At 41.9% G+C, this 144,179-nt stretch overlaps 1 protein-coding gene and 1 long non-coding RNA gene across 2 annotated transcripts; both read left to right on the top strand.

Annotated features, from left to right (window-relative positions):
* The first annotated feature begins 15,552 nt into the window (after window positions 1-15,552).
* On the top strand, window positions 15,553-33,509 carry LOC124596609. The gene is made up of 3 exons (XR_006978328.1): window positions 15,553-15,723; window positions 29,285-29,429; window positions 33,270-33,509. It is a non-coding gene; the product is annotated as an uncharacterized LOC124596609 (long non-coding RNA).
* Window positions 33,510-62,619: 29,110 nt separating this feature from the next.
* LOC124594931 (fibronectin type 3 and ankyrin repeat domains protein 1-like) lies at window positions 62,620-112,503 on the top strand. The gene is made up of 4 exons (XM_047133431.1): window positions 62,620-62,806; window positions 63,491-63,540; window positions 94,962-95,441; window positions 110,068-112,503. The coding sequence occupies exons 1-4, from the start codon at window positions 62,780-62,782 to the stop codon at window positions 110,129-110,131; spliced, it is 621 nt and encodes a 206-aa protein (XP_046989387.1). The 5' UTR covers window positions 62,620-62,779; the 3' UTR covers window positions 110,132-112,503.
* Window positions 112,504-144,179: the final 31,676 nt, after the last annotated feature.

Here is a 144,179-nt window from a genome sequence, read left to right as displayed (position 1 = left end):
TGTATGGAGTGTAGCCATATATGGAAGTGAAATATGGACGACAAAAAGTTTAGACAAGAAGAGAAGCTTTTTAAAAGTGGTGCTACAGAAATATGCTGAAGATTAGCTGGGTAGATCACTTAACTGATGAGGAGGTACTGAACATAATTGGGGAGAACCTGACTAGAAGAAGGGATCGGTTGGGAGGACAATCAAGGGATCACCAATCTAGTATCGGAGGGAAGGGTGGAGGGTAAAAATCGTAGACGAAGACCAAGAGATTGTAACCTCCCCACAGATTAAAATATTTATAATTATACGTATAACATTCACATTTAGTGTAAGCTCCCAACAGTTTATTATTTCATAATCTCGCAATAATAACGTGACTAACCTCCTAATAAAAATGTGATTCATATATATTCTTTTAATAATTAACTGACTGTGACTCTAAACTGGTAAATTTGGGCTTCAGCAGTGCTGCGTCATGGCTCTGAAAGATCATTCTGAATAAATTGAAAATTCTTACCTCAATGTAGTCGCCGGATAATGCGTATACATCTGCTCCTATAACATTCGAATCGTGCATTACTCCACAGATTACATAATATACGAGTCCAAAATGTAGCTATAGTAGTATAAATAAAACGACTACACTGACTTGATTGAAAGTTCTAGTGTATCCGTTTTTATTTCCAAACTCATGAAGAAAACTTTTACCTCTATTTTCAGGATAAAGATTAGGAAAATAACACGTGAATCGTTAAATACTGATACCCTTCACAGTCGTAATAATCTGTTTAGCAACAAGATTCAATCCAGAGACATGGAACTATGAGCTCATTCGCTCGACTGCGGACTACTTCAACATTAACGGCCCTACAAACTACATAAGCACCCCTACAATTTTCAAATTCTATTTTTTCAAAAGCGCTTGACATTTTCGTCTTGTTAACATGTGTTCAAGTCCTAATTGAGTCGCACACACGCTGTCAATGTGAACCAAATCGGCGAGGGAAGGTTTCAGGCCAGCCGTTCCCTACTGATGCCCAGGCGACGACCTTCGGATGCAGTCGCTCAGATCTGCCCTGAGGCCTAGAGCCTTGATGTCTGGCGTAAAAAGGCGTCTTTTCCTGATTTAGCCGCTGACACACGGCTGTGGTGCATGCTCCACACACCAGAGTCCACGGGCCGTGGGTTTCAGGAATTACGACTCTGTCTCACTGACCGCATCTTGTACGGAACGGCGGTTTTTAAGGCACTGTTTGATTGCAGTACATTTTCGGATTTTGAAATTCGTTTGTGTTATAGAGAGTAAGATATTACAGGTGACAGTAGGAAGAAAACTGGGACAGTCGCCAACACTTTGTACGACATGTCACGATATATTTATCGACAGAACAAAAATCACTCAAAATGGGTAAAAAATGTATTCCAGAAGACAATATTTCAGAATATAGTCTCAGTCAAAATCATGGGCATTCCTCTGAGAATCGTGATGGTCCAGTATGATAGGAAGAGGGCAGGCATTCTTGATCCTCTACAAACCACAGTTATTTTGTAATACCTTTAAAATAATGGACACAACGCAGTTATGAGTTGTAAGGACATTACAGTTCCAGTAATCCAAAACGCCGCTATATTCAGAAACCTTTATTTACGATATTATGTTTCTGTCCTATAAGTTCATTTCGGTTCGGTGTCCATTCTCAAGCTACAAGGAATGGGATTTTTAGTGTATGTATTTACAGCCGATAACAATTTTATATATAAGTCGTGGCACTTATCAAAACTCCACAAATCCCAATATGCCCACTGGTTAGCTTTATAGATAGCCCAATCTGCATTACTAGTAGAAAGCTGAACGTCCTACTGACAAAATACTGTACATATCGAAGACGATTCCCAATCAAAATCTCAGGAACATTAGGAGACAATATAAAAGATATAATAATTCCAAAGATTGGAAAATTCGTGTCTTTTGACATCACCAATGTCTACACCAAAATTCCTGTATAAGAAGCAATTAATACCATAGAAAACATCTTACAACACTGTAGAAAATTACCCGTTTCAGGAACGCACGAGTTCACTGAAGTGATAAAACTACTACTAAACTAGAATTACTTTGAATTCAGTTATGCATTCTACAGACAAAAGCATGGTGTAGCCATCGGATGTAGTATATCATACCTGATATATTTTTAAACGTATTAGTACAAAAAAATTTTAGCCCCACACACACACTTGCACAGAAAACGGAATATTACTACTGTTATGTAGATGACATCTTGCTACTAATAGGTAGATCGGACACAGACATCCAGCACATGCACAGGACATTAAATGAACTTCATGACAACAGGAAATTCACAATGGAACGCGAAAATAATAAAATGATCAACCCCCTGGGCCTAAAAATAAAAACCATTCACAGCACATCTCACTTCGAAACCTACAGAAAAGACATATCAGATAACATCGTTAACGCAAATTCCTATCATCCTAAAACTCACTAACATTCATACTTTTATACTATGATAAACAGACTGATGAATCTACCATTACAACAATCCATAGTGCAGAAGCAAATGGTGATCCTCAGGTACACAGCACAATAAACCAACCTCAATCCCAACATAATCAACAAAATCTGTGATTAATACAGCAAATCAAAATATCTTACAGCGACCTAAAATTAACAAGAGAGATACCAACAAAACAGAAAATAACATGCTAAGTACCACAAACATATATATGAAATATATCAAATAAACTTAACACGTTACTAAAGAAAACCACAGCAAGATTTGCTTACCGCATTCCATACACCCTAAGAACTAAAATCCGGAAAAATGAAACTACCAGCGCACACATACCCAGGCGCATATAAAATTAATTGTAATAATTGCTAATAATTTTATATAGGCTAAACAGGCAGACATTTAAAAATTAGATACCAAGAACATAGCAGAGACAGTAACACGAACACACCCAATGTCTTCACCAAGAGCAAAAAGAAAGCCGCCGTGTAAACCAGATCAAAAATGCGATGCAAGTTCTGCACTAACACCAAAGGGTCTAATAATGAACTTCTTAGAAGACATAGACATCTACATACACACTCGCATATATACAACGAACAAAGCGACTTAAAACATAAACTTATATTCACAAGAGTATTAAAATCGTAGAACACGAGACCGAATAATACTATGTGAAAGGCAAAGACAACACTATCGAACATCTGCAAAGTATTGACTACTTCCACACACAACCCCAGAGACGAATAAGCCGATTTTGCAACCAAATAACATCGTTGACTTAGCTGTCAATTGAAGCTGTCAAATGTACGAAAAATATGAAGTATATCTTATAGAATAATATTGCTAAGCAATAAATTCCACTACTTAGACATAACATACAATTTCACCTGCGCTACACCTACGAAACGCAACAGTAAGAGGAGTTAGACAGTGACAGCGTTAACAACGTGTTATGGAAGTGAGCACCATTACAGATATATACAAATATTTTTAAATACAAATACAGACAGACATAGGCACTAACAACTTCGTATGTTTGCAGATAGCTTGATAATGACCATGCAGCCGAAATAAGCTTGTAGCACCAAAACATAATATCATAATAAAAAAACTTGGAATATAGCTGCGTGTTGGCTTACTAGACGTAAAATGTCCATACGAGACATATGTAACGCTGCAGGGCCGGGCCGGCTGATGTGGCCGAGCGGTTCTAGGCGCTTCAGGCTTCAGTCCGGAACCGCGCGACCGCTATGGTCGCAGGGTCGAATCCTGCCTTTGGCATGGATGTGTGTGATGTCCTTAGGTTAGTTAGGTTTAAGTAGTTCTATGTTCTAGGGGACTGATGACCTCAGATGTTAAGTCCCACAGTGCTCAGAGCCATTTCAACCACTTTTTTTTTTTTTTTTTTTTTTTTTTTTGCACGGCCGGAAGAACTCAAAAAAGTTATGAATCATACAATAATGATTATAGCACAAGCAATTTTTATTGGCGCTCGCCATAAGTATTGGTTTATGTAGTTCATTTCCTCTTTTTCCGTTCTTTCAAGAGGCTTACATATTTCTGGCCTCTTTCCTGAAATTATTATCCGTCTTCGCAGCGACAAGAAAAAGCGTATATCTGTCACAAAAAGCATTTTGTTTTAAAGAAACAAAACATAATCAGTGGTCTGTAATGAAACATGTCTACAATTTGCTTTGCTTTCTAGACCTAAAAACAGTTCATTACAGAAGATGTTTACTTTTTTTAGATATTCCCCCTCTGACCCTGTTGTTTCTTGTACCGTAGTTTCAAAGACTAATTTAAAATAATCTCAATAATTACTAAGCAATTACGGACTATGAAGCCACACAAATGATGAATTTCATTTCTGAAACTGTATTTAAAATTTTGTATCTAATATTTCATAGCATTTTGGACCACAGCTGGAATTACCTTTAAAAATGTTTCAGCCATCTCTCTATACGCCCTATTTTTTACATTCTTGTTCGTCTATTGTTCATGTGTCAACTACGAAGAACAAGATATTCCATAGCACAAATGTATAAGTTTATCGATGTGGTCATTGGTCCACCCCTTCATTATACTGCCATCTAAAAAGAGAGAGGACTTATAGAGTTCCTGAAAAAGGGCCGTCGCAGAAATCCTCACCTGTTTTCGCAGCTAATGAGGCTGGATCGCCGCTTCCGACAACTGCGATCAACAGTCTGAAGGTACAGCCTCAGCTAACGCACAGGCGGTGACTGCACCTGCTCCAGAAGCTGTCGGAAATATCCGTGGGCCACCACTGGAATCCGCTAGCGTGTGGCCGAGTGTGCAGGGTGTCCGGCGGCGATCCACAGCAGAGTCCACTCGTTAGTCACGTAGTTTTTCCGTCAGTGAAGTGTTGTGTTCGCCCACGGCTGACTTCTTTCAAGATTTCTTCTTGCTGTGCCTGAGGTTTGAGGATAAAATTTTAGCACTCTTTACTATAAAGACTTCACAGGGCTCTTGGGCTCACTACTCGGTCCTTGGAGCCTATATCAGGTGAAACATTTCCATCCAGTTTTTTTACTGACTTCCCGTGTTCTGCCTTTCTCGTGGTGTTACTTTCAGGGTAGAGCGTCCATTTAAATTTGGTTTGTCATTCCAAATGTTGTGGTCACTCTCGATCAATTCTTGATATGTTTCTCGTAGTAAATGCAGCACACCAGTAAGAATTCCGAGGTGTCTCAACGCTGGGCGTAGCGATTCTGATCTTCACCGCAGAGGATTCAATAGAGGGGGTGAAACATGGGTAAGATGTGTTGTGACAACGTTTTCATAGTGTTGTCCTTAGGTTAGTTAGGTTTAAGTAGTTCTACGTTCTAGGGTACTGATGACCTGAGAAGTTAAGTCCCATAGTGCTCAGAGCCATTTGAACCATTTTTGAACTTCTGAGCTCTGGCCTTTTTTTTCGCATGTTTGAAGTGTCTCCGGGCCAGATCTTGACGTTGCAGTGCCTCACGCTTTCGCACCGTTACAGAGGAAAGTTGTAGGCAACTTTAAGCCATATTTTAAACTTGTGTGTCGCAATGAGAGACAAATACGGGATTTCGAAAACGGAACTACTTAACTGCGCTGTGCAGTTTAAATGGTTCAAATGGCTCTAAGCACTATGGTAATTAACGACTGAGGCCATCAATCCCCTAGACTTAGAACTACTTAAACCTAACTAACCTAAGACATCACACACATCCATGCCCGAGGCAGGATTCGAACCTGCGACCGTAGCAGCAGCGCGGTTCCGGACTGAAGCGCCTAGAACCGCTCGGCCACAGCGGCCGGCTGTGCAGTTTATTTACCAATTTTTAAATGAAATGGTCGATACGCGACGTTATTGTAAATCTCTTTATATGCATTAGACTTGATTACTTCACAGAGTCACACTTTCTCGACATGTTGAGACTCCAGGTGTAACACACGAGGATTTTCGGAAGTATAACGTCGATTGTTCTGCGATTCCTCGTCCATTGATAAATTCAACGACGCCTCAGCAGATATTAAGAACGTTTCATTGTACAAAACCAGCAATAACTGCTTGTACTAGCTGAAATGTGGTTTCGCACGACAGAGCGGATCAGGTTGTGGAAAGGGGCCCAGGTCAATTAGTGTTAGTTACACAAGAACACAGACAACGTTATTCCTTAAACCAATGCACAGTTTTCTCTTTAAAATAACAAAGATCAGTTCACGGCTGAGGGCCCAAGTAACTTCTCCAGAATAAGTTTAAATGATTTGCTTTTAAAACATCAGGATTTAGAGTAACGGCTGAAGGCCTTACTTAAGTAAAATTACAATATCATCTCGGCTAAAGGCCAAAATAATATTTCAGATCAGCTAAGGAAATTCTTTAAAAGACAAGCGTTTACAAATTCCGGCTAAAGGTCATATTAAGGGAAATTCAAGTTAATTCTTCGGCTGAAAGTCCAATTAAAAAAAAATTTCTTTGCATAATAAAAGAGAGACCTTAAGGATAAGCCTTTACACAGTACAACAGAAAAACATCTTAAGAAAACTTGAAGTATCTTGTTGGCTGAAGGCCCAAGCAATTACTCAAGAATAATCAAAGACAACCTTAAGATAAACATTTACAGAACACGGCAGAAGGCTGATTCAAGAATTCAGAATAATTAAAGAGAATCCTTTGTAGACAAGGATTTACATATTAAAACCACAGATTCTGAAACAAACGCGGCTGAAGGCCTAAATACAGAGCAACAAGAATTGTAAATGAAACACGGCTGAAGGCCTAATCTTAAAGTTGTTATGAAGTTCGACTGGAAGCCATATACTAAAGATAAAACAGACAATATTAATACACAGCTGAAGGCCTGGCACAGTACCTGCGACCAAATAAAATGACAATCACAAACAAACAAACAGTGGTGCTCAGAAGTGTTCCAAGGGTCAGCCTGGGGAGGAAACTCTAACCACAGTTTAGGTGAGACAGACAGCCAAGCGCAACACTTAACAGTCGGGTTGTAGCGCGACCTACGGATGGCTGCGAAACAACCAACTACCAAATCAATTCCGTTCCACCCGACCAACAGCATGACAACCAAAAGTACCAGTGCAGACGAGGATCGCAGCAGCAGGATTATGTCTTAATAACTGGCATATAAACACAGTCGAGGCACAATAAGCACTCAGAGAGAAAAGGAGAACAACACCAGGCTGTCGAACTACACGCCGTGCCAGACAGCATCAACACGGCGAGGAAAACACACTGCCACAAAACTACGCTTACGACCAGGGCAGCCGGCCGGGGTGACCGAGCGGTTCTAGGCGCTTCGGTGTGGAACCGCGCGACCGCTACGGTCGCAGGTTCGAATCCTGCCTCGGGCATGGATGTGTGTGATGTCCTTAGGTTGGTTAGGTTTAAGTAGTTCTAAGTTCTGGGGGACTGATGACCTCAGAAGTTAAGTCCTATAGTGCTCAGAGCCATTTGAACGACCAGGGCAGGTAACCGGAATGTTAACGGCCACAAGGCAGAATACACCGCTGGTGCACTTCACTAACAAATTATAATCATTTCAAATGTTAAACACCATACAGGGAGACGGCTGCAAAATTTTGCCAATTCAAACACACCATCATGTCTCTGCTTGCAGGGACAACCCAGGATACCCAGGATGCAACAACTAGCAACCAACGAAGAGATATCACAACGGTCGAGCTTTCATGACAGGTTCACTGATTACTCAAACTCCAGTGCAGGTGCGGAGGGCGACGAACTTAGCAGTTCGCGCAGCTAGTGCCACACAACTCCGACCGCGCGTACACGCCGCCAGCGGCCCCCGGCCTGATGACACGCCGCAGAGGCTTCCTCCCTGCTCCGCCGCAACTGACCAACCCCCACACCCGGAAACGGTCAAAAGATCAAATACACGTCGGCCGATGAGACGACCGACCGAACGACCAACCAACGGTCTTTCCCACTCCAGTCTTCTTCCGTCAGACAGTTCATGTGTGTCACCAGCAGTCGGCGAGCACTGGCTGTCCACACGTCAGTGGCGCTCCATCCCGACTCTCCTTCGTCCCCGACCGCTCCTCCGTGCCCGACTGCTGCTCCATGCCTGACTAACTGCCACACACACCACGACACGGAAATATAACTGCCACACCAAAGCAGTTACAGCAGTACCAGTATCGATAAACGGTGCTGCTGCCGCTGACGAAGGCAAGTGAGCAACTCGTTCAGGTAGTAACTGAGGGAGGAATGAGACGCCACTCGATGGTGACAAAGTGCCCAAACGGAAAAACGGCAATAACGCGAGCCGACCACGTCTCACTACCGTCGTCGAGAAATAGCATGTGGACTGTTTCACCCTCTCTGATTTAATTACATTGTGTGAGAAAAAAGTGAAGCACCGAGAAAGGATGCCGGAATCAGAATCAGACTTCACACGATGAGAATGTATGTGATGCTATTTCACTGATTAAAAAATAAAGTCAGATTTAGAAATGAGTCCACTTATTAGTACGACGTTGAACCCCATGTCACTTGAATGTCTGCACTGTTCCGATTGGGAATGATGTCATAGATCAGCCGTATCCTCTCCTGATGCAAATTGGCCGGCGACTATTACAAGCGATTGTTGACATCCTTGATTCCGATCTGCTCCCACACAGATTCTATCGGGAACAGATCTGGGGATCTTCTTGTCCACGATAGTACCTCAGAATCACGCAGAAAGTTAGTAAGGACACGTGCGATGTGTGGACTACCATCGTGCTGTTGGAAAATGGCACCACGGTACTGTCGCATGTAGACGCAGGATGTCCGTGACGTATCTTTGTGCCGTCAGAGTTCCTTCAGTCACCACCAGCCGCGGCCTGAAGTCATACCCGATGGCTCCCTACGCCTTGAGGCCAGGAGAAACAACGCTGGGCCTCCCTAATATGTTGGATGAACGGGACCTCTCCCCAGGTCGCCGCCATACTCGCCGACAATGGTCACCTGGGAAATTGCAAAACTGCAATTCATCGCTGAACACAATCCAGTGCCATTCATCAGCCATCCGTGCATTCCGTGCATGGCACCACTCTAAACACAGCCTTTCGTTTTGTGGTTTTAACAGCATAGGATACTAATCCGCTGGTGTGGTTGCCGTTAGTCTTTGACCTGTGGTTAGGGATGACACAGAATGTTGCATGTTTTCGGCTGACAGGCGCAGATGTCACGGACTTGCGATGTGCTTGGAGCGCAATGCGGCAATCCCTCCTTGAGATGGACACTGGACTCGCATTCGGGAGGACGACGGTTCAATCCCGCGTCCGGCCGTCCTGATTTAGGTTTTCCGTGATTTCCCTAAATCGCTCCAGGCAAATGCCGGGATGGTTCCTTTCAAAGGGCACGGCCGACTTCCTTCCCCGTCCTTCCCTAATCCGATGAGACCAATGACCTCGCTGTCTGGTCTCCTTCCCCGAAACAACCAACCAACCTCCTTGAGATAGTCAGACGACCAGAACCTAGACGACAAGTATGCCTGTCCTCAAGTTGATATGAACTCCAACATCGATCCCCTGCCACATCCAAATGCCTCACAAATTCACATAATGCATGACTCGATCAACCGACCAAATGGAGTCCCCCTACAATGCCCAATCAGGTGCTGATGAAGGAATCTTACACCATTACGAGGTATCTCCATGTCTTGCACAGCAGTCACTCAACATTTGATGCTGTGCATGCGTCTTATATTCCGCTCAAGGTCTGGTGACAACACTAAACGCAAACAACAGTACTGCATATTAAGGTATACTGATAATGTTTACTTATGGACCGTCTGACAGCAACTGAATAAAACGGAATTTTAGTGCCATACGCGTTTCGCCTTTACCTTCTCCAAGGCATCATCAGTGGCCTGGAATATGTACATATGTTAGCTATTTTATTTACATTTTTGTCACTGTGCCTATAGGTTATAAACAGTTCTGGTGGTTGCTATTTCCTATTAAGTAGTAATGTTTTGAACTGTACTTACAGGTTGCGTGGACAATTTCTTACAGTTCAAAACATTACTACTTAATAGGAAATAGCAACCACCAGAACTGTTTATAACCTATAGGCACAGTGACAAAAATGTAAATAAAATAGCTAACATATGTACATATTCCAGGCCACTGATGATGCCTTGCAGAAAATAAAGGCGAAACGCGTATGGCACTAAAACTGTGTTTTATTCAGTTGCTGTCAGACGGTCCATAAGTAAAAATTATCAATGTACCGTAATATTACACGCAACTGAGGAAGACAGGACTACAAAAGTTGAAGATGTTAACAGTACTGCACTTTGCTGCCCATTCTACCCGTCACAGAGAATTTCAACTCTAATCATTTAGACACTCCCCGATGTACGTCTACACTGATATCTGACCATCTCTTCTGGGTTGTAAGTGGGCTGTTTAGTTTTTTTTATGTTGGTAATGCCACGCAGTGCAGTGTATGAAAATCGCTGACTGCGCTGTGTGCAGTCTGTGGTTGATTGGACTCACTGTTGGAATATTCACTAGTGTAGTGTTGGGCAGTTGGATGTGAACACCGCGTAGCGTTGGGCAGTTGGAGGTGAGCCGCCAACAGTGGTGGATGTGGGGGGAGAGATGCCAGAGTTTTGAAAGCGGACGATGTGGATGTGTGTTCGTTAGAAAAAGGAAATTTGTGAAACTGGATGTCATGAACTAAACACTAGTAAGGAAAATACATTGTTTGTTCTCTATCAAAATCTTTCATTTGCTAACTATGCCTATCAGTATTTAGTGCCTTCAAGAGTTAGAATCTTTCATTTAGCTGTCAGTATTGGCGCTCGCTGTATTGCAGTAGTCCGAGTAACGAAGATTTTTGTAAGTGATTCTTAAAAGGTATGGGTTATTGTTAGTCAGGGCCATTCTTTTGTAGCGATTATTGAAAGTCAGATTGCGTTGCGTAAAAAAAATATTGTGTGTCAGTTTAGTGATGATCAGAATGAGTAAAGAGAGAAATGTCTGAGTACGTTCAGTTTTGGTCAGCTGTTTCTGTATAAAACAACGTAAGAGTTTTTCCAGCACTGTCATGCATAATTTTTCAAAGTAGACGTTTCAGGGTGCTTCACTTTCTTTTTCAGTCATTGTACACCGAGGTGACAAAAATGATCGTATACCTCCCAATACCGTGTCGGTCCTCCTTTTGCCCAGTATAGTGCTGCAACCCGACGATGCATGGACTCAACAAGTCGTTGCAGGTCCCCTCCAGAATTACTGAGCCCTGTTGCCTCTGTAGTCATCCGTAACTGCGAAAGTGTCGCCAGTGCAGGATTTTGTACACGAACCGACCTCTCGATTATGTCCCACATATGTCTGATGGCGTTCATAAAGGGTGATCTGTGTCAACAAATCATTCGCTCGAATTGTTCAGAATGTTCTTCAAACCAATCACGAACAGTTGTGCCCTGGTGACATGGCGCATTGTCATCCATAACAGTTCCGACGTCGTTAGGCTACAAATGGTCTCCAAGTTGCTGAACATAGTCATTTCCCGTCAGTGATCGGTTCAGTTGGACAGGAGGACCCATTCAATTCGATGTAAACACAGCCCACACCTTTACACAGCCGCCACCGCTTGCACAGCGTCTTTTTGACAAGTTTGGTCCGTGGCTTTGTGGGACCTGTTGACTCACACTCGAACCATATCAGCAGCTCTTGACAACTAAAATCGGAATTCATCCAACCAAGCCACGTTTTTCCAGTCGCCTAGGATCTCTAACGCTATAGATACAGCAATAAGGAATAACGCAGTAGGCAGTACAGTTGAAGAGGAATGGACATCTCTAAAAAGGGCCATCACAGAAGTTGGGAAGGAAAACATAGGTACAAAGAAGGTAGCTGCGAAGAAACCATGGGTAACAGAAGAAATACTTCAGTTGATTGATGAAAGGAGGAAGTACAAACATGTTCCGAGAAAATCAGGAATACAGAAGTACAAGTCGCTGAGGAATGAAATAAATAGGAAGTGCAGGGAAGCTAAGAAGAAATGGCTGCAGGAAAAATGTGAAGACATCGAAAAAGATATGATTGTCGGAAGGACAGACTCAGCATACAGGAAAGTCAAAACAACCTTTGGTGACATTAAAAGCAACGGTGGTAACATTAAGAGTGCAACGGGAATTCCACTGTTAAATGCAGAGGAGAGAGCAGATAGATGGAAAGAATACATTGAAAGCCTCTATGAGGGTGAAGATTTGTCTGATGTGATAGAAGAAGAAACAGGAGTCGATTTAGAAGAGATAGGGGATCCAGTATTAGAATCGGAATTTAAAAGAGCTTTGGAGGACTTACGGTCAAATAAGGCAGAAGGGATAGATAACATTCCATCAGAATTTCTAAAATCATTGGGGGAAGTGGCAACAAAACGACTATTCACCTTGGTGTGTAGAATATATGAGTCTGGCAACATACCATCTGACTTTCGGAAAAGCATCATCCACACAATTCCGAAGACGGCAAGAGCTGACAAGTGCGAGAATTATCGCACAATCAGCTTAACAGCTCATGCATCGAAGCTGCTTACAAGAATAATATACAGAAGAATGGAAAAGAAAATTGAGAATGCGCTAGGTGACGATCAGTTTGGCTTTAGGAAAAGTAAAGGGACGAGAGAGGCAATTCTGACGTTACGGCTAATAATGGAAGCAAGGCTAAAGAAAAATCAGGACACTTTCATAGGATTTGTCGACCTGGAAAAAGCGTTCGACAATATAAAATGGTGCAAGCTGTTCGAGATTCTGACAAAAGTAGGGGTAAGCTATAGGGAGGGACGGGTCATATACAATATGTACAACAACCAAGAGGGAATAATAAGAGTGGACGATCAAGAACGAAGTGCTCGTATTAAGAAGGGTGTAAGACAAGGCTGTAGCCTTTCGCCCCTACTCTTCAATCTATACATCGAGGAAGCAATGATGGAAATAAAAGAAAGGTTCAGGACTGGAATTAAAATACAAGGTGAAAGGATATCAATGATACGATTCGCTGATGACATTGCTATCCTGAGTGAAAGTGAAGAAGAATTAAATGATCTGCTGAACGGAATGAACAGTCTAATGAGTACACAGTATGGTTTGAGAGTAAATCGGAGAAAGACGAAGGTAATGAGAAGTAGTAGAAACGAGAACAGCGAGAAACTTAACATCAGAATTGATGGTGACGAGGTCATTGAAGTTAAGGAATTCTGCTACCTAGGCAGTAAAATAATCAATGACAGACGGAGCAAGGAGGACATCAAAAGCAGACTCGCTATGGCAAAAAAGGCATTTCTGGCCAAGAGAAGTCTACTGATCTCAAATACCGGCCTTAATTTGAGGAAGAAATTTCTGAGGATGTACGTCTGGAGTACAGCATTGTATGGTAGTGAAACATGGACCGTGGGGAAACCGGAAGAGAATCGAAGTATTTGAGATGTGGTGCTATAGACGAATGTTGAAAATTAGGTGGACTGATAAGGTAAGGAATGATGAGGTTCTACGCAGAATCGGAGAGGAAAGGAATATGTGGAAAACACTGGTAAGGAGAAGGGACAGGATGATAGGACATCTGCTAAGACATGAGGGAATGACTTCCATGGTGCTAGAGGGAGCTGTAGAGGGCAAAAACTGTAGAGGAAGACAGAGATTGGAATACGTCAAGCAAATAATTGAGGACGTAGGTTGCAAGTGCTACTCTGAGATGAAGAGGTTAGCACAGGAAAGGAATTCGTGGCGGGCCGCATCAAACCAGTCAGTAGACTGATGACCGAAAAAAAAAAAAAAGAAAGGATCCAAAGAAGATTGTTATGACCCAGAAGAGGCGCTGCATGCGATCTCGTGCTGTTAGTAAAGGCGCTCGCGTCGTCCGTCTGCTGCCGTAGCCCATTAACGTCAAATTTCGCCGCACTATCCTAACAGATACGTTCGTCCTACGTCCCACATTGATTTGTGGGGTTATTTTGAAGCAGTGTTGCTTGCCTCTTAGCGCTGACAAGTCTATGCAAACGCTGCTGCCCCTGGTCGTTAAAGGAAGGCTGTCGATCACTGCGTTTCCGTGGTGAGAGGCAATGCCTGAAATTTGGTATTCTCTCCACACTCTTCACGCTGTCGATCTCAGAATACTGACTTCCCTAACGATTTCTGTAATAGAATTTACCATGCATCTAGCTCAGACTACTATTCCGCGTTCAAAGTCTGTTAATTCCTGTTGTGCAACCATAATCACATCAGACATGTTTTCGTATGAATCCCGTGAGTACAAACGACAGCTCCACCAATGCTTACGCTATACCACCGTCATCTGTGTATGTACATATCACTGTCCCATGACTTTTGTCACCTCAGTGTATGTGAGCATTACACTGTGGTTAGGTTTTGTTCCTGATGTGAAAGACTCCCTCAGACAATATAAAATGCTGTTACTAACTTTTCGAATTCAAACTCAGGAAGCCAAACTGTTAATACCCGACAACACAACATTTGTGCTGTGACATCATCCGGCCCCTGTCACAGTTCACAGAGGGGCACTGATGCATATTATGAAGCTCATACTGTATAAGACTTGGTCTGTTTGCTTTATTTAACCCGTAATTGTCCGAGATAGTCGTTCCTCTTGTCTGTCGTAGACCTAGAGCTTTGGTGATTCTCTGGTCCCAGTGCATAATTGGCTGCTGCCCAATTATTCGGTTGCCTGGACGCCAACTGCTCTTGAGTTCTTTAAGCCAGGTGTTGACGCTTCATTTAATAGTACCTACATACACTTGACCCCATTAGACACAGATATCTGCATTGGACGACACCGTAATGTCTACACAACAAAAATGACAAGGATAAAAAAAATGCCAGTTGTGACACCTTACTTTGTATGATGTGTACTTGAATCGGTTCTTTTGTATACTGTGTTTTTTTGTAAGGTTTCAGTATACAGTTTTACACACCTCTGTGAGCCTGCCACTCGTCACTCAGAAGTACTAAATGTTGTAACTATTTTCTTGAACTTAAATAAGAGGTCATTCCTAACTCATCTAGCTAATACTCAGGTTAATGCGAATTGCCTCCTGCCAAAGATCCAGAAATGGGCCAGTGCATATATTGCTATCAAAGCCGCCCTCTCCTGTCCACCTCCCACGCCATTATCGGTTCACAAGCAATGTTCGAAAAACTGCTTATGTCGTGATGTGACATCGAAATTTTCGTCGCAGCATCCTAGTGTAAAATCTTCTTGTTGTACAGACTGCATCGAATCTGAGTTAAAACTCGAGCTTTCGAAGATAATCACCATCTTCTTCATCAAGAGATCTCCTGATTAAGAACATCGTGACCGTCTTCGGAAGCTCGAGTTTTAATTCGGATTTGACGTGGTCTGTATGCAGCATTTGCGTCGTATTTGGAAGCCCAGTGTATGATGTCATCGACCGGTGACAGTGTGGGGACTGTGGTGAAGCAGCAGACACATTTGTGTGTGTGTGTGTGTGTGTGTGGCAGGAGGGCAGCTCGGAGGGCTGCCGGCGGGCGGCGCTGGAAGTGCGCGGCGTGCGGCCGCCGGACGCGGGAGAGTACTGGCTGCTGGTGCGTTCGCCGCGCGGCCTCGCCGACGCCACGCTGCGGCTCGCAGTCAGCGCCAGCAGCGCGACGACCGCGGCCGCCACCACGGCGCTGGCGGCGCTGCAGCTCGTACACAGGTATGGTAGATGCCCTCCAAGATGTCACACCCAACGGTCGCTCCCCATGCTCCCTTCTACTCTAGAGCTACTGACACTATATGATCAAACTATCCGGACACCTCCAAAAACATACGTTCCTCATAAAGCGTGCATTGTGCTGCGACTACTGCCAGATACTCCATATCAACGACCTCGGTAGCCATTAGATATCGTGAGAGAGCAGAATGGGGCACTCTGCGGAACTCACGGACTTCGAATGCGGTCAGGTGATTGGGTGTCAGTTGTGTCATACGGCTGTACGCGAGATTTCAACACTCCTAAGCATCCCTAGGATCACTGTTTCCGATGTGACAATGAGGTGGAAACGTGAAGAGACACGTACAGCACAAAAGCGTGCAGGCCGACCTCGTCTGTTGACTGACAGAGGCCGTCGACAGTTGAAGAGAGTCGTAATGTGTAATAGGCAGACATCTATCGAGACCATCACACAGGAATTCCAAACTGCATCTAGATCCACTGAAAGTACTATGATAGTTAGGCGACAGGTGAGAAAACTTGGAGTTCGTGGTCGAGCAGCTGCTCATAAGCCACACATCACGCCAGTAAATGTCAAACGACGCCTTACTTGGTGTAAGGAGTGTAAACGCTGGACGACTGGGCAGTGGAAAAACGTTGTGTGGAGCGACGAATCACGGTACACAACGTGGCGATCCGATGGCAGGGTGTGGGTATGGCGAATGCCCAGTGAACGTCATCTGCCAGCCTGTGTAGTGCCAACAGTACAATTCGGAGGCAGTAATGGTGTGGTCGCTTTTTTCATGCAGGGGGCTTGCACCCTTTGTGACACTATCACAGCACAGACCTACATTTTAAATCCTTCTTGGTTCCCACTGTTGAAAAGCAATTCGGGGATGGTGATCGCATCTTTCAACATGATCGACCTCCTGTTCATAATGCACGTCTTGTGGCGGAGTGGGTACACTACGACAACATCCCTGTAAGGGACTGGCCTGCACATAGTCCTGACCTCAATCCTATAGAACACCTTTGGGATGTTTTGCAACGCCGACTTCGTGCCAGGCCTCACCGACCGACATCGATACCTCTCCTCAGTTCAGCGTTCCGTGAATAATGGGCTGCCATTCCCCAAGAAATCTTCCATCAGGTAATTGAACGTATGTCTGCGAGAGTCGAAGCTGTCATCAAGGCTAAGGGTGGGCCAACACCGTATTGAATTCCAGCATTACCGATGGAGGACGCCACGCACTTGCAAGTCATTTTCAGCCAGGTGTCCGGATACTTTTGACCACATAGTCTAGTTGCCATCCAAAAAGTTTTATTTTACTAATGGGCTTCATTCTCAACTTGATGTGTCGTCTTTCGTTGTTCGCATTCCACCTGTATACACTGTACACACTGAAGAGCTAAAAATATTAGTACACCTGCACAATATCGTGTAGGCCCCCGTCAGCACGCAGAAGTGCCGCAACACGAAGTCAGGAGTAGTGCTAGAGGGAACTGACACCAGAAATCTTGCAGGAGTGTCTATAAATCCGTAAGAGTGCCAGGAGGTGGAGATCTCTCCTGAACAACTCGTTTCAACGCATCCCAGATATGCTCAATGATGTTCGTGTCTGGGGAGCGGAAGTGTTAAACTCAGAACAGTGTTCCTGAAACCACTCTGTAGCAATTCAGGACGTGTGGGGTGTCGCATTGTCCTGCTGGAATTGCCCAAGTCTGTCGAAATGGACAATGGACATGAATGGAGGCAGGTGCTGAACAGGATGCTTACATGCGTGTCACCTGTCAGAGTCGTATCTACATGTGTCAGGGGTCCCATATCACTCCAACTGCACGCTCCCCACACCATTACAGAGCCTCCACCAGCTTGAAGAGTCCCCTACCGACATGCAGCGTCCATGGATTCATGAGGTTGTCTCCATACCCGTACACGTCCAACTGCTTGATACAATTTGAAACGAGACTCGTCCGAGCAAGCAACATGTTTCCAGTCATCAGCAGTCCAATGTCGGTGCTGATGGGCGGCAGCGAGGATTAAAGCTTTGTGTCGTGCAGGCAGTTATCAAGAGTACGCGTGTGGGCCTCTGGCTTCGAAAGCCCATATCGACGATGTTTCGTTGAATGGTTCGCACGCTGACACCTGCTGATGGTTGAACACTGAAATTTTCAGCAATTTGCGGAAGGGTTGCTCTTCTGTCACGTTGAACGTTTCTCTTCAGTCGACGTTGGTACCGTTCTTGCAGAACCTTTTTCCGGCCGCAGCAATTTCGGAGATTTGATATTTTACCGGATACCTGATTTTCACGGTACACTTGTCAATGGTCGTACGGAAAAATCCCCACTTCATCGCTACCTCGGAAATGCTATGTTCGGTCGCACGTGCGCCGACTAGAACACCACGTTCAGACTCACCTTAATTTTGATAACCTGCCATTGTAACAGCAGCAACCGATCTAACAACTGCACCACACACTTTTGTCATATAGGCGTTGCCGACCGCAGCGCCTTATTCTGCCTGTTTACATATCTCTGTATTTGAATACACATGCGTATACCAGTTTCTTTGGCTCTTCAGTGTAAATGGTGGCATCCCGCACAGGAAGCAGCTATTCCACGGGCAAAACCTGGGTGGGGACAGAAACAACTGTGGTCGACAGAACTGGCAAGACAAAGGAAGTATTCACGGGACAAAATAAAGTACTACCAACAAGCAAAGACAGCTCCTGAAAGACAGGTAAGACTTGATCTGTATCGTGACGCTAAACAGAAATACCAAAAACAACTGAAGACAACAAGCCAAGACTACTGGACCAATTTTGTAAAAACCCAGCTACGGAATGACATCTGGGGACAACCATTCAAGATAGAAACAGAACGAATTAAGACACCGACAGTTCTAACAACACTAAAACAAGCTTATGGCACAATGATGAGAGGATGGAGAAGCACAGCAGGATATCTTCTAAACAGGCTCCTCCCAGATGACGACCCCACACAAGACGAGCGACACCACGCTGACCTAAGAGAGAGCATCAGGCAACCATACATCAGTGACAGTGTGACCATGCCATTCGCGCAAGAAGAAGGCGCGACGGCAATCAGCAGGCTTAAAAACCGAGAAGCACCAGGCCCAGACAAATTACTTTCAGAAACATTAAAACAAACACAAATCACACCTTATCTTAGTAACATGTTCAACGAGGCATACTAACAGGTAGAATTCCAAACCTCTGGAAAACTGCTCATGTAGTACTAATCAGGAAATCGCAAGACAAAGAGCCAGTTGACCCCAAAATGTACTGACCGATCTGTCTCTTAAACACACTCGGCAAGGTAGAGGAAATGCTCCTGTGTGTCCCTTTACAATCGCACAACCGTCTCCTCGGCCTAACGCCCCTTCAGAGAAGGTAGATCAATAGAAGACGCCGTCAACCAAGCACTGACAGTTACAAATAGCATCAGCGACAAATACGCGGCCGCCATTCTAATCGACATAAGGAGCTTTTGACAACTTGTCGTGGCCGTCACTCTTCGCCAGGTTAAGCGAAATGAGGCTATCAGATTCTCTCTACAGTACCTTCATCGTCAACTGCAGAGGGAAAGGAATAACAAAGGGATGTCCACAGGGATCGATCTGCGTACCAATATTCTGGGATATCGAAATGGAGCCCTTGCTGAACACGCTGGACAGTGACGACAGGGTAAGAGGTGTGGCGGCTTACGCAGATGACCTGGTCGTAGTGGTGTCATCTGACTCGAGAGCTGCGTTAGAGACAAAAGGCATTCAACTGCTTCTGAAAATTAACAGTTGGTGTAAAGGCTCGATAACGTCACCGAAATTACGGGAACCAACATTATGAATAAAACACAAATGAAACAATGGCGGATTCAAACATGGCAGAGAGAGAGTAGGACGCATCCGACAAGTGTCGCCGAGTACACTCTTCCCTTCCGGACGTACGCGAAAGATTGCAACTGAAACATGTCGACTCAAGCCGGGGGATGGTCCATTTCCTGACAGGCCACGGGCCGTATCCGGTACACTTAAACCGCGTGGGACTAACTAACTGCCTCGGGCATGGGTGTGTGTGATGTCCTTAGGTTAGTTAGGTTTAAGTAGTTCTAAGTTCTAGGGGACTTATGACCTAAGATGTTGAGTCCCATAGTGCTCAGAGCCATTTGACCCATTTTGAACTAACTAACGATGAAGTCTGCGTTTGAGGAGAAACTGACACACCAAAACATGTCACACAGCTATGCAGCACGCTAGCACAAGTGAGACCTATACAGAACGACAGTGACAAGCGCCAACCCATATCGAAGGAGGCGTAGACAAGCACAAACAACACAACAAACCACTTGGGAGGACACAAGCACGACCACAGATTCCGAAACCGAGGAAGGAACACTAAGTGAACATGATTAGGAAGGGATCAAAACGTAAGGGACTTAAAGCAACAACGCGTGACACTGCATGCCACAACACAGTCACAAACAACACAACAGACAGTAGCAATCATAAAACAAAACCGACACCAGATACTAAGACTCTAGTAATAAGGTAACGTCGCTTGGGAGGAGAAGGCTCGAAGAACTTTTATTCCGAGGCTCCTCCTCCCCAACGACATACTGCATACAAGCAGTAATGTTTTATTGTGTGTAGATAGTATATTCTCTTCTCTCTTCAAAGCTACAGTCACTGAATTTTATATATCAAATGTATTTCTGTATAAAGTATGTATATAACTCAAAATGTAATGTATTAAGTTATTTAAGGAATAACGCATTCAGTGTATTCCATATACGAAATGCTCAATCAATATTTAATCTGTATAATACCGGGTGTATGTATCTAAGGTATCACATAGAATATGCCACAACTACCAACAATGGGGCAAACAAACAGGTGCTGAATATCATGTAGTGCCCTTGCTTGCAACACTCCCTGTTATATACCAATACACACAAACACAGTAAACATACATAAGCACAAACCATTTCAGATGGGAATAGCTCGAGCTTCTATCCACACCTTCTCATCTGAATTAGGTAGAAATAGGCCATTAATGCTAATTAGACTATATTACACATTCATATACAGTGTATCACTTCCCTCTACATACTGCAAATTATTTTCACCACACTCATTGTATTACATTTTCTTTTTTTTCTTTTTTTCTTTTTCGTTGACATTTTCATTATATAAATTACATTCTCATCAACTAGGCAGAAACAAATTATATGTAACCATTTAACAATTGTTAAGCATTCATTTCACTGTAACCTTATATATTATGTTATTTATATTATTTTTTTAAAAAAAGCATTAACAAATGTATACCAATAAGATTGTAACAATGAGAAGTATTTATTGTTAGATTTAGATGCGTCCGACCCACCTTACATTTCAAGGTGGTGGGTTGCTCTGTGCTGTTAATGAAATAAAAAAATAAATGTGCTACAGGCTGCACTATGACTGTGCGGGCACTATTATGCTGTGGAAGATATTGATCCCGACCTCCATGGGATGTCTGGTCCTTATCGAGGACGTCATGACAGCTACAGACTATTTGAATATTGCTGGGAGCCACTGCTTTGTTTCATGCTTGATGTGGCCAGGAATACCTATTTCTATGTCCTTCATACGAGAGTCCATGCGTTGTTGCTTTGAGTCCCTTACGTTTTGATCCCTTCCTAATCATGTTCACTTAGTGTTCCTTCCTCGGTTTCGGAATCTGTGGTTGTGCTTGTGTCCTCCCAAGTGGATTGTTGTGTTGTTTGTGCTTGTCTGCGCCTCCTTCGATATGGGTTGGCGCTTGTCGCTGTCGTTCTGTATAGGTCTCACTTGTGCTAGCGTGCTGCATAGCTGTGTGACATGTTCTGGTGTGTCAGTTTCTCCTCAAACGCAGACTTCATCGTTAGTTAGTCCCACGCGGTTTAAGTGTACCGGATACGGCCCGTGGCCTGTCAGGAAATGGACCACCCCCCGGCTTGAGTCGACATGTTTCAGTTGCAATCTTTCGCGTACGTCCGGAAAGGAAGAGTGTACTCGGCGACCCTTGTCGGATGCGTCCCACTCTCTCTGCCATGTTTGAATCCGCCATTGTTTCATTGGAGTTTTAGTCATAATGTTGGTTCCCGTAATTTCGGTGACGTTATCGAGCCTGTCCCTCTTAAGTCAGTAAAGTGCAGCTGTATAACGTATTGTTATGTCTACAGGGCAGGTCCCCATCACAACGCAAAGTGACTCTAGTGACGTGGTGTTGAAGGCTCCGCCCATTCTCAGGAGTACACTACGTTGACCTCGTCTTGCAAATGTCTTATCAGTCTGTATGTTCAGTCTGTGAGCCCAAGATGGGGTGTAGCGCAATCCATGTTTCGAATAACCGTTGGCCTGAGTGACAGTATGGCCACACACGACCGTCGACCTGGAATAACAAAACAGGGTGATTTAGCTGACTCGGCGTGGGTAGGGTCGTGTGCTGTGGAACGCACGTTTAGCAGTGTGCGCTGAATGGTGTGGTCCGAAACACCCGCACTCGCATCAGCACTGTGTATTCGGTAATCGCTGCTCACCCTGCTTTACAGCGCGCGCAAGCCTCCGACCTGAAATAAATGGGCCTAGCTGAGTCGCTAAAGATTATTGCCCAAAGTTTAAACAGATTGTAAATTGCGCTCTAGAGAAGTATATGCCGAGTAAGTGGTTGAAGGGTGGAAAAGACCCAGCACGCTTTAATAATAAAATTCGGAAAATGCTGACGGAACGGATCGTCTCGCGGCGCGTACAGCAACTTTCAGCGACATGCGTTAGGGAAAGATCTTGCCGAGAACCCGAGAAAATCCCAGTCCTGCTTGAGATCACTTGGCGGGTCGAAGACTTCTTCTGTCCAGTCGCTCGTCGAAGAGTCTCGTGTGGCATACAACACAACAAAGCCAAAGATGAAGTCTTAAATGTCGCGTTTCAAACAACAGTCACACCTGATAATCGTACAGACATACCACCGTTTGACTATAGCACGGACTCTCGTATGGAGGACAAAGAAATAGGCATTTATGGCTTTGTGAAACAACTGAAACAGTTGAAAACAAATAAGTGGCCAGGTCCTGATGGACAGCTAATGTTACAGACAGCACTCTCCGGCACTAGCCCCTTCCTTAGCCTCCATTTATCGCGTATCTCTCACCGTGCGCGAAGTCCCAAACGGCTGGAAAAAAAGCGAAGTTCACACCAGCATACATGAAGAGTAAAAGAACGCACTCGTAACATTACAGACGGATATTCTTAAAGTCGGTTTTCTGAGCATATTCTGAGTTTGAATAAAATAAATTTCCTTGAGACAGAAATCTTCTGTCCACAAATCAATATGGACTTAGAAATCATCGCTCGTGCAAAACTCAGCTTGCCTTCTTCCCTTGCCATATTCTGCGATCCATGTAGGAAGGGCAGCACGCAGATTCCATATGCCCAGATTCTTGGAAAACGTTGGCCCCTTTGCAGAAAGTCCGGGCATACGGAACAGATTTTCTGATATGTTAGTGCCTTTCTATGTACTGGAACGCAGTACGTTGTCCGGGACGGTGAGTATTCACCACAGACAAGGCCATTGTCAGGAACGCCCCAGGGAAGCGTGACAGAACCGCTCTGGTTCTCCGTACACACAAACGATCTGTTGGATGAGCAACAACCTGCAGCTGTTTGCTGATGACACTGTAGCACGCGGATAAGTGTCATCGTTGAGTGACGGTACCACTGGGATAGAATTTATATTTCTTTTCATGAATGACGAGTTGCTTTAAGTGTATAAAAATGTAAGGTAACGTGGATGAGAAGGAAAAACAATTTTGTGACGTTCCAATACAATATTAGTGGTGCGCTGCTTGACACAGTCACTACGATTAAGTACATCAAAAAAAATTTTGTTTCACCCCGGCTCCCAGAACTACTGAAGATAGACGTCGACTGTGGATATTGTATCAGAAAGACAGTCTCTTTGACTGTTCAGAGATGTCACTAAACCCACCCAAAGATATAAACAACCGTGCATGAGCAGCGCCTATTAGATGGAGGGGCTCGAGCAGCCGATCAGTTCCAGTCATTCCAGTAGGAAGGAGGTACACGGCTCGTGTTGTGTGTATTTCAACCATGCCTAGAAGCTCAATATCGCCGTTGGATCGCGTAACCATTGTTACTTTGTGCTAGAAAGGGCTCTTAACAAGAGAAGTGTCCACGTGTCTGGGAGTGAACCAAAGCTATGTTGCTCGACATGGAGGAGATACAGAGAGACAGGAACTGACGATGACATGCCTCGCTCAGGCCACCCAAGGGTTACTGTTGCAGTGGATGACCGCTACCTACGGATTACGGCTAGGAGGAACCCTGACAGCAACGCCACCATGTTGAATAATGCTTTTCGTGCAGGCACATGACGTCGTGTTACTAGTCAAACTGTGCGCAATAGGCTGCGTGATGCGCAACTTCACTCCCGACGTCCATGACGAGGTCCATCTTTGCAACCACGACACCATGCAACGCGGTACAGATGGGCCCAACAACATGCCGAATGGACCGCTCAGGATTACCATCACGTTCTCTTCACCAATGGGTGACACATATGCCTTCAACCAGGGAATCGTCGGAGACATATTTGGAGGCAACACGGTCAGGCTGAACGCCTTAGACACACTGTCCAGCGAGTGCAGCAAGGTGGAGGTTCCCTGCTGTTTTAGGTTGGAATTATGTGGGGCCGACGTACGCCGCTGGTGGCCATGGAAGGCGCCGTAACGGCTGTACGATACGCCAATGCCATCCTCCGACCGATAGTGCAACCATATGGGCAGCATATTGGCGAGGCATTCGTATTCATGGACGCAAATTCGTGCCCCCTTCGTGCGCATCTTGTGAATGACTTCTTTCAGGATAGCGACATCGCTCGACTTGTGGGTCCATCATGTTCTCCAGACATGAACCCTATCGAACGCGCCTGGAAAGGGCTGTTTATGGACGATGTAACCCACCAACCACTCTGAGAGATCTACGCTGAATCGCTGTTGAGGAGTGGGACAATCTGGACCAATAGTGCCTTGATAAACTTGTGGGTAGTATGCCACGACGAATACAGTCACGCATCAATGCAAGAGGACGTACTACTGGGTGTTAGAAGTACCGGTGTGTACAGAAATCTGGACCACTACCTCTGAAAGTCTCGTTGTTTGGTGGTACAACATGAAATGTGTGGTTTTCATGGGCAATAAAAAGGGCGAATATGACTTTTATGTTGATCTCTGTTCCAATTTCCTTTACTGGTTCTGGTACACTCGGAACCGAGGTGATGCAAAACGTTTTTGATGTGTGTGTGTAGCCGTAACGTTGCAAAGCGGTAGAGAATGCAACGAGTACATAAGCTCGGTTGTAGGCAAGTCCAGCAGTCTCCTTACGTTTATTAGCAAAGTTCTAAGAAGTTATAGATAATCCATAAACGAGACCGGACACAGACCACGTGGGTGACACATTCTTGAGTATTGTTCGAGTGTTTGGGATCCCCACAAGGTCAGATTGAAGGAAGACTTCGAAGCATTTCACAGGCGAGCTGCTAGATTTGTTACCGGTAGTTTCGATCAACAGGCAAGGGGTACGAAAATGCTCCTTGAACTCAAATGGGAATCCCTGGAGCGGAGACAACATTCTTTTCGTGAAACAGTATTGAGAAAGTTTGATGGGCCGCTATTTGCAGTGCGATTCAACTTCCACCAAAATACATCTCAGATAACCACCGTCAAGACAAGATAATGGAAAATGTGGCTCGTCGAAGGCTTTTAAACAGTAGTTCTTCTCTCACTACATCTGCGAGTGAAACGAGGAAGGGAATGATTAGCAGTAGTCTGTAGTACCATCTGCCATGCACGGTATCGTGGCTTGTGGAGAACGTATGGAGATGTAGATGTAGATCTTCTGGCAGAAGGTGGGACGTCCAACACCTTGTTGCCTGCCCGAGGTATGTCGGCCCTTCAGCCACTTCTTCCCACAGCTCCGACCGGCTCCGTCGTTTCCGAGATGCCCGTTCCCAGGCGCCGAGCCATTGCTGTCTGCCCTTTGTCAAATTCGCCTGTCTCAGTGGATTTCCGCATTTATGGCCAGTATCGTTGCTATAATGTTTTTCCGATTCGTCTCAGTTCCACTAACATACTTTCCTTACCGGGTCACGTGTTCTCAACACCCCCAGGTGGCGTTATAGCCAGCGGAGGGTATATTCATAAAGGTATGGTTAATCACTACATACGTTACTCTCAATGGAACTTTACATTAAATAACGGCCTGCACTAAGAACACACCTACGTACAACCTATACGTAGCAGCAGGCCACTCTACGGAGCGAGGTGGCGCAGTGGTTAGCATACTGGACTCGTAGTCGGGAGGACGACGGTTCAAACCCGCGTCCGGCCATTCAGATTTAGGTTTCCCGTGACTTTCCTATATCACTCCAGGCTAATTCCGGGACGATTCCTTTGGAAGGGCACCGCCGATTTGCTTCCCAACTCTTGACACAATCAGAGATTGTGCTCCGTCTCTAATGACCTCGATTTCAACGACACCTTAAAACCAATCTTCCTTCTTTTTCCTCCAAGGGCCTTCTGTTCCAACAATGTGACGAGAATATCGTGAGTAAAAGCTGCCCCATGACGAACGACATGTCAGGTACGAAGCAGGGGACACATTCAGTGAACCACAACGATTAAAATTAAGGAGGACTCTTATGTCATAGCATAGATTGGAACTGACAGCTTCAAGAAAGTCAGCCTACAGTCTTTAAAGTTCGACATGACACTGGTAGTCGATTGAGCTTACTCCAGGCGGCCAGTCGTGGTGCAGATGAAGATCAACCGAGCAAGATATGGCCCGAAGGATGAAGACTGCATCTCTTATGATGCTGCCAGATGCGAGACACCTGCTTCTCCGCTACAGAGACTTATAGGGATGGATCGGATTTTAATAAATGTGCCACTGACGTAGCTCATTACTGGGCCGAAAAGCTATAAAAGTTGAGAAGTTGGTGAATTATGGGCACAAGAAAGAGTGAGCACAAATTAATTTCCGTATGCAGATCTTTACATAAGACTGTTAGTTTCAGTATCGGTGAAGAGAATGATTCGCAGCATTCTTCATTCAGTTAAGAAGCATAATTGAAACATACCTCTGGCGTCCACAGTGCCATGAATATATAAAATTCACTCGCAAGTGTAACAAGATTTAACACGGTCCTAGATGATGGTGGTGATGATGATGATGATTGGATTGTGGGGCTCTCAGCTGCGCAGTTATCAGCGCCCGTGCAAATTCCCAACCTTTGCTCAGTCAAATGTCTCCACTTGCATGAACGATGGTGAAATGATGAGGACAACACAAACACCCAGTCATCCCTGATCCCGCCGGGAATCGAACCCGGGAACTCGGGAAGCGAGGACGCAACCGTGAGATCACGAGCTGCAGACTCACGGTCCTAGATGGCCCAACGAAATAATATAACCGGAGTTCCTTCCTAACACCTTACAAGACTTTCGTATGAAATGGATGGACAAAAGATTGATAAAGGAGCTGCAAAAAGAGAGATGATAAGGACTGGCGATCGAGGAACAGATGAGTCGTTAGACAAGGAAGTTCTTTTCATCCAACCCTTTTCAACATCTGCACTAAAAATGTAAATAAAGCGTTCGAAGAAGTAAAGCGTTCTAACAGCAGCAGCTGAAAGGATAAAGACAAATATTACAGTGGTGAAGAAGTATTGACTACAATTTATAAAGGAAAACGTCAAAGACGTAGGAAAAGCATGAACTGAAGGTACATGTAATATTAATTATACTCAAAAATAAGGACGTATTAGTGAGTAGCAGCAGAGGGCAAGTTGCAGCCCCCCTCCCCCCGTCTCGTCATAGAAACTTCCTCTGTAGACCGAACTCGCCTCCTGCCCTGCCAAACAGACGGTCTATCGGCGAATAGCCGGCCAGAGTGGCCGAGCGGTTATAGGCTCTACAGTCTGGAACCGCGCGACCGCTACGGTCGCAGGTTCGAATCCTGCCTCGGGCATGGATGTGTGTGATGTCCTTAGGTTAGTTAGGTTTAAGTAGTTCTACGTTCTAGGGGACTAATGACTTAAGTCCCACAGTGCTCAGAGCCATTTGAACCATTTGAACCATCGGCGAATAGAATTGGGAAGAAGAGGAATTTGTGGCACAACTTGACTAGAAGATGGGATCCGTTGGTAGGACACGCTCTGAGTCATCAAGGTATCACCAATTTAGTACTGGAGGGAGGCGTGGAGAGTAAGAATCGCCACGCGGAGTAGCCGCGCGGTCTAGGGGCCTTGTCACGGTTCGTGCGGCTCCCCCGTCGGAGGTTCGAGTCCTCCCTCAGGCATGGGTATGTGTGTTGTCCATAGTGTAAGCTAGTTTAAGGTAGATTATGTAGTGTATAGGCTTAGGGACCGATGACCTCAGCAGTTTGGTCCCATAAGAACTTACCACAACTTTCCAACTTTCCAGAGTAAAATTCGTAGAGGAAGGTCAAGAAATGAATACACTAAGCAGATTCAGAAAGATGCAGGTTGCAGTAGTTACTCGGACATGAAGAGGCTTGCACAGGATAAAGTAGCACAGAGAGCTGCATCAAACCAGTCTTTGAACTGAAGAACACAACAACAATAACTCGACGCAAGCTACAAAATATAGTACCATGTCTATAAATGCTAGTCGCTATTTCGTGTGGTGCATCAAGCAATGGGGAATTGCTTTAGGGCAATAGAGTTTCATTCAGCTTTATGACCAATCTCTAGAGCAATATAGTTTCTAAAGGAAGTATTGGGTTTCCTAGCAGCCTTTGTGAAATGTACATTATTAATTCCACGTGTCTTAGTTGAAATGTTAGGCCTTTTAGTGCAGAAAAATCTGTTGTTCTGCGTAGGATTTTTGGGGCACAAGGTTAACATGAAGCGTCGACCATGCACACGCCATCGGCCATCAAAGGGAATGTCCAAAACGAGCCTCGAAATGAATAGTGTGATATTGCCGACAATCTGATACAGTGACCTTTACAGCTGCTCTAGTACACTATTCTTTTACTTAAACTGTCTACTGCCAAATGTTTCAAATGGCTCTGAGCACAATGGGACTTAACATCTGAGGTCATCAGTCCCCTAGAACTTAGAACTACTTAAACCTAACTAACCTAAGGATATCACACACATCCATGCCCGAAACAGGATTCGAACCTGCGACCGTAGCGGTCGCGCGGTTCCAGACTGTAGCGCCTAGAACCGCTCGGCCACTACCCTTGGTCGACTAAGTGCAGTGGGGCAGTCTCTGGGTCTTGTCATGGACGCCACATGCTCACTCGCCACTTGTTTTTGTACTCGTGCAGCCTGCTGAAGTTAGGCCAGTGGTCACTGCCTCGCCATCGCCGACCCCTTTACCACACGCTGACGGCACTCCTGCATTGCAGGGCAGCGGTCGCTGGGTCCTGCCACGGTCGCCATCCGCTGACTCGCTGCTTGTGTTTGTGTTTGCGCAGGCTGCTGTCGTGAGGCCTGCAGGCACCACCCTGCCGCCTCAGCCACTGCCGCCTCAGTCGGCCTCTACAGTCTCCGCTGGTCCGGCCACCTGCTGCCAGTCGCCAGCTGCCTGGGCGCCGTGCAACCTGGGAGTTACACTTACCGGTACGTCTGCAGCTCTACACGACTGAAAACTTGTTCTTATACAGAACGCACCACATTATACCACATGGAGAGGCAACCACGGATGTGGAAGTAATTTCTAGGGTGCTCCATCAATGTGAAATAGGGGCCATTACTCGCTGCTCACATCATAAATTAAGCTATTGTTTATTCTCCTCGGATGCCTTTAGACCCCAGAACCGGTTGTTTTCCTACTCTTACTGGGATGTATCGAAAGTTTCCAGGATATCACTAGAGACATGTCACACATTCTCTACTCATAACACTTGTAGTAGTAATGGTAATAGTAGTAGTAACAGCAGCAGCAGTTGTTTTATTTATCTATAGATCACTTTTACAAGGATCATGGGCATATCTTGGTATTACCGTTTAACATAACATAATTTATAAGTACAGTTATTTACGTATTTATAGGTCTAGTTTGACAGGAATGGGACAGGCAGTTGGCCATGGCCTTATAATAGGAACCATCACAGCATTTTTCTGAAGTAATTAGGGAAACCACAGAAAACCCGCATCAGCATCGCCTGATGAAGCCTAGAGCCTCCTGAACACAAGGCCAGGCTGCTTAACCCTGCTGTTATCTTTGACCCTAAAAAAGGAATTTGTTCTTATAATTTTTTAATATTTAGATGGTATTGCTCCAAACTTGATGGATTTGTTTTTATAAACATTGTAAATACTTTTAAGCTCAAATTTAAAAAAATATATATTACTTTTCTCCCACTTGTTACAACTTAATTTGTTACACTTGTGTTCCTTGGGTCAGTATGATCCGGGGCGCTTAAAAACTTACATAATGAGTAAATATCATAGTCAAGTTTTATTTGTACATTCCTGAGACGTACAGTATATGCATAACGGTTTTTTATGACAAAGCAAATATCTCTTTCCTTAATGTTGAAATGTGCGAAGATTTCGCAACAAAGCAGACGCTGATTACGTTCAAATTATTACACCACATTATAGCTAACAGTTACATTTTATCAACCGTTGTGTGCAGACGCAGTTCATGTCCCTATCGTAGGAATTTTTGTGTGGCTATCACGAAAAATCGAATTCCTTCCGATAGCAGTTGGAAACTTTAGTAAATGCATCTGACAGCAAGGAGAATATTTCTGAAGAAGAAAGTCACATCAGTGATGACAACATTCATACCTCGTCTGGTTCAGAAGATAGTTCAGATATTGATACCTCAAATAACAATGTGCAAGTTGTTCAACCGATTCAGTCTAAAGACAAAAACGTTAAGTGGAGCTCAGAACCTCTTCCGCAAACTGGAAGAGCATCTAGTGAAAACATTATAAAACTGACCCCTGGTCCGACAGGATACGCTATCACCAGAGTAAGTGATATAACATCATACGTTCAAGTTACAGTGAAGGATAATATTGACATTATTGTGGTGTTAATGAGTAGCATTGAGAATCGACGAGTTTATGGGGATAGCTGGGAGTCATTCGATGAATTTGCACTTGAAGCCTATATTGGCCTGTCATTACTGACTGGTATGTATAAATCATATGATGAATCAACAAAGAGTCTGTGGAATTGCGAAGCGGGTAGAGACATCTTCTCTGCCGTAATGCCGCTGAAACGCCTCTGTTGCATCTCACGATGACAAATCTGATCGAAGAGCACGAAGAGTAAATGACAAGTTGGCACCTGTAAGTGTTCTGTGAGATATGTGGGTGAAAAAATTTTTTAAAACTATTTAATATTAGCACAAATGTGACCGTGAATGAACAACTGGTGGCTTTCCAAGGACGTAATTCAAAAAATATATACAGAGAAAACCCTCAAAATATGAGGTAAAAATGTGGACCTTGTGTGATAGAGCTACTTCCGATGTTTTGAAGACATATCTATACAGGAAAATTACCTGGACAAGCACTTGAGAAAAACCAAGGTATAAGGTCGTCATGGATCTGCCACATGAGCTAAAGAACAAAATGTCACATGTGTCAATTTCGTCACATACCCATTAGGCCAGGGACTTCTCAAAAGACATTATAATATACTAGGGCAGTGAGAAAAATAAGTCTGAACTCAATAATAATAAAGCAAGCGAAACAGATGTTGACACTTCATAGCTCTTTTTTACTAAGGATACCGAGGTAGTATCGAACGTTCCAAGGAAGAACAAACAGGTTGTCCTGATGAGCACAGTGCACAACAATGAGGAAATAAGCAACAGAGAAGACAAGATACCTAAAACGATATTGGACTACGACGCAAACAAGGGAGCAGTTGACATGTTGGATCAGCTTCTTGGCATCCACACATGGCAACAGGAAAACCAACCGCTGGCCAATGGTAACCTTCTACAGTATTAGGGATACTTCTGCCAACAATATTTTTGTGCTGTGGAGAGGAATAAATCCAGGGCAGAAAAAATATTCTCTACAAAGGAAGAATATTTCTCGATGAATTGGGAAGACTCCTAGTCACTTCTTACATTGAAGCTCGAAAATTGCTGCCACGACATGAATACTCAGCGGCAATTGTTAGAAGAACACAAAGAGGGAATCCATCAACACCAACCTCCAGTGTTGGCATACAAAAATTCAAACGTGCCACATGCAAATTTTGTCCATGCAGTTATGATAACGAGACATCAATGAAGATTCAAATTGTAATAAACGTGTTTGTAAAGCTCACGTTAGATACCACTGCGCAAATTGTGGAAATCTAAATAATACTCTATTCTAATTTTTCCCGTGACTGATAGATTATACTTTAAGTAAAACTCTATTGCGCAATAGCTCATTGAAGTCTGGAGTTACATCACTGTGGAGATTGTTCGCATGTAATACTGTAAAACTGGGTTGTATTGTAACAAGTAAACTTACATTTAAAATTATAATAATTTTTAACAATTTGTAATCATTATGACACGAAAGGCACATGTGTGTAGCTTTTCTAAGGGAGGTAGCAGGGTCAAAGCAGTGCTACTCATTCACTTTACCCCATGGCAAAATACCGTTTTACAAAGAAGTTACTGTATTTAATAATGGAAAGGCTAGTTCTACACTGTATCAGCTGATACGAGGAGCACAATGCCCATGCCTCTTATCCATGTTGCGTACCGCGGCTTGCCATTTACTATCCAGTAATAGTGAACGTCCTTCTATAACAGGTGAGACATTAAACTCAGAAAGATGACAGGCTGCTGCTATTTTACTCTGTATTAGCAACTATATGCCTTGAAGCCAATTTTGATTTTTAGTCAGGAAACATTTTACTAGTGCATTACGTTCTTAGGTTCTGTAGCGTATTTCAGTGAAAATGTAGATTATTCTAAAATCCAGCAAAAAAAATTGTGGCATTATAACCAGCACCGAGAAAAAAATAATTTATCCCAGATCAAGGTATTTTTGTTTAGTACAGCAGAATCATATAACTAATGAGGAGGTATTGAATAGGATTGGGGAGAAGAGAAGTTTGTGGCACAACTTAACTAGAAGAGGGGATAGGTTGGTAGGACATGTTCTGAGGCACCAAGGGATCACCAATTTAGTATTGGAGGGCAGCGTGGAGGGTAAAAATCGTACAGGGAGACCAAGAGATGAATACGCTAAACAGATTCAGAAGGATGTAGGTTGCAGTAGGTACTGGGAGATGAAGAAGCTTGCACAGGATAGAGTAGCATGGAAAGCTGCATCAAACCAGTCTCAGGACTGAAGACCACAACAACAACAACAAAAGAATATAAAGCAAGTTTATAGAACAGTTCTTTACACGCATTTTCTACGAAGTATTGAGTAGAATAAGGTTCTTATCATGCATTGCCTATCAGTTCACATCATTTTATTGTTACAGGTAATCCAAGGAGGAGACTTGACGAATGCTTCATAAACCAACAGAATCGACGTGATATCCGGAATTACAGAATAAGAAACCACTCGAGAAGTTGAACGATGCATGTGACAATATTAATTTTACGTGGTGTGCTTGTATCTTATTTGAGAGATTAGGTAAAACGCCGCAATAAGCTCAATGTGTCGCTTCCTGCATGTTGTACAACGCAGAGCATTATTTGTGTGTGCTACTGTCAATAAAGTCCGTCTTTTGTCTTTTTGAACACGTGTTTTATTTAAGATTTTCCATCGTTCCATATGTGAAATGGCGACCTCTATCCTAGCAATATTCGGGCAGCATGTTCTACGCTGTTTACCAAAGGATATGGCAATTGTCCAAACTGACAGGTGACATGAAGGCAACTGCCACTCTCAAAAGGCGTAAATTACTTTGCGACTACACAGTGTCACGGAATGCCGGCCGGAGTGGCCGAGCGGTACTAGGCGCTACAGTCTGGAACCGCGCGACCACTACGGTCGCAAGTTCGAATCCTGCCTCGGGCATGGATGTGTGTCATGTCTTTACGTTAGTTAGGTTTAATTAGTTCTAAGTTCTAGGTGACTGATGACCTCAAATGTTAACTCCCATAGTGCTCAGAGCCATTTGAACCATTTTTTGTCACGGAGTGTGCACACAGCACTGTCTTCCTCATTCAAGCACTCTTCTGGAGTTCCCGATCATCATCACTTCGATTCCAGTAGGCTCACCTGCAATTAGGTACTAAATTTCTCTTCTCCTACACAAGCACATTCGTCGTTGTTTTTAAAGTGGATAGGGAGTAATATGGTACCCTCCAATGAGAAGTTAGTGATTTTATGTGTGAGGTCAGACCGAACAGCAGATTCAAAAGAACATTGGCCGCAATTTCGGAAATGTCCTGTGCATAGAAAACACGGAGGAGACTCGCCAAAACGATCATATAAATTTCTGGTTTTACAATGTCTGTGCATTTTACCAGCATTGTGTCTATAATACTTTTTCTCCGCTCTTCTCTTTGTCTCTGTGGTGTCACCGCCAGACACCACACTTGCTAGGTGGTAGCCTTTAAATCGGCCGCGGTCCGTTAGTATACGTCGGACCTGCGTGTCGCCACTGTCAGTGATTGCAGACCGAGCGCCGCCACACGGCAGGTCTAGAGAGACTTCCTAGCACTCGCCCCATTTGTACAGCCGACTTTGCTACAGATGGTTCACTGCCAAATTACGCTCTCATTAGCCGAGACGATAGTTAGCATAGCCTTCAGCTACGTCATTTGCTACGACCTAGCAAGGCGCCATTATCATTTGCTATTTATCTTGTGATGCATGTACCGTCAGACAGATGTTCACCAATTGTGGATTAAAGTTAAGTATTCAAGAAGCTACGTACTTTACTTGCTAGTCTCAATTACTTTACCTGTTCCAGACCTCACGCCAGCCTGCGTGAGCTTAAACGCGTGCCTTTCGGCTGCACCTCCTAGTGGCTTGGCTGTCTTGCCAAGTCACAACAGTCTCCATAGCTCTTTAGGAACATTCTTCACCCTTACGGCCAACTAGACGCCACGATTTCATAAATTTCGTGATCGCTCCTTTTTTTCTTCTTACATTTGGAAGCCTGTCTTCTTGGATACGTTATTTCTATAGAAAAAATCAATGTCTTAAGTTTGAGCAATAATTACGTCTCTTCTACGGTTGTTCTTTTTCTGTTCGGTTTCATTCCCAAAAGTCTGTAGAAATCCACCTCCGTAGCTAGTAATTTTCAATTTATTCCCAGTTCATTGTGCAAGCTTCTGAACCACATGAAATAACGCCACTGTTCTAAATATTCTTGCTTTAGTCACCATTATTACGCACTTACCCGTGAAATTCGATTGAGTAAAGAAATTGTCAACTTTCTGTAATTTATTCCTGAAAAAATCAAGATAATTAGATCTGAACCACATCAGATGTTCGGGTGATGAATAAGCACTCAAGCTTTACTGAACACAGACGCAGAAAAGATTGCACCGACATGTACTTTGCAAAGAAACGAGGAAGATAAATCGTTGTCCATTAGAATGTTGCAGTGAAAGTAAAAAAAGGGGCTTGCAGTGCTTTCAGTTATTACGAGTCTCACTTGTTACGAGTGTCACTCTTTGAGACAAGAGTGGCAAAAGATGTTTCAAAACGAGATATAGACTGGTTTTAAGTTTGAGGAACATTGCAGTCACTAGAGTGACTAAGGCTGCAGGGCGCAGCTAGTCTTTAGGTACCATCGTTGATTAGTGGAGCGCAGTAATTGCGTGGAAATGTAGGTACCACGTGGTACTTGACAACAAAACTATCAATTAAACTAAACGTGTAAATGGCAGCTCTGTGATAAAAGATAGGAATGGTGTAGCGAACGCAATCATTAAAACAAACTGTGATCCTGGAAAGTAAGTAGCAATCTCCAAACAAGCCTAGTCTGTAAGACATATTGGAGATCAGGGCAAGTGGCCCACAGGTGCAGGATGGTCTACTGGTGACATGTCATTAAGCTGCCGTTAGAGAACACCCCCGACCATGGAGGCTGGTGGCAAGAAAACCGTCTTCTTTCCACAAATGCGTCAGTGCAGTTAGATTGTCGAGTGAGGAAGAGCAAGCATTTTGTCTTGTCAGTGAAAATAAAATTTGCTTGCCAAGGATGTGTTGTTGTGTACTACAAGATAAAGCATTTTCCAAATAAGTAAGTACAACGACTAAAGACCATATATTACAGTTTAATTTGACATTGCATACGGGAGTAAAAGCTTAAAACGTTTGCGTAAACGAACTAAAATAATTCCACTATGGCGACAGGTCACAATGGCACACTTACATGACCAACGTGCCCCGCCGGCCGTCGTGGCCGAGCGGTTCTAGGCGCTACAGTCTGGAACCGCGCGACCGCTACGGTCGCAGGTTCGAATCCTGCCTCGGACATGGGTGTGTGTGATGTCCTTAGGTTCGTTAGGTCTAAGTAGTTCTAAGTTCTAGGGGACTGATGACCTCAGAAGTTAAGTCCCATAGTGCTCAGAACCATTTCAACTCTCAGCACCTCAGGCTTGAAATTTCTGTCCCAGTGCCAAAACGCACCGAATATCTCTCCACTGACTAGCTGCATAAAAAAGTAGCCAGTCAGCTTAAATCTACCTGGTACCCTCTGTCGTTTGGCCAACTTCGTTCCTAAATAAATGTGGATAAAGTTATAGGATGACACATTATCAAAATGCAAATAAAAAGAAATTAATCCTACTTTTAATCATCTGAAGGACTGAAGTAAGCTTTACACTTCTGCAACTTAGTAAACTGGCTGTTTTAATACTAGCGTTTTTGCCCTACGTTTGTGACTCATGTTAAATAACTGGACAAGAAAATCCAACACTCAGTTATCGACAATTTTAATACACATACATTCGTTCCGCCAGTCTCTTAAACGCCGTAGCAGACCAAAACAGTAATATCAAAAACACTGATAAAATTTAATTATCTTTTGTAAGCTGAGAACATTACGCAATTTACAATGTCAAACAAAATTTTGTTTAATTAACTATGTAGGAGATCAAGTACTGAGTTAAAATAAATATCGTATATATTTAAAAAGTATATTAAACTGTGTGAATGTTGAATGTTAAAACAAGTTCTAATTTCAGTATTGTAGCTCATTTTAAACATTTCTGAAATTACTTTAAGCATGACACTGAGGTTCGTAAAACAGTTAACCATTATTATCTGGAAAGACTCTGTAAAGTTTCATATCGATCGTTGGATGGCAAATGTCTTTACTAATTGCGGGGTTGGCTTATAGACGGTATGTATAGCGCTCACACGGGACTACCTCGGCCTGCAACAATTGGCGCGCACAGAACGGCAGGTGGGACGCTGCACAGCGTGGGAACGCGGTCGGCAGCCCTTCAAACTGGCTGAAGTGATTCTTACTCCTCCCTAATTCGCACGTGCGATTCTTGCAACGGAATTCGAGATGGAAAAAAAATATTGCAGAAATTTCAGCAAATGTGCCGGCCACACAGAGCAGGGTTAACTGCCGGGCACTGGCAGCGAGATGGACAGATAGACGCTCCAGAGAAGTGACTTCTCGAGAACGCCAGTGGACAGTATTTCACACGACAGCAATTTACTTTTCGCACGATGCTCGTTACTTACTCGCCGTAGTCGAAATCAAAGACAGCTGAGGGAAAGCAAAATCCACCAAAGGGGAAGTTCTTTCCCCAATACTAGGAACTGAAGGAATATCCGAATATCTTTTTGAAATATTTTCAAATTTCAGTTAATTCCCTCGAAAACCTGTTATCTACATTGAGAATTACATTTCTAAAATAAATATAGCTATTAGGGAGCGTTCTTTTCAATTATTTCATTTACTCTGGCCGATAGTAATTACTCTTTCAGATACATCAATATGGGAGGCTATGACCATGAAGGAGGTTCAAAGTTGTTCAAAACAACTGACCTATATAAAAAAATTATTCACCGACATTAAATTTGTCCCAGTCGAAACCTCTTGCAAACTGTTCCGCCTGTAGCCCTCTTCCATTTGTATTTGTTGATCATGACCTTTTCCAGGAAAAAAAGCACTTGACGACCCCCCCCCCCTCCAAAAAAAATTTTCGACGACAGTTGTCAAGAACAAGGGTGTCCAATCCGCGGGCAGCAGCTACCCTAACAAGTAATAATGCGGAGAGAGCATCTATCACAAATTGTGGCTCTGGTAACTAAAACGTTGATGCGTTTTGTTGATGCATTTGACATTTTGGGGAATTTTTCACTGGCTACTCGATGCGAGTGTTGAATTTGTTGTCTTTTCACTATTTTTTTTTTCGTCACACTTGAGACTGGTTTGATGCTGCCCGCCAAGAGTTACTCTCCTGCACCAACTTCCGAGTCTCTTTGTTGCGCCTGCAAACTAGGCAGTCTTGCAAAGCGGCGCGGCCCATGAGCTGACACCGCACTGCTCCCTCCCCCCCCCCCCCTCCCACTAGGCAATAGACAGCGGACGAAGCGAGACCGTGACGTCATTGCACAGGTCGGGCTGCTCCGCACAGTATTTTGCATTTTATTCTCACATCTGGGAAACACATACTTTATTTTATCGATAATTCACGTAATTCTATCTCACAAATGAAATTTTACTCTGGCAATTTAATCAAAACTACATGTCGTGGTCGCCGCTTCATGTAGTATAATTAGAGCAATGCTGGGAACTGGAATTCCCGCTCTTATTTTTGCACAAGCTTCTACTGCATCATTTACGATTTCACAAATCATGGGAACATTCTCACTTTTATTAAATATATAACATTCTGGCAACCTATACGAATTTAACATGAAATTAAATTTTGAAAAACGAAATTCCAATAAAATATCTTCCCGTGTAGTTTGTGCTAACTCCAATTGATAAACATCCAAGGCATTTTGGAGTCTTCCACAAACAGCAATTCGTGCAAGTTTGTACAAAGTTTCCATTGTAATAGAAGTGTACTTACTATTTCTGCCAGCTCGTTAGCGACAATAGAAGTTCTCGGAGTCGATTCAGAGGACATGATGTGCTGTGCTCCAAATCATCCTCCTTATATACTAAAATTCGGCTACAGCCGGTTAAAACAAATCCTGTTATCAACACGTGTCGGGCAACCTTTTGCTGGCGTGGGTGCTTGCTCAGACAATTGTCCTAAAAGGACAAATTATCTCGGCGGTACAGTGACGCCGCCATCGCGACCTTGGGACCCCGGGGGCCCCTTTTTTTTTTATCAGTTGCTGACCCTCATGAATCGAAACATGACTGCGTCGCGTCGTTTCATGATTCGAGGGTCAGCAACTGCAACCAATGGCAGGATAATAATTATGTACAAAATAAAAAATTAAACACTCTTTGTATTATTGACCCACCAAACTCTGGAAAAAATTGGTTTTTTGATTGTTTCATTTCACTTGGACTTAATGTAGGCCACATTGGCTGATGCAATAATAAGAGAATCAATTTGCTCTTCAAGACGCCGTTAATAGGCGTATAATCATTGGAAATCAAATTTCCTTAGAAGAAGGTGCTATAGAAGATTTCAAAAAAGTTTTTGAACGAATTGCATGCAACATTCGTGTAAAATATAAAGGAGAGGCTATTTTAAGACGTACTCCATTACTGTTAGTTTCTAATTCTCAGCCAATTGTATGTAGTCATCCAGATTTCAACAATGTCCGTGTGAGAACTATTAGGTGGAAAAAGTTTGATGAATTGAAAAATGCAATAAAAAAGCCTTATCCTTTAGCTTTCTTTTCATTGTTGCAAATATATAATATTCCTTATTAAATAAAAGACAAGAATTTGTACAATGTATAATTTTTATTGTCAATTATTACAACAAATAAAAATAAATTACAATTGTTACATTTCAATTACAATTGTTTAATTTCATATTGCCCCTTATAAACAGATGATTCTTCATTCCTTTTTACATTAGACATGTAAATCATATCTGATACTTGAACATTTGATACAGTTGCTCTAGGGTAATGTGTCTCTAAACCATCTGCATACACTGAACATTCTGCAATAACTTCAAACAACATTTGAGTATCAGTATATTTTGTAACATCACTATTTAAACTTCTTGTACTTAAAGCATATGTAGGATTAATGCCTACATGAAGGCTCGGTTGAACATTTGTATCATGAAGTCTAATATTATACCCGACAGAAGCAGTATCAGCTTTTTCTATTAAATTATTATACCCAGATGCTTCTGCATTTGTGACTGGAGTAACAGCTCCTATTAACGTTACAGTCAGCGCAGGCAACTCGGTGTCGTAACTGCAACATCTACACGCCGCTGCTACGTCCTAAGCCTCAGTCTCATTTCTATTATACTCACCCACTAAACATTTTATTACTTTTAGCGTACCACAGTTGCTAAAACTTTGTGTAGTTTCTGTAGCGTCTGAAGCTGGAATATGACGAAGTCGATTGTAAGAAATCCTTATGTGGCGTTACGTGTATATGGATTGAAAAATGAGAAGAATAGTAGTCTGTTTTCCCGTTCGTCGTTGTGTAATTTCAGATGTTTGCTTCTGTTCGCGAAAGTTGTAGGTTTGGCCCCGTTTGTACATAGAACTATAAATAACGACCATTTTTCCAATGCTTATGATTCATTGTAAAAGAAAAGTTGATACAGTTCACTACATAAGTAGTGTTAATTCGTAATCAAATATGTAGCATAGGAAATGTCGCAAGGAATTTGAAACAAATATAATTTGCTCAAAATTTGATAGTGAAGGTCGCCCATGGTTATTGTTAAAGGAAGTCCAATCGAAATACGTTGAAAATCTCTTGTTTATAAAATAGAGGCAAAACTTTCCGTCAAAAAAGAACACTGAGGAATTCGCTATGGGACACAAAGATATCATTTTGGCTTTATTTGTGAATTGAGGGTGCTTGCATGAGATCTTTGTCGGTGTTTTTTATGTCGTCGTTGCCATTGCATAGTCTTGTACCAGGAGAAGCAAGGGAGAGGATGTTGTTTGGTGGCCAGTATCCTCTTTCAACACATGTATTAACAGGGTTCTTTATTCATAAGAACAAGGAGCTACTTATCTTCAAGCAAGTTGTTGTCGTACAAGATCTTCTGTAACAGTCCGCATTAGCTGGTGAAGTACAAGTCCTGCTGTAAACATTACATTCTCGTAGCCATTGACGTGAACTGACAGATGCCAATTAGAATAGTGGCTGAGTTAGTAACTGAGCTGACTGCGACTGCGACTGACTCTATCTATGACTGCCTGTGTGACTGACTGGGCCCTCCGGTCCGCTGCAGCGATCTAAATACTGGCAGTCGAGAGGGCGTTGGCGGCACGTAGCTTGCGAGTCTGTCTTTGGCCTCTCTCCTCAGAGGAGCGCTTGATTCAGTGCCTATTATCGATCTCCTTGCAAACTCTTTGCCGACCACTGTGCTGGCGACAGCTTTATCAAAGGAAATTATTTTTGCTAACAACTCTGCATCAAAACATCGACAAACATGTCCAGATTTATGTTTGCTTATCTTCCTACTATAGTGCAGATCTTTTATTAATTTCATTAGATGCATCTACAGTCATCATTCAAATATAAATCAACTGCTTTTATCACTTCAATGTATACAGTCATTCTTAAGGCGCTCAGTCCGGAACCGCGCGACTGGTACGGTCGCAGGTTCGAATCCTGCCTCGGGCATGGATGTGTGTGATGTCCTTAGGTTAGTTAGGTTTAAGTAGTTCTAAGTTCTAGGGGACTGATGACCACAGAAGTTAAGTCCCATAGTGCTCAGAGCCATTTGAACCATTTTATACAGTCATTCAATAATAGGTTCTCCGCCTTTTCTCGATTTTTGTTATCTTTACCTAAGGCTGTTTTCCTTCCACATATAGGCCTATTGATATTATTTCACACGCAGTTTAGATCGTTGTCAGACACAGACTGTCTGTCTTTCTCAACGTATTGGGATTTTTGTGTTCTTGCCCACAAACATCCGTATTATGTCTGAAATATTTGAGTCTCTCTTTAGAGTTTAATCCAATAGTGTGTACAATTTTGCAGAAAAACTGGCATTCTGTATTTTGCAACATGTTGCTTCTTTGTTTGTTGCCGATTTTCCTCACATTGTCCACTTTATTGCCTTACCTAATTACAGTAATTGCCTTGGGTATTTTCATGCACATGATTTAATCTGTTTAAATCTTTATAAGCAAGATGGCGGCATTGGTACGACATTATGACGTCTTCGTGTTTTTGAAATAAATACTTTATAACACAGCTGCTCAAACACAATTAGTAGCAATCATATCGTAATGGACACAGATAAATGAGGTGAGAACCGTTAACAAATTCTAGAAAATCGTTAACAAAAGCCAATAGTTAATCTTCTGCTAAGATGCTTTCTCTTATTATGTGTCAAACAGTTGTGATGGTATACGAGACTTTCACGTTTTTCTTACTGTATAGAAGATGAGTGCAGAAACTACAAGTGCTTCGAAAAAAAAGGAAAGTATGTCAAGAAAACGGAAATAGAACAAGAACTAATGGCTGGTGAGCACAGAACCCTGATCCAAATCTCAGAAGATCAATTTGGTGAGTGTTTAAGCCTGTAGCAGATGGTGATGGCAACGGTGTTAACTTGTAGTGCGGAGTGCAACGAACTTAACTTGCATGCTTGTGGGTCGTCTGGCCCATCGCACATTTCACGCTATTCGTGTGTACCTAACAAACAAGTGGCATGTGTTGACCAAAAGCGCCTTCCCTGCATCTCTTCAGGGCAAGATTACTGACAAATGCATTGCTATGTGTGCACGAGATTTGAGATCTTATGACGCTATTGGAAATGAAGGAGTTTTGGATCTGGCTCAGAGATTAGTCGACACTGCAGTGACTTGCGGAACTGTATCTGTAAAACATATGATACCTCAGTCCACAACTGTCTCACGACACATCACATAAAAAGTGAGAAACTTAAGAAAGGAAATTATTACGTGAACGGAGACGAATGCTCGGCGATACAGATATGTGGATATGTAGCGCCAAGAGCTGACACGAACAGTTCATTTTTTTGGTTGAGACCTGATATCATGCTTCTTGTTTACGACCCAGTTTCTAGATGAGAGTGAAACAGATGAAAATATTATAAAGGAATTTTTGAGACGATTTGTCTGTACCTTTTACGGCTGGCCAAACTTCCAACACTATCGCTGCTCTTCGTGGACGTTCTAGACTGAATTGTTCCTATCACATGCCGAACCCAGTGCTAAGAAAAGCGTTTAATGTGCGGTATATGTCACCCAATTTCTCGCAACTTTATTTTCTTCTGGCAGCAGTGAAGGAACTTGTGACATCTGCAAAGCAAAGTGGCCTTGTTCATAGTCTAGATAGAACACTTAGTAGTTGAACGATACTCGCTGGAACGCCGGAACACATGACTGACAATGCTTTAATTGGTCGAAATACAGTATTCGGTATTGTGTAAAAAGCTCTCTGAGAAATGAGAAACAGAGAGAATAGAAGGATTGACATCACGTTGATGCATGAACTGATTTCTCTTCTAAAGGTACGTATGATATTATGTTTTTACATTAAACTGGTATTCATTAGCACGCAAATTATTCTAGGAAAATTAAAGCAGGGATTTTTCATACATTCCTTAAAGGAGACGTTAAAGAACTGACAAAGGAAAAATCACGTACAGTGCACCTGCTGTTGCCATGGAAGATAACGCTCCTGAAACACTTAAGTAAAGAACCCCAGGACGGAGAAGTCTCTGAAATAAATATTGAGATCAAAAATGGTTCAAATGGCTCTGAGCACTATGGGACTCAACATCTTAGGTCATAAGTTCCCTAGACCTTAGAACTACTTAAACCTAACTAACCTAAGGACATCACACGCACCCATACCCGAGGCAGGATTCGAACCTGCGACCGTAGCAGTCCCGCGGTTCCTGACTGCAGCGCCAGAACCGCACGGCCACCGCGGCCGGCAAATATTGAGAGTCCACCGGAAAAATAATGTAGAGAAAAAGGCACCTCGAGCTAGCTGCTTTCCTGTGAGCATCATTTCGCCATCTTAAAACGATGTCTGAATCTCGGGGGAGTGCAGTTATATCAATAATTTCGAGTGACCATTCACAACAGGACCCGCTCTCGTGAAGCACCGTCTACCAAATAAACTTAAATTCGGCCTCAGAAAAGCACATCATCTCAGGTATATTCTTACCTAAATAATAACCAAATATACGTGAATTGTTTGTCAGACTGTCCAGGTAGAACATGAGAGCAACTTTGATGAAGTCCTCAAATGCTGGAATATAATTCAAATACTTTTAAGAACAGAACATCTGTGTTTGTTTTTCCAGTAGTACTTTTGAGTTCTGATGATTAGTCGAACGGAATATTAAAAGCCTTTGTTTTATTACCATGAACAAAAGTACAGATGTACTCGAAAATGTAGCTGATGATTGGAATGAAAAAGAAATTTTAGATGTGACTCTTAAATCTTTCCCGGTGGTTCAACCTGAACCGTTCTGAATATGTCGGACAGCTGCTCCGAGGAAATGTTGTGGAATTAGAACAACGTGATCCGGCGGCAAACCCGTGAAGACTATTTACAAGAAATTTTAGCTCTGCAAGTTTCATTCTAAGTGCCCGACAGTAACTTCTGGACACGTACAACGTTGATGCTCTTCTCTTTCCTCGTAACAATCCCAGTATCACAGAAAATGAATGAAGAAGTATGTTGTAAATGGTTTTCGTCCCACGTTTTGTTCTCTCTGCATCGAGTGTGATTATTGTTGTGGCTGTACCATCTTGTAGTATTGTGTGGCCCCTGACTGGATGAGGAGTGGGTGGTATGATAGATAGGTGGCCGGTTTCCTCTCACTACAACTCAAAGGCACACGTCGTTAAAATACACCTTATCATAGGACCCAATTCAGTAGTTAACTTTAGTGATGTCCAGACTGAAGTTACAGGGTGTTTCAAAAATGACCGGTATATTTGAAACGGCAATAAAAACTAAACGAGCAGCGATAGAAATACACCGTTTGTTGCAATATGCTTGGGACAACAGTACATTTTCAGGCGGACAAACTTTCGAAATTACAGTAGTTACAATTTTCAACAACAGATGGCGCTGCAAGTGATGTGAAAGATATAGAAGACAACGCAGTCTGTGGGTGCGCCATTCTGTACGTCGTCTTTCTGCTGTAAGCGTGTGCTGTTCACAACGTGCAAGTGTGCTGTGGACAACATGGTTTATTCCTTAGAACAGAGGATTTTTCTGGTGTTGGAATTCCACCGCCTAGAACACAGTGTTGTTGCAACAAGACGATGTTTTCAACGGAGGTTTAATGTAACCAAAGGACCGAAAAGCGATACAATAAAGGATCTGTTTGAAAAATTTCAATGGACTAGGAACGTGACGGATGAACGTGCTGGAAAGGTAGGGCGACCGCGTACGGCAACCACAGAGGGCAACGCGCAGCTAGTGCAGCAGGTGATCCAACAGCGGCCTCGGGTTTCCGTTCGCCGTGTTGCAACTGCGGTCCAAATGACGCCAAAGTCCACGTATCGTCTCATGCACCAGAGTTTACACCTCTATCCATACAAAATTCAAACGCGGCAACCCCTCAGCGCCGCTACCATTGCTGCACGAGAGACATTCGCTAGCGATATAGTGCACAGGATTGATGACGGCGATATGCATGTGGGCAGCATTTGGTTTACTGACGAAGCTTATTTTTACCTGGACGGCTTCGTCAATAAACAGAACTGGCGAATATGGGGAACCGAAAAGCCCCATGTTGCAGTCCCGTCGTCCCTGCATCCTCAAAAAGTACTGGTCTGGGCCGCCATTTCTTCCAAAGGAATCATTGGCCCATTTTTCAGATCCGAAACGATTACTGCATCTCGCTATCTGGACATTCTTCGTGAATTTGTGGCGGTACAAACTGCCTTAGACGACACTGCAAACACCTCGTGGTTTATGCAAGATGGTGCCCGGCCACATCGCACGGCCGACGTCTTCAATTTCCTGAATTAACATTCTGATGATCGTGTGATTGCTTTGGGCTATCCGAAACATACAGGAGGCGGCGTGGATTGGCCTCCCTATTCGCCAGACATGAACCCCTGTGACTTCTTTCTGTGGGGACACGTGAAAGACCAGGTGTACCGCCAGAATCCAGAAACAATTGAACAGCTGAAGCAGTACATCTCATCCGCATGTGAAGCCATTCCGCCAGACACGTTGTCAAAGGTTTCGGGTAATTTCATTCAGAGACTACGCCATATTATTGCTATGGTGGATATGTGGAAAATATCGTACTATAGAGTTTCCCAGACCGCAGCGCCATCTGTTGTTGACAATTGTAACTACTGTAATTTCGAAAGTTTGTCTGCCTGAAAATGTACTGTTGTCCCAAGCATGTTGCAACAAACGGTGTATTTCTATCGCTGCTCGTTTAGTTTTTATTGCCGTTTCAAATACACCGGTCATTTTTGAAACACCATGTATGTTGTTAACAGCAGTCAATAACGTTCTCTCACAGCTAGCAAAGGTGCGAGGTGACGACTGTCACTATGGAAGACCACAACACAATGCGACGTATTGAGGTTCGACGCGACGTACTGAAGTACTGAGAGATTGAGCCAGCTCGGGCGGTGGTGGCGGCCTATGTGCACGCCGACCAGGGGGCATTATCGGCGCGTAGCCTGGGGGCGTGTCTCGGTCTTCTCTTGTCATAGACGCGGCTGGTTCAGCGCCTGCTATACAATGTTTCCTAGTGCCGACCAGTGCACTGGCGAAGACTTACGCAAGCACATCCCTTCCCCCAGTCCCTCCCCTCTCGAAACGCCACACCGTTGTCGTGTACTGTAGATGCGAACTGTGGTTAGCGTCGAACTATAAACTAAAACTGAATAAGCTTCAAAAAGATTTAAGGACATGGGATCAGGATAAACTGAAAGAAACAGAGGTTGTAGAGAGTTTCAGAGAGAGCATTAGAGAACTATTGACAAGAACAGTGGAAAGAAAAACAGTAAAAGAAGAATGGGCAGCTTTGAGAGTGAAGACAACAGAGGGTCAAGTAGGTAAAAAGATGAGGGCTAGTAGAAATCCTTGGGTAACAGAAGAGATATTAAATTTAATTGATGAGAGGAGAAAATACAAAAATGCAATATATGAAGGAGGCAGAAAGGGATACAAACGTCTCAAAAATGAGATCGACAGGAAGTGCAAAATGGATAAGCAGAGATGGCTAGAGGGCAAATGTAAGGATGTAGATTCATATATAACTAGGGGTGAGATAGATACTGCCTACAGGAAAATTAAAGAGACCTTTTGAGAAGAAAGAAATACTTGTATGAATATCAAGAGCTCAGATAGAAAACCAGTCCTAAGCACACAAGGGTAAGCAGAAAGATGGAAGGAGTATATAGAGGGTCTGTACGTGGGCGATGTACTCAAGGTCAATATTATGGAAATGGAAGAGGAGTTGGGTGAAGATGAAATGTGATATATGATACTGCGTGAAGAATTTGACAGAGCACTGAAAGACCTAAGTCGAAACAAGGCCCTGGGAGCAGACAACATTCCATTAGAACTACTGATAGCCTTAGGAGAGCCAACCATGAAAAAACTCTACCATCTGGTGAGCAAGATGTATGAGACTGGCAAAATATCATCAGACTTCAAGAAGAACATAATAATTCCAATCCCAAAGAAAACAGGCGTTGACAGATGTGAAAATCGCCGAACTATCCGTTTAATGAGTCACGACTGCAAGATATTGACACGAATTCTTTATACACTCCTGGAAATTGAAATAAGAACACCGTGAATTCATTGTCCCAGGAAGGGGAAACTTTATTGACACATTCCTGGGGTCAGATACATCACATGATCACACTGACAGAACCACAGGCACATAGACACAGGCAACAGAGCATGCACAATGTCGGCACTAGTACAGTGTATATCCACCTTTCGCAGCAATGCAGGCTGCTATTCTCCCATGTAGACGATCGTAGAGATGCTGGATGTAGTCCTGTGGAATGGCTTGCCATGCCATTTCCACCTGGCGCCTCAGATGGACCAGCGTTCGTGCTGGACGTGCAGACCGCGTGAGACGACGCTTCATCCAGTCCCAAACATGCTCAATGGGGGACAGATCCGGAGATCTTGCTGGCCAGGGTAGTTGACTTACACCTTCTAGAGCACGTTGGGTGGCACGGGATACATGCGGACGTGCATTGTCCTGTTGGAACAGCAAGTTCCCTTGCCGGTCTAGGAATGGTAGAACGATGGGTTCGATGACGGTTTGGATGTACCGTGCACTATTCAGTGTCCCCTCGACGATCACCAGTGGTGTACGGCCAGTGTAGGAGATCGCTCCCCACACCATGATGCCGGGTGTTGGCCCTGTGTGCCTCGGTCGTATGCAGTCCTGATTGTGGCGCTCACCTGCACGGCGCCAAACACGCATACGACCATCATTGGCACCAAGGCAGAAGCGACTCTCATCGCTGAAGACGACACGTCTCCATTCGTCCCTCCATTCACGCCTGTCGCGACACCACTGGAGGCGGGCTGCACGATGTTGGGGCGTGAGCGGAAGACGGCCTAACGGTGTGCGGGACCGTAGCCCAGCTTCATGGAGACGGTTGCGAATGGTCCACGCCGATACCCCAGGAGCAACAGTGTCCCTAATTTACTGGGAAGTGGCGGTGCGGTCCCCTACGGCACTGCGTAGGATCCTACGGTCTTGGCGTGCATCTGTGCGTCGCTGCGGTCCGGTCCCAGGTCGACAGGCACGTGCACCTTCCGCTGACCACTGGCGACAACATCGATGTACTGTGGAGACCTCACGCCCCACGTGTTGAGCAATTCGGCGGTACGTCCACCCGACCTCCCGCATGCCCACTATACGCCCTCGCTCAAAGTCCGTCAACTACACATACGGTTCACGTCCACGCTGTCGCGGCATGCTACCAGTGTTAAAGACTGCGATGGAGCTCCGTATGCCACGGCAAACTGGCTGACACTGACGGCGGCGGTGCACAAATGCTGCGCAGCTAGCGCCATTCGACGGCCAACACCGCGGTTCCTGGTGTGTCCGCTGTGCCGTGCGTGTGATCATTGCTTGTACAGCCCTCTCGCAGTGTCCGGAGCAAGTATGGTGGGTCTGACACACCGGTGTCAATGTGTTCTTTTTTCCATTTCCAGGAGTGTAGATGAATGGAAACACTGGTAGAAATCGGCCTTGTGGAAGATCAGTTTGGATTCCGTAGAAATGTTGAAACATGTGAGGCAATACTGACCCTATGACTTATCTTAGAAGATAGAGGAAAGGCAAACCTATGTTTCTAGTATTTCTAGATTTAGAGAAAGCTTTTGACAATGTTGACTGGAATACTCTCTTTCAAATTCTGAAGGTGTCAAGGTCAAATACAGGGAGCGAAATGCTACTTACAATTTGTACAGAACCCAGATGGCAGTTATAAGAATCAAGGGGCATGAAAGGGAAAGAGTGCTTGTGAAAGGAGTGAGACAGGGTTGTAGCCTGTGCCCAATGTTATTCAATCTGTATATTGAGCAAGCATTAAAGGAAACAAAAGAATAATTTGGAGCAGGAATTGAAAGCCCTGGTGAAGAAATAAAAACTTTAAGGTTTCCAGATGACATTGTAATTCTGTCAGAGACAGCAAAGGACCTGGAAGAGCAGGTGAACGGAATGGACAGTGTCTTCAAAGGAGGATATAAGATGAACGTAAACAAAATTAAAAAGAGGATAATGGAATGTAGTCTAATTAAATCAGGCGATGCTGAGGTAATTAGATTAGAAAATCAGACACTTAAAGTTGTAGATGAGTTTTGGTATTTAAAACTAAACTCTGCCCGAACAGGCCTTGGAATGCCCAATGGTACTGACTGGCTGCCGCATCACCCTCAGCCCAGAGCCGTCACTGGATGCGGATATGGAGGGGCATGTGGTCAGCACACCACTCTACTGGCCATATGTCAGTTTACAAGACCAGTTTTGCGATTTAGGGAGCAAAATAACTGATGGTGGTCAAAGTAGAGAGGATATAAAACGTAGATTGGCAATGGCAAGGAAAGCGTTTCTGAAGAAGAGAAATTTGTTAACATCAAACATAGATTTAAGTGTCAGGAAGTCATTTCTGAAAGTATTTGTATGGAGTGTAGCCATGTATTGAAGTGAAACATGGACGATAAATAGTTAAGACAAGAAGAGAATAGAAGCTTTCGAAATGTGGTGTTACAGAAGAATGCTGAAGACTAGATGGGTAGATCACATAACTAATAAGAAGGTACTGAATAGAATTGGGGAGAAGAGGAATTTGTGGCACAACTTGACTTGAAGAAGGGTTCGGTTGGTATGACGTGTATTGCAGCAACAAGGGATCACCAAGTTAGTTTTGGATGGCAACATGCAGGGTAAAAATCGTAGAAGGAGACCAAGAGATGAGTACACTAAGCAGTTTCAGAAGGCTGTAAGGTGCGATAGTTAATTGGAGATGAAGAAGCTTGCACAGGATAGAGTAGCATGGAGACCTGCATCAAAACAGTCTCCAGGCTGAATACCACAACAACAACAACAACATTATTATTATTGTTATTTCTCTTACTCGTCCCTGCACTGGCATCCAGGTGCGCTCAATGTTCCCATTACCACTAATATATAAAAATTATAAAATAAAAATAGAAAATTATATATACATATTAATTAAAACTGGTAATCTCCCTACTTGTCTACTTTTTTATTATTCTTAGACTGATATGAATGCATTGAAAGAAGTAAAGATTGGGGTGAAAGAGTTGAAAGAAAAGTAGGATGTTAGGATATTTTTGTAGGTTCTGGATTTCTTGTTCTACGAAAAAATGACATAAATCACGAAATTGTGAAGGGATTTTGTGATTTATATCATTTTTTTCTCAGAATAAGATGAGCTAGAACCTACACAAAATCCCACTTCTAAGTGTTGTTCAACTATTCCTTGTTGATTTTATTGCACTAAATAAAGCCTGTAGCATTTTAATTTTTATCGCACAAAATCACGTACTTTTGTGGCCTTCTTTCAAAAGTACACATGAACGAACAGTTGGAGAACTGAATTTTACATTCAGAACAATTATCTGTAAAACTGACTTTCATTGCTGGCATCTTTATTTCTCTTTACCACGACTCTTTCTACATATTTTATGACCTTTATTGCGCCCTCTTTACCTCTTTACTGTTGTGCTGCTTAATATTATTCCTCATTTTATTTTTACTTTTTATAACCTCCTTCTCCATCATTTGTGGTTTCTTTGGCGAATTTTCAACACTAAGAGAATTTATTAAATAATGTTTCCTTTTCAATGCTAGTTTATTTCACCATCTCTGGACCATAGATGTGGTTATCCCTAATTTGCTGAGCTCGTATTCTGGTATTGCAATTCTCTCAAATCTTCATTCTTGATTTTGATTTTCGTTATGAATATTCCTGTTCCCATTTCTTCTGTAAAAATTATTATTACAGTGATAACTACTTTGGTGATTATTACAATTCCCACTCTGTTATCCATTTTCCTATCTTCTGTTCGAATTTTATGGCTTGAATTTCAACACCTGTTCAAGCTTCTCAATAAATTTGTCAGATTATGGACAAGATCCCCTTGTAAAAATCCCAGTAGTCACCTTTTGAGCGTCTTTTTGTGAGTTTAATTTTTGACTCTTCCAACATTCCTCACACAAAACCATGTCTACAGGCAGGAAGAAAATCAACTGGGTGGTATTTCCCATCATTTGCAAAACATTTTGTTGTACCAGTGTTAACCCATGGAACTCCTATCACAAAAGGAACCTCATTCGCTGCTAAAGAATTTAATTCTTCCTGTATGTCTTTCATCTGCTGTTCATGCTGCACATCTTCTTTGATTAATAAAGCTTCAAAATGTTCTGTGTTCTTAAGCTCGTCTTCATCACATTCTACTACTCTACTGAAAAATTGTTAACCGACTCAGTGGTCACTTCCTCAAGCGCATTTTGCCTCGGCATACAATTCTTAACGCTGCTACCCAGCTCGTCCCATATATTTTCCTACCTTTCCCCAAAATCTTTCTCTAATCTGTCGACTCTAGAGTTAACTTGACCAACATCCTCAGAAATTCTGCCTACATCTCTTCTTATAACTTACAACTTTTATCAATATCGCCTTCTATATCTTTAATTTTTTCCACTTCAGATTTTACACTTTCGATATGTGAATTGAGACCGGAATTTCCTTGTTCCGTTTTTATAGTCAGTTCCCCTATACTAGATTCCATTTCTTCCAAAATTTACATTAACTCTGATGATGTACTGTCTTGAAGCTAACTTCCCCCTCATTTTGGATTATTTGTCAACTAATGTCATCTCTATCAACACTGTTACATTCAGATTTTGGACTAAGTGGCCTGCTCACATTATCTGAACCACAGCGACTAGGTGATTATTTATCATTGGAATCTTCATCACTTATGACATATATTAACACTATTGGTGCAAGTATTTAACTTATTGGTCATGCTGGCTTCTTCTGATGCACTGCTGCTGTCTGAAGTGTTGATGCTGCTGAACTCAAAGTCGACTTTGGTGGCCCACATTGCCATGGCTGCCACTGCCCACTGTTGCTTTACCATCGCCGAGTTCTCTGCTGCTGCTGGCCACTGCAGACTCGAACTCAGCACGCCTCTGTGCAGCCTTCTTCTTTTTTGAAGTTCTGTTGTGAACTTCCCCACACCTACCTTTTGCTACCAATTCTCACTCAAGCAACAGCTGCAAAATCTTGTGCTCGCAGGCCCCCACGCAAACTGCCTTATGCAGTAGATCACAGAATATTGTTAAGTGTTAGGATTACAGTTGTAATTCTAAAGGGATTAAATTCATATACCAGATGAGCCCCCAATGACGACAGTACTTAGCGGTCTGCTAGGGTATTTGCTCTTCCAAACAGCTTCCCTTACAAGTGAACCAGTGGCATCTTTACCTGTGCTTACTTGTACTTTAGGTACTGGGCTACACACAGAGCTAATTAAAATGAATGGCTCAGTGTAGTCATATGGTCGAGCCACGTAATCTGCTTTCATTCCCTGCAGCTAACTCTCTGAACATAATAATCTCTACCTGTGATCCTGCAGTCAAATAGTCTATGCATTGCTTAGGATTGCGAGTTAATAAAATACAAAGAACTATGAAATAAAAGTTAGGTGAATAATTCAATGTCAATGGTTCTATTCTAATCTCCATAATTGCTGTAGATGACAAAGAATTATGTTGAATAATGTTTATTTAAGAAAGGACATCTCAGATAAATGTGAATTGTTCCTACGATATTCAGTCAAATGACAGACAAAACTTATCATTATCAAATGCAGTAAAGTTACAGTGAGAACGTTATGATAGCATAATCCCCAAACTAAACTGTAATCAAAGATATGCGAAAATAAGTCCACTTCGTAGCTACTATAGATAAAATATTCATTTCCTCAAAACAGTTCAGAGTTTAACATGATGATTCACAAACTGCAACATGTGATGCAAAGAATGGAAACTCATACCCCCCCCCCATCCTCACTTCTGTAGTACAAGCAGGTAAAGTTAGAGTCCTACTCTGGAGCATATTCAGACATATCGAAATATAAAGACCCTTTGAAGTTAAAGTATCATAGCGGCCAATCACCACCCAGAATCAGTCACCTAGACAACGGAATTGCGCATATTACTCTAGACACATCTGTCTTACAGAAGTTGTGTAAAAGTGTCCAGAATCACTACCTTGAGCTCTTTGCTCGAAAAGTCACAGTCTCCACTTGATTCCCATAGCGTTCTGCTACTGTCTGCTTTTCCATTGGCTGAAGGCTGCCCCACTAGAAATCTGTCATTATTAAGCTCTACAGACATGAATTGACTCTGCTTGACCACTTTCCTGCGCTAAACTCATATATACTGCAAAAATTTTTAAATAAGAGAAATGTTATTAGCATTTGGACACTCTCAGACCATGTACAACAAATATAAGTAATAGTTGGTTCATAAATCAATAAGCCAGCATTCTCATGCAAGGGTGCTCATGGTAAACTACAAGAGATTATCAGTAAACATTTTTTAAAGAATTATGTGTGCCTCCTGTACAGTAGTATCATTCGCTTCTCTTTTATGTTGTGGTGTCTGCTAACACATACGACTGACCACTTTTAAATTAGCGCAGTTTTCGATAGTGCTTGCAATCAGCATTTAAATAATGTTACTGGCAAAGTAGTAAAGTGTAAATAACTACACAAATGTGACAAGATATTAGGTACTGATGTTGTGTAAATGTGAAGAATACGATGTCCTAACAAACATTTGGATCATGAAAAGGTATAAAAACATAAGTCAAGAAATAAAATAAATGCAGATACGTAGGTTTCAGTGGACACAGCTATAGTGCAACGCTATCATCTGAGATATGAAGTTGCTTAAAGCATTTAAAAATGTTAATTCAGAGGTTCACTGTGAAAATATTTAGTCACTGTAGATTATTAACTATTGTAATATTAAAGATATTGAAATATTGTTGTGTCACTGGGTGTGCCTCTTCTATTTGAGAGCATTGAGGTATTCAGATCTGCTTTATTACTTGAATTATTACAGACTCTCAAACAGCTCTAAGAAGCTATCTTTCAGTTTGTCTGGCACGCCGCCATATCTTGGAGCATTTTGTCCTGCACAAATGCCTTATGAGCGACAGCCATCAAAATTCCCCATACTGGGATTTATCCCTATTTCCGGTGATGCTGCTAGCCTTTGTGCCTGGACTCATAATTGTCACCTGGTCGAAAGTGTCCTGAGACCTAGGCCTCCTAGAGTTCAGTCATATCACAAATTCATCTTGCCTTTAACAATTCTAGGCAGCCACTTAGCTCGCTTACCTACTCCTAATGTTACACAGTCTCCAAATGTTGCTCCTTGACTGGATACTTTTCCTGCCATAACACACCTCATGGCTTTAGCTACCTGAAGAAAAATACTTGAATTATAGCGAAGCCTATATGTGCAAAGGGCAGCTATTTCATTTTTTTCACACTCGCTTTCATAAGTTGGATAAACATTGTCCGAAGTGCGTTGTTTTTTTCTTTCTCGTGAATTTGCACAAACGACAAAAAAAAAATTGGAAACATGCAGCTTTGAATCTTCACCTTCAGGTTACCATTCCACTTTTCTATGCTTTATGCCACAAGGAACAGATGTGAGACCACTCTCTCTGAACACAAGATTTTATTTGCTCATAGAATGTAATTTTGTAGCTTCAATCTTCTTTCCAGAACATACGAAGCTACAATTTCAAGACGAATATCAACGGCTTTAGAAAATAAAAAGCTTGTTAGTAATATCGGTCTTTCATTCTTAGTTAGCTTGATTTCTAGATAGTGAGCCCTTATAACAACATTCTTAGACGTTTTATAGCCAATGTGCTGCATATTTATCTGCAAACCAGGTGTTATCGCTGCGATTCAAACATTCAGTCTGAGACATAATCTGTATCATAAAGTAAGCACTCCTTAGCACATGGAGCATAGCTGAATTGAGAGTAAGGGTCAGATATCTCGCATTTACTGAATAGATGACCCACTTCATCTCTCTGACAGCATGCCCTGGCCTGGTTTTTATGCTGCTACTCCCAAATGCCATCTTGTCTACAATGGCTCTCTTTTTTTCCTGTTGAATGTACAGATGATAAAGAAAATGAAAACAATTCTATTGTTTTCATGCATTGCATCTGTCATTTACTACAGTTCACACTTTTTCAAATTACAGAGGAAACTGTGCAGAAATACTGCATTTCTTATTTGTGAAACCTGTACATGGTTTTCGTGTTCTTCTCGGTGCCACTTAGAATATGAATGCATATACAACAATTAATTGTGAAGAATGTCAATGTGGTCTAGGGAACATTCCAGAAAATTGCAGTAATCGCTGGATTTCCATTAAAAATGCTGTTAGCAGAATTTTAAAACAGTGTGCAGAACTAACATTACATTTTGAAATAGTCTGCCACAAGGCACATTGCTTTACTGCAGAAATTTTGTGCAATATATACAAGGCTCTGGCCAATAAGATGTACGTACACTAATATTCAGAATATTCTTACAAAAATTAAAAAAAAATTTTTTTTGAACTGACTCTACAGATCTCACCAGGGTGTTAGAAAATTTAATGTGGTCTCTAAGCTACATAAGAATAAATTGCAGTGCTAAAATTGATGAGGTGACATTCAGAGATATATATGCCCAGTAAACGCAGTTTTTCACAATTGACATAACACTTATTTCAGGAATACATGTGAATGAAAATAACATATTGCAATGCCAATACCTTTACTTTTGTGCCAGAAGGCAGTTCATACCTGTAACTCAAGTCTACAATGAGAATATTCCTTTAAAAAGTACATTTAAATATGGAGACATTTTCATTTGCATGAACCATTTGGACTTGTTCAGCTTTGAATGATGTTCAAAAGCAAATGCCTTGTTTTTTGCAAAATAACTTACTTCTTACTGTATAATGCGTACTACACTCTTACATACTTGTACTCATTCGTACTCACACATCTGTAACAATTTAGTATGTGATGTCATTGAAAAAGTTATAAATGGCAACTGTAACTTTGTCATTCAGTGTGTTACCAAAAGTTCTAATTTCATTGTTATTTCACAATTATTTGAAATATTTCATGTCACCATAACAGAATACAATGGTGTAACAATGGAATGAGCTATTATTAGAATGGTTCTTTGCAGTAACTGATAGACTTAAACATATAAGCCAGAAACAAACAACTTTCTGGAGAGGGCAAACACAGCTGAGAGACACTGTGGATAGCAAAAACAACACTCTATACCCAAAACCATTCAAATTATCATAAAAATTATAATAAAAACTCAAGAATGAGGAGGTGTTTCCAAAAACTACATAACTGTATGAACATGCTTCATCTGTAACTACCAGTTACAAATCAGTATAGGCACATCTTCAGATTTATGGATAACTACCCAAAAGTTTATGGTTAAGAAAAGAGTATCATAATGATCCATCATAGTTTCACAAGAGACTTGCACTTTTTATATCTTGCTGGGACTTGTACAATGCAGTTGCCTCCATATCAGTGTAAGTGTTCTCCCAATGCTTCATCCTTGCACATGAAAATTCGTTTCATTTCCCTTACGTGATCTAAATTTTGTAAGCCTTTTCTGTAATTGTAGATTTGGAAATATAGCCATTATAAACCTCAAGATGTGTCTATACTAAATTGAAACCAATAGTCGAGAATAAAGCACATTCATACATCTGTGCAGCTTTTGGAAACACCTCATCATTCTTGACTTTTTAATTGTTATAGTTTTTATGATGATTTGAATGGTTATTGAGCGCTATTGTTATTCACAAATCAGAAACACTTTCTAAATATTCACAACTTGTTCCTCCACCACTGTGTGGGACAACATGGGTATGTTGTCAATGATGAATGTCTACCAGCTTAAGTCTTCTCTGAAAATAGATCACAGTAAACTGTTAACATCTTTCTTCTGGTCATCTGACATTGGATGGCTAAGAAGTACTTTAGCTTGTGGTTAAGAAAAGAGTTTCGTAATGGTCCATTATCGTTTCACAAGAGACTTGCACTCTTGCATATCTTGCTAGGACTTGTACAATGCAGTTGCCTCCATATCAGTGTAAGTGTTCCTCCAAAACTTCATACTTGCACATTAAAATTCGTTTCATTTCACTTCTGTGATCTAAATTTCGTAAGCCTTTTCATATCTATCACTCTCAAATCTTCACCAGGTTTCTTCCTCCACCCAGTGACTGGTAGATCTCATTATATTCCTCTTTTGTTACAATTGTTTGCCTTTGCATGTCACATCCTCAACTGAGTCCCACAAGAGCAACATTGATAATTGTATTGATCCATCCCCATATCTCGGCTAGATACTCAGAACTGAACTAAACCTCTTCAATGTGTACCACAGCGCAAAGAAAACTTGACGGGACATATGTGTGAATATCACAGAAAAGCTGGTCTGGGAGCTTCAAAATAGGATTCCAGACAATTTTGAAGTACTTTATCAAATATAATTGCTAATTATCAAATAAAGATCGGAAATAGTGATCCTACCTGTCACTGGTTTGGTGTAGCTATATTTGAGTAAAATGCAGACAAAGTGGCGAAACATTAGTTACATAAAATGAATTACTCAAACATCCACTTCTGGATTCTATCAAGAAGTTAGTCAATACAGTGACTCCTGAGACAAAAATCCTTCTATGGAGGTAAGTCTCATTCGCACTTTCAGTGTTAACTCTTCCACACTCTGATGTCCAAGTTGACAGAATCTTTAGTCAGGTATACTGAGTGAAAAATAAACTCAGAATCAGACTTAAAACGAATACACTTTCCACTATTCTAAATGTAAAGCACGAGTTGAGATGCCATTGTAAGTGCTATTTTTCATACAGAGTCCCACAATAAATATTGAAGATTATCGGTACAAATGCCACATACGTTATGGAGACCAGGGAAATCTGCAGCACCAGTAAAGGAAATTAGGCAGAGGAGGATGATATTTATTTTTGCCAGGAGACTGCTTTTTGGTAAAATTTTACTTAAGGTAGCGGTGGTGTAGTTTGCTGATGTTGGCAATGATCGGCCATGAAGTGAATAATTAATGCTGTTCTTGCTCTCTGATTGACAGGTTCTTGTATGTACTATTGTACGCTCAGTAAATTAATTACCTCCGTAAAGCGAACTTTTCGTAACGAAACACTTGCGTTAAGCAGGATTCACACATGCAACTAATGTGATGCCACAGCTTGTGGCTTTCTGAAGTGAAATCGACGGGCTACCTTTCACAGAATGCCACAAATTCACACACTGAAATCGAATGGAGTACAGCAGCAATTACTCCACGATAACTGCAACAGAATGCTCGTGTTTCGAAATACTGCCACCAAAGAGCAGTGATACAAGGGAAGTGGCGCAACAGAGCACAGTCAAGTTGAACCGTATTTGGCATTACAAAAGTTCTTTCTCGTAAGTTGCGCCACTAAAAACTGAGAGTTCACACATGCAACTACGTTGTAATTGTAGTGTGGCACTAGCTGTGACGACTCCTTTTTTGTGTGTTTGAACCCAGCTTTAATATGAGTGACACATAATTCCCAGCATTCAACTATTGTTGCCAACGTCGGTGGACAAAGATATAAATTATAATTTAGCCATTTTTGGCTCTTTTGCGATAGTGTTTTGTTATTTTCATTGAATGATAGTTGGCAATCCTGGTTGGTTGGCACCAGTCAGCGTTGCCAACCATACGATAAATTATCGCGATATACGATAATTACAACGTGAACTCGATATATGATAGTACATTGCTGATAATTGTGGAATCTACGATAATTTTTGTGAAGATTTAAAATGAAAATAAATTGATACTTCTAGTAGTTTCATACGTTAATAATCTGTTTTCATATATTTAAGTCCATACTCCATTCAATATAAGCAATTTCCTCTTTTTCTCTCGTCCACTCCCCGCAACAGTCCAACGACTCTTAACACTGTATATTCGCTTCCGGGGAATACCTGCCTAACAAATATTGTTTCACAACAATATGGGCTATTAGGGCTAGGCCATCGTCATCAGTTACTGGTGAAATTGGGACTTAAATGCACGGGTAGTTGTCTTTGTGCTCTTAAAATAATATTAATTTTTTGTTCTTAAGGGAAATTAAAGTATGGTATTCTTTAAATAAATACTGTAGTAGTGTATTCAAATATAAATAATGGAAAGTGACAACAGTGATGTAGATTCTCTGCGGACCCCACAGAAGAAATTGAGGCTGCCTGGTGAGTTGAAATTAAAACGTTCGAAACAAAAGTTCAGAAAGGAATGGTTGACTGATTTATCTTTCAAGTATTGGCGACAACCTGTTAGTGATGATGCATATAAAGCTCGGTGTAAAGTTTGTAGATGTGAATTCAGTGCTGAGTTGACTGTAGTGAAAAATCGCGCTAAAGGGAAAAAACACTTAAGTGCCGTAAAATGTGTCGGGCCTCTACAAAAGAAACTTGACTTTTCATCATAATCAAAATCGTCTGATACATTTGCCAAGCAGGGCAAGAGGACTGAAATTTTGCTATGTGGATTTTTGGCAGAACATGACATCCCTATTAATACAGTCAATCACTTAACAGACGTAATTAAAAGTGCCTTTCCCGATTCTAAAATAGTTGAGAACTGTAAATGTGTCGGGCCTCTACAAAAGAAACTTGACTTTTCATCATAATCAAAATCGTCTGATACATTTGCCAAGCAGGGCAAGAGGACTGAAATTTTGCTATGTGGATTTTTGGCAGAACATGACATCCCTATTAATACAGTCAATCACTTAACAGACGTAATTAAAAGTGCCTTTCCCGATTCTAAAATAGTTGAGAACTTGCAGTTGGGTAGAACAAAAGAAAAAGAGGTGATAAAGAATGTCATAGGTAAATGTCATTTGGATGAACTGAATGAAGTTTTACAGAGAGAAAAGTTCAGTTTCATAATTGACGAATCTACCGACATTTCAAATGGCTCTGAGCACTATGGGACTCAGCTGCTGAGGTCATTAGTCCCCTAGAACTTAGAACTAGTTAAACCTAACTAACCTAAGGACATCACAAACATCCACGCCCGAGGCAGGATTCGAACCTGCGACCGTAGCGGTCTTGCGGTTCCAGACTGCAGCGCCTTTAACCGCACGGCCACTTCGGCCGGCTAACCGACATTTCCGCTACGAAAAATTTGTGTATTTGTGTGCGGTATTTTGATGAAGATAGCTCCAAAATACATAACAAATTTTGGCAGTTGTTACAGCTGTTTGAAGAGAAAAATGCAGAGGCCGCTCATGAAGGTGCCACTGTTAATCGTTTGTACGATCTCGTACGTAAAACCTTGTCAGTACATAATATTCCTCCTGAACATTTAGTAGGATTTGCTTCGGATGGGTGCAACACAATGATGGGGAAAGATAATTCTGTTGCTAGTCGAATAATTAGAGATTTTCCTGGTATTTTTATACAGAAATGTATATGTCATTCATTGCACCTATGCGCAAGTGAGGCTTGCAAACAATTACCAAGACTATGTGAAGACACAGCAAGGGATACATATTCATTCTTTAAGCATAGTTCAAAAAGAATAGCCCAGTTTGTGGAATTCCAACAGTTTTGTAATGTCGAACCTCACAAGATACTGCATCCATCTCAAACAAGATGGTTATCTTTGTTAACTGTTGTTTCGCGTATTCTAGAACAATGGAATGCATTGCAATTGTTTTTCACTTGCAAGTGGGAAGAAGAAAGATTGTGTATGCAGCTGAACAATTAGCAAAGGCGTTCAGGGACAACTTTGTACGTGTATTTTTTATATTTCTCGAGTGGATTCTACCGAAATTTTTGTCTCTGAATCAATATATTCAAAGCGAGAAATTAGTAATTTGCTCTTTGCATGAGAGAATGTGCAAAACGTACAAAGAAATCCTTCTCTGCTATATGTATCCTGATTATATCAATAAAACTGATTTGACAGACATAGATCCAGCAAACCCAGCCCAACTTGTGCCTTATACGCAAATGTATTTAGGTGTAGGTGTGATGGATTTCATGAGCCAATCTGAAAACATCTCACAAAAATATAAAGTGACTGATTTCTACTACAGAGTGCAACAGTTTCTTATAGTATCTTGTTGTGAGATAAAAAAGCGGTATGATTTCAACAATTCTGTTCTAAAAATGTTGAGTTGGTTAACACCAGAAATAGCATTGTCAAAAAGTGCTGCAAGGTCGTCAACGCTTGTTCCACTTATAAAGTCGGTTCAGAGGATTTCTCCAAAAGACAAAAGGCTTATGCAAATGATTGATGATCAGTGGAGAGTATTGCCACATGCAGAATTTCCCGAAAATCTACGGTCTAAAGAGGTGGACGAATTTTGGGTGTTCATAAAGAACGCTAGGGACCTTCATGATAACCAAGAGTTCCTCCAAATAGGAATCTTTGTGCTAGATATATTAGTTTTACCACATTCTAGTGCTGATTGTGAGCGGGTCTTTTCAAAAATGAATCTAGTGAAGACACCATTGAGAAATAAGTTACATTCGGGTACAGTCAGCGCATTAATGCTCACTTCCCAGCGTGTGAAGAATTGTGTACAGTTCGAACCAACCAGTGCAATGTTTGCATCAATGAACACGTCGAACATTTATGCTAAGAAGAAGGAATCTCATCGGGATAGTGACGCCGATTTCGACGATGTGGAGTTCGACAACGATGCTTATTAGGGTGAGTTTAATTATATTATTATTTTTAATTATATTACGTACACAGTGCTACTTTTCGATCGGGGTTAGCGAATTTTCCTTTCATAAAATCTGTGATGCTTTGGACACATCCGAGTTTATCTGGTTCTGAAAGTATTTTTAGTACTTAGCATCGCGATTAGAGACGTTTTGGTTCGTAATTAGGAGGTTTTATGGATAAAAATTTTAAAAGATGAGAAGACTTCGCCATTCGCGATTGAATACAAATATTGTGTACGTCATATTATCAGCATTATTGTTTTTGTTTTTTTTAAGATTATCAATATACGATAATTTTAGATAAAAAACGATAATTTTAAATACAAAATGCCATAATTTTATGTTCTGGGGTTGGCAACGCTGGCGCCAGTTGCCACAATACAGTGACAGCTTTTGTTGTGGTAAACACTGACGGTTACTTGTTGTTTTTGAATTCAGTCTTAAGTCTTTGGCTGGCGAAGTAACTATTGGAATAGTGACGTTGTATTTACATGTGATTGTGTATAATATTTTCGAATTTTAGCACATGCATTGCTTCTAATGACTTTAGCCTGGAGCACAAAAAGCGTGAGTGACATTGTTTCTTAGATGGAAGATAATCCTTGTACGTCAATTTTATGTTAATAACTTCGCAGTAGGGAATCCATACGCCTTTTTATGTCGGTGCAGTCGTATAATCTAAAGATATTGAAGATACCATACGAATTTTTCCAACTATAGGAAATAAGTTTTTTTATTAAGGTGCCAGGTTCACTAATGCGACTGTTACTCGTTGTTCACATGCACTTATTTGTGTGTTTGGTTGCGTCTTTTGGGGAAGTGGAAAGTAAGCAGAAGTGATCAAGTAGTAGAGTACCTTGTTCTCCTTATTTTCGTTAATATTTGTCAAAGGATGGAAAGAATCTTTTTCGATGGAACCCTTTTTGTGTGGTGTAAAGACATTGAACATCGTTTTTTCACAATTTTCTCTGATTTCAGAAGAAATATGTTACGATTAAGTTTTGTCGTGATTACTGGTGTGGCACACACACACACACACACACACATACACACACACACTTGTATTCTTAGACCTAATCTTCCAACTTCCATAACTTCAGCTGTCCAAATCCTCAGTACTGTGACTTCTGCTCAATTGCGGCAGATGTGATGTTACCGTTTACTTATGCTTGACTGTTTGGACAAAAAATTTTAGTGTGTGCTTCCAACTTTTTATTCTTGAAGGAGATGTAAATTTTGATTGCATTTCAGGAGACTGAAAATCTACTAATGGAACTGGAGAAGAACACAAACAGAAAGAGGTAGGTTGACAGTTATCCTGAAGTGTCAGTTGCCATGGTAAGGCATTTTTTTTCTCAGTTTCTGGCTGGCTAATAGCGGAAGTGGAATTCTTAGTACATCTGCAGCTGTATATCCTGCAAACCCCTGTGAAGTGCGTGGCCTACAGTACTTAGCATCAGCTGTGCAATGGAATGATTATGGAAATTTGTGCCGGACCGGGACTCAAACTCAGATTTTCCACTTATTGTGAGTGGTCATGCTATCTAAGCACAACTTGTAGCCAGACACAAACCTCCATATATGTGTGTCTACAACCTGAACTTGCTCATCCATTATGCATATTCTTGTACAGGGGAGACAATTTACTTGAAAGTCGTTTGCTTAGTGTTGGCAGATAAATATGATATTGCCATGAGTCTTGCTCGGATAGCCTAAAGGTAAAGCAACCACTCGCAATAAGTGGGAAATCCAGATTCGAACCCTAATCTGGCACAGATTTTTACTTTCATCATTCCATTATACAGCTGAAGGTAGTCCATATTCACAACTGCAAATATATTTCATGTATTTCACAATGGCTGTAGTAGTTGCAGTGCCTGTTCTTTGGACATGCATGTATTTCCGAAGGGGCTTTGCATAGTAATTTACAATAACACAGACACTGCACCATTATATTTGTTGTGTCCTGCCCACTCGTCTAATATAGGGTGCCTAGGAAACCTGCTTTCTCGGATCACTAGACGACAATTCAAGCAAATTATATTAATAGATTTTTATCACAGTAAGATAAATGACAGTACTTAACTTTGAGAAATTTACAGTGGGGCCTCGGAAGCAAAGGGTGACATGAAACATAAGCAATCTCTTCAGTATATACAATTCATAATACAAGCAAAACAATATAGTTCCTAAGTCACGGCTGTAGCATTCGTAAAATGGCTCGTCTTCAACTGGGCCATAGCCAGGCAGCACGGCACTTACGTCCTCTTCGTGTAGATGGTGCTACCGTCCCGTTTTCGTCCTAGAGAGGGTTTGGTCTGCGTACTTTTGGCTGACATCTTCCCACAGCCCTCTCTACTTTAATGTTCCTTGCCGACGTGCTGGCGCTTGACGTTACACCAGAATAATATTTATCCGCCGACACCGGGCAAATGACATTTCAAGTAAAATGTCTCCCCTGTACAGGAATATACACAATGGATGTATGAGTACAGGTTGTAGAAACATGGTTGATAACATATGGAAGTTTGGGTGTTGCCATGAGTCATGCTCAGATAGCCTAATGGTGTGCTGACCACTCGTGATAAGTTGGAAATCTGGGTTCAAGTCTCATCCAGCACAAATTTTCATTGTAATCATTCTCTTATACAGCTGATGGTAGATAAGATTTGCAACAGTGAATGCATTTCATGGATTCCAATTTTGGCTTGTGGTACAGCCAACGGGTAAGTATAAAAATACAAAAAGCTGTCCCAGCATTCAAATCTATAAGTTTCTTCATCGGGGAGGGGAAGGTTGAAAAGGAAGAACAGGTCACTTGGATCTCTGGATGATAGGGACCAACCTTTAGGGACAAAAGCAGCTCCATACTCCTTCATATATAACTCTGTGGAAACAATGAGTAGTAGTAGTAGTGGTAGTAGAGGCCTAAAATGAGGTCATATTTCACTGATTTCCTTTCTCCGTGGCTGCCAAATCATATGAGATTACTAGATCGTTACCCTACCTCTTGGATTTCTACCCTTGTAATTTTTTCCCATTGTAAAACTGGTCCTGCGCATCTGCCTACTATCACATACTCCAGCCCCACCACTGGCAATTCATACAGTATCAAACACAGAGCAGCTTGTGAAATTATGCATGTTGTTTTCCAACTAGAGTGTGTTCACTGGATGGTATTTTACGAAGGAATGACAACAAAAAAATTGGTCTAGTTCACGAATAGATGCAGAAGAACTGTCTACCTTAGGGCACCCAGTACTCACATTGCCTGTTGGCTTTTGTCTCACGACCTTCAGCTGGCCTCCAGCAATGGAGGGTGAATCTGTGACTCTTGCTAGCAAAACATCAGAAGAAAGTTTAAATGAACACTGGGTAATGATACCAAGAGGAAAGCCAATAGGCAATACATCAATATGTCCCAAAGAAAGCATCACTTTAGTACCAAGTTGCTGAACGATCTCAACTGCATGACTCGAGGGACCTGTATTCCTTTTGCAGCTGCTATGCTACACAGGCTACCTTGATCCTCCCACCCAATACTACTTGTAGCTTCTCTGAATTCCTGAACTGGGAACTTGCTCTCCAACAAATCCTTACACACTGCACCTTCTTGGAATTAATCCATAGTAGCATAAATCCCACTCTCTTTTAATTGTTATTGTATTTATAACATTATTCATTCATTTACTGAATTATTTTCTTTATTGCCAATACCTCTCTCTCTTCGTTTTTCTCCATCCCTCTAATTTCCATCATTGATCTTTTATTGCACTACTCACTTTTCGCTAATACAGAGAAGAGTAGAGGGATGGAAATCTCAGAGGGATAGGCTTTCAGGAGGTGCTGCTGTGCTATGCTGGAGGAATTAGTACAAATGCAATGAGAGTAATATATTTTGATGATTAAGATTTTCCAAGTAACTGTGGTACTCGTGTGATAGGATATCTCCTTCCTTCCAAAGCCATTTTCAGCCTGTCTTGGTTGTCGCTGCCAGTAGTTCATGAGGTTCTGTGCTTTACTTGTAGTATACTCCATTCTCTCAAATCTTGTTAAGCCCCTGTTAGATTTTTTGTGGGTCACTTTGGAAAGCAGTATTTTCATTTGTGCATTCTTGAGAGAGAGAGAGAGAGAGTGTTGTGTGTATGGGGGGGGGGGGGGGGGGGAGTTACATATACTGTTCCACTTAATTGAGGGATACTCATTTCCCACAGCTGAGTGCTAAATTTAAAGTTTACTGTTGTGGTAGCTCACATTTCACTCTGCTTTTTCTGTGTCAATAAATGCCTCATTCTTCTTGTAAATATAACATTTTTGGTGTCAATGGTGGAAAGAAGGAGCTACTGTATCCCTTGTGTGTCACACTCGGTAGGAAAGCCATCGTCAAAAATACGGGACACAAACTTCTCCTTTGAGTATACAAAGAAGTCTAGATTGTTCATGCGAGGTACAAACTACATTTATTGATGTTGCGTATGGGTTAATTTCATCGGTGCACCACCATCTGCAGGAAGCGTGTTCTTCAACCAGCTTCTTCCACCCTTCTCCCTTGTCACCCCAACTTCATTTCACTGCATCTGAATCCATCTTTACATCATGTCTGTGCTGAAGCAGGCAAAGGCCCACAGCACTTACCAGTATACTATACTATACTATACTATCTTATACTATATCTGACCTCCTCTGACACCCGCTCTCCCCTTTTGTCTTTGTCCGGCAACAAGTGGGTTCCCCTCACCCTTAGTTCTGAGTGGCTCATCTTTCATTTTTAAGATTCCCAAACCTATCCCTTTTTCCTTCCTGGAGAAAGAACTAACAGTTCTGAAAACTAGACTAGTCTCTTATGTGCCTTATTGGCAGTACCAAGAATTTCGTCTCCTACTGAAGTTAATTGCCCAGCAACTTTTCTGTCTCCTTGTAATTTAAAACTATTTGGCAGTGCTGCTTTTTGTCACAAATCTGGTTTTGTTCACATTATCGTGATGTTTATCAGATTCATGGGTAATAATTGCATTTACTGGAAGCTTCTGTGAAACAGTATTAACAGAATGCCAACAAAGCTACTCTTTTCATAGCTAAATAACTTCTAGTTCAATGTAAATATGTGTAAATAAGAATTGGATGTCCTCCCTGCAATGGAGTGTGCACTGACATGAAACTTATTGACTGATTACAACAGTGTGCCAGACCAAGACTTGAATTCAGGACATTCATCTTGCATGAGCAAGTGCTCTACCACATGAGTTACCTAAGTACGACTCATAATTCATACTCACAGCTTTACTTGCAACTTTACCTCAACTCCTACCTCCCACATCTGATAGGAACTCTCCTGCGAAACTTGCAAGACTAGCACTCATGGAAAAAAAGGGATCATCGCCCAGACTGTGGCTAAGCCATGTCTCCGCAGTATTCGTTCTTCCAGGAGTGCTAGTCATGCAAGTTTTGTAGGAGAACTTCTGTGAACTTTGGAAAGCATGATATGAGAAATGGGTGGAGGTAAGGCTGCGAGGACTGGTCGTGACTCACACTTGGGTAGCTCGGCTGATAAAGCACTTGCCCATGAAAGGCAAAGGTACTGAGTTCGAGTCTGTCTGGCACACAATTTTAATCTACCAGGAAATTCGTGTGAAATTAATGTGGCACAATGGCTGGTGTCCGAAGGCATTTAGTTGAGTATTTATTACTGCATTTGTTGTGACTCGCCGATCATTCAAAGTGCCACCGCGCAATTACACACGTCCTCTACATGCGGCGCTGTCTGCCAGCTGCGCAGCAGCTGCGCCACCTAAGCAGCCAGCCAGCCAGCGGCCGCTAGACTTGGACTCAGTGCTCATTCGAATGTGACTGTGTTCACATGTCTTGCTTTGTGACTGTGTTCACATGTCTTGCTTTGTCAACTTGCTCAGTGACTTATATGTGTTGTGTTGTTTTGAAATATGTGTGTTCAACTTGACGTTATAACAGCATTTTCATTGTTAATGATTTTCTCATAAACCTTTTATTCCATAATTTGCAGTTGCTAACAGAAATAAGTAGTTTGGTTTCCCAGAACCAGCAGCGATATTGTAGAATTCGACTAACACTTTTGACAGCATTAGTGTAATTTTATCAATGTATAATCCTTTTATTTAACGCTTTGTGTTCCAACCCCGGAGTCGGGTCCCATGTGAAACACTGTAGCATATATGTGGATCCTCAACAGAATCACAGTTCTTGACAAACCATTCCATATGTGAATGACACCAAAACTCTTGTTTCGATTCTATTTTGCTGTAAAAGAGAGTGATTCAGTGGGTGGGGTAAAACTTTTTTTATATAGTCCTATGAGTGCTGCTTCATTTTCAAACCAACATGTTGCCGACTGTATTTCGCTCTCCAAGCAATCTCCCTTGCAATTTTATTAAAATGGGTAGTTATCATGTGAAGAGCACTACGCCTGCATTTGTGTTATCTTCATGCTGTCTTCTTATGAATACAAGGTCTGTTTAAAAAATTCTGGAACATTCATGATTTCACACCAGTGGTGTGTTGGACCGAAATGCGGTTGGCATCCCTGCACACGCCTGTGTTTAATGTGTAACTGCCAGAAGTTTCATTTGCGTATGTCTGTTACCTATTGTTCAGTGCTGTATTGAGTAGAACATGTCATACAGTTTGTGAATTTCAAAATGGAAGAGTTAGAAGAGCAACACATCTGCAATAAATAAAGAGTGAATGGTTGACATAGTTTAAAAATGGCCAGATGGAAGTTAAACGTGACTCTCGTTCAGGATACCCTCCAACATCTACCGACGATGCTCGTGTCAGGAACATCAATGAAACTGTGCATGTCAATCAAAGATTGGCTGTCCGAGAGATTGCAGAAGAATGTAACATTTCAGTTGGATCATGTCATGATATCCTGACACAGCGTCTTGGAATGCATCATGTTGCCGCCAAGTTCGGCCCCCGGCTCATGAGTGAAGATGAGAAACACCTTCGTGTCACAATCTATGAAGAACTTTTGGATCGCACAAATGAGAATGAGGTGTTTTTTAAGAGAATTATAACTGCTGATAAGATGTGGGTCTATGTTTATAATATTGAGAGCAAGGTACAGTCTTCACAGTTCATCAGGAAGAGTTCTCAAAGACCAAAAGAAGCTCATCAGCCAGGTCAGGTAAAATTGTACAGCGATGCTGAAAGTTTTCTTTGACTTTGAAGGATTAGTTCATCATGAATTCAAGCCACAGGGACAAGCTGTTAATTGATGGTACTATCAGGATGTGTTGCGACACCTGTGAGAAAATGTGTGAGGGAAACAGCCTGGAATTTGGCAAGACAATTCGTGGCTCTTGCTTCAGGATAATGCACCTGCACATCCATCCCTGTTGGTGTGTGATTGTTGCACAAAAAGCAGAATCACTGTGCTACCTCATCCTCCATATTCTCCAGAGTTAGCCCTGCAGACTTTTTTATTTCCAAAGTTGAAAACCACATTGAAAGGATGAAGATTTGCAATGACAGATGAGATAAAAGAGAATTTGCAGATGGCGCTTTGCTCAATCCAGCACTAGGCATATCAGGACTGCTTCTGGAGGTGGAAACAGCATTGGGAGTGGTGCATCAATTGTGGAGGAGAGTTTTTTTTGAAAGGGTCATGCGCAATAAGTAAAAGGTACTTGTACTAAAAAATTGTGATTACTATTCCAGAATATTTGAACAGACCTCATATTTTAGTTTTGGATAAAATGTCTGTGTTTAGTAATTGTTACAACAGATGATGTGTGTTTGAAAAGTTTCATGAATGGTTTCAGAAAATAAAAGTATGGAGTCCCCCATGTGGCTACCTCTGTCACAACCAAGCATACAGGCATGGACTACAGGTTGCTGCAGCTACAATCTGCAGGCAACACTGCCATTGGAGGTCATATGCAAACAGCACAACAATAATGTAAATAGCCCAGGTTGTTTATGACCAACCTTTCCACTACCATCGCGACATCGAGCATCGAGTAGCACCAGCCTCACTGCTAACAGTGCACTTGTCCCAGTATCCAGCACTGTGACCGCGACCACCTTTTCCATTCTACGTGATATGCTGTGTGCACATGTGTTCTTCAGCCAAGTGGGTATTTAGGGCACCATCGGCTCCCCCCACCCCCGCCCCCCACCCCCATCCCCCTCAGGGCAGTGTGCTCAGCGTGCACTCACCCTGAACATCTGTGAGCTGGCCGAGGATTAATCACCGCCCTCGGGTTATCAGGCTATCATTGAGTGCCTCCTTCTTGCCGGGTTATGCCTCCAGTGTATCCTCCAGCTCGCCACTAACTGTCCAGGGGTCTCACCTCCCTGCACTCCACCACAAACCATCCAGGGTTCTCACCTCAGTGGATGCCCTCCCTGGCTGTCCAGGACTGCCTCCTTGCTGAACACCACCTCAAAGAGCACTGATGACATTGCCATTTTGCACCATAAACAACTAATCATCATCGTCGTCATCTCCAACTTCTGGGGCTACAACTGCAAGTGCTGCTTGTCCTCAAGCAGCTCTTGGCTGACCAAAGCATCACTGACATCACTAGTGTATTGTACTTCATTTTATTAGTGTGAATAAAGTGCAGTTGTTCTCTCCTAACTGTGCAGCTCATCTGCAGTGCATCACTCCTTCCGTTCACTAACACAAAATTGATGACACACGACATTCTTTCATATGTGACCTCTTTGTTTCCATAGTGTTCCATTGTAACTGCCGTGGCCTTGCATTTTTGCAATGCGGAAAGGAACAGCTGTGCTTCCAGCTGCAGCACCATAAGCTGAAGTAGAAGCAGATATTAGTGCTGCTCCAACAGAGGGCGGAATTCATCCATTTTCTTGCTATGCTGTTGTTCAGTCGAGCATCTGCAGAGACTCTCTCTCATGCTCTACCACAAACAGTCTCTCTCTCTCTCTCTCTCTCTCTCTCTCTCTCTCTCTCTCTCTCTGTCTGTCTGTGTGTGTGTGTGTGTGTGTGTGTGTGTGTGTGTGTGTGTGTGTGTGTTCCTGCTTCTGTAGGAGGAATTGTTTGTCCAAAAGCTAAAAGTTTAGCACCCGTTTCATTGTGTGTGTCGGCAACTCAGTGCCACTTCTATGTAGTGAGAAACAATCTAACCTATTCATATTGTTGTTAAATGTATGGTTAATAATGATGGTTGTATGAGCAAACATTGGTCATCATCCTGACAACAACCCAGTGTCTCAACTTGACCCTACCATTGTAGCGGTCATCCACACTACCCTCTACATGGCTAAAGATGTAGTGGAATGCAGATTTTCTGTAGAAATGTGCTTCTGCAATTCTAAATGTTACTGACTCAGAATATTATTATTTTAAGGTGTCCTCCATTCTACTTGCTATGTACAATCCCATTCATCATCCGCAATTTGGACTCCAAGAAGTTAATAATTTTTATTGTCTTTCTACATCATTAAGATTTTATATTCAGTCATCCCAGCCTATATGTGCTCCTATATGCATGATGAGTAAATGCACCAGTAACTGAGGGCACAGCAGAACCCATACTAGGACGCAGCATAGCCAAGTGTCCTTTGAATAACCAATCAGGAGGTGTGGGGGAGAGGCCATGTGACTGCCTCCTGCAAATGCCTGCAGAAACAGGCCTCTTCTGAATTGCACTCTCATGTGTGTTTGTCGTGTTCCCAGGCAAGCAGCTTTAAGCCATCTGTCTGTGTGTCTCTTGTGTTTTAGCTCTCCTCCTACAGGGTGAGTGGCTTAGGCCATCCACTGCTGCTCTCTTATATTTTGTCCCTGCTTGTATTGTAATTTGCATCTGCCCTTGTGTCAACTATTCAGCTTCTGTCCTTGTAACATCACTGTTTCTTTGCAATATCTTTTAAGTTTCAGCCACCCACTCTAGTTACATATATGACTGGCATATGGAATAACTGTCTCCATTGTGGAGCATCCCATTATTTGTCCCTAGCAAGCACATCTTGCCCATTCTGCTCACATCCCTCTCGTGCCAGCTGTGTGCAAACTGCTGATCAGAAGCAGGACATCGAGATCCTATTTTCATTTTCTTCAGTCTCAGAGGTGGCTGTTAAGCATACTTCTGTGCACTTTGTGCACAAGTGTACTGAAGTTGGGCTGTATGCATTTCCTGTCTTTGATTTGGTTGTAACAGAAGACACTGTGGGCAAATCAAAACTGTGTGGTGTAGCACGTGCTCCTGGTTAGTTGCCACTGGACTTCCCTAGATACAGATGAGTGCACTACATGTTATAACCTTTAATCACCAATAATTGCGTGGATATTCAAACACACTCACTTTGAAACAATAGCTGGTTCCATGATAACAACTCAGTGTCTCTTATTCGACTGCCGTGCCGTGACATGCGGCCGGCGCCGTTCGTAGCTAGGTGGTGCTCCCACGCTCAGCCGAGTTGCGGAGCGCCTCTATCGCCGTTTGCGCGTACTGTCGTGGCGGCACTGTTAAATGTCGTGGCACTGTCACAACACTTTTCCCCCTTGAAAAAAAAACACTCACTTCCTTGGAGACATGGACAGTGCGGAGACATCCATGGCCTCTTGTGAGGCCCCGAGAAGATCCCGCGGAGAGACACGAGAGTATGGTCGAAAATGTCCAGGACGGAAGCTCGTGCGTGGAACGTGCCTCCTGGATAAGGTGACGGGTGAAAACTCCGGAGCAGCATCCATAGGCGTCGTGGACCTGGGAGTGTGCTCCAGCGAGATGGGTCCCGGAGAATGCGGCGTCGCGACTGGGGCCGGTTCCGGCATACGCGGAAGCAGTAGCGACGTCGGCTGCATCAACACATACGGTAGATTGGCAGCAGCGACAGGACTGGCTTCTCGGGCTGGTGGAGGCGAAGGAAGGGGCGGTGGCACCGGCATGGCCACCACTCGTGGGCGCATCTGGTCGTAATGGCGAACAACCATGCCGTCGTCCGTACGTATTTCACAAAGCCGGCAGCCGCGAAGAGCCTTGACCACCCCTGGAATCCATTTAGGGCGAGATCCATACCCTCGTGCCCACACGTCGGCGCCCACCGAGTATTTTCCCGCACTAGGGGACACAGCACAAGGCCTGACAGGGTGAAGCAGGTGCAGTAGAGTGCGCGGTTGGCGGCCATGCAAGAGTTCAGCAGGGCTGCGATCACCCAGAGGCGTGAAGCGATAAGAACTCAGAAATTGCAGCAGAGCGTCATCTGTGGAAAAATCACTAAGGAATTTTTTCATCTGGCTTTTGAAAGTGCGGACAAGGCGCTTGACCTCCCCATTCGATTGCGGATGGAAGGGCGATGCTATAACATGATGAATCCCTTGTCCAGTACAAAAATCACGGAAGGCCTGCGAAGAGAACTGAGGGCCATTGTCCGTGACGATCGTTGACGGAAGACCTTCTAGCGCAAAGATTTTGGACAAAGCCAGCGTTGTCACCGCAGTGGTGGGCGACGGACATCGAACAACAAACGGAAATTTCGAGAAGGCGTCAATCAACAGTAGCCAATAAGTACCGAGGAAGGGACCGGCAAAGTCAGCGTGCACCCGTTCCCATGGCTGCGCCGGATCAGGCCACGGAGAGGGCATTGTACGAGGTGCAGCCAGTTGTTGAGCACACTGACCACACGCAGCAACCATGTGGGCGATGTCCGAATCAATACCGGGCCAATAAACGTGCCTGCAGGTCAGGGACTTAGTCCGAGAAATACCCCAATGGCCTTCATGCAACAGTTTGAGAACATCTTTGCGAAGAGAGGCTGGCACTACGACCCGTGGAGATGCGCCATCCGTGGCCAGAAGAACAACACCATCACGAACAGACAGACGAAGGCGCAATTCATGGTAGTTGCGAAGGGGATCCGATGCCCGGCCCTAGGTCCTGTCCAGCCAACACCGTTGAACAAAACCGATCACCTGACGCAGGACCGGGTCCCGCGCAGTAACCGACACGACCTGCGAACCTGTAAGTGGAAAACCCTCGACCGAACGACGTTCTTCCTCATCAATGTGGAAACAGAGTAGTTCATCATGATCGAAAACCGGGTCGGCAATCGCGACAATGCGTCAGCCCTGGCGTGCTGGGCCGTGGGGCGATAGTGAATCTCATAGTGAAAACGAGACAAGTATAAGGCCCAGCGTTGCAGGCGGTGAGCTGCCTTATCCGGAAGCGACGCCAATGGGCTGAACAGAGAGACCAGCAGCTTGTGGTCGGTAATGAGGTGAAACTTAGAACCATACAAAAAAACGCTGAACTTTTTGAGAGCATAAATGATAGCGAGTGCCTCCTTTTCGATTTGAGAGTAATGCCGTTGCGCATCGTCGAGGGTCTTGGAAGCATAGGCGATGGGTCGTTCCGACCCATCCTCACACCGATGGGCGAGAACAGCCCCTAGGCCATACTGTGACGCGTCAGTCGCCAGAACCAAATGCTGACCCGGACGGAATGTGGCAAGACAAGGTGCCGACTGCAAATGAGCCTTCAGGCGGGCAAAAGCCTGCTCACACTCATCGGACCAACAGAAAGGGACGTTTTTGCGTAACAGCTGATGCAGAGGATGAGCTACCGCCGCCGCGGATGGAATGAATTTGTGATAATAAGCAATCTTGCCTAGAAACGCCTGAAGTTCTTTGACTGTAGACGGCCGGGGTAGAGCGTTAATGGCCGCAACGTGCTGACATAGAGGACGTATACCCTCACGGGACAAGTGGAAACCAAGGTACACAATGGAGGGTTGGAAGAACTGTGACTTGTCCAGATTGCACCTCAACCCAGCCGAATGCAAAACCCGAAACAGTGAACGCAAATTGCGAAGGTGCTCCTCAGTGGAGGCCCCCGTGACAACAATGTCGTCCAGATAGTTTATGCAGCCGGGAACGGAAGCCGTGAGCTGTTCCAAAAACCGCTGAAAAATGGCTGGCGCGCTAGCGACGCCAAATGGTAACCGCTGGTACTGATACAACCCACAAGGAGTGTTGATGACGAGAGATTCCTTGGAAGAAGCATCCAACGGCAACTGATGGTACGCCTCCGATAAGTCAAGTTTGGAAAAGAACTGGCCCCCAGCGAGCTTGGTAAATAATTCCTCAGGACGGGGAAGAGGATAAGTGTCAATGAGGCTCTGAGCGTTGACAGTGGCTTTAAAATCACCACACAATCACAGACTCCCGTTTGGTTTAGAAACCACCACGATTGGCGATGCCCATTCGCTGGAGGTAACAGGAAGGAGAATCCCTGAAGCTGTTAACCTGTCTATCTCAGCCTTGACAGGTGCACGCAACGCCACCGGAATAGGGCGTGCCCGGAAAAACTTAGGGCGAGCTGTAGGTTTAAGAGTAATGTGGGCTTCAAAATCCTTGGCACGACCCAGACCAGCAGAGAACACGGACGAAAATTCAGAACACAATCCATCCAGCTGTTGATATGGAATATCCTCAGATATGAGGTGCACATCATCATCAATGGAGAACCCGAACAACTGGAAAGCATCATAACCGAACAGGTTTTCAGTGCCCGCATGATCCACCACATAAAACGTGAGGGGCCGAACAACAGACCTGTAGGCAGTGGAAGCATCAAATTGGCCAATGATAGGAATTTTCTGTTTATTATAAGTTCTCAGATTTCGCGTAACTGGAGACAAGGGAGGGGAGCCCAACTCCAAATACGTGCGAGAATTAATGAGAGTTACTGCAGAGCCAGTGTCCACTTGCATGCGAATGTCTTTATCCAGAACACAAACAGTAACAAACAACTTATTTGTTTGAGAAAGGACACAGTTAACATCCATGTCCGACGCCTCGTCCTCGTCGACAGGAACTTTAGGGGACTGACACACAGAAGCAATGTGGCCTTTTTTCCTACATGAATTACACGTGGCCCAACGTTTTGGACACGCGCGGCCCTGTCATGCTGTACGAAACAACGTGGACAAGAAGGAAGTGCGAAACGAACCTGCTTCTGTGGTTGCTGTTTTCGCTGTGAGCGTTGCGGCCCAACGCGACGTTGTTTACGCGAGTAAACCGCCGCCATATCTTCGTTCTCCTGTGAAACAGGCAAATTGTCCGTGTCGAAAGTTGACTGTACAACGCCTACATCACACCACGCATCTATTTGCGCGCCAGCAGCGTGAGACACTTCAAAGGATTGAGCGATGCTTAGAACTTCCGACAACGACGGGTTTGGCAGTTGTAGGGCACGTTGCCGAACTTCTTTATGAGAAGTAAGCCGTAGAATAGCATCCCTAACCATTGAATCAGCATAAGACTCATGATGAGTGTCCGTGACAAACTGACATTTCCTACTCAGACCGTGTAGTTCCACCGCCCAAGCCCGGTAAGATTGATGGGGCTGTTTACGACACCGGTAGAACGCCACACGGGCGGCAATGATGTGAGTGTTTTTGTGGTAATAGTTAGACAATAAGTCACACATTTCTTGGAAGGGCAGGGAGGCAGGTTCCTGCAGAGGGGGCTAACTGAGATAGCAGCTGATAGATCCGTGGGGAAATCCTAGATAGAAATAACGACTTACACTTAGGAGCGTCGACAACGCCGAAAGCCAAGAAGTGTTGCCGCAAATGCTTCTCATAATCCTCCCAGTCTTCAGCTGCCTCGTCGTAAGGAGGGAATGGAGGCAGAGAAGAGGAAGAGAGACGATGAGTAAGCGACGTCGACAACACCTGAATAGCAGTCGTCAGCTGTGTTTGTTGTGCCTGAATAGCAGCCGTCAGTTGTGTTTGTTGTTCAATGAATGCTTGCATAAGCTGTTCCATGTCTGCCCCGTCACGAACACACAAATCCACAACGCAGTGAAAATATCCGACCTCGTCGCCAAAAAGTGTTATAACCTTTAATCACCAATAATTGCGTGGATATTCAAACACACTCACTTCGAAACAATAGCTGGTTACATGATAACAACTCAGTATCTCTTGATATGCGGCCGGCGCCGTTCGTAGCTAGGTGGCGCTCCCGCGCTCAGCCGAGTTGCGGAGCGCCTCTATCGCCGTTTGCGCGTACTGTCGTGGCGGCACTGTTAAATGTCGTGGCACTGTCACAACACTACAGTTAGCTGTACACTGCCACTACCACATCGACATCCCATACATCATGCCACTACAGCTGAGCAACGCTGTGCAGTTGAAAAATGATGAGGTATTTGCCATGCTAGTATCTACCATCAGAGACTTTACATAGCAGACACCAGTTCCTCGTTCCTACAATGCAGCCTCATCGCTGCTCAGCTCTGCTCTGTGCGTGCTGCACATTGTAGAATGACAGATAGTAAGTTTCACACTGCTCACATATAGCCTGCTGGAAGCGACAACCAAGAAGTCACCATACGGAGGATGGTGCAGCTCATAACTGCCTATAGAGAAGAGCAGCTTGCCAAGAAAATATATTTTTCAAATGTTTTGGTTGTGGTTCCTCCCAGCGCTGTCATTAGAGCATTATAAGACCTTCCTTGTGTAGTGTGTTATTTTGTAGTTGTGGTTTTATAAATGTTATTTCCTGTGTTATGAAGTGCTACTGCTATTTAGTGAAAATGATACTTTGGGTACATGGCTGGCAATCATTTAGCTTCTCAGCTAATTGAAGCATTATTTCCATTTCAGTTCTGCAGTTCTGTCCTTTTACAGTCCTATACACAACTTTGTTGGTAAAAAACAGGTAATAGAGTATCTCAAGACAGTTTCAGCATAGTTGGAATTTTAGTCACTGGTGGGGCAATAACGTTTTTATGCAGCCAGTGATCATGTGCATTTTAGACTTTGGGAGTTAATGTTTTTATTCTTAGTACACTGCATTAATGTGATCTGTGATGGTATCAGCTATGAGAGATTTGAGTGTACTTGTATTAAATGCTGTTCAGAGATTTGTTTTCTGTTTGTTGCCTACATGGGACAGTGAAAGACAGTTATGCAACCTCTCAGTCCTATGTTGTGAGTTTCCAGTATAAAGATTAAATACAAAAAATGCGAGTATACTTTTAAAGTTGTTTGGAGGCAAGAGCAAGAATATTTCGCTGTTTCCAAGGCATTGTTGATTACCAGATCAAGAAGTCCACCTACGTGGAATTATGTGTGTCTCTGACAATGGTCCCACATTACAGATTTGAGGATGTTCTGAACAGAGGACCTTGGTTGTGAACTCAAATCAAACAATATATCTCTGTGATGAGAGTAGTTCGGAGTTTCCTGGTGGTACAGTGAAAATCATTTGGATAACAGCACTAATGATGCAAATGCCTGTTTCATCATCTACAGTAAGTTAGGCAATACGTACCTAAACACCCTCTTGGATCGAACTCACTTTTCAGTACATCTGAGCAGTTTTGCTGATGTCAAATTTTTTAAATTGGATGACACAATTATGTCAACTAATACACTTACCTACAACGTAAATTGAATACTGATCTCAATTGATGCCTTCAGCTTTCACTTCATTGTTAGTTTTTAATTTACCTCCATTTACAATCTATTTTTTTAGCTTGATTTTAACAATGTATTTTGTGTGTGTAATCATTGCCATCCTTGGTACAGTGCTTATTTTGCTTATTAAATGTCTGGCTGTTCCACTTGCTCTGTAATGGCTATATAAGCCTATTTAGTCTTAAGATATTTTTTTGTGTGACAAGCATATTGATTGTAAATGCCTAACTCTGTAAATGCCTAACTCTGATCCCATACCAAATGCCCTTGTCCTACTGCTTTGTGCTCTGTTTGCCAGTACTTTTGTGTAACTTTCACATGTTTTAGATCTGAAGTGATCTTCTTTTTCTGCTTTCTATCATTGTCCTTCTGCTAGAACCTCAGTCCTTTTTGGTGAAGCTTTGTGAGGTTCATCAGATGTTTTATAAACCTCTTATGGTGCCATATTTTTGTTTCAGTTTTTTGACACTCAAAATAATTTTTAATTTATTTTCATGATGTATGTATTATGCATTCAAAGAAGAGAAAAGAGTTACTCAAGTTTGCCTTGCAATGTGTCCTTGTTTGAAATCTGCTACACACCTGCAAGCATTATGAAAGCACGACAAATTATTTCAGTAATTGTCCCAACCAGAGGAATTCTGTTGTTTTTCTCTGAAGATGTATCTAACAGTTGTTGAGTATTTCGGTTTGTCGCTAAGTATCGTTAACGCAATCATTTGATTACATCTCAATATCGCACTTAGGTAATGATACCTGAAATTCAGTGTTTTTTGCACTATTCTGTAGTTAATTCAAGCTGTCTCCTATCAAGTCTGTCTGTCTTTTTTGAAACTTCTGTTTCTATTCTTTTTTTCAAAGTGTCAATCTTAAAAATTGAAAATATTACACATGTAATTTTTTAAATTTATTTTTATTCATTATTGTTATTTTTCATGTTTACTGTGACTTTCAAACAGGCAACTCTTTCATTTCTGCAGTTCTTCGTAATGTTAACATAAGTTGAAACTTTCCTTAATCAGTGTTCAATTAAATTAATGTGCACACTCTGTCCCCATCTGCTTGCCTATATGATATAGTTTTACCTGAAGTCCATGTTGCAATATTCCTTAGCACACCCGATATTTTTTTGTATAGAAACATTTGTCATTTTGGTGCATCTTTGCTGTTTTTTTAATGCAGGCAAAGAGTTCCAAAGAAGGTGGCCATCATCTTTTTACTTTGATATTGACTGTTTTTTCACACACAAACTCACCAAGTGCTTGAGAAAAACTTAAGTTGTTCATAGTGAAACTTAAGAGCTTCAGACGTCTGCACAAAATTTATATCAGAAGTTCATGACTGAAATCAGTGTTCTTTTGGACCCTTATTCTAGACATACGAGTATACAGAAAACGCCTCAATACTTCTTAATGGTCATTATTAAGGTAAGGCTTCTCACCTTATGCACCAAGTACCTCGAATAACCTCTCCCCTACTGTGGTAACCATTTGTTACTGCCTCAAGGAGTAATCCCCCTCCACTTATCTTTCTTTGGTAGCCATTATGGTTGAGTGGTCTATCACAGCCTTCCACCTCACACAATGTCACTTCACAACAGGTGGCCTTTTGTCGACATATGCTTTTAAATGACATTTGATGGCTGCCTTGTACATGAGATTTCTCTTACCATGCTGTTTTACATTTTAAACATAGTCGTTTAATATATATTAACTCATCTGCATGTATCTCTCTTTGTGTTTTAGCTCTCATGCAGGGCAGAAGGCGTAGGCCCTCTGCTGTTGCATTCTTCTGTTTTGCATCCGCCCCTTCTGCCGTTCTCTCTGCAAATCAGCTTTTGCCCTTGTAGTATCACTGTTGATCTATAATATGTCTTAACTTTTGGACACCCACCTATGTTATTTATATAATTGGCATAAGGAACAACTATATCCTTCTTGGAGAGTTCCATTGTAGCATGAATCTGCAATCAACACATAGTCTATCTATGCGTGACTTTTGAATGGGTGTAACAGCCACAGCTTGTCCATTCTAATCATATGTGACCTGCCCATATGTGTACATCTTCTGTCCATTTCTTCTCTGTCTCTCACCTTCTCATTTCTAACGTTTCCCTCTCTTCTCCGTCATTCATCGTACCTACCTCTCTTTCCTCCCTCCTTCCACCTCCATATCTCTCCTTCTCCCCCCTCCCCCTCCCACTCCCCCCCCCCCTGCAGTTTTGGGGGTAAGAATAGGCCCGGGTATTCCTGCCTGTCATAAGAGGCAACTAAAATGAGTCTCACATGTTTTGGCTTTCATGTGATGGTCCCCTGTAGGGTTTGACATCGATTCTTCAAAATTTTTCCCCAGAGCAAGCCAATTGCGGAAGGGCGCCTCACATGGTGCATCGTGTCCATTGTGCGTTTAGATCTTTAGCCCCCTTTCTCGTCGGCGCATTGCAGTCCCGCTCATCCTCCATCTCTAGGGTGAGGATACATTCCTGGGTGCGGTTTCCGCCCTGCACTATGCAGTGTCACTTGCAGCACCGACGACCACTGTGGACTTCTTTGCACCTGGTATCTAGCACGGTACCCAGTCCGTTGTGGTGGGGCCGCCATATACCTTGTTGATTGTAGCCCCATGACAACACAGGGATCGCTCTGCTGATGCCTGTGCCATTAACTCCCTATGTATGTGAAGGAGTAAATGCCTATCTCCCTGGGGCATCGGGACTCCCAGCAATGGCCATCCTGCCAGGTGGCCCTTCCTGCGGCTGGGTGGCGCCCGTGGGGAGGGCCCTTGGTTGGAGTGGGTGGCATCAGGGCGGATGACACGCAATAAAGTGTGGCACATTTTCTCTTACTGGTGGCCAGCCACCAGCAGTCTGTAAGCATTTGAGGGCTCATTTAAATGCACAGCAGTATGACCCCAAATCATTCCTCTCTTTGGCCACACCATGGGAGGAGCGAAAGGCTAAGGATGGCAGTGACACTTATTCACCCCAGTACCTCATCTGTACGTGAGTTGATGGGGAATCATTCATGTCAACAAGGCCTCAGTTTTTTGTGGAGCATTTAGAGGACAAGATGCGCTCTTGGTCAGTCTTGATCAAAACGGCATCCTCTGCCCAGTCACTGGTGCTCCTCATCTGTGACAAACTGGGGGATGTTTCTGTTTCCATCACGCCCCATAAGAGCTTGAATATGGTTCAGGGTCTTATATTCCACAGGGATCTTCTTTTGCAGTCTGATGATGACATGCACGCCAACCTAGAATGATGAGGTGTTCACTTCATCTGGTGCATCCATCGGAGTCCAAGGGATAATCAGGTTGCCACTGGTGCCTTAATCTTGGCATTTGAGGGTGACACATTACCCAAGAAGGTCTACCGCTGCGATGTCAAGCCATATATCCCTCCCCCGATGCGGTACTTTAAGTGCTGTAAGTTCGGCCATATGTCTTCCCACTGTACCTCCAGCCTCACATGTAGAGATTGCAGACGCCCATCACATCCCAATACTCCATATGCCCCACCTCCTATCTGTGTCAACTGCGGAGAGCATCATTCACCTTGTTCACCAGACTGCAGGATTTTATAGAAAGAGAGGAAAATCATGGAATATAAAACTCTGGACCGACTGACCTACACTGAGGCTAAGAGAAAATTTGAGCACCTACATCCTGTGGCTATGATCTCCTCATATGCCGCTGCTACGAGAACAGCTGTCACCCCATCCATTGCAACAATTCCAGGCAGCACTCAGAGCCATAAGACTACACCTGCCCCCTTGATTGGGAGGGAGGGCACTTCCCTCCCTGTTGCTCCTGCACCACTTACTTTAGGAGCAACACTCCCCCCACCCCCTTCCCCCCAACCATCCGGGACATCAGTCCCCACTTCCCAGCTGGAGAAGTGTAAGTCTTCTTCGGCTCCTCTCACCAGGAAGGAGTCCCTTGGGTCCCTCCCTTTCCGGGTTCTGACCAGTGGAAAAGCAGACACCCGCCAGTGGCTGAAGCAACCACAGCTGGTCATAGAGCTTCATTGTCCTCCTCCGTCCCTGAGACTGACCCTGTGAAGCCCTCCCAGCCAGAACCACCTAAGGAACAGCAAGAAAAACAGAAAAAGAAGAAGGCACCCAAGAATCCAGACCTTGCAGTGGCACCCATCCCACCGCTCCGTACGAGGTCTGAGGATGAGGTGGAGATTCTAGTGTCCCCTGAGGACCTAGATCTCGCTGGACCCTCAGGCACAATGGATGTCGAAGCACATGTACTCAGTCGGTGGCAGCAGGTGACCCAGCTGCATAATCTGCCTCCTCGGTCCCTCCATGCCATGGACAATGTCAAACTCCAGTGGAATTGCAGTGGTTGTCATGAAATATATGTATTTTTGTTTTAAAGAGGTGTTTGATGGATGACTGTTACGCCCTTTAGCCCTCTTCCGTGCTGTAGTATCACTCCACTGATCCAAACAGATGATACCAGCTGCCACCGCTTCTCTCTGCTCACTAATGTACTTCAGCACTGTGTCATTCATCTTGCACCCTTCTGAATGTGGCATGAGATTTCTCCTTTCATCTAAATTTGCCTCCACCTCTTGTGTTATTTCCCCCTGGGTCACCATTTCCACAATATCATTGTCAGTTAGTTCATAAGCTTCACCATTTGTCATCTACTCTGTGATGTCCTGTGCATCGACATCCTCGTAGCCCTGTACATTTTTGAGCAATGCAATGATATCATGATTTCCACCTGTAACTTCAGTTTTATAAGTGGATTCAAAGTGAAAATGTCCACTTTCATGGTCTAAAAGATTCTTCCAAGACCTTACAAGTGATAAGTCCAGAATCTCTTCCCACTCTGGCCCACCACCATATAACAACTAGCAAGTCTGTCCTTTCCAGGATGGTTACACAGTCTTCATTACTTTTAATCACAGATATCAATTTACATGTCAAGGCTGCCATGGTCCATCAGCTGACAAAAATCAGTCACATTTGGTGGTAAAAATAATGCTTTGGTACCTACATGTGTGTCACTACCACGATATGAAGGCACCTTATCAAGAAGCAGCAGAACTTTGCTCAGTTAATTGTTGTCTTCTATATACATTTAAGTGCCAAAGAAACTGGGATAGGCATGCGTATTCAAATACAGAGATATGTAAACAGGTAGAATATGGTGCTGCAGTTGGCAACACCTATATAAGACAACAAATGTCTGGCACAGTTGTTAGATTGGTTACTGCTGCTACAATGGCAGGTTATCAAGATTTAAGTGAGTGTAAATATGGTGTTATAGTCGGCGAACGAGCAATGGGACACAGCATCTCTGAGGTAATGATGAAGTGGAGATTTTCCCATATGACCATTTCACAAATGTACTGTGAATATCAGGAATCCAGTAAAACATTAAATCTCTGACATCGCTGTGGCCTGAAAAAGATCCTGCAAGACCAGGACCAACGACAACTAAAGGCAATCGTTCAGTGCGACAGAAGTGCAAGCCTTCCGCAAATTGGTGCAGATTTCAATGCTGGTCCATCAACAAGTGTCAGAAAATATCATGGATATTGGCTATTAGAGCTGAAGGCCCGCTTGTGTACCCGTGATGACTGTATGGCACAAATCTTTACGCCTCACATTGGCTCGTCAACACAGATATTGGACTGTTGACTGGAAACATGTTGCCTCGTCAGACGAGTCTCGTTTGACATTGTATCAAGTGGATTGACGTGTATGGGTATGGAGACATGAATCCATGGTTCCTGCATGCCAGCAGGGGACTGTTCAAGCTGGTGGAGGCTCTGTAATGGTGTGGGTTTTAACAGTTGGAGTGATAACCCTTGATATGTCTAGATACGACTCTTGACAGGTGAAACATACATAAGCATCCTGTCTGATCACCGGCCTCCATTCATGTCCATTGTGCATTCCAACAGACTTGGGCAATTCCAGCAGGACAATGTGACATCCCACACATCAGAATTGCTACAGAGTGGCTCCAGGAACACTCTTTTGAGATTCAACACTTCCGCTGAACATATTGAGCATTTCTGGGATGCCTGCAACACGCTGTTCAAGAGAGATCTCAAACCCCTCATACACTTACGGATTTATGGACAGCCCTGCAGGATTAATGGTGTGAATTTCCTCCAGCACTACTTCAGACATCAGTAGATTTGATGCCACGCTGTGTTGCAGTATTTCTGCATGCTCGCAGGGGCCCTGCGTGATATTAGACAGGTGTACCAGTTTCTTTGGCTCTTCAGTGTGTTTCTCTGCAGCTGGTACAAATTCATTTTGGAATCAGGTTTCTGAATTCATCCATGTTTTCTTTTGATGAGTGTAATGTAGGGGCAGTTATTCCTGATTTTTCAGGTTTTTGAAAGGTCTAAGTTATCATGATTTCCCTATCAATGTAAGTCTATGCTTATAGTTGCCAGTTTCATTACTGCAAGCCAATGTGATAAGTAATTTATTTTCCTGTATCCAGGTATCACAGTTCCTTTCTTGAAGCAAGCATTTTCATAGGGAGCGTCTTGTAAGTTCCACCACTCACATCATGATTGGACAGCTGTTCACCAGAAATTCCCTCCACATCAGTTAACTGCAAAAGATGGTCTTTAAACAGCAGCAGAGCTTCTTAGCAGACGAATCTGCTCCACTAGTGGTTATCTGATGAATACAGATTTTTTTTTTTCTTCCCCCCCCCCCCCCCCCCCCCCACACACACACACACACACACACACACACACACACACCAATCCAACCATCCATCACCGGCAGTAAATTCTGAATATTTTCCTTCTGTTTGCCACTGGTATTGCCATGCTTTTTCCTGCAGTGTTGACCCAGTAATGGGCAAACCATTAAATGTTCATGCCACAAAAATAAAGCTTCCTCAATTTATTTATGCTTACACTTCAAAATTATTTTCCTTTCTTTTATTCCATTTCTACTTGCTTTGTAAGCACACCACTTTTGAATTGTTGCTTGATTTTCCTTCCAGTCTTCAACTGTACTTTCGCTACCCCTAACTCCAAAGCTAGAGGTGTGGCTGCCACCAGTCCCATTGCAACACACAGTTTCTAATCCATAGTCACTACAACATTTTTTGTTTATTACCAATTTTGGACTCTTTAATTAAAACACAAAGGACTGCACCAAACAGCAATTTAACAACACAAGCACTTTGGATGTCTGATATGCAACTGAAGAAACAGAGGACACGTGGTGGCCAGCAGAGCTGCTCTGTGCCATATGTTCATTGTTGTTCATGAACATTCGAAGAGGGCTTCAAAGTATAATTTTTTGAATCTTGGGTGTGGTAATTTAATCAATATTAAAAATACATTAAGTACTTTGTAATTGTGACTCCAGATGTGCCAGAAGCACAAAAGACACATAAAACATTTTGACAGGCCACACTGCATTGTAGCCAGCACCCACTTGCTAAAGTTTTCCAAAAGTACAGTATGTGTAATAAGTTAATCCTCATTTTATCACAGAGAAGTATTATTGTGATACTAATTAAGTAGGCTGGTCATGTAGGTCAGTTAATCACAAGCTGAATAGTCGAGGCTCTACCGTACATTCTTCTTGGAGGTCCCATTGTAGCCCATATCTGAAATTCACACAGACATAGTCTCTTTATGCCCCTGACAACCACATCTCATCCATTCTATCATAAGCTCGCCATACAAAAAATTAGTCACCCATAGAGAAATCATTACAAGCATCATTTAATTCTGTGTAATTCCATCCCTGGACTTGATAACTGCCGTGATTCATTTAGGAAGTGAGTCTACAAGGTTGTGCAGGTGTGTTCCATCCAAGTTGAGCCACTCAGAGGATTTGGTCAGGCAGTTCCATCTAATTACAGGGATGCTGATGTTAGCGTTTTACTCAGTGTTTCAACATGTCCCGCAGCTTTCCTATGGGTTTCAAGTCAGGTGATTCTGCAGGCCAGTGACTATGTAACAAGGTTGGGGAGAGTTAAAAAAACTAGGCACATATTCTTCCTTCCAGCCCAGTGAACTACAGCTGTTGTCGTACTTATGTGCCTGTGTGAGCAGTGGTCTCTTAAAGATGACTGACTCCAAATGTTCATTGCATGCAGCTCCCATCACAATGTTCTCTCACTAACAGGTTGGGATGGACCTTCATTCACTTCCTGTAGCACTTCCTGTCAGGTTTGGTAGCAATTTTGATTCACAAGCTATGAAATGTATCTCTGGTCCCTCATAGTCAGGATCTTTTTCTGAGCACAGATCTGACATTAACTTGAGATCTATCACACAATTGTACTATGCTGCACAAAGTTGGTGAGATCCTGATTGGTGTCAATTATAATCCTCTTGAAACCATCACTACCAGTGTGAGCAGAAAGATTGTGGCATCATAAACAACAGTTTTGTTAGGCCACAAAATCAAGATGAATCTCCACCTTACATGAGCCATGGCCAAACCTTCTCACAAAGACAGAATATTCAGTTGCAATAACTGAATAAGAATACTGCTGCATAATAATCTATATATACATCTACATGGTTACTCTGCAATCAATACTAAAGTGTTTAGCAGAGATTCATACAACCACTTTGACTAGTTATCAGCCCTACAACACATGAGAAAAATACACCAAAATCTTTCTATGTGAGCTGTGATCTTTTTTATATTATTACAATGGTCATTTCACTGTATGGACTTTTGGCTGTCAGCAAAAGAAATTTTTGCGTTTGGAAGAGAGAGTGAGAGCAAAATTTACAAAAAGATATTGTGCAAAAAAAAAAAAAAAAAAAAAAAAAAAGTGGGAAGGGGGGGGGGCATTTGTTGTGATTACCAAATCAACTTCCTTACCATATCTGTGACAAACACTCCTTTTGTGATGTTACAAAATGAGCTACTCTTCCTTGAACTCTTTGATGCCCCATGTCTATCCTAGCTGGTTATGATCCCATGCTATGGAACAGTATTCTAGAAGAGGATGAACAAGCATAGTGCAGACAATCTCTTTAGTAGATTTTTTGCATCTTCCAAGTGTGCTAGCAATAAAAGACATTCTTTGGTTTGCTTTCCCCACAATACTTTCTATGTGATGATTTCAATTCAATATGCTTGTAATTGTAACCACTAGATATCTAGTTGAATCAACAACCTTTAAATTTGTGTGATGTATCATCTAACCAAAATTTAATGGAGCTGTCTTAGTACCTGTATGGAGGACCTCACTTCCATCCCTCAGAACCAAGAGCTGGGTGAAACCTAAAGTAGAGAGATCCAAAGTACTTAATGAGACTTGAAAAGTATACTGAAAATATGGTAGATACCATAGGTTCACGAGTGTTCACTGCAGTCAACAAAAATCTTGAATTTGTTGAGGTCAAAATTGAATCTGGCTTTGAAATTAACTAACACAGAAGTACCTCTGTAATTGGTGGCAACTTTATCCTACAGAGATTAGGATGTCTCTGAATTCATTGCAGGTGTCATGGACAGGCTGTCTAGTTGTCATCATAGTGACAATGTTTAGTAATGCTGATAAGTCCATCAATAAGGTTTGGAGAGTCTCTACACTGGAAAGAGCAGGCAAAGCAGTTGTTAGCATCCTACTTAAACAGTGAATAGGCATCGTTTAATCCCAACATGATGGACATAGAAGAATTATGGGCGAAATTTAACCTAATTGGAAAACACACTCTGTGGAGAAGTAGGTGCCAAGTAGGTGTATTAAGATTGGAGAAGACCAACTGTAGTTTAATAACAAATTCAGAAAATGCCGAAGAAACAGAGATTATTGCACACTCTGTTCAAAAAAAGAATCAGAAATGTCGATGGGCAATAATTAATAGAAATTTGTGCATTTATAAAAAAATAGACTGCTGAAAACCTGAGAAAATTCTGGTCCTATGTAAAACAACTAAGCAAGTCGAAGGCTCCTGTTCAGTCACTTGTCAGTTACTCCCATATGCAGGAGGTAAGGGTAAAAAAAAGAGACCCACAAAATTACAGACAAATGTCCTTAAAATCAGTTTGCTGCAGAATTCTTTAGCATATTTTGATTCAAATATAATAAATTTCCTTGAGATAGGAAGGCTTCTGTCCACAAATGAGCACAGATTTAGAAAAAATCACTCTTGTGAGATTCAACTTTCCCTTTTCACACACAGCATCCTGCAAGCTATCGAACAGATACATGCCATATTTCTAGATTGCCAGAAAGCATTTAACCCAGTGCCTCACTGCAGGCTATTGATGCAGGTACAAGCATATGGATTAGGTTCTCAGGTATATGCGTGGCTTGAAGACTTCTCAAGTAATAGAACCCAGTCCTGGATGGTGAGTGTTCATCAGAGACTGGAGTAATGTCAGGAGTGTCCTAGGGCAGGGGTAGGCAACCACAAAGCCTTCACGATCTACTATTCTGTACCAACATATCAAAGTGATCCACTTTTAAAAATTCATTTGCTACATTTTTAATTTTTGGAAACCGGTACTGTAAAACAACTACTTAAAATAAAAGTTTTAAATCCTCACGTAATAATTTTATTTCATAATATTCTCAAGTATATTCTTACATTAATAACACAAGAATTATTTTACATTTAATCTGAAATCTTAAATAGCTGTTTTGTCAACAATGTCCTTGATATTAGGTGTATAACTTGTTACACTTAGTCAAATACACAAGTCCAGATGTTCATCAGTCAACCTTGTTGCGTGTTTATTTTTAATAAAGTTCATATTTGAAAACAGTGGTTCACACAGGTAGGTAGAAGCAATCAAGGCCTTCATTCTAAGAGCAACATTAACTAAGATATTTCTCCTGAGGAATTAGAGGCCAACAGGTTTTGGGTTCTGCAACGCTTTTGAGAAACAAATCATTTTTGAAAGATATTATTTCAAGTTCAAGAGCTGCCCTACCTATGTCAAAAACTTTTGCAATGGAAGAAGATATATTCAATAGCTCAATGTTAGCCCAAGGGAAAGATACAAACTGGGTTACCACTGAAATGTTTTTGAAGTCTGAAAACTGATCACTGAAATCATCCCTCAAATTGGAGATCATTATTGCATGACATTCGCTATTGTAAGGTATCTCAGTTTCTTCTATTTCTGTCTTCAGATTTGGAAAATGTCTTAATTCATCTCTCTTAAGGCACCACTCCCACAAAAACAATTTTTCAATAAAAGAATTTACTTCAGAGATCATACCAGCAATATCTCTGTCATTGTCTTGAAATTTCAAATTCGGCTCATTAAGCTTTTCTGTTATGTCAGTTAAGAAAGCAAAATTCATAAGCCAAAGAGGATCTTCAATACATGCTGACAGACTATTCTCATCTTGTTCTTGCAAAAACAGTTTGATAGATGGTAAAAGCTTGTGAAAACGTTGCAGCACTTTTCCCTTGCTGAGCCAACGTACTTCAGTGTGGAGCAGTAAATTTCCATACTGTAGTTCTAGTTCATTTGCCAAATCTTTGAAAAGTCTTCTTTGAAGAGACTGAGACCTAATTTTGTTGATTATCTTTACAACAGTATTCATAGCTTCATACAAATTTAAAAACTTTACACACAGAGACTGCTGGTGTAAAATACAGTGATAATTTGAAAACGGTGGAAAACTTTCATGTCTTTGGCACAGAGCAATAAAACAACTTTTAGAACCTCTCAAGGCTGGGGCTCCATCTGTGGTAATGCTTACAAGCTTGTGGATAGGTATTTTCTCCGATAGAATGAGTTGCTTCATGGCAAGAATTATATCTTCTCCTCTTGTATGGCCTTTCAAAGAAATTACTTTCAAAAGTTCTTCCTTGACACTAAAGTTATTAAAAACCATCCTTACAAAAACTGGCAACTGAGCAGTACCTGTTGCATCAATGGACTCATCTAATTGCATTGAAAAGTAACAGCAGTCATCCAAATCTATTTTCAGTTGAGAGAAAACATCATTAGACATATTTTCAACTCGCCTTGTGACCGTTCTTGATAAAAGTTGAAGGGTTTCGATGGCACCAACTATTTCAGACTTGTCAGCAGTTTCTCGAAATGCTGCTTTTACGAATTCACCACCTTCGAAGGGTTTCTTCCTTTTCACCAGTACATTCGAAACACGATAAGAAGCAAGAGTGGCAGCAACACTTTTGTCTACTGGTTTTGTGAACATGCTTTGTTGAACACTTAATTGATTTTCAAGTTTATTGATTTTCTATTTTCTCAGTTCAGATTTTACAGGAAACTTGGTGTTAACATGTGGTTGCACGGTTTTGAAATGTCTCTCAACATTTGTCTTTTTTACAGATGCAATCTTAGCGTCACACAATAAACAAATGCATGTGCAATTTCTTTCTGTTATGAAAAATTCATGTTCCCTTTCAGAATGAAAATGATAAATTTTACATTTTTTTTATACACAACTCATTATGCATGAAGGTGCTGCACTACTCGTATGTTCTCGAAAAGTGTCAAGAAAATATGCAACTACGCATGCTCGGTGCTGAGTACTGACAGCCCAAAAAAGTTCTACCTATGTCCTTTTCATGCTCTATTACATCGCAGGTGTTGGTAGTACACGGCACAAAACTCACCACCATCTCCTGACACATATCGAACACATTTCAAAAAGTTATGTGAAACAGTGCATCAACGAGTGGCGCGCAGGTGGCAGCTGATTTAACTAATGCGGCAAAAAATTTTAGAGGTTCAAGGTAGATCTTGGTACAAGTTCTACGCTGTTATTAACAAAGCAACTTGTGTCAAAAGAGCATGCATTTTTACTATTATGGAAAACAATTGACGATTTTATTCAACAATTTTTCTTTAGCACTCTCATTTCTCATGCGATCTACCAAATAAGCACTTGCGATCTACCAGTAGATAGTGATCGACGTGTTGCCGACCCCTGTCCTAGGGAGATGTTCTAGGAGTGCCATTTTTCTCTGTGTACATAAACAATCTGATGAATAGGTTGAACAGCAGTCTTCAACAGTTTGCTGATGATGCTGTAGTGTATGGGAAAGTTTCATTACTGAGTGACTGTTTTGGGAGCTAGAATTAATTTTCACAATTGATGAAGAGAGGGCAGTAGTTCAAATAGTGCAGCATTGGGGACTGTGATACAAAATATATTTAACAGTAGAAACACTAGAATTTCAGATCTGGATATCCTTTAGAGTGAAACAAAAAGAACATAACTATTTAGTGCCTTGAAGATGAAGATGCCTTCAAAACAGCATTTTCGTAAGTGTTACTCCTCCGTGTTCATTCAAGAAATCTACTGTGGAATGTCATTGTTTGCTAGTGGAAGTGTATGGAGAACATGCTTTGTTGAAAATAATGTGCAGGGAGTGGTTTTGATGATTCGAAGACATCAATTTTTAGGTGATGGACAAAATGTGTCCTGGTGGGTAGGGTGTGCCATGAGCTGCTGCATCCGGGCTAAACGATAAACATCGAATGCTTTGAAAGAATGTATTCAATTTGAATCATGCACTTACAGACAAATACCTACAATATGCACAGAGACATACAGTCATTCTACTTCATGACAGTGACAAACCACATGTTGCAAACCGAGTGAAGGAAACCAAGTAACTGAAATCGGATGTCTTAACCTGACCAACGTATCCACCATACATTGCCCCTTCCAATTACCATTTGTTTCGGAACATACAGCATGGCCTTTGTGAACAAGAGTTCATATCTTTCAAGAGTCTCAAAAACTGGCTCCGTGAGTGGATCACATCAAAAGAACTGTAAATTTTATTTTTTTTAAATTGCAGAACTTATTTGCTACCCATTAAGTGGGAAAAGGTCATAACTTCTGAAAGACACTACTTTCAGTAAACTATTTTATACCTTTCTATTAAAATAAAAATGCTTTCTGTAAACTGCATGAAGTAATTCATGTACCCTAAGAGGGTGTAGGATGACTTAGATTTTCTGGTTGATAAGATGAATGGCAGATTACTCTAAAACTAGAAATGTAAGGTAAAGCAGGTGAGTAGGAAAAATAATCCTCTGATGTTCAGATACAGTGTTAGTACCAAGCGAGGTGGCGCAGTGGTTAGCACACTGGACTCGCATTCGGAAGGACAACGGTTCAATCCAGTCTCCAGCCATCCTAATTTAGGTTTTCCGTGATTTCCCTAAATCGTTTCAGGCAAATGCCGGGATGGTTCCTTTGAAAGGGCACGGCCGATTTCCTTCCCAATCCTTCCCTAACCCGAGCTTGCGCTCCGTCTCTAATGACCTCATTGCCGACGGGACGTTAAACACTAACCACAACAACAACAACAACAGTGTTAGTGGTGTGTTGCTTGACACAATCACATCAGTGAAGAAGCTAGGTGTAATATTACAGAGCAATATGGAATGGAATGAGCACACTAGGTCTGTAGTATGGGGATGAATGGTTGACTTTGGTTTGTTGGATAGGAAAGTGTAGATCTGTAAAGTAGACTGTCTATACAGCACAAGTCTGACCCAGTCTGGAGTTCTGCTCAAGTATTTGGGATTGATGCCAGGATTGAATTAAAGGAAGACATCAAAGCCATCTGTAGGTATATTGCTAGATTTGTTAACGGCTGGTTCGATCAACACGCAAGTGTTACGGAACTGCTATATGAAATCAAATGGGAATTCTTAAAGGGTAGACAATGTTCTTTTTGTGAAACACTACTGAGAAAATTTAGAGAACCAACATTTAAGGCTGACGAGCAATTCTGCTGCTGTCAGTGTGCATCTCATGTGAGGACTGTGATGAGAAGATAGGGCTCATATGGATACATTTCCCTCAATCCATTTGCAAGTGGAACAGGAAAGGGAATGGCTAGTTGTTATACAAGGTACCCTCCATCATGCTCCATGTTGTGACTTTGAAGTACCGGAATGTGTGTAGATATAGATATTATTCACGGTCACCTGCCACTTTTCACATCAAGCAAGTTTATTGTCTAAATATTTTGCCATTTGTTTTGATTATGTGTGACTTAACAAGACAGTTAACAATGGCATCATATACAAGCAGTCTAGGAAGGCTGCTGAGGTTGTCTCCTAAATCATTCGCTTCTTAGGGGACCTCCAAGTATTGTTTCAGCTTTACTAGAGGACTTCCTGTCATTTACAACAAACAGTGACTTTTCTGACAAGAAATCATGAGTCCAGTTGCAGAGATGATACTGCATAGACACAGAATTTGATTAGAAGCCACTTTTGTGACTAAAGAGACAGTTGTGTTTCTGAGAACAATATTTTCTGAATGTGTGCCGGTTAAGTGCCAGTACATCACTTTCCTCAAGATACTTTGTAATGCTGGAACAAAGTATACATTCTCAAATCCTACTTCCAGTAGATATTAGTGATATGGGTGTATAATTCAATGGGTTACTTCTATATCCTTTCTTGTGTATCGGTCTGAGCTGTGCAAATTACCCTTCTTTGCATACAGACCTTTTGTTGAGTAAGCTATTGTATACAATTGCTAATAGTGAAGCTATTTCATCATCACACTCCAAAAGAAACTAACTAGAATATGATCTGGACTGGAAAAATAGCTTTATTAAACAACTTAAGTTACTTTTCTACACTGATGGCTGAGGGCATACTCAGTTCACCAGTTGTTCTTGATGCAAAGCTGGAATATTTCCTTCATGTTCTTTGGTGAAGGAATTTTGGTAAACATTGCTCAGTAACTCTGTGTATGTAATCCAATTGTTGGTAACATTAGCATTGCTGTCAAGCAGTGCAGGTGTAGATTCTGTCTCGGCTCTGGTACACTTTACATGTGATCAGTATGTCTCTTGATTTTCTGCCAGATTACAAATTGGAGGTTAGTTGTGGAAACCATTACAAGCATCTCATATTGAAGTCTGCACTAATTTTTGAGCATCCATAAAACATTGCCAGTCTTGTAGATTTTTCATTCTTTTAAATCTGGCATGCTTTCTTTGTTGCTCGTGCAAACATCATGACCTGTTTCGTATAAGATGAGGATATGTTCCATCTCTTATTAATTTACTTAGTATCATTCCTTATATAGAGAACATACATGACATTGTTTCTACCTAAATTGCTTGATTTCCTTGAAATGCAATTCCTAGTATGTCGTATAATTAGTGTGGTGTTTGAAGTCCAGAACTGTGTATGAGAAAACTACAAATTTTTTTTTTTTTTTTTTTAGCTGCTTAGTTGTGGTGTCAATCACTTGGAAGGAAAATGTTTCTTCAGTGTGTGTGTGTGTGTGTGTGTGTGTGTGTGTGTGTGTGTGTCCACGGTAATGGGAAAAACTGTACTGCTTTGTGCAGGGAGGTGCCTCAAAGGAATGCAACAGGAGAACTGATCCTAGCTGTGAAGCGTGGGAGGGTGAAGTACGTGCAAGATCTGTTGGCAGCCGGAGCAAAGATCACGGTGCGGGACAGGAAGGGGAACACAGCCCTGCACTGGGCGGCACAAGGGGGAAATGAGGAGGCTGCCAGGTATCTGCTGCGAGCCGGGGCCAACATGGAGGCTGTCGACAGCTGGTGGCGGCAAACGCCATTGCACAGGGCTGCAGAGTGGGGCCACGAGGCAGTGGCGAAGATGTTGCTGATTGCCGGTGCTGACCCCGACATCTGCGACGGGGATGGGAGGACGTCACTACACTTGGCGGCTTTAGGTGGCCACGTGGGGATGGTGACAGTGCTGCTGGCAGCGAGTGCGGACCGGGGCATCAAGGACTATGGAGGGAGGATGCCTGTAGACATGGTCAGGGAGAAGGACAGGGAGCAGCTGTTGCCCCTACTCAGGTAACTCTCCAGCTGTACACACACTTTTCTTTGTATTTTATGATATTCAGTCAATCTGGTAAGTGCCCCTACACTGGAGTCACAGAAGCGTATTATTGGAGTACTTAAGCATAAAAATTACCTATCTAGCAGATCTTTATGTGCACTGTTGCACCATTGCAAATAGTGTGATATAAATATTATTCAAATAAGATAAAAATTCTTTCATCATTTTCGCTTTTTATTAAAACCATAACGTCATTTTCACTATATCAGTGGTCCTTTTCAGTAGCTGAATTTTTAGAACATGTGAAATATAAGACAAGAAAGTGCAAAATATGCCATTGCAAATAGTGAAAGCTCTCGTGCAGATACTTAAACCACAAAATCATTTATTTTCTGATATATTAGTGTTACATTTTCTATACTTTGGCGCGTGCACATGCATGCACCCCCCAAAATATAGAGTTTTCTGATGAATGAATAAATACTCAATTATGATCAAATCAAGCAGGGACATAAAAAGCTGTGTTGCAGTTCATTGACCATGATTGCTGGTATGTTCCCAAAATCAGACAAATGCTCTCCTGAGAGAGAGCACTGTTATGTTCACATAACATTGAATATTACAGGACATACTTCAATGAAATTCATAAGAAAGCCCTAGAACCTTTGTGAAAATGAATAACAAGTATTTGGCTGTAGTAGCACATGAACCAACTACACATTGGGTACTTAACTCTTACCTCTGTCTGTTACATTATGTTGAACTTCTGGAACAAGCAGCCTATGTTGTATATTACAATCTCCTGAAGGCTTTAATTGACATTACGTTATCAACTGAAATTTCATTATAACATATGGTATTTTCAATGTGCCATTAACATTCTTCAACTACCAATGTGACATTTCCTGTCTTGTATTACAACAAATTGCACCAGTAATGCTGCATTTTTGAGAGTGTCCTGGTGCTTTGACACATCATATACACATAGGACATAAGTTATAATATAAAACCCAACAAATATTGGCTTTTACTGAAAATGACAAAACCCAATATGGCATCAACCAAGTTCTGCCTGTGAGGTAGGACATGATCTTCTGTACCATTGACCACATTCCTCTCGATGAAGCAAAAATCTGATTTGCTGTATTGTTTCCCACCAGAGAGTGTTGAACATAAAATTCGACACTGTGACATCACAAAATTCAACCATTGCCTCAAGCACAAACACATCACAGATATATATTCATCTCCATCTCCATCTTGACATCTTGCTGAAAGTCTCCAGAAGTGCACTTCAAAAGACAGCAGCCTAGTACTCATTTGTCACAGGTGTCAGACCAGTCAGTAGGACAGCTAATAGTGCAGTTATCTCTCAAGTGCGCCAGCGAAGTAATGTGTGATCTACATGGCTGTAGTGTAAACTGACTAACCCTTATAATTGTACATGAACTACATTCATGAGGGGGACATTACGCACAGCTCTGCCCCCTTACTTTCTTTCTGCGTTGAATGTTAGTATCCAGGCATTCATTTCCTAAAGCAGCACAACACAGTTTTCCAAGAAACTTGAAAAAATGGCTTTTGAAAATTAGTGCACGAGATGTGAGTCTTCACAATAAATTAAAATTTTGCACAAAAAGTTCAAAGAATCAAATACTTTATTATTTCTAGAGATTGAATGGGATTATTTATGTTAACAACTCTTTCATTTCACAATAAGGCATGTCTATCAAATATTTAATTAAATTTTATGTGATTAGTGATTAAAAATAGAAAGATGTTATTTTTATTACAATTTATGATTAAGTTTTGTTAATTATATATTTACTGATAATTTGTAAGGATACTGCTGAGAATTTTAAAAGCTGTGGATATAAACTGAAAAGATAGATGTGATTAATACAAAGCAGAAAGTGACAACTAGAGTAGGGAATGAGGAGACAGAAGGGATGAGCATTGGAAGGGGTGTGAGGCAAGGATACACACTGTCACAGAAGCTATTCTACACTTCTGGAGAAGAACTGATACGTAAGACCATAGTGGCATTTTAATTGGAGGAGAAAGGATAAAAACTATACAACATGCAGACGATCAAGCAGTGTTGATGGAATCAGCAGTTACAGAAGATGTTGAAAGAGTATTGCAAGAAGGGGCAAGGAGTATGGAATGAAGATAAATATATGAAAGACAAAGCTGATGAGAATAAGCAAGAATGAATCTCCAGGTAACATACTCCAAAATGAACAAGTGAAATCTTTTCTGTATCACAGAAGTCTAATGGTGTGGAGTGGAAACTGTATAGAAGAAATGAGGAGGTGGAGAATACCTATTGGAAAGAGAACGTTTGAAAAGGTGAAGCCATTACTGATATCTAGTGTAGTGTCATATAGTAGTGAATCATGGACAATTGAAAAGAAAGAAGCCATCTGGGGCTCAGCATTTGTTTGCTGGATACGAACTTTGGTGACCCGGGGTTCTTGAGCTGGGGACAGGTGAGTGTCTCAAGTCCTCTGTCACTTAAGCCATGGGCATGCTTCAATGGCCTCTGTGCAGAGTGGCGATGGAATGTTCCTGGCTTGACTGTCAGATCACGAGTTTGATAAAAACATAAGAAAAACACCACCTCAGTCTCAAGGTGTACTGCACACTAATGAGATGCATGACTGTTGAGGTGGAACAGTCACTAGTGGGCAATGTTTGGAGAACCTGCCGCACATCAGTTGTAGGCATGTGGGGCTCTGTCTGGGAGGACTTTTATTTTTCCAGCTGCTTGTGGGATAGACCCTTCAAAATTTTCTCTTCCTCCTCCTAGCGGAATGGGTGGGCCACTGTTAGGTACCAACACCCAATCAAATGAGAGGGATTTTGCAGCCAGTCCTCTTAATTCAGGTATTATTCAGTCTGCTGACAAGTGCAGCAACAGAACACATGCTGCTGACCAGAATGTGTTTTTAATAGCCAAACGAAAGAGGATAGTTTTGAGAAGGTTTCTCCCTTATATATTCAGAAGGATTTAGAGGGAATCTGTGGCTCTTTAAACTCAATTAAGCACTTGCACAGTGGGGCACTGTTAGGGGAAACTTCTAATTCTCAGAAAGCAATCAACCTTCAAGAAACTAGATGCCTTAGGGAATATGCAATAGAAACTGATCTGCACAATGCCTTGAACAGCAGCAAAGGTGTTGTGACTTGCAGGGATCTTGACGATATTTCCATAGAAGAACTGAAAACTGAGTTGACCCAAGACAGCATTGACGTGAAAAACATGATGAAAACAGTGGATGACAATCTAATAAAATCAGACTCATTTATACTGTCTTTCAACAGCGTAGAACTTCCAGAGCATGTTAAAGCAGATTTCTTTCACCCCAGTCCAATGCACTGTTTTAAATTCCTGCACTTTTGGCACACAGCGCTTTGTTGTAAGGGAGAAGTCACCTGTGGAAAATATGGCAAGACCACTCATGAAGGAGTTGGTTGTTCGTCTCCTCCAAAGTGTATTAACTGCTTTGGGGATCACCCTGTCTAGAGTAGGGACTGCAATGTCTTCCTTGAAAAACAGAAGATCCAGGAGATAAAAATGACAAAGCATATCCCACATGATGAAGCCAAAATGATATACAAGGCACGTACGGAGGAACTGAAACTCCTGACCCAGGCGTGCCCCCTGTGCATGTGTTTACAAGAAACACATTTTAAAGCCACTGACACCCCTGTGCTACGGAGCTATATACTGCTCCAAAAGGTTGACCTGACAGGGCACAGAGCCCAGCGAGGGGTTGCTGTGTTGTCAATAACACACATCACTCCACTGTTCTCTCCTTGGTTACTGACCTATGAGCAGTAGCCACTGCAGTGCATGTGGCTCAGAAGAGCACTATCTGCTCACTGTACGCACCTACACAGGATGTGGTAGACTCTGAGGCTCTCAAGGGCTTTACTGAACAACTCTCCCACTCCTTTCTACTAATGGATGATTTCAGTGCCCATAATGTATTATGGGACTTGAACTATACTTGCCCTAGGGGTGGAGTTTCGGAGAACTTCGTGATGTCTCAGGAGCTGTGTGTCCTCGCTACAGACAGTCCCACTCATTTCTCAGTTGCTGTTGCAACGTCCTCAGCCATCGACCTCTCTGCTCTCCTACCCTTGCAGACAGCCCAGTGGAAAGTAACTGATGATCTTTATTCCAGTGATTACTTCCCACTGTGGATCCACCTACTGGATGGAGCATTGCCTGAACAGAAGCCACCAAAATGGATGGTCAACATGGCTAACTGAATGCTTTTCAGCCATCTGGCTGTGTTTGAACACCACAACAATGTCTAGGAATGGGTGGACTACATTACACGAGTGATCCATCATGTGGCTGACTTATCCATCCAAAAGAGTTCAAGTCATCTTAGGAGGCAGACTGTATCTGTGACTGTAGAGAAGGCCAAATTGGACTTCATGCTCAGCAATTCAAAGTCTTATAACTACTCTTCATCTGTGTGGGAGCTGGAATTGGCACTGTCTGACAAGTAAACATACACAAGGGATCCACTTCGATTTTGATTGGCTTTGAATATGATGTAATCTAGAGCAAAATAAGACACACACATTTTTTTTTATACATGCCCATACAGCCGTTAATGGGGTAAAACACCCACTTGAGAAAAACTGAGTGTAACATTTCTGAATGAATACCATTTAAATGGGACCAGATAAAAAAAAATCTTCTAATGAAAGTTCTAGAGGTAAGGTATGGTACAACGGTGCTTCCAGATTTCTCGAAAACTTTTATTTATTTATTTATTTTATCAAATTCAATCATAGATGGTGAAATAGTAGTCGAAAGATACATTTGTCAGAAATTAGATAGAAATATCACAAGTCTTTCTCATGTATATGTGCAGCGTGTATCTGAAATGAATGTAGAAAATGAGAGGGCTAACAGAGAGAGTCATAACAAGCATATTTCAAATAGCAACCCATGTCGGCATCCCTTATCATATGGCACTAGGCGCCATTGAACAGCGTCGCGTGCCACCGAGAGGGTAGGCACACAACAAATGTCAGAGCCATCACGGTGGCAGATCTGCAGGGCAACAATTTAAATAGATTTATAACATCAAAGTAAAAGAGATGTCAGGTTGAAGTTTTATAATCTTTATTTGCAAACAATGTAGTCGGCATAGTTGTGGATATTCCAGGTGGGACAACACTATGGGTTTACCACCTCTTACTGGGATGTGAACGCATTGCTTCTGGCTATGAAAATGCCTGTTTGATTGGTGTTGCATAGAGGGCGGAGTTTGGTTCACTGTGTGTCAGTTTGTCCTTAAACATGGACACTCTTGCATTTGTTAGTGTGTGGAGTGGACAGTAAATGTAGCACTACTCTTGGGAGGAAAGAACAGACATGCAGTGTGCTTATGGGGCAGGGGATGGAAATGCTGGTGCTGCCCATCATTTGTCTGTTCAGTGGTTTCCGAATCATTGAGTGCCAGATCCATGCACATTTACTGCCATCCATAGGTTCCTATTAGACAGGTTCACTTGAGGTATGTTCTCCACTGACATGTTCTCGTGATGACACAAGTGCATTTATGACCTACTTCAAAACCCAGTGTATTCGTTTTGTGTTATCGGTGGGAGGACCTGAAGTCCTCAATGCACAGTGCATACACCAGCACTTGAAATTGAGGTATTAGCACTGCTGGAAAACACACCCTCAATAAGTTTACAGCATGTTGCATGGGAAATGGGTGTAAACCATTCCACAATTTGGCATGTGTGACATGAAGATGAAGTGCAGTCCTGCAGCCTGCAGAAGGTTCATGCCCTTAACCCAGATCCTACAGCGAATTGAATTCTTCCAGTGGTGTGTGCAATTCAAAAAGACTTTCTGAACCATGTACTTATTATGGATGGGACATCCTTTACATGAGAAAGTGTGTTCAACAGCCACAATAAACATGTGTGGGGACGAGAAAACCCGCACGCTGCCTTTGTTCCTGATCACGAAGATCACTTTGCTGTCAACATTTGGGCCAGCTTCTTAGGCAATAATCTGGTCAGCATACATATTTCCCTGGTGACTGGACACAAACAGATACTTAACCTTTTTACAAGAAACTCTGCCACAGTTGTTAGAACATGTTCTACCCAATGTGCAAAAGCATATGTAGTACCTACATGATGGTGTACCAGTGCACTTTGCACATGCAGTGTGAATGCATTTGATTGATACCTCTGTTGAGAACTGGATAGGGTGCGGTGGGCTGGCAGCATGTTTGAAGAAGTTTTTCCACAGTCAGAATGTACCGGGTGATCAAAAAGTCAGTATAAATTTGAAAACTGAATAAATCACAGAATAATGTAGATAGAGGGGTACAAATTGACACACATGCTTGGAATGACAAGGGGTTTTATTAGAACCACAAAAATACAAACGTTCAAAAATGTCCGACGGATGGCGCTTCATCTGGTCAGAATAGCAATAATTAGCATAACAAAGTAAGATAAAGCAAAGATGATGTTCTTTACAGGAAATGCTCAATATGTCCACAATCATTCCTCAACAATAGCTGTAGTCGAGGAATAATGTTGTGAACAGCACTGTAAAGCATGTCCGGAGTTATGGTGAGGCATTGGCGTTGGATGTTGTCTTTCAGCATCCCTAGAGATGTCGCTTGATCACGATACACTTGCGACTTCTGGTAGCCCCAAAGCCAATAATCACACGGACTGAGGTCTGGGGACCTAGGAGGCCAAGTATGACGAAAGTGGCGGCTGAGCACACGATCATCACCAGACGACGCACGCAAGAGATCTTTCACGCGTCTAGCAATACCTTTTTTTTTTTTTTTTTTTTTTTTTCCTTCTAATAAAACCTCATGTCATTCCAAGCATGTGTGTCAATTTTTACCCCTCTATCTACATTATTCCGTGGTTTATTAAGTTTTCAAATTTATACTGACTTTTTCATCACTCGGTATATACGTCCAATGACTGAATCATATTGTTCGTTCTGGAAGGAATCATTAAAATATTTACCTCTTTTCCACATTTATCAATGATGCTGAATATTTTTCTGTTTTGCCCAATCCATGAATCAGAACACAAGACAATTTTTCATTTGTATTAGGTACATAAACCAGTTTAAACCATTTCCTTACAAGCCCTGATATCAGTTACAGGGCGTAGAAGTGAATACAAGGATATTATTTTGTGAATGTAAACATGGTCTAGATAGATTGAATTATTTTTTATTATCTATGTGACTGGTCATTTTCAGGCACCCGTAATATGTTTAATATGTTCAGATATGACTGGTTTGTACTTAATTGTGTACAAGCTATCACAAATAACTGTATTTTGTAATCCAAGTTACTTATGTATCTTAAGCTTCCTGTTTCATTTTACATTATAATATATCACTGGTACATATCAACAGGGATACATCTTACTTCTGTGCATATGTGGCACAAAAACATTATGCTATTGTACATGGTTACATCCTATAGCTGATACAAACAAAGATACCATCTCACACTATAACTGCAGCTGTTATGGTATAACCAGAGATGTTCGGAAGCTATCTGTGGATCATTGATAACATTAGGTAAACTACTGGTGCCATATTCACTGGCATATTATGTTCATTATTCTCACAGGTGTTATCTTATTAAAAGCAGTGGAACAAAACTCATACATCATATTTCATACCACATGTAATATTAGAAATTGCAGCATCTAATTCAGACTATAAAAGATTACGTCAAGCCTTTTAATGAGGCATGCATGTCAGCCTATAAATAAAACAATACTGGTATAGCAAGAAATACGTCATATGGCACATTAGAACTAGTAACAGATTACATTTATACTACATGACCTTTTCTTTTGGTACATTGTTATAATAAAACTAGAAAAATAAAAGAAAAATATTGTGGAATGAAATATGAAAAGGAGCCATAGTAGAGAGGACTAAAAAGTGGGAAAAATGGGAATGCTCAAAGAAAATTGAAGATTATGATCAATTTAAACAACAAAGAAAGGAAACAGGTGAGTTAATCAGAAATACCAAATGAACCTTTGAAAATGACAAACTTTTGGAAATAGGCAAAAATTTTGTAGAAAATAATATTTGTGACTTTTATCAAACTTTTAGGAACAAATAAAGGGTTACCAAACTCCAAATGTCTGTTTCAAAAATGAAAATGGCACAGTTGGGTTAAGCAATACTGAAAATAGTGAAATACTACCAAGATATTTTCATTTGCTTCTGAACTGTCATTAACCAAATCATAAATTGGAATTCTCAAATATTAATGAAAATTTGGAAGATGACTTACCACCAACTATAGAATAAATTCAAGAAGTAATTAAGACCCTTGAAAATAACAAAGCCAGTGGAGAATATTCTATTATAGCTGAACTTTTGAAGTGGTTCTTGCCAAATATAGCAAAGGAGCTAAATTTACTCTAGGAAGAAATCTGGAAAACAAAAAAAATTGCAGAGGAATGGACAGTTGCCTTGATACACCCACTCCACTGAAAATGTAATAAACAGGATGTAAACAACAACAGAGGAATCTCTTCACTGCCAGTAGCATATGAAGAATTTTCCAAGATTTTGTTAAGCAGAATAGAAGCAACACTAGACAGTCATTTAGGTGAATATTGAGGTGGTTTTATGAAAGAAAGGTCATGCCCAGAGCAAATATTCAATGTCAAGTCAGATTACTTAATCCAAAGGACATTGTAGTTATGTCTGTGGTTATCAAAAAGGCTTTTGATTGTGTTGACAGAGAGACTATAGATAAAATGATTCGAGAATTTGTCAAATCTAATCTGTGAAATACAGGTATAGTCTGTAAAGTAAAATTTATGGGAGAAATTTCACAGCCTTTCAAAATAAAAACAGGTATACGACAAGGCAACGGCCTATCCCCAATTCTTTTTACTAGTGTTTTAGAGAAAATAGTAAGAATTTGGAACGAAAAATTTATTGAACTCAACATCTCACCTATAAGTTTAGGAAGAGGAAAGCGAAGAGTTTGAAACCAAATGTCTTGCATTTGCAGATGATTTTGCTATACTTTCTGAAAATGTGCCACCTGCTATAACACAAATAAATCTCCCAGAAGAAATAGCCAGCAGACTGGTTAAGAATTTCTGCAGAAAAAAACAAAATTTGCTCCAAAATTTCTGAAACCAGGTATTGGCCAAAGAGAGAAGGTAAGAAAATTCAAATATCTAGGGGAGATAATCCAAGAAAATGCATTGGAAAAATCTGCAATTGAGGAATGGTTGCTTAAAATGGGGAGAGCATTTGGTATCACCAAAAGACTTCTACAATAAAAAGTGTCTAATCAGAAATGCAAAAATAAGGCATTACAACACAGTATGCAAGCAAATGTCTGGCATTAAACTATAATTTAGATAAATTAGAAGTACTAGAAAGCTGAATTATAAGAAAAATTTTAAGACCACCAAAACACAGCAGAAGGTTGGATTTTACAAAGTAATGCTGAGATATACCAAAATATAGAAAATATTTCAAATGTAATGAGAAAAAGAAGATTCATAATTTTTAACATTGTTTTGAATGCAGGACAGTAGATTAATCTTATTAATTTTCAAATATTTGTGTGGTAAGAGTCCACAACAAGCTGGGTCAACAAAGTAAAAAAGTATTTAGAAAGAAACAAACAATATAAAAATCGAAAATATAAACAACAGAGAAGCCTTTTGGGAAAAAGAACTGAAAATTCCAAGGCAGGGTAGCTAAGAAGACTGGTTCAGAATGGTCTGAAGAACAAATATTGGAATGTGGTCCTCACATGGCCTAATCTCAGTAAAAATAAAAATTAAAAAAAGCTAGAAAATCATGGTTGGCTTACACCATATCAGCACATTTATTATTAACAATATGATGTATTAGAGCTATTGGAACGTAAAGATGCTAAGGAAGCAGAAGGGGACAGTTAACAACTTCATATGAAGTGGAAGTAGTAGCTACAGTTATGAGAAATATGATCTCATTTAGAAGCCCATATTTGGATGTCTTACAGTACTAGCTTATTCATAGGCCATGCATCATGTGCCGTGTTCCATGTAGGCATGTAATGCAATTTTGATCCCTCTCCTCAAATAAGTAAAGGATTGCACATGTCCCACTAGTTAGGGAGTATCGCATTAATGGGCTGTGTCAGAGACACTGTGGAGGAAGTGGCTAACTGTCATCTAGTCTGGTTGTTGGAGACCAGGCAATTCCTTAGCTGTTCTCAGTGTGGATTCCAGAGATTTTGGCTCACTGCCAACAACCTGACCCTGCTGGAGGCAGCTGTTCAGCAGGTTTTCGTACGAAAGCACCACAGTCTCTATATGTTCTTTGACATCATTAATGTGTGCGAAACTTCTTGGAGACACAGTATTCTAGAGCAACTATGTCTGTGGGGCTTTCATGGCCACCTCCCCATCTTCGTACAATCTTTACTTTTGCCATTTTTTTGGTCCCGAGTCAGTGATATGCTGTCAGATTGTTTTGAACAAGGGAATGGTGTCCTTCAGGGCAGTGTTTTTAAGTGTTACCCTTTTTGTCATAGCCATAAACAATATCACTTGTACAGTAAGGAGTCCTGTACAATGCCCCTTATTTGTGGATGATTTTGCGGTTTTCTGTTCCTCCTCCAGTATTGCAACAGCAACTCGTCAGTGGAAACTTAGTGTGCAAAGATTAGAGGAGGGGGCTGCAAAGAAGGGTTCTTTCTTTTCTGCAGATTAGTGTGTGTGTGTGTGTGTGTGTGTGTGTGTGTGTGTGTGTGTGTGTGTGTGTGTGTGTGTTTGCGCGCGCGTGAACGCGTACATGTACGTACACGCGCATTCACCCCTGTGGTTTTAATTTGTTCTCGTCTTATTATGAGGGATACCATTCTCTGTTTTGAAGACTCAGTGGGGTTTTGGGGCCTCATTTTTTACTCCAAATTGTCGTGATTGCCACATCTGAGACACATGAAAGCAAAAACCCAAAAGGCACTGAGTATCATAAAGTGCCTTAGCCATATGTCTGGAGTGGACAGGGTGCATCTGCTCCAGTTTTATAGGGCTTTTGTGGATTTGTGACTAGGCTGTGGGCGCACAGTGTACATATCAGAAAGATCACCTTATCTGAAGATCATATGACTTATTCACCATGAGGAATTCAGCTTGCTGTGCATGCTTATAGGACTAGCCCCATACCCAGTCTCTGTGCTGAGGCTGGGGAACTGCCACTCTCCCTCTGGTAGCAGCTTCTCATGGTGCATCAGGGATGTATAAGTTCCTTGCAGTTCCATATTCACGTGCATACCAAAGGGTTGCTCATCTGCCTATGGGAACACATTTTTTCCAATTGTCCATGAGTAGCAAGGCTGTTCAGGATCCATGTGTGGTGTGTGCTGGAGTAATTTGGTGTGGAGTGAGTACAACCCCAAATCCAGGGTTTTAACCACCTGCCACTCTGGCTACAGCAGAGGCCCATAGTAATTCTAGATTTAGTGCAGTACATGAGAGATTGCACTCCTGCATATGTTTTTAATACGTCATTTAATGGCATTTTAACCAATCACATCTCTACAGCTGTCTTTACATATGGTTCAAAACATGGGACTCCATTAGCTGCTCTGTTGTTTTCCCTGTTCGTGTCTTTGATGCGGAAATATATGTGATCTTGCGGATGATGGAGCAGATGAGATGCACTTAGAGTACTAAATTCCTTGTCTGACACGATTCTCCAAGTGCCCTTCACACTTTACAGTGCTAGTACCCAGCATATGAAACATTCCAGAATATCCAGGATGCCTTCCTCCAACTACAATGGCTGAGGAAGGAGGCATTTCTGTATGCCAGGGAACATGAGTATTATGGGGAACGGAAGGGTAGATGTAGCAGCCAAGGAGGCATGTCATGATTCTCAGTTAGTTCAGTGTTCCATCCCTCCAGCATGCTATCATGTCACTGTTGTTGTACAGAATCATACGTCAGTGGGAGAATGAGTGGCTGGAAGTGACAGACAATAACCTGCATCTAGTAAAACCCCAATGTGGTCGTGGCGTACCTCCTTCCAGCCACATAGACAGGATGAGGTCCTCCTTACTCATCTTCATATGGGCCGCAGCCCTGCAATGAATGGCTTCTTGCTCCAGCGAGAGGACACTCCAATGTATGGTGCTTGTAGTGTATAGATCAGTCATTTTATTAGACTGTGTTTTACAGATTGGAGGGCAGCGACAGATTTTCTGGCAGACATGCCCTCTGTTTTAAGTGACTTGCAAAAGATTGTGTTTAGAGTTTTAAAGTTTTATGAATTGCCCAACATGTTTCCTAAGATTTTAGGCAGATGGTCCTAATTTTTTAACAGGGTTGTTGGCTCAGCCATGTTATTTGTAAGCGGCAGCTGGTCACATTTCCCTGTGCTGTTGTTTTAGCTCCTCTGTCATTTTGCTTGTGTTTAAATCCTGGTGTAGCACCATTCAGCCATTCTTTGTTGTCTCAGTGTCTGATAGGTTGGTTGATTGTGTGGGTCAATGCGAGTGGGGTGGGAGTGAATTTACGAGTGTCATTTTGTAGATTTCATTCTCACTGTGTACAACAATTTTAGGAATTTTATACACATTCATTTCTTTTAATATGTGTCAAGGCACTGATAATCTTATCGTTGAGCATCAGTAAACTAAAATAAATCACAAAAACGAGAAAGATATTCAGAAAGTTATGCAATGTGGCTATGGAGAAGAAGCGGGTTCATAAACGTTTATTTTTATCTGTTATTACTTTGATGTTGTAATTTGATGTACTGACACGTTCCATGACCTTGGAGATTTGCTGCTCAATTTGGTCCTATGGAACTTGACGTGTAAATAAATAAACGAATAAATAAAAAGAATGCTTAGGGTGAAGTAGACTGACAGACCTAAGAGTGAAGAAGTAGTGAAGAAAATAGGGGAAGAAAGAAGATTATTAGAAGTGATCAGAGATAAGAAAAAACCTTGGCTGGGACATATACTATATAGGAATTGTTTGCACGTATAATTACTGAGGGAAAAGTGGAAGGAATGAGAGGAAGAGGTAGGAAGAGAATTGGAATGATGGATGACATTAGAAGAGAAGGAACCAACAAATGGACGAAAGAAGATGCTCAGAACAGGACACAATGGAGGAGTTCCAGGTGAAACCTGTCATAAGACAGATACACTAAAAAAGATTAAACTTTGTTAGTTAAAATTTCCATCTGTTAGTAAATATGAAATACGAATAGAATTTTTTAAAAAGCTGCCATTGATAAAGTTTGAACTGATGACCTTACAATTACAGGGCTTTTGTGCTATCCACTCAGCTATTGGCAGTTACGTAAATAAACTCGAAACATTTTTGAACGTAACTGTGGTTGTAAATCTTCTAATTACCAAAGGCAATTTTTATCTGAGTTTCTTTGAGAGTTGTGCTGTACTGTTTTAGCAAATTGATGTAATGGCACTGACCTTCAGATCCTACACTTCTGAAGAAAATCAGAGGGGGCAGAGTGGTTCATGATGTCTTCTTGTAAGCAGGGTGCTCCCTGTAAGGAGAGTGTGAAGGAACGCACATGAAGAGAACCATCTTACAAACTTTGACAAAATAAATTATTTTTGTTTCTCAAATTATTTGCCTTTAAAATGTATACACTTTTCAATTTGTTTGAATCAATCCTGGAAACATTTTTCCTACTTTGATGTTCATACCTGAGAAATATCCTTTTGGAAAGATTTAACAACTATGTGATGTGATAACGACTGCTGTCCACATGTGTTTTCTTTTTCATTAGGTGATAAATCAGATGAATATTGGCAAATAGAACGAAATCAATGTTTTTCTGCATCAAATACTTAAGTTCTTGATGTGCTGTGTGACAGCTGGCATTGTCACGATGAAGACCAGTGTGACGTTTTTTGTTGTTTATCCAGATTTCATCAATGACTTGTCTCAAACTAAGTGTTTTGTACCATTTGTATTAAATATCCTTTGAATCTGTAAAGTAATGCTCATGACATGTCCAGTGTTACTAATGAAACAAGCCACCATCATCTTGCAAATGCTACACGAAGAAACCACTTTTCAGGTCACGTTGGAACACGTCAACAGTTTATCACTGCTTAATGGCTAGCTCTAACAAATGTATGCTATGTTTATCTCCTATTACGGAGTTGTATATGAATTTTCTATTTCTTCAGTCATATTTTTGAACATTTCTTATACCAGTTGACACAAGCTCAGCTTGCCTTTGAGCTTCTCTCATGTTACGTGCCGTCCGTCAGCAGCACAGGTAAATGTTCGTACAGAATCAGTGGCAATGCAGTCTTCAACAACACCAGGAATAAATATGGTTTAGTTATTTCTCATTTGCAGTAGAGTAGGAAGCATACATGATTCAACTTGTAGGAGACTCGTGTTGTATAGGGTGCAAAATTTAGTACACAGAGTTGACATCTCTGATAAGGTGCAAAATTTAGTACACAGAGTTGACATCTCTGACAGTGATGTTGTCTCTAGCCTGGCAAGGGCATAGTGTCGGTTTGAATGTGGGTGATAGTTACAGCTACTTCATTCCATGCTACTGCAATTCTATTCCAGATGTTGCGGTATTGGCTTGAATGTGCCCACAAGTGAACTTCTGGAGAAGAAAATCCAGTGGTAGGCACTGGAGTACTTCTACCTCAGCATCCTGTGTTCCTCAAGCTGCCCTGCGCCAGACAAGCTGGATCCACGTGCAGCACCTGCAGCAACATGGACATGACGTCGAGTGGAATTTTCCTATCACAATAACGTCGCCCGGCCGAGTGTATCTGGGCCTCCAGCCCAGCTGAGATTACTTGCACTGTGGATGAGCTTCTCATCAGCTGGATTGAGGCCTGTCCTGTGCTGACATCAGTACAGGCTTCTGATGTGATCACCAACACCATCGCGCTGTGCCTCCGCTTCAGTTCGGACTTCAGCCAGAGCACTGATGGGGCCTCGGTGCCAGTTGCCTCCTCCAAGTGCACCATCTACAAGATGTGCCACAGGTATGCTACTTCCTGCCAGCCTCGTGCTCTCAGTTATGGAACGACATTCGTTCCTGTGGAGGTGCTCCACACCAGTGGGGCCCTAGCCCTCCATTGTCTCAGGAGGTCACAGGTCACACCAGGTCTGGGTCACCACTGTCAGTACACGTACTGGCTGCTAGTCCACACCAGCTGAGATGACACTACCCACTCAGCAAGTCTGCTCCGACCAGCTGCCATCACCACTGCCGACATCGCATTCTGCTGCCAACGTGGCCGACATTGCAGTCTACCACCATAGTGGTTCCCGACTGCAGACACTCACAGACTCCGATGTATAGAATGTGTAGTCAAGAAAGCTGTTTATGGTCTGAGAGCATTCTCTGGTCTTGCTGACTCCACAGACCCACCTTTACTCTCTCTCTCTCTCTCTCTCTCTCTCTCTCTCTCTCTCTCTCTCTCTCTCCCTCTCCAAGATCACCTGCGTTCAACATCCTGATGGTCAGGTGGCCTTCCTGCTGTCATTGGATGACTACGTAGTGGTCAGCAACCCAGGCATTCTGGCATCAGAAATTGTGCTGGAAACCGGTGAGCAACATCATAAGGCATCAATCTATGATGACACTTTCTCAAGTGAGTAGCAGCGTGTGTGTTTTATGAATGCATGTGGTTCTTGTAGCATTTGTTCCTCAAGTTTGTCCTCACTCCTGTTTCTTATTATTTCTGGCATAGTTTCTGGTCGCATTGCAACCCAGATGGGGGCTAACAGTTGCGGTTCGCGTGTGGTCCTTTCTCTCCGAACTGGAGTCCTTCCCTTTACCACCTCTACTTGTGGACCGTTCATATATGCCTCCATGGCGTACGCCTCATCCACACCGCCCCATCTCACCCTGTGTCAGACCGCCAGGCAGAACATTTTGTTTGGACATTCAGGACCCAGCTGGATAAGCTGCTGTGCCATCGCTCGCTGGAGGAGGCTGTGCTACTTTTTTTGGCCACATACTGCTCCACCCCGCATGCCAGTAAAAGTCCACCAGAGATACTCCACGGTCGACCATTCTGCTCTCCCTTATCTGTTCTTGTCCCCAAGACTCCTCTCCCTCCAGCCCACACTCCAGCACTTTCCTTCCAGGGTGGGCAGGAGGTCTGGGCGCAGATCTTCTTTCATCCACAGGTGCACTTGGCACCTGCCGTCGTCACCAAACTCTGCAGCTTGGCGATGGCATCTCTCTGGTGGGCCGATGGTTCCGGCACCTCAACCAGCTCTGCCCCCATCTGGTGGACCATGACACCCCTGGGGAGCTGGGAGATGCCAGTGCCTGTCGATGGCCGCCCTGTGATGGAACTTCCGCTTCTGCCTCAGCCTCTGCCTCCACTGCCAGCTGCCCCTGCTCTGGCGCCACGTCCACAAACCTATGGACGTCGACCAGCACACCCCCACTCCTGTGGACGTTTGTGGTGCTGTGCATTATTTTTCCAGGGGGAGAAATGTCGCAACGGCCCCTTATCAGTTACGAGGGTCCGCACAACAGACAAGCAAGGTAGGCTGCCGACCTTCCTTCAAGAGCTCATATCAAAACATCGCCAGTGAATGTGAACATCAACAGACCTTCTCCATAAACACAGCACTACTTCATGAAAAGCCATGTGTCAAAGATCCACCAATTGGAACTAATGTGACTAAGTGTAGCACTCTGCAGAATCAGTGTTATAAGCATGCCAGCAGAGTCAGACCGGCAGAGTGTACCTACAATTGGGACAGCTCCGGCCAATACCTATACCGGCTCTAGCCTGGTAGTCACTCGCCGTAGTCTTCTGTAGAAATTTGTATCTTGTTAGGCATAATGCCGCTTTGGAACTGTGTAGTGTAGCATTTTGGTTGTTGTTATTTCTTTTCATTGTCTTGTAACTTTTATCTGGCTTTTGCCACCACAAGAATTATTGTGTTTCCTGTTGTTCTTGAGTTTGGAAATTAGTGTGTATCAAGAAGGCGATTTAGTTAAATAAAGTGTGTTCAAACATGATCTGTAGCTCTTTCGTGCTAACCACAGGACCCTACACAAGAGGTGATCCAGTGAAACTTCTTCCATGTACACAGCGCAATCAATAGGATCATATGGCCCCTTGCACTAAATCTTATAGTTTGGTGTGTTGGGTATACCTAGACAAAGGGATTTCACCAGGCAACGCCGGAACAGTGTGACGTTGAGAATGGAAGGCTGTGGATCCCAGGGAAGTATAAGTCAGTCCAGATAGTAGCTGATTGTAGGTGTAGTTTGTTGTAAATGGTGTTGATATATGAATCAGGAATTCAGGAGTTCTCCAAGGGTTTACAGTTTTTAGATATGTGGTTTGATTTCTGCATACTGCTTTGGATGTGTGTAGAGCTTTCCTATTTGTGCACTGCACATCTTCTGATTCTGTTTTCTAAGAAGGCAGATGAAAACTGTGGTAGAACAGTGATAAAGTGCAACGTATATCAGTGCCACAACAGTATTGTATGGTTTTTTGCATTTGATTCACTGTCTGAACGCAGCATAGGAAGGTGCTGGAGTTCCGCAGATGCGAGATGGTCGTTAGCATGACAGCTTCATTATACTGCTCCAGGTCACTTGAGTACAAGGGACGTAATAGCAGGAAATCCACCTAGGATAACTGGGCGAACCAATATAAGGCATAGTGGGAGAACATTGATGTGTATTGGGGAGTTAAGGTAAATAGTAATTATGGAGCATTATTGACACCTTTGAGAATACAAGGCTTGATAACAACTCTGTGATGAGCCATTCAGTGTCTAGTTAACACATGATTTTATTCCCCATGTCACATTTAGATTGAACTTAACACAGAAGTAACCTGCATACAGATTTAAAAAATACCCAATTTTATTAAAATACTTTCTCACATATGGCTACTTGAAGATGTCAAAAATTGCCAGAAAAATGCCACATTGCCATAATTTCGAACTAGTCTAGCAACTATCTTAGTTAATCTAAAAGTGATGGGACAAGCATCATTTTGCAGTACTTTTCACGAGCTTCATTATGATATACAACGCAATATGGGTTTGACATGAAAATTGTTTTTCAAATTTAAATGAAATTTTAAATTTTTCAGAAAGTGCATCTCCAAATTTTTTTGAAAAAGTACAGCACTTCATATTATTGTTGACTGATTCTCAAGTATGAAAATGGAACTGTCATAGGTTCACACCTTTATAAAGTTTCAAAAATAGTTCACTAAAAAAAAAAAGTCTCTTTTGTAGAATACATTGATTTAAATGGAAATATACATCCGATACCTCACTTGCGAAATCTGGTGTAAGCAGTTTGTATTGTAAGCTTTCACTTATTTTTAAACGCTTTATTTGCTTTTACAACATCATTCCCAGGAATCTGATATATTCTACCTGTTGGTGTTACTGGGTTTGCTTTACAAAGAACATTTACAGATACCCATAGAATATCAGGTTTTGTAGGATATGCGTAAGACAGTGGTTGTCAGTTTGATGAAGGAAGGTAATATTAACTGCAACAAGACTTTTGTCTTTTAATAAAAGATAAGATGGTCACAATTTCTTGTTGTAGATATGGCAGTAATGTATCCATGAATATCTCTCAAAGCCATTTTTTGCAGATTTTGTGACTAGCTGCATCAGTAGATTCCATTGTATCACAAAAAGCCTTTACCAGTATTTTTGATGCTGTCATTATAAAGGCATGTAACTTCTGCGTCCCTTTGATGTTAACAGACTGACTAAAGTGCTCTTTCAGAAATCTTTCAGTTTCAATGTACTCTTCTTGTGTTGAAAATTCAAAGTGTACAGATGGAATATTTTTAACTGCCCAAGCAAAAGGTTGTTGTGGAGTTAAGAATTTGGTTATCAAACAGTCACTGCAGACTTGCTTGTGTTGCTAATCTCTCAACAGTGCCACCGACACGATTGCAAGTCCCTTTTCCATGAGCAGAGGCAAAAAAATGCCATTCTGTTTCCATGCCAAGATCGTTTTGGAAACATAAGTTTAGAAAATTCTATTTATTCTTGTACTGGGCTGCACAGTTATCCACAAAGAAGTGTGCCTTCTGTATGTCAGTAACAAATTCATGTTTTAAGAACTGAATTAACTTTTTTTAAAAACATTTGACTGCTATGGTGTTCTGTTTTAGCCAGTTAGAAAGTATGACATAGCTCAAATGCTATGTTTTTTTTTCCTCTCCTTTTTAATACACTACAGAGGAGCGCACTGTTCCATGATCACTTGACCAATGATAACTCTGAGCCTAATCTAGGATAATGAAAGTGTAATTCACAGAGAAGTCGCATATAACAACATATTCCCCCTCATTCAAGTTTTCGTTGACTTCATTTACAAAAGATCTTTGCTGGCTATCTAGAAAATCATGAAGTATTGGTGTAGTCAATTTTTCAGAAAATAATTCAATAAACTCCAACAAAGTCTTCTGCATTGTTTCTAAGTTGCATGTGTCTTCTGGAATCCACTGTCAAAAAGTAATATTTTCAACAATAATATCATCAAATGCATTTTGTAGTGTATTTTTTATTCGATTGCTTCCTGGACAAGAATTACAGTTTTCCATCATGCAGTGAATTGATGCTGGGTTGCTCAGCACTTTTGACAGACAATGTTTTGTAAACACTCGTTATCAATTTTGTAAAGGCCTCGTCACTACTGCTGTGGAGGCAGAGTTTGTGAAATAGCTTCCGGTGCAGTACACCACCAAGACAGTTTCTCCCTGTTACTATTACTCAGCTATGCTGCAGGGTCAGGAGAACAAAGTTTGTACACCATTGTAACAAATTAGTAACAAAGTCACACAAATTAGTTAAAGGGTTTAGTTATGTTTGTTACTTGTCAAATAATGAAGTCTACAACACTGCTTGTAATATAACACAAAAAAAGCCCTCAATGGCTAATTGCAAATAATCGTAGCTAAACTCCACAGTACATAGCAAAAGCAATTTACAACAACTGTATGTTCACTTCTAAGAGTTCACTAAATGATGTTTCCTGTCTAATTCAGTCCTAGATGTTGATCTATAACCAAGTGGGCGAGAGCTGCTCTTCTATCTTCTGAGTAGGCTTCTGTCCATTGTCATCCAGTCATTGGCGGATTTTACTCGGCTGGCAATTGACCAAGGCAAAGTCAATATCTTCATCCTCAGCGCCGCCTGTGGTGCTTTTGCTCTGGCACTGTCTTGTTCAGATGAACAGCACAACGTTTATAAGAGGCCAATTCTCCATTGGTCAGCATACTGAGCTTAGCATTTTCTATCAAGAATAGCTGGAGTAAAGAATTAGGCTTACTATCCCAATAGTATTATGAGAAGGAAAGTTGCTACTCACCATATAACAGAGATGCTGAGTCGCACTTAGGCACAACAAAAAGACTCTCACAGTTACAGCTTTCGACCGTTAAGGCCTTCATCAACACACACACACACACACACACACACACACACACACACACACACACACGTGACTGCAGTCTCAGGCAACTGTGTGTGTGTGTGTGTGTGTGTGTGTGTGTGTGTGTGTGTGTGTTGTTGGCTATAATTGTGAGAGTCTTTTCGTTATGCCTATCTGCGACCCAGCAGCTCCACTACATGGTGAGTAACAACTTTCCTCCTCATAATATTGTTGCATTCCATCCAGGATTTTCCATTGTTTGACTTGCACTAATTACATACACTAAAAACTTTTTATAATTGTAGCTATCAGAGTACAATTGTATTTAAAAAAACATGTTTTTAATAGTTCTAATAAAATAATCACCCGTTACAGTCATGAGTTACATTTTAAATAGACTAAAAATAAATTTATGAAAAAGTGCAAATTCATTATTGGTAACTTATGTATATTTCCACTTAATTTTACAAAAGTATCATTCTTTAGTGAAATATGTATTTTTGAAATTTTATAAAGATGTGAACCCATACTTGGGGAATTAGTTAACAATTATGTGAAGTGTTGTGTGTAATGTTTTGAAAACATTTTGAAGATGCACTTTTTGCAAAATTAAAAATTGAAATTCTCATTCACGTTTGAAAAATAATATCCATCTGAAATCCATAATGTGCTGTAAGATCCAGGGTGGAATAATGACAATATTATGAAAAGGATAGATTGCCTCCCACCATACAGTGGTGATGGTGAGTCGCAGACAGGCACAGCAAAAGGACTGCTAAACACACACACACACACACACACACACACACACACACACACGCACGGGATAGTGTTGTGACTTTGCAAAACGTGTGACAGATCATCTGTTGATAGCATTATTACCTGCAACAAATAAAAAAAAATTGAAAGCCAATAGCTTCTATATCTGCTACTAATGTCCTTAATACATTGCTCAAGTTTTCTCCATTCAGTTTCTTCACAGGCAATAGATGTATAGCTTTACCTAAAAGAAGAAAGTGTGGTGTACTGAGATACTACACAAAAAGAGTTAGCGACAGTTGGTACCAGGAGTACCATGAACGTCTATCCACAGCAGAAACAATGTTGCATTCAAACCATTCACACTGCCTGCGATAATCACACCGTCTGGAGCAGCAGCATCACCAGGCAGAGAGACGCGTGCTTAAGCAACTGTGTACACGCATACATTGTCAGTTGCAAGTTGTAAGTCAGTCCAAGTCTTGCTAGGGAGTTCCTGCAGAGTGTTCGTCACGTCTTCAAGTCATCGAGTGAGATATAAACAGTGGCCGATAGGTAGATAGTGGTTAGTCCTCACCAGAAAGAGAATAGTGAATAGAATTATCATGCATGGACAGAGACTGCATGCCTAGAGATTTAAACAGAGTACTATTGGTTTGGAACTGTTCTTCAAATAGTACATAAAGACAGAAGATCAGTTTTCTTCCAACTTTAGTTCAGAAAACATTATTTAATTTGCCTTCATGGAACTGTTGTCAACACGAGACAGAGAGGTTAAACCCGCATTCTAAAATTGCTGTAACTGCGTTACCGATGTCAAGTAATATTTTCACTTTTCACTATTCTGCATCACTGTCATTGGGTGTGTGCTGCCCTAGAATCCATGCATCCATCATACCAGGACCCTTATTAGTCTTCTTCAGCAGCAGCAAGATTTTCATCAGTCTATACCCCCACCCACAACAGAAAGTATGCTCTGAATCACGAATACATGTGCACTTTTTGCTATATTAGCAGTATCCAAAGCACCTAGTAATATTTCTTCCTTTACAATCTACATACGGCTTGATGTGAATCTCATCTAGCATAAAGGTCATGAACAGTACATATGGTTCCAGACATGAAACTTCATCCTTCAGGTGACAAGAAATTTAGATTACGTGGCTTCTCATGTACATTCTAGCTAAGCTTCCTTAATAAATTGGGATGAGGTAAAATGAAAAAACCTAATTATTGTAAAAGCTTGTAAGGATGTGGAGAAATAGAAAACAAAATGGAACAGAGAATCAATGTTTTGGATCAAATTTAAGACTAGCCATGGACTGATGAGACAATGCAGTTTGTGCCTTCAGGAATGAAACAAACCTTTTCTTACTCTCTGGGGTTGTTAATCTTCCAAGGAGTGAGCATCTGGCATGTGTAAATCACTCTGATACTAATTAAGTCTCTACATAACTTCAGCACATTTTCAACTTCACTTAACACTTAACCGTCTTTGTAAGTGTGTTCACAACAATCTCTTTGCCTTTCATACACAGTTTAACATGGAGGCTTCTGCAAATTAATACAAACTGAAGAGCCAAAGAAACTGGTACACCTGGCTAATATTGTGTAAAGCCCGGTGAGCACGCAGCAGTGCCACAACACAACATGGCATGGACTCGACTAATGTCTGAAGTAGTGCTGGAGGGAACTGACACCATGAATCCTGCAGGGCTGTCCATAAATCTGTAAGAGTATGGGGCAGTGGAGACCTCTTCTGAACAGCACGTTGCAAGGCATCCAAGACATGCTGAATAATGTTCATGTCTGGCGAGTCTGGTAGCCAGAAAAAGCATTTAAATGCAGAAGAGTGTTGCTGCAGCCACTCTGTAGCAATTCTGGATGCGTGGGGTGTCGCATTGTCCTGCTGGAATTACCCAAGTGAGTCGGAATGCACAATGGACGTGAATGGATACAGATGATCAGACAGTATGCTGACATATGTGTCACCTGCCAGAGTTGTAGCTAGATGTATGAGGGGTACCATATCACTCCAAGTGCACACGCCCCACACCGTTACAGAACGTCCACCAGCTTTAAGAGTTCCCTGCTGACATCTAGGGTCCATGGATTCGTGAGGTTGTCTCCATACCCATACACATCCATCCGCACAATACACTTTCAAACGAGACTCGTCCGACCAAGCAACATGTTTCCAGTCATCAACAGTCCAATGTCAGCATTGACGGGCCCAGGCAAGGCGTTGAGCTTTGTGTCATGCAGTCATCAGGGGTACAGGAGTGGGCCTCCAGCTCCAAGAGCCCATACCAATGATGTTTCGGTGAATTGTTCACACGTTGACACTTGATGATGGCCCAGCATTGAAATCTGCAGCAATGCACTTCTGTCATGTTGAACGATTCTCTTTAGTCATTGGTGGTCCCGTTCTTGCTGGGTCTTTCTCCGGCCGGAGCGATGTTGGAGATTTGATATTTTACCAGATTCCTGATATACACGGTACACTTGTGAAATGGACGTAGGGGAAAAACGCCCACTTCATCGCTACCCCAGAGATAGTGTAACCCATCACTCATGCACCAACTTTAAAACCACGTTCAGACTCACTTAAATCTTGATAACCTGCCGTTATAGCAGCAGTAACCAATTTAACAACTGCGCCAGACATTTGTTGTCTTATAAAGGTGTTGCTGACTGCAGAGCCGTATTTTGCCTGTTCATATATCTCTGTATTTGAATATGCGCGCCTATACCAGTTTCTTTGGCACTTCAGTTTTTACACACACACACACACACACACACACACACACACACACACACACCATATGGAGTTTTTTCAAAGTTAAATCCAGGAACTGTACATAATCTTTTTCCAGGACTTCTCTCCACTGTTCATTCACTGTATTAATTTAACTTTTTTCCTGAGGTTGTTAATGTGTTTAAGAACTGGGAAAGGAAATGAAAAGAAAATTATTCTGGAAAAATTTTGAAGTTAAACACTTGCACTTACACATTGTCTATCATCTTACTTCAAACACATCTTCTATAGCAAAGTGAGATCTGTACTTGTCACTAACTTAAAAATATTTTGTTATTCATAATACAAAAAATGCTAATTATCATCTTTTAGGATCAGAATTTTTCTGATGCTAGATTTACATTTCTACTCCCTGTAGAGAGTTGAAATTAAATAAACTGGTAGCACTGTCACATACAGTATGTATTGAAACACTCTAATCTGAGGAATAAAAGGCATTTGCACAACATGTTCAATGAAACTGTGCACTGATAATATAACCTTCATCGTTCTACAGTACGATCCAAAATAATATCCCCACTTACAAATTTTACTTAATGTATGTTAAAGAAACTACAAAGAAGTTGTATGTTATTAGTTTACTGATATTTTTTAAGTGAAAATAAGTTTTACAAAACATATTATGTCAAAATTAAAATGTGTTTCCACCTTATTTCTTTTTATGGACTTGAGCTGGATCTCTCTTTGACTTAAATTTTTCACATGTACCACGTTCAGTTTCATAGCATCAGATATGAACAGTTTTCTCAATTGTCTCAATTCTACCTCTGTGCCACTCGTACAGCAATATTTAGTTAGTTTCTGAGACATAATTGCCCACAGATTCTTGGTAGGGTTCATGTCCGGAGAATTTGGGAGCTACCATAACTTCTCAATAGACAGCTCTGTGCAACACACACGAACAACCCTGAGACTGTGACTGTTAGCACTGTCATCTTGTAAAATAAATGGCCCTAGATTTCTCCACTGAAATGATCCTTTGCAGTATATAATACCTCATTATTAAGGATATCACAGTATTTTAACCTTGTAATTGAATGTACACAAACCTCAATTCTCCATCCTCCTTTAGAACTGTAGTGTCGCAGAATAGTAAAGAGTTGGAAACGTGGAATATTGTCAAAGTTTTGTTGCCTGTGCCGAGAGCCAGAGGCAGTAGGTTAACCAAGAGGTAAGAGGATTGCACATGTATCGGAATGTGTCATCACACAGGGGCAGTGGCCTGGTTACACACAACAGGCGAGAGAGAATTTCTTAGCACGCGGGTTTGTGTTAGACGGAGACTTTCATAGAGTATATGACAGAGGTATAGCGTCAGCTGTACTGCATTTCATAGCTTTGCATAAGTATGCCGTAACAACATGTAACTCTGTCACAAGAACACCTAAGGGGCGAGTACGACAGATAAATCAGCAGTCTAAGTGGAACGAATCCTTTCATTACAAACGAGCATGACGTCAGGACGTCGCTCATGCTTCCTTTAAATACGGCACCTATGATAGCAACAGGGCAATCATAGTTAGACTTGCAGTTAGACGTGTGCTGGGACACTGTGTAGCGCTCAGCGCAATGATCGACATGTTAATCTTTATTACGGAGATATTGCAGTAAGGGCGGGCCATCCAGCAGCAGACGTGAGGGGACAGTACCAGCTCTGGTCCTCTCTGCTGCCGCTGTCAATCATCAACCCAGGATTAGCAGACATCGTGGCAGACTCGCTCGCCACCAATGCTGACCACATGAGTGAGCCGTCGTCGAGATCGTGCGGGGCCTAGGCCCTGTGCATCCACCGTCACAACCAGGTGAGCCGACGACGCTGGGGGATTGCAGCCAATTCCGCCCGTCCACCACGCACAAGCCACCAGGAGGAGCAGGGAAGAAGACGGAGTGGAATAGAGTACACTCTGCACTACGAAAACGCCTCTCGTGCCGACAGCGCCGGGACTCCAACCCGGAGCCTCCTACATGCAGCGGCCTGCTGTCCGCCGCCGATGTGTCCACAGTCATTTCCTAGCATCCTGTTAACTGGGGAGGTCACTGCTCGGCTTCCAGTCCCCATAGGCGACTGGGACCGCCAGGGCGCCTACAGATTTGGTGTCTGAAGTCCTCATGCCCACCGCCTACGGATTTGGTATGAGAAGTGTTCGAACCGTCCACTACAGCACTGGCCTGCTGATCTGGTATCTGGAGTCGTCGACACCGCCACTGCAGGACTGACACCACAGAGTTGCGGTCAGAACTGTTGACTCTACGCAGCCTTGTGGTAAGTGCACGAGGCTATTTTTGTTAATAACTATGGATGCACATTCTTTGTTGGGAGTGCACTTTGTAAGACCTGCGGAAACAGCAGATTTATCTGACTTTAAAGGAAACAGTTGGAAAACGTACTTGGTACCAGTCAGATGTACTGTGTGTAATTTAACGGGGCATGAGGAGCCATGCACGAAGTTTGTACCAGGAGAATGTTCAATTTGTAGACGGTTTGGTCACACAGCGCACAATTGTAGTGTGTGTCGCTGGGCAATATCAAGGCGGAAGGATTAATTTTGTTTAGTTGTGCATTGTGAGTCTTGTTTGTCTTCTTGTGTGTAGTGCTCAACTGTGACAAAGGAGTTGAGTAGCTAGTGTCGTTACTGTTCTGAGGAGTAAATTCAGTATAGAGTAAGTTGCTGGTAATTTGCACAAATCATGCCGGAAACAAGATCCGTTAGTACTGAAGTGGGTATAGCTGCTCTGACGGAGCAAGTCTCAAAATTGTTAGAAGAGAATGCACAGCATAAGTTACGTCATGTAGAATTAATGACGCAAATGGAGACCTTGTGTTCGGCGCAAGAAGTCGCAAATGGGTTCAAGTGAGTGCAAGTCAGTAGCATTGTCCGACCTTGCAATATATCCTTCAGTAGCTAAACTGATCACGCCTTTCTCGGGTAAAACAACAGACGATGTCACAGCGTTCATTAATGATGTTTTGGCAACAGCTGCAATGAGCAATGGTCGGACGTAACTACGTTACGTGCGGCATATTTGCGACTTGCAGGGGAAGCCAAGACGTTCGTGATGTACCATGAGACACTTAGTTAAGCGAGCACGTTTTGAAGAATTGGTAGATGGGTTACGACAAAGATATCATAAGCAGAATAGTGCAAGATTTTTTAGGGAGAAGTGCGCTAATTTGACACAGAAGGTCAATGAGACAGTGGAGTCTTTTTCAGATAGGATACGGAAAATTACTTCATAGACCTATGAATTATCGGGTAATCCTGATGCGGATCGTGTATTACTACAAGAGGCAGAAAACAGAACCCTCGATGAATTCCTCAGGGGAATTCCTGCAGAATTTTCTCTTAGGGTTAGGATGGACAATCCTGGGGATTTAGCTGCAGCACTGTGTATTGCAACGCATCTGCAGCAAGGATACCCAATGATAAAAGCATCTTTGTGTCTGAGAGGAATTGTTACCGTTGTGGGAGGAAAGGTCGTGTGAAGGCTCAATGCAGACAGTCGCAGTGCTATGCTTGTAAACACTATGGTCACAAGGCGAATGAGTCTCGTAGTAAGCAGAATGGTAACGGGAATAAACAGGAAAAAGCGTTAAACGGGAACGGGAGTGTTTTGTCCGTCGGAAGACATTCCTGGTTAACAGAAGTACAGAGATGGATTGTTGCTTGATGCGTAAGAAATAACAGATGTAAGTTTTTGATTGATACAGGGGCACATGTATCTGTTGCTAGTCTAGACCTCGTGGGTAGGAGAAGCTTAGATACTCCTAGGTATAGATTACATGGCGTAGGGAATAATGAGTTGCAATCATTGGGTACAACACTGCTTGTTTTTAAGATTGGAACTGTAGAGTTCGTAGAACAAATGGATGTGTTGCCAACTGTGGAACAAGGGTATTCTGTGATTCTCGGATTGGACTTCCTCGATAAACACCACGCCAAAATTAATCTTTCACAACATACAATTGAACTTAGTGGAGACTTGTTTTCAAAGGGTACAACAGCTGTAAATGTTTCTAAATCGCGAGGTGCATCCGTTGCTAAGATGTCACCAATTGAACCGCGTACAAGGGCATTAAAGGTGATTACGCATGCCAAAGTGCCTTCGGGTACAGGGAAGTTAGTTTGGTTGTAAGCAGGTACCGATGTACCACAGCAGAGACTATGTGTGGTGTAGCCACTGCAGAGCAATGAAGCATTGGATGAAATGCATTGTTTTATTAGGAGGAGCGTTGCGCGTGTATTGGATATAAATGGGGAGCTGATGATCCTGGTCAGTGTAGATAATTTTGGGGCAGATGAAGTGGATCTCCCAAAGGGTTTAGTGGTAGCAAGTTTGGAAATACTCGACGATGAGGATATAGGTGAATCCCAAGGTGATTATAACGTCTGTACTACGTGATAAGATTCATCATTTGGAGAATGGTGATCGGAAAGCTATGGAATCTTTGTTATTAATTTAGATTTGTTTAATTCAGAAGGTCCATTACCAGCAACTCCTATTACATAGCACCATATACCGACTAGCGATAGTCTGCCGGTCTATAGAAAATCATCAGGATAGCGAAACACCTACAACCACTAGTAGAAGAATTTATTAATCAACAGCTAAGGGACGGTATTATAGAGAACAGTGAAAGCCCATGGTCTGCCAACATAGTGGTAGTTCCTAAGAAGTCATTGGACAGTACTAAAAAGTATAGGTTTCATTGAGACTATCGTTTTTTTAACCCACAAACTGTAACAGATGCGTATCCAATACCGAACATCACGGAAACATTAGACACTCTAGGTCGGTGTGAATATTTTTCAACACTAGATCTAAAGAGTGGGTAACATCAGATAGAAATAAGCCCCGAGGATAGACTGAAGACGGCCTTTACAACAAGCCTTGGTCACTTTCAGTATCACAGAATGACATTTGGGTTGAAAAACGGTCCTGCTACGTTCCAGCATCTGTTAGATGGTGTGCTTCGGGGACTGCAACCGAAGATTGCTATAAAATACCTCGATGATACTGTTACTTTTTCCCGTAATATAGAAGAGCATATGAAACGACTGAACGAAGTATTTAGTAGGCTCAAAGCGGCAAATCTTAGATTAATGTCGAGAAATGTCAGTTTGCTCAGACGCAAGTGACTTACCTTGGGCATATTATCAGTCAGGATGGGGTAAGAACGGATCCTCGTCTAACATCGGCTGTGTATGGTTTTCCAGTACCACAGACCACTAAACAATTTCAGCAATATGTCGGTTTATGTAATTACTACAGACGATATGTTCGCGGAAATTGCACATCCATTAATGAGATTGTTAAAGAAAGGTGTGAAGTTTGAATGGACAGCACAGTGTCAGGAGGCATTCGAGAAGCTCAAACAGATACTAACATCAGACCCAGCGTTGATACTTCCTGATTTCGAACAAGAATTCATACTATCTTGTGATGCTAGTAATATTGCTGTAGGTTGTATTCTTTCTCAGAGGGTTAATGGACAGGAACATCCAGTGGCTTATGCTTCCAGGCAACTGAATAAGGCAGAGAAGAATTATTCAACTACAGAGAAAGAAATGTTAGCAGTGATTTATGGTATCTCGTATTTTCGCTGTTATTTATATGGGCGTAAGTTCGAGGTGATTACAGATCACGCAGCATTGAAGTGGTTGTTGGGGTTGAAAGATCCTTCGAATCGTTTAACGAGATGGGCACTGAAACTAAGAATTTGACTACGAGGTAATTCACAAACTAGGGGTAAAACATACGAATGCAGATGCGCTTAGTAGAAAAATAGCAGCCGTACAAGCTGTGGGCATAAGTGAGAAGGAGTGGATAAAGCTGCAAGCCATTGACAGAGTGTGTCAATTGTTCCGAACGCAACTGCAGTTTGAAATGCAGGATGGGTTGCTTTGCAGGAATACGAAGTGCGGACTACGCGTCATAGTACCGGAGTTGCTGAGGGAAGAAGTGTTGAAACAAGCGCACAACCATGTATTGTCGGGTCATGGTGGTAAAAGAATGACCGATAGACGGGTAGCTGAAAGGTTTTGGTGGAAGACACCTCGCAATGATGTAGAGCAGTATGTGCAAAATTGTATACTGTGTGCACAGAGAGCAGATTTAAGTCATCAGAAAATTCAGTTACAGAGACTACCTGAAGCGGATTGTCCGTTCGCATTCATCGGCTTAGATGTAATCGGAGCATTTCACAAGACACAAGTGGGTAATCGATATGTATTAACAATATTAGATCATTTTTCCCGATACCTGGTAATGGTAGCTATTCCAGATCAGAAGGCAAGCACTGTTGCGCAATCCTTAGTAAATAACTGGTTGCTGAAGTATGGTGTGCCTGATACTATAATTACAGATCAGGGTAGTAACTTTATGTCGGAGCTGATGAAGCAGTTATGCCATTTATTGAAAGTTAAGAAATTGCGGACAAGCCCATTTCATCCTCAGTCGAATGGACGAACAGAACGGGTTCATAGGACGTTAGTTAAGATGATTAGTCATTACGTAAATTCAAAACACACGGATTGGGACGTGTATTTAAATCTGTTGACACGCGCATATAACGTGAAAGTTCGTACAGGAACGGGACTCTCTCTGTACGAGGTAATTTATGGTCGGAAAATGCCATCACCATTTGATGTGCTCAAACCTCAGGTAGGTTCACAGGATGAGTCAGTGAAGAATTGCGCCAAGAAATTGAGAGAGATTTGGCAAAGGGTACGGCGTGCTAATACTAAACCTTTGGAGAAACAAGAGAGCATTGGGCAAAGAACAGGTAAACTGCCGCAATACAGAATTGGTGAGTGGGTATTGTTGGCTAATCCTTATGTTCCGAAGGGTAAAACGAAGTTTTTGACGAAATATTCTGGACCGTATCAAGTAAATGAAATAGTGTCTCCAGTGAACGTAAAGTTGCAGTTACCAACCAAGTCGTCAGTAGTTCATGTGAGTAGGATTAAGCCGTTTAAGGGCACAGTGGATGCGTTATCGCGGATTCCTCCAGCGGTAACAAAGGGTGTGAGGGTACCGAAGCTAAAAGAACAGCAGAGGAACGTTCCTTACACACTTAGGTTTAGGGATAAGTAGATTAAGTGTCCTTGGGGAGGAACATGTCATATTTATTGTTATTAGGTAATAGGGTATATGTAGTTTTTACTTGTCATTTGTGTGTTTTAGACGTGGTAAGGAAAGGAGCGATTGACATGGCTTCCTTTTCCTTCAGGTGCCGTGCCAGGATGTGGCCCGGGAAACTTTTCGTCAGTCTGGTACTGCTACACTGTTGCAGAGGAGAGGTGGTGCAGGTGCAACCACTAAATAAGGGAATTTTGTTTGCAAGACAATTAGATGTGGTATTGTCAAGCCCCAGGTGGACAATTGTGTTCACGTATAATATATGGGGAGTGAGGAATGATGTACGGACACCACAGGATAGGTTTACGGCGCTACTGGCAGCCACTGAGAAGGAGGGGTTGTTTCAAGACATACGGAACGAGTATCAGGAATTGAAGCTCTCATACGAAAAACTGAGAAGGCAGCTGCAACAAGTAATGGAAGTGGTCCCGCAAACGCTCGTTCGCAGGAAACGAGGGTGGTTGGATGCAGGGGGAAAATTGCTGAAAACAGTGTTTGGAACTGCGGTCGAGGAAGATACAAGGAGCTTAAGTAGTACAGTGGGGGATGTGCAGGAGTTGGCGGAGGAGACAAAGTCGAAAGTGGATTGGCACATGACACGTATAGGTAACATGGAGGAGGGGATATTGAATGTCACTAGAACAGTGCGGGAGTTGACGTCAGACCTGGAACGGTATGCAGCAAATACCAGGAAAGTGTTGAATGGGGATATAGAGGCTATACAGGCAAGATTGAGCCGAATAGACAGGAAAATACAAGTAGCAGCTTTATTGAGGGCATTAGCAGACAGGGTGGATGATGCGCGTGTCGAATTGGAGAAGGAGTGCGTCATGTCGTGCCTCCGGTGAAGCAGAATTTACCGTTATTTTATCGCATGTCTAAAGTGAGAGTAGTTACAGATCAGGAGAGTATACACGTAGAAGTGCAAATACCAGTGATGGGTATCAATTCGCGGTACCAGTGTTATACAGTACACCTGTATACAATTAGATGGGGTGCACTTGGGAAGTGGGCGCAAGTGCGAACTCAGGAAGTATTGTTAGTGTTAAGACGGAGGAGTGATCATGTGGTAATGTCTACGGAAGATTTGACAGACTGATTCAGGGGAAGTGTTTTTTTGTCCATTAAAGGAGGTGGCATCCCACAATCATTCATGTGAGATGCAGTTGTTCTTGGGAAATATGGGAACCTTAGAATGCGAAAAGAAGGTGTTACTTCTGGGACCGAAATTTCAGAAAGTTGGGGAACATTGGATTTACTCTGTGTTCGAACTAGAGACCGTAGTTGCCGCTTGTTACAGAAATAGTAGATTGACAGATACATCAAAGCTTGAATTGCAGGGCAGTGGGTTATTGATTAATGGCACTGGATGTGAAATAGTGGGGAAGCATTTTCACCTACCAGCTACTTTCATGGGTACCTCAATGATTAACGTGACACAGCCTATCTTGTATTATCCAGAGGAACCACCACACATATTGCCTCGCCAGAACCTAACGTTTATTAACGAGTCCTTGGATCCCACATTGCTACAATCTTTAGATAGCCTGATTATCTCAGAAATAGAGCAGATCTCTGTTAATCAACTACTGCATCACGTGCAGCAATATCGGGAGAAACGTAAGCAAAACACAGTTATATTTGGTGTGTTGATGACTAGCATAATCCTAGTTCTAGTGTTTATTTGTGCAACTTACTTTTGTATACGGAAATAGGTGTCTCGTTCTGAAATAACAACCCTGCATCAAATACCTATGGGATGGATCGGGAATAGTGGAACGCAATATAAATAGATAACCAATGGTAAGATTGGAATCAGTATTAAGTGTAAATAGATTATTAGCGGACAAGAAAAGTTTGACAGTGTTGAAGGAGTAGTTGTAAGATACCTGTAGAGTATAAGGAAGTATGGCGCGCACAACCATTAAGTCCAGAATTGTAAAATTCGGGACGAATTTTCTTAAAGTAGGGGGATGTGTAGTGTCGCGGAATAGTAAAGAGTTGGAAACGTGGAATGTTGTCAAAGTTTCGTTGCCTATGCTGAGAGCCAGAGGCAGTAGGTTAGCCAAGAGGTAAGAGGATTGCACATGTATCGGAATGTATCGCCCCGCAGGGGCAGTGGTCTGGTTACACACAACAGGCGAGAGAGAATTGCTTAGCATGCTGGTTTGTGTTAGACGGAGACTTTCGTAGAGTGTATGACAGAGGTATAGCGTCAGCTGTACTGCATTTCATAACTTCGCGTAAGCCTGCCATAATAGCACGTAACTCTGTCACAAGAACACCTAAGGGGCGAGTACGACAGGTAAATCAGCAGTATAAGTGGAACGAATACGTTCATCACAAACGAGCATGACGTCAGGACGTCGCTCGTGCTTCCTTTAAATACGCCAGCTTTGATAGCAACAAGGCACTTGCAGTTAGACTTGCAGTTAGATGTGTACTGGGACACTGCGTAGCGCTCAGCTCGATGATCGACATGTTAATCTTTATTAAGGAGATGTTGCAGTAAGGGCAGCCCATCCAGCAGCAGACGTGAGGGGACAGTACCAGCTCTGGTCCTCTCTGCTGCCACTGTCAATCATCAACCCAGGATTAGCAGACATCGTGGCAGACTCGCTCGCCACCAATGCTGACCACATGAGTGAGCCGTCGTCGAGATCGTGCGGGGCCTAGGCCCTGTGCATCCACCGTCACAACCAGGTGAGCCGACGACGCTGGGGGATTGCAGCCAATTCCGCCCGTCCACCACGGACAAGCCACCAGGAGGAGCAGGGAAGAAGACGGAGTGGAATAGAGTACACTCTGCACTACGAAAACGCCTCTCGTGCCGACAGTGTGGTAATTTTTTAGTGTAGGTTAGTCTGAAAATATGCTGATAATTTTGCAAAGCAGAGAGTACAGCGGCCTGTTCTGCATGCAATGCTTGGGCAGCACTTTTCAGGTGGACGTGACATAAATCGTGCGAGTATATCTGAGTCTCCAGCCCAGCACAGCCCAAGATAACTTGCAAGGGGGGTAGGGGGTTGTTCTCTCAGCCAGCTGGCATCAGACCTCTCCTGTTCTGACTAGTACAGCCTTCTGGCTGGATCACTGTTGGTGTCGTTCTGTGCCTCCGTTCTGATCCTGAGTTCAGTTCCAGCCACATCACCGATGCACCCTCAGTGCCAGGCGACTCCAATTGCAGTGGGTACTAGAAGCAGTCACAGGCCACAAGCCCACTAGATCCAGTTAGCCCGATGCTCTCAGGCTTTGAACAGGGTCCACTGTGGTTGCCAGCCTTCAGCACTCCGTCATCTCCAGAGATTGTGGGTTCATCCCATGTCACACCAGCCCTGATTTGCTGCCATTCGGTCTGCCAACAGTACATGTGGGTTGATGCCTTTCTGTGGCAGGCTGAGATGGCACTATTGATTCTGCAAGGCTGCTGCTAGCTGCATTCCCATTAAGGCAACAGTGTGGCTGACGTCACATTCTGTTGCCTCAACAGTTCCTGACTGTGGACACTTGCCATCTTTGCTGTATAGAATGAGTTGTCAGTAAAGTCATTTAGCCTTTGGCACCTAGCTGTTGTTACCCGCTCGATGAGGTCACAACTGTATTTGAAATATTGACAGCCAGGTTACCATCCTATTATCCCTGGGTGACAATGTAGTGGTCAGCAACTCAGGCCACTACATCGACTTCATCAATTGTAGTGGCTCGCAAGTGATGCGGTGCCATTCTCTCGGTAACCCATGATGAGATGTTATTGGGTAAGACATTTGGAGAACATGCTGGCCAGGGCAGCAGTCAAACACAATTTCTATTGAGTTAGGTCAGGACATCACAGGAAACATCCAGTCTTGCATCATTATCATGCTAAAAGATAACTTGAGAACACCTCAAATATAGGACACAACTTGTCAGATGTGGGGCTGGGGTGTAGGGCCACTTCTTTGTGGGACTGGTTCTGGAGAGGGAGTGAGCTGTTGGCAGAATAGACAAACAGCATCAAAAGTCAAATGTTTCAGTAATACATGGGGTGTCTCAGTGGAGACAGTGGCCACCCCCCCTCACAGCATGTGGTAAGGACATTGTGAGATTGTGGCGAGCTGATAGCCTCCAGGCTGTGACATTAGTGCCCAGGAATGCTGACTCCAGGATCTTACACAATGGCATCCACCCCAGTTGGCATCACAGGGCCACTTGTAAACAGAGCACTTACAACTGCTGGCTTGCAGGGGATGCCACCCTCCAGGGATCGAATCTGTCTTGCGAGTGAGAGTGCATGGCACCTACTGCCCTCTAAGATGGTAGTTTGGTCACTATGGGAATGGGCAACGTGGTAGCCCACCAGTGGAGAAGCACGAAGTCCAAGGGCACCTGGAATAGTCTCCTCATCCTTGCAAGCAGTTCTGGACTGCTGATGCCTCTGCTAAAATTAATGGTTATTTATACTGATTCATCACCCACTGTTCCAGTCACATTTGGGGTAACAAATCTGTGTCATGGTGATGTTGCAACTGCTCAGCTTGTCCTCTTAGTCCATTTTGTGTTCAAGAAATGGACTGTTATTACAACCAGAATACTGACACTTTACACTTGCTGGCTGTCTTCAACTGTTGCGGGTGAACTGCTGATTGCTGCAGTAAAGCCCAAAAAATTATGGTGGGGCAACATTACATCCATCATCTGGAAGACTGGTCCCCAGGTCTCTACCCTAGACTGGTCTGTAACAAAACTCAGTATACGTGGACAACAGTTTACAAAATTTACAAGTTTCTATGCTTGAGAACTTGGTGGTTTGAACTACAAGGCTCAGAGGCTGAGAATTTACTCTACCTTTGGCTCCAAGTTTGTTTGCACCATAATTATCCTAAACAACACAACTTGCAACTGCTGTTGTTACCTAATGCTACACATTTGGATGTGTCACCTTGGAATTTTCATGTGTTGCTTAACCTTCCACACATTTCTCAGGGTCCCCACATCCTTATCTTTAGCATTGCACATCTAACACACAATGAAATGTCTCTCTTATCACTGTTCCAATCACTGTGTACATGTCCATAAAATTTCTTTTTTTATTTTTCATTCACAAACTAAGAATGTCACTGAAAAACTCTTTCTCTCTTAATAAATTATCCTGAACAAGTCATCTGTAACAGCACATGATCTGCCCCATTAAACTCTGATGTTTGGTACCTCTTTTCTCTCTATCCGGTGGTTTTTTGAACAGTTGTTTAGAACATCATTTGGAACTTTATCCCTGTGACTGCAACATTTCCTCTTATGCTTCCCTAGAAAATACATTCTCAAACCCATCCTCACACATGAACCACATACAACACACCACATTCATATGTAGTCTCATTTGTCTCTCTCACTGTAGGGTTAATCACAGAATGAATTTGTCTCAAATTGCTTGGCTTTCTGATGCCCCTGCTCCCCTGAAGCAACTTCCTAGTGCCCAGTGACATATAAATAAAATCTTAACATGTTTTCTTGCAGTTTAATCAATTTGTCCCTTAAGACAGATAAATATAGCAACAGTACTCCATTGGCGGCAGTTGCCTCTAGCTTGAATGTTCTCCCTTCAGGCTTCACTTTGCATCACAGAAGGTTAATGTTGGCATGATGTTCACACAGCAAGTGTACTCTCAGGTTTGTCTTGTACCCTTTCTATCTTACCCACATCATACACGTTAAACTGCGGCTGCATTGTCAGTAGCTTGCTACATGCATCAGCAGTTCACTCTTCAAGGCGGGGACTTAGCACTTCTGTTACTTTAATGCTACAAACCTTTTTTACATGCCTTAAAATATTCCACCGCTTAAGCTCTGTCATTAACTTTACAAACACATCTCCTCTTACCCTGCTTCTGAGGAAATGTATGTGTCTGAACCATTTCTCCCACATCATCTGCAACATAACTATCAACATCAACAGCTTCACATGCAGCCCCAGAGTCTCTACAATTACGTCATCATTTGCAGTTCCCTTCTGCATGATGCCACAATCAGTAGCACATGTACTTCCCTGCACATCTGGCTCAGGCTCTGTGGCCTTGTAGGAGCACTCGTACTATGTAAACAATGTGTACACAGATATTGTATAGCAAAAATTGCCTTTATTAGCACAACTGATACAGAAGCAAGTGTGAATCATCAGCAAATCCTTTCTGACAACATATTCAAAGAATTTAGTTTTATAAAGATACACTGCACATGGTGCACTGTCAAGTATTGATTTTGTTGAATCCTCGTTACCAGATTATGTCATCTCGTTATCTCTGTGGAGCTGTAATGTGGGAAGCAAGGAGAGGATGTTGGTTGGTGGCCGGTATCATCATTCTAGAACACATACTGCATGCAATTATTAAGTGGGTTCTTTATTCATAAACAAAGAGCTACTAAACTTAAGCTTGCATGTGTTGTGGTACACATAGTCCACTTTTGCCTCACTGCTGTTGAAGTACAAAGTCGACTTTGAACACTGTTATGTTCGCTATGTGGTGCCTGATTTTAAGCTAGAGGCTGTGACTGCAGATCCATCTTGATGACATGCTGGAACTCACATGGTGTAACAGGCTTGAACTAACTTGGTGTAACAGTGTCGAAGTAAGTGGCCCTCCTGTCCGCAGTGGCTATTGAAATATTGGTGGCCGAGAGGGCGTTGGCAGTGTGTTTCCAGCGAGACTGTTCTTTTGCCTCTGTTGATCTTCTTGCAACCTGTATGCCATGTGGTGTGCTGGGACCAGTTTAGCCCAACACAGATTGTGTCGCTCCCACAGCCCTTGAACAACACCCATTATCATATAGTAGGGTAGGTACAATGCATTTTAATCACCCATGTCGGGAACCACACACTTATCCACTTTTGTAAAGCTCAGACTGACTTCATCTGCCTCACAGTTACTTCAGATTCGACAGTTGCACATGATATGAAAGCTGATACTTATACGTTGTTAGTACTTGGCACATTAAACCAACTACACAATGTCATTACCCTCCTCATTAATCTTTATTCTTCCCACTAATGAGATTGTCCCACCAGGCATGAAATTTTGGCCTAATACACACAGGACTGACAGGCAGTTGGATGGCAGTTAGATGTCTTGTGGAACAGGTAAAACAGACAGAGGGCTGGAGCAAGGAAAAGCCCCCACCCCTATCCATGTTTGAACCTGGGATCTCCAGGGCTTTAGTCTTGTGCTCTGCTTGCAAGACCATCATGGCTACATATAATATGGCTCTCATTCTTAATAAAGCTGTTGTAGCAAATGTGAAAGCAGACTGTAAGGAAATATTATTAAATTTCATTTAAAAATAACAATGAAAGTTCAGTCTCCCTTTCCTTGATAAGGTGTGACTTCTCTATCAATTTGCTATCTTTTTTTGCAGATGGTGACCTACACTGAAGAATTATAAGATGGTGGCTGACAAACAGAAAGGAAGCTCTAGGGAGATATGGCTTTGTCACCAACTTTTCCCCTTACTGCAATTTAAACTCATATGTGGTTTCATGAGTAAAATGTGATATGATAAACAGTTGACAAGACACACAGATTATTATACTTACAAATGCTTATGTTTATTTACTATGATATTGTATTTTCCCCAATGTTGGCATTATGGATGTTACAAATTACAGAAAAGTAAATAAAGTTTTTCATCGTTGGCATAACATTGGTATGAGTTGTATAAAACACATTACCTGTAAAGACAAACTGTCCTCAAGTTGCCCCATCGTCAGAGGCATAGTAAATCTGTATTACCAAATGGTGCACAGTCCCAGTTCCAGGTTACCCATCTAATGGCTTCCAGGGCCAAAACATTTGATTTTCAATATTGTATATTAGAGGTTGAACACTCAAAGTCAAGTGTTAAAGTTAGAAACTGTATGTTCCTTGAGGCTGTGAAACTCATAGTGCACAAATTACTCAGGCTATATCATCCAGTGTTCAATAATGAGATCATTTAGTGTCTTCAAAAAAACTGTTAACAGGCTGTTTTATACAGGGGCCATTTCAAAAGCTATGCACACTGCGCATGCCACCATTACAGTGGTGTGATCAAGTTGCAATTCATGTCAGTTGTGAGTGAGACTTCAGGCATGATGATCATGTATGTGTTTGCTGGTTTGTGTGGCTGTGTCCTTAGTAATTCAGTTTAGAATGGAAGCTGAAACCAAGTCGAGTCAGAGTACACATAGCGATCAGTGTTCCTACATCAAAATCGAATCCCTATGTGGAAAGAACCCAACCGAAATTCCAGTTGACAGTGGCCCATATTCTGGTGCACTGTCCCACTTTGACTGCCCAGCAATGAAACCTCGGGTTACTGGACTCGCAGTTCATTTTATCTGACAACGCCTCATTGGCTGATTTAGTTTTACGTTTTATTCGTGAGGGTGGGTTTGGTTTTATCATTTGATCTAAGTTTGAGCACATGTCCTTTGTCCCTCTGTGTCCTCCACCCTAGTGCTTTTAGAATGGAGGTTTCAATGTGTTGCAGAGTTGCTGGCTTTTCCTTTTTATTCTCATGGTCAGCCAGCCACTGTAATTTGCTTTCTTGTTTTACACTCTTCTGTTTCTAGTGTCTCTCTGTTGTTTTCTTGTCCTCTTTTGTTCCTTGTAGTGTTCGTTGTCTTTCCTTCATTCTTGTGGTTTTTCCTTTCTTTCCATTTTGTGTTATATGTCTCGTCTGTTTTATTCTCTCACTTGTGGCATTGTTTTATTAGGAACAAGGGACCAGTGACCTTGTAGTTTGCTCCCTTCTCCCCTCTTTTAAACCAACCAACCAACCAACCTCTCTTCTTCCGCCTTCTTCCTTCCTTCGCTGTCAATAATTGGTAATTTTATGGCCATTATAATTCCCTCTTATAGTGTGAGGTTTTATCGGTTTTAGTTATTCCAAGGTTGGAGGGCGGAGGGACTGATGACTGCGTAGTTTGGTCCCTTTCTCCAATCAACCAACAAACCAACTGAAATTTACAACACTTTGAGAGTTGTGTACAAACAGTTTAATGAATCTAGTACAGAATCATGTTGGCTTGCTCACTTATATGAAGCTCAGGTAAGTGCTAAGGATGACCCAAGAAGTGGAAGACCATCAACTGCAACAGACTACACTTCTCAGGTTATTGTTAGTGCCGTTTTGAGAGAGGATCAATGAAAATTGGGTGAGGGAATCGCCAGAATGTCTGTCACTTCAGTTTACAGACCATAACTGAAAGATGAGAAATTTTGCTGCAAGATGGGTTCTGCAAGGTCTGAGTGAAGAGCAGGAAGCACGTCATAAGAATCGCAAAAGAATTGCTTCAGTGTTATCGAACAGGAGGAGACCAGTTTCTGGAAAGGATTGTTGCACTTGATGAAGTCTGGATATGAGATTTTGAGCCAGAACTGAAGTGTCAGTCATCACAGTGGAAAAATTCCTACTCTCCACACCTGAAAAATTCCACTGCCAACAACTGAAGGTGAAACTGATGGTGATGTGTGTGTATGACATGAATGGAGTCATAACTACAAACAAGAGTGCCCCAGGGAACACAAGTAACAGCCACATACTACAAACTGTTCCTGCAAAATCTTTTGCTTCGGAAAATTCATCAAAGAAGGCATGACATGCTTGCAGTTGGTGGTCTCCTTTTGTACAATAATGCAAGACTGCATATTATCGTACCAGTGAGAGAAATGCTCAACAGGTATGAGTGGAAAATACTTCCCAACCCACCATACAGTCAGGATATGACCCCACAGGATTTTGATTTGTTTCCCAAATTGAAGGAACAACTCCATGGAAAACATTTTGCTACAATTGATGAGGTGACCCAAATAATCAGTGTGTCCAACAATGAAGGTGCCCCAAACAAAATACAGAAGTTGCCAAAGTCATTGGGAAGCTGTCATAAGCATAAATGAAGATTATATTCAAAGCCTGTACGCAGATACCCTGTAAAATAAATTATTTTCTTCAGTTCTATCTTATAGTGTGAAGAACTTTCAAATTGATGTTCTGGAACATGTCATAGGATTGCATTTTTTCTCTAGACATTGACTGCAATTAAATGTTGCACCAGACAATTCAAAGTTTTTGAATTGCCGTCTGGCTCAATTGTCATGTTTCATTTTGGCAGGTCAGAATGTGCATCAGCAAGTTGTAGCAGTACGTAGAGTTGTGCATCGTTTCCGTTTGTCAGGTGACTAAATCTGCTAGCAATTGAGTAACACATTTTTTAATTAACTTCACAGTACCTCCAATTAGAAAGCAAAAGTATTGTCTTTGTGTACAATGTGTCTCAACCTTTCTGGGTTCCTCCCCATAAGTGAAAATAAAAATGTTGCTGTCTGCAAATATTGATTTGGTATACTGGCAAAGGAAGGTGTGCCATTAAAATAATTGTTTCTGGGGCCAGATGCCCAAAAATAACACTATAGAATTGTGCTGCAGTTTGTGGCACAGCCATGTAAAGTAATTATAGTACATGAAACGGAAGCTTTGTTGACCAATGCAGTGTGTCATCACTAGACCTAGCATTTTAGGTGGAAAAATGTGACAGAAAAGATGAAAAATAAGGGGTTACAGTTTTGGCAAGAAAGGCACTAATGAAAATGGCTATTCCAAATGTGAAACTTTATCATAGAATACATATGAGCCCTTCACGGCACAAGTCACTGTATTCTTGTTTTGAGATATTTGTTTTCTGGGATTGTTGTAGAAAATTTAGCAGTGCTTATGTATTAGCTTTTTATTGTGTTATCAGAATAGTTTTTTCTAACTCAGGTTAACAATTTCAATAAATCTTATCCAGCTATAGATGTGGTATAAGGGCGTAAAGGAAGTTGCATCCATTGTGATGTAAACATGTGAAGAATGTTATTTGCTGTAAAAATGTACATGGCAGGCAACAACACTGTGTTTACATGATCTTTGTTACTCATAGCCACTACTGTCATTTCCATTCAGTGCCCCAGTGTGTTTAGTATTGCCAGAAAAAAGATACCTGGGAAAGCAGTGTTGGTGAACATGTGGAATGAATAGAAAAAGTTTATTCCATGTCACATTTTTCTTTTATAACAGCCTGTAGTCCTCTGTACAGTTTTTCTTGAGGTGTGTTCATCAGAGAGTCCAGTTTGAGATTCCATGTCCGATGAAAGAGTTTCCTTGAAAAATGGAGTGACTCAATCACTTTTTTGTATCGAATCCACTGTATCTTGTATCATGACAGTGGATGTTTTTCACTGTAATCTTTCCTTTTGGTGACTCGACTCAACAAGTTTCCCACAGACAAGAAGTCATTGTTTTTCATTACAGTGACTTAAAAGGGACATTTTACCACCTGACTAAGCAATAGTGATACACCAATCATTGGGAGAAAATATGTTGCATCTTGCTGTAGTTTTCTATTGGGGAGGTAGGTACAGCAATGTGTCATGAACTTTTGGTCTATGATTTTAATGTGCGCCCCCCCCCCCCCCCCCTCTGTCCCACCCCCAAATCAAAAACCACGTTCAGTAACATCATCGCTGTTTGCCAATTCCTGTTCTGTCCTGCACAAGTATCACTGTATGTGACAACATGTTCATCGGATGGCACTTTTGTTTCCGTGTGTATGACCAAACTGGTACCAATTGCTTGGGAACCTAGAGATCCTGTCACTTCATCCCAACAGTACAGATGATGGCATGTGGCAACCCAAATTGTAAACACATAATTTAGTTTTGAAAAATTAGTTTCTGATAGTTCCTACTATGCCTTTTGATTTAGAATAATCTCTGTCCTTCCCTACACTGATGTGTCAAGTAGCTTATTAGTGCCCAATTTCATGGATTTCTGAGCTTTTTCAGCCTTAGGTGGATGCAATTTATGGTCTTCTTGAAAGTGCATCTTTTCATGTTCATCTCTTGTATGCTAACGTTTATCAGCAAATGTATCACATTGTACACAAGTGTTCCTTGTAAAGAGTGTGGAGATACACGTTGAATTTGTTAAAAGTTCTGCAGTCACTGTTTCCTGCAACTGGCCCTTTGCCTTTACTTTAAATATGTCATTAGTACAAATTATAGAACAGTGAATATTCAGATTTTCAGGTAAATCTGTTTGGGTTGTGGAATATTATGGTATGATTGATAAAGGGGATTAATGTTATGTGATCATGTAGTTTTAACATTTTTTTCTGCTGGAGTTTTGTTACAGTAGGGTCTTGATATTTCGAGTCAGAGTATTTCGAACTTCCCATAAATCTGAGACACACAAAAAAATTAATTATTTAATCAGCACATCACCTGTCAAACCACTGACTCCCCTTGGTTGTGCCTGTGTCAGTGACACCACACATATGCTTCTCCCAGTTTTAATTGTGTACATACACAATCCTTTTATTGAAAGTAGTGTTTTAAGTTTTCCATTTTCATTGCAGTACAGTGTTATGTTTTGTTTTCTTTGACTGTTTCTGTTGGTACACCTAAAAATGAGTGCTGCTACAAAGAAAAGGAAATTTGTCTCTGTCAAGTCTTTTCAACACTTCTATCATTCACAGGAGAAACAATATAAAAACTTGCTCTCAAGTGAGGTGTCGGCAAAGTTACTATTGGTGAATGGTGAAGAAACTGACTTAAATTGGAACAGTTTCCTTCAAAGAAATGCTCTGAAGCATCTCTTAACTGAAAAATTATGAAGGAGTCAGAATTTGAAAAAACAAGCGAGGGAGTGTTATGGTTTACATGACAAAGACAGAAGGGGTTTATAATATCTGGCCAAATCTTGGCAGAGAGAGCCTTTTTTTTTTTTTAGAAACCAGCTGCAGGAGGGAGATGACAGTTTCACTGCTAGTGTGGGCTGACTCGACCAGTGGAAGAAGAGGTATGGAGTGCGTCAACTATATGTATGCTGAGAAAAACTCCTTGGTGATGGGCCATTTCAGAATTTATTGTAAAGTTGAAAAAATCATAATTGAAGAAAATTTGTCTAATGAACAAATTTGCAACAGTGACAAAACTGGTTTAAATTTCGAAATGTGAAGAAAAGGGTGCTACTGGGCACAAAGAAAAACTGAACAGCAGCTAACAGTAATGGCAACTTCAAATGCAAGCGGAAACCATGAACTAAAACTGATTGTGATTGGGAAATCTGCCAAGCCAAGAGCATTGAAGAATGTAACCATGTTAGCTCTTCCAGTTATCTACACACATCAACATAATGCCTGGATGAATTAGGAAATCCTTAAGAACTGGTTTTTGAACTCATTTGTACCAGACTATAAAAAGTTCTTAAAAGAAAAGGGATTGCCATGCAAAGCTATTTTAACAATGGATAATTCATAGTGTGGAACAACTAAAGTGCGACAGCATCCACCCCTTGTTTATCCCACCAAACATTACCAGTTTTAGCAAATGGACTTGGGTGTTCTAGAATGCTTGAAGGAGAAGTATCATCAGCCATTGCTACAGCCAGTCTTGCATTCAGAAGACAATGAAAGCATTGTAGGAGCTTTAAGGAAAGTGACTGTGGAGGACATTGCATACTGGGTCAGTGAGTCTCGGAACGAGGTAAAGTGGGATAAAATTTGTAAGTCACAGAGAAAAATTATACAGAAAAGTAGGCCCAACACAGAAACTGAAGATTTTTATGAAGAGGATGCTCACATGCTGTGTAATTTAATCAGAAGGTTGCCAGGCTGTGAAGAGGTAGAAAACATGGAAATAACAGAGGGATTAAATTCAGGCAAATAGTTGGAAGTTAACACTCTTCTGCAACTGACACAGTTAACACACCAATGCAGTGTCAGAGTGATGAGGATGTGGAGGCCGAAACTGTACCAATGGTGAGTCACACTGACAGATATGCTGCACTTGAGGCCAACATGCACTATCTGAAACAAAAGCCTGAGGTGACACTGACACCATGCTCTTCAGATGGTCGCATGATAATGCTGTGGAGAAACATTGCAGCTCCACCAAACAAAAGACACTCCACCATTATTTCATGAAGTGACCTAAGTTACAGCCTTTATTCTGCCAATAAGAATGTCTATGTAAACACTTTGTTTTAATAAAGTTCATATTTTGAAACCTGTATTCTTTACAACATAATTTTATTTCTTTTTTCCACATAAATTTTGGTAGTCCAAGTTTCGAGTAGTTTGAGGTGGTTCCAGTCCCATTCACCTCTAGCTATCTAGATTCAACTGAACTAGGAACTTCCTTATCGTGTTGCATCTGGAGGGTCTGTAAGTTTTATCTTTTTTATGGCTTGAGTCATTCTACCATCAGAGATTTTGAATATTCCCTAGAAGTATTTTTCGTATGGTGTTTCATTTCTCCTATTAGTGGTCACAAGAAAATGGATAGGTGCAGTTCTTTTTGTTTTCTCTACCATTGTTGGATGACATTTCGGTGTCTCCTGTTTCATCAGACTATGTATTTATATACAGGTGTTATGTCTAAGATATACTTCATACTGGTAAAAGCATCCAAACACAAGAAACTATTAATTGTGATATAAAGTAATATGATAATGAGAAAAAGAAAAATACTGACCAGAACTGGATGGCGATGAATGTGATGGAAATATTCATCACTGGATCTATTGTAATCCCAAATAATTGGTTCCATGATACTGTCTATATGAGAATAAACTCATGGTGAATCACACTGGACACAGTTCAAACAATTAAACAAGTAAAATCGTATTACTGGATCAGTCAGAAGACTGAACATCCATGTTGAATTGAGAAAACAAAACAATAGCAGGCGCAGGGGGGGGGGGGCCATCTTCGTGGTTGGTATTAGAGTTATAATTTACACCTTATGCTCTGTTAATAGAAGGCCATATGTTGAACAAGATCCCAATCCTAACTAGAATGTAAGGGAAAGTAGAGTTACACAACTTGTACATTTAAGTGACTCATATATATCATTAAATCACGAGCCTACCAGAAGAATTCACTCAAGCATTGAAACATCTAGTGAAACACTCAATATGATCCATTAACGTATCCATAAAACTGTTAAAGAATGGTAGGGAGCTAGGAACACCATGTGCTGTCACTAAGCATGTATTTGTAAATAGATAAGGGATGTTGCACATAAACAGACATAAGAGGTACATATATTTCTGTTAAACAGTGATCAATATTCTTTTCATTACCGTGACAACCTTCAAGTTTTTTGTTGACCTATGCCAGAGCTTCTGTTTTCCAATACTTTCCTTCTCTAAATGCTCTTCGTCCAGTTTTCTCTTACCTGTTCTCAGGAAGGATTGACCATGTATGACATGAAGTTTACCTTGCAGTTCTTGTTTACCTAACAGATCTTTAGCCTTTGTTGCATCAAAGAATCATCTGGCAAATCATCTAAAAAGCCACGTCCAGCCTGAAAATAATTACAGATAAACATTCCATGTTACAGCCAAGTACCCCACACAGGGATGTTAGGGAAAGGTAGTGAAGTCAGTCCTGAAATTTACAGGTACTTTTGTATTCTGTCAGGAGCTTTTTTCAAGAGTTTTCTTAATACATGATACAAATTTATTCATGTTTGAGTATTTTTCTTTTAATGCATCGCAAATTCTATGAATAGTGTGAATGTTGCAAGTCATGTGTTCTAAAATGGAGAACATAGAGTTGAGATTGGAAAATGTGAGTCAATAAAAGCCATGGTTTCACTTGTTCCCCATTCAGCCTCACTAAAGTATCAAATACATATCTGCTTTTCCTGTCAGTGAATTCAACCAGAATAAGTTGCACTGGATTATTAGCTGCTACTCATGTGATTTGTGACTCTTTTCATATGGATACTGAAGGTATAACTATCAAAGCACTTTTATTTTCAACAAACATGTCACTATACTTTTCTGTGTACAGTTTTTTAATTGGAATATTAAGCTTAGAAAGGGGAATACCACTTTCTGGAAATGCTGATACTTTGTCGGTAAATAGTTCGTTTCTATTTCTCAAACTAGAAGATACTAATGCCTCACCTATAGAAACTACTGTCACAGAGTACTGTCACCATATTGTAGCTCCTTATTCTCGATTGGTATTAGAGTTATAATTTACACCTTATGCTCTGTTAATAGAAGGCCATATGTTGAACAAGATCCCAATCCTAACTAGAATGTAAGGGAAAGTAGAGTTACACAACTTGTGCATTTAAGTGACTCATATATATCATTAAATCACGAGCCTACCAAAATAATTCTCTCAAGCATTGAAACATCTAGTGAAACACTCAACAGTGAAGTTTACCTTGCAGTTCTTGTTTACCTAACAGATCTTTAGCCTTTGCTGCATCAAAGAATCATCTGGCAAATCATTTTTCGTGCTCTGAATCAAATGAAGTTGAGATGCTACACATGCTGCACATTACAGCAGATCTGTCACCATAAATACCAACACTACAAAACTGTTTAATGTTACAGTGCTTGTTATGGCATTTGGCATTTTGGGTGCAGGCAAAAATAAAACTATCAGAAGGGCACCACAAGTCTCGCAACCTACCCCTCCGTCTTGACAATCATTGTTAGAACTGATGTACTTCGGTAGTCTGCACTGCCATAATTTTCTAAATTTATCCACATTAATAACTTTGTTCTGTCATTTGATATATTTTTTGTGTGAGGAATGTACACATTTTTATTAGTGTTTCTTTTTCTTTAATGTTCTCTAAAATAATATTGTTGTTGTTGTTGTGGTCTTCAGTCCTGAGACTGGTTTGATGCAGCTCTCCATGCTACTCTATCCTGTGCAAGCTTCTTCATCTCCCAGTACCTACTGCAACCTACATCCTTCTGAATCTGCTTAGTGTATTCATCTCTTGGTCTCCCTCTACGATTTTTACCCTCCACGCTACCCTCCAATGCTAAATTTGTGATCCCTCGATGCCTCAGAACATGTCCTACCAACCGATCCCTTCTTCTAGTCAAGTTGTGCCACAAATTTCTCTTCTCCCCAATCCTATTCAATACCTCCTCATTAGTTACGTGATCTACCCACCTTATCTTCAGCATTCTTCTGTAGCACCACATTTCGAAAGCTTCTATTCTCTTCTTGTCCAAACTAGTTATCGTCCATGTCTCACTTCCATACATGGCTACACTCCATACAAATACTTTCAGAAACGACTTCCTGACACCTAAATCTATATTCGATGTTAACAAATTTCTCTTCTTGAGAAACGCTTTCCTTGCCATTGCCAGTCTACATTTTATATCCTCTCTACTTCGACCATCATCAGTTATTTTACTCCCTGAATAGCAAAACTCCTTTACTACTTTAAGTGTTTCATTTCCTAATCTAATCCCCTCAGCATCACCCGACTTAATTTGACTACATTCCATTATCCTCGTTTTGCTTTTGTTGATGTTCATCTTATATCCTCCTTTCAAGACACTGTCCATTCCGTTCAACTGCTCTTCCAAGTCCTTTGCTGTCTCTGACAGAATTACAATGTCATCGGCGAACCTCAAAGTTTTTACTTCTTCTCCATGAATTTTAATACCTACTCCGAATTTTTCTTTTGTTTCCTTTACTGCTTGCTCAATATACAGATTGAATAACATCGGGGAGAG

This window comes from Schistocerca americana, chromosome 2, assembly GCF_021461395.2.
Source record: "Schistocerca americana isolate TAMUIC-IGC-003095 chromosome 2, iqSchAmer2.1, whole genome shotgun sequence".
NCBI classification, from domain to species: Eukaryota; Metazoa; Arthropoda; class Insecta; order Orthoptera; family Acrididae; genus Schistocerca; species Schistocerca americana.
This window is presented reverse-complemented; position numbering and strand designations above follow the sequence as displayed.

Coding starts and splice junctions, on each gene's coding strand:
- LOC124594931 (XM_047133431.1), top strand. CDS start 62,780: ATGACTTTAGCCTGGAGCACAAAAAGC. Junction 62,807..63,490: donor TAGCCTGGAGCACAAAAAGC/GTGAGTGACATT, acceptor ATTGCATTTCAG/GAGACTGAAAATCTACTAAT. Junction 63,541..94,961: donor AAGAACACAAACAGAAAGAG/GTAGGTTGACAG, acceptor TGCTTTGTGCAG/GGAGGTGCCTCAAAGGAATG.